The 139,271-nt window shown below is 41.6% G+C and overlaps 3 protein-coding genes across 5 annotated transcripts in view; 1 reads left to right on the forward strand and 2 right to left on the reverse strand.

The window, feature by feature from the left end:
- Nucleotides 1–4,280: 4,280 nt before the first annotated feature.
- Nucleotides 4,281–65,238, reverse strand: efna3b (ephrin-A3b). The gene is made up of 6 exons (XM_069695926.1): nt 64,816–65,238; nt 64,323–64,535; nt 16,996–17,288; nt 15,349–15,414; nt 13,963–14,040; nt 4,281–8,014 (listed from the first exon to the last, which is right to left on the reverse strand). The coding sequence occupies exons 2-6, from the start codon at nt 64,430–64,432 to the stop codon at nt 7,896–7,898; spliced, it is 666 nt and encodes a 221-aa protein (XP_069552027.1). The 5' UTR covers nt 64,433–64,535; nt 64,816–65,238; the 3' UTR covers nt 4,281–7,895.
- A 26,686-nt stretch (nt 65,239–91,924) lies between these two features.
- On the forward strand, nt 91,925–123,341 carry LOC138619449 (ephrin-A4). Its single transcript, XM_069695927.1, has 5 exons — nt 91,925–92,386; nt 111,428–111,726; nt 115,283–115,351; nt 120,915–120,941; nt 121,527–123,341. The coding sequence occupies exons 1-5, from the start codon at nt 92,235–92,237 to the stop codon at nt 121,616–121,618; spliced, it is 639 nt and encodes a 212-aa protein (XP_069552028.1). The 5' UTR covers nt 91,925–92,234; the 3' UTR covers nt 121,619–123,341.
- Nucleotides 123,342–132,955: 9,614 nt separating this feature from the next.
- flad1 (flavin adenine dinucleotide synthetase 1) overlaps nt 132,956–139,271 on the reverse strand; it is a 7,973-nt gene continuing 1,657 nt past the window's right edge. For all 3 annotated transcript variants that reach the window (XM_069695931.1, XM_069695928.1, XM_069695930.1), the window contains 9 exons: nt 139,257–139,271; nt 138,399–138,776; nt 136,902–137,015; nt 136,543–136,810; nt 136,045–136,192; nt 135,630–135,728; nt 135,230–135,419; nt 133,386–133,459; nt 132,956–133,276 (listed from right to left, as the gene is read on the reverse strand). The exon at nt 139,257–139,271 is cut by the window's right edge and continues 154 nt beyond it. In XM_069695931.1, the coding sequence (XP_069552032.1) occupies nt 133,141–133,276; nt 133,386–133,459; nt 135,230–135,419; nt 135,630–135,728; nt 136,045–136,192; nt 136,543–136,810; nt 136,902–137,015; nt 138,399–138,776; nt 139,257–139,271 (1,422 nt within the window). In that variant the 3' untranslated portion in view covers nt 132,956–133,140. The remainder of the gene's footprint in view (nt 133,277–133,385; nt 133,460–135,229; nt 135,420–135,629; nt 135,729–136,044; nt 136,193–136,542; nt 136,811–136,901; nt 137,016–138,398; nt 138,777–139,256) is intronic.

A 139,271-nucleotide genomic window follows, 5' to 3' on the forward strand; every position in this document is an offset into this window, starting at 1 on the left:
AGAGAACTGGGTAGATTTGAAAACATGTGATCACAAAGTCACCTGTTTTGCACTTGCTAGGTGAAGTGACACATCAGTAGGAGGCATTGCCTTGTCATGGCTGATGGCAATGAAAAGTTTAGCTGTGTCCAAACTTTCAAGTCGGAAAGCTTGTGGGCTGTTTACATGACACACAAGCTTCCTGTTGTGTTGGTTAGAGTGAAGGTGAACAGAGGGTAAAAAGAGAGATGTTTCTGTAGCTGATTGTTATTATCTTATTATTATTATATTATTACACTTACTTGTATAAAAAAAAGTCTGTTTTTATTTATTACAACAAGTTAAAGTCAAAGACGACAGAGTGTTTGTAGTGGTTAAGAAAAATATTCTATGTACAACAGTGCTAACAAGCTGCAACTCTTTTGTGCTACAGGTTGAGTTGTTCGTTTCAGTGTGTGTGCAGCCATGGTTACTTTCAACACTCATTGTAATAGAATATATGATTTATTTCTCTGTTTACTCCAAAGAACTCACTGTTGATTCTACAACAAGAACAAAAACAAACAAATGACATCCTGCTTACAAGAGTTTCTCAGGAATGGCACAAGGTTAAACTGATCATAAATAAATCATTCACAATGTTCCACAAACAGGTTAAGAGCTGATTTGATGTGGAACAGAAAGCAGAAATGCATTTATATGAAAATCCCACGGATTATTGCCTCAACGTGAAGGCTTTTGCCATGAGGTTTGAGAAATGGAACGATCAGCATCAGTGATCAGTGATGAAATTGCATCTGTAAAACCCAGTGGGTTCCTTCCACAGCAGGGGTGAGTGCTGTTTTGGCATTAACCAGACAGGGCCGTAAGGACCCAGTGCAAAAGCTGGATTCTTTAGAGACCTTAAAAACGTTTTTGCAGAGAAAAGAAAAACTTCTTTTGAACAAGCTTCATAAAACTAGTTGATGAATACTGATAAGGACTGTTAGAGGAGTATTATGGGCAATATTACAAGTAATATTGTAGTAATAAAGTGAGAATGAAACTCAATGAGTATCTTGATTAACTCCACCTGAGTTAGATCACCACTTAGACTTGATGATGAAGACGGTGGGTGAGACACGTTTGCCTCCAGGTGCCACATGACATCGCTGACTCAGCTAGCTTTCGCCTTCTGGATAGGTTCTGGAAAGATGCTGCATCACTCAGCTCACTCAGCTCACACACAGACACACAGACACACAGACACACACACATTAAGTGCCTGCCTCATACATGAACGCCCATAAAACGTGGTTGTTGACGCAGTCATCCTTATGTTCAGTGGAATGACTTATGTTTAGTCTATTCAAGACTGAATTAACACATGGCAGAAAGGCACATTCACGTGGTAAGCAGCAGATTTTTTTTTTATAACAGGAACCATAAGGCAGAGTGGGAGGGCTTCCCTTACCTCGTGGTGGCCCCAGTCTCAGGGCTCATCACCACGCAGACGTGACTGAAGGAACATGGGGAGCAGGGCGTGTGTCATCAGGGGGATCATCTGTTGTAGCCTCTCTGCTTATGTGTCTCTGGGTGATTTGGAGATGGATGGGTGCAAGGAGGTCTGGTTACGACCATATGTTAAAGTAAAAGTTTAACAGTAAATGCTTATCACAACTTTGCCATTAGTTCTACTGGTTCTGATCACACTGTGCTCACTGATGTTATTTTTCAGATCTCAATATGCCACAATAAACAAAAAAATAGGATCAATGGGGCAATAAACATCAGATGATAGAATACAGTTTGTCTGGCTGACTACCCACCTAGCTGTTTCAACTCAATACACCCTATGTAGTTTTGTACACTTTGTGTGTAATTAAGTTTTATTAGCATTATTTTAACATAAAAATAAATTGCGAGCTTATCTGTCAAAACTTACTGTTGTTCTGTGTATTTGATTGTATGTATTTGATCAAGTTCTGAAGACAGGTCCATCTCAGCTATAGCAACATGTGCACATGGGTCTAACATGAGGTCACTGAAAAACTCAGGTTTCTGATTTAAAATTGAATAAGAATGAGTGAGAGTGAAAGAAAAAGTATAAGTTTTGTGTTGGTGTTACAATTCATCATACTTTCAGTGTAGGACAAGATTTAAGTCTGTCTTTTTATTGGCTTGTCAATCATCTGTGATGCATTTTGGACCTGCACAAAAATGTATGAAATGTGTGATAATAAAGTTTGATTGATTGATCAGTTGATTAAGGTTAGCCATGCAGTGCAGACATTTGGGGTTAATTGTAATGTCAGAGGTCCCCACAACAGAACAAAAACTGTGTTTCAAACATTGGCAGAACAAGATTATTGTAAACAGCTTCATATTTACAAGCCTGCCCATGCGTAACATTGGTTTCTCTGTAAAGCAAACACAATCAGAGAAGGTCGAATTTTTTTCTCTTCAGCCTGACTCACTGTGATGAATGAAAGCAGACACTAAAGCTGCTTTCAGCCCGGTGACTGGAAGACCTTGAGCTTACACATTCGTTTGCTGAAGCCTCTGGTGGGTATCATTACATAATTTTTTCAAAGTTTAGTTTGTGAGAGTAGCTGTCCTGGACCTCCACAGCCAACATTTCCACTATTGAGGAGCCAACAACAAAACCTCTGTCTATGAACTCCCCCCTTCAACGTGTTCAAAAATAAGCAGTTATATCATAACAGTGGAATAAATCTGCGTGTTTAATCCAATGACTCTAGTTACACAACAGGCATTGTGGCTTTAATGGATTTATGTATTCAGATAAAGGATTACAAATCAGGGGCATTAGAGAGCAGCACCTCTGCTCACCAAGGCTGTGACTGAACAGCGACATTGTGTGGACGTCACTCGCTACTGCAGCATGGATTTGTAAGAGGTCTCTGATTTATGAGACGCTGAGTTATCTGAGGTTTTACTATGTATATCCTGCAAGCTCGTTCTCACACGTAAAGCTTGGTCACTCACGTTTTTTTTCTTACAACTGTGGTTTCAAAATGAAGATACATGAAGAGAAAGGCGTGTACCTGACTGAAGCTGTATTCACAGTGAGCATGATGAAGAAATCACAGCCTGAGATTAATAAAGAAAGGATTTAAAAAAAATTCAACAAATATGTCTAGGGGCTTGACGGAAAAGTGAGTCAGGGCATTTCTCTGAAAAGCCGATTTAATTCTGGCAGAAAGGGGTTTGTTTGTTGGGTGGTGTCAGTCATAGCACTCATCCCTCTGGTCTACTTTTCTACTCAAAGTCTGAATCATTGCCTGCATCCTCTCCCAGAAGGCTGATGATGTGTCTTTTTTTGGAAATCATGATGCTGTTTTTTAACCGTTAGAGCAACAGAATGATAAGGATGACTGCGTCTTATATAATATTTCAGTGCAGTGGTAATAAAGCAAACAATTGCAAAATGTATTCTAATCTTATCCCATCCTCCCTTATGGTTTCAAATCAGCTGGAGAACAAAAACAGACATTGTGATTGTATTGCATCAAGATGAAACCCGAGCGGAAATTTACTCAGCAGCACAAAATCTTCCTTATATATACCCAATGCATGCAGTTTTATCATTACACTAAGGTTTTAAAACTATGACGTCATCAAGCTTTCAACTAATGGTTTTTATCAACTAATCTGCTAGATCATTTCTCTAGGAACTGATTATTTATTTAAAATGTCATAAAGGTTAAAACCCAGAGACACATATAACATGTTCAGCTCCTGCCTTTCATTCTCATCTGTCGACTTCCGCAATGCCTATCTCTGCTTTGTCCATCTCTGCTTCCTCTAACCTCTATCTGTCCATCTTCTTCCTCATGCTGTCCTGTCAGTCAGAGAAGAACAAGTCCACCTGTATCACAAAGACCTGTTGCATAAGATCACAGACAATGAGCTCATGTGCACCCCGACACCAGCAGCCGCTTTATCCCGCCATCAGCCGGTCCAGACACACAGGTACACACTGCTGGCCTGTCCCATTGTCATTCAAATGTTGGGCTGGTGATTGAAGCGCTTATCGCCCCTAATCGGAGCGTGTCAAGGTATTACTGCCGAGGGAGAGCCTCGCCACACCAACTTTGATATGGAAAATCACATCTGTGAGCTCCCAAACAACATTATCTACAGAGAACTGAATATACCAGGTAAAACCTTTCCTGCAACCCCTCCATCTGTTGTCTTGGATTAACTCTGTGCTTATTCCTCTTTTTTTCAGATCCTCAAAGACAGAGAGAGCAGGGAGGGAGGGAGAGGGGACGGGGATTATGAGGGGAGGCAAATAAAGAGGCAAACACATATCTTGTTAAAAGTAACATTTGTAAGCTTATTATTTTGTTATCATGATCATTGTTATAACCTCTGTTATGGTTTGTTCAGTTTACAGTTTATTTTCAAGTTCATTTAAAGTCATTCCAGTCGAAGGTAAACATGATTGTAATTGTTGTTTCCAACACTATTAAATGCTTTTGTTGTTTTGCCAGACAACAATCGGTCACACTCTCTCACCCATACGCACATGGAAAGACCAGAAACAAAGAGACTGTCGCTCACTCGCTCTCGCACATACACACAAAGATGTACACACTGACACCAGTACACACAAAGACTTCTGCTTCCACACACAGCCATGAAGTGATTGACAAAAATGAGCTCTAACAAAACAAAACACACACACGCGCGCGCACGCACGCACACACACACACACACACACACACACACACACACACACACACACACACACACACACACACACACACACACACACACACACACACACTTGCTCTCGTGTCTAAGTTCTTAAGTGCAACTTCTTGAAGAGTGATAAACCCTCTCGCACGGCTCTTCAATCCTGAAATCAAACCTTTCCAACCTCACCCTCCCACCAAGAGCCATATATACACCTGGGCTGCATCACACATTGTATTATATCGACTCTTTATTTGTTTCCATATAGGCACAATCACCCATCTGGGTGACAAGAACTAGTACATTTCTATGACTTTGTTGTTTAAGCCTGGGCTGTCTGAAGGTGGTTGCAAGGTTTTGGACCACACCTCTGAAAAAAAAAAAGACTGCCCAAGTACAAACAATAATTTGAAAAATAACTTCTTTCGAATAGAATAATAATATAGAATTATATCTTATATATCGGTGGTTTCCAACCTGGTGGTCTAGGTGGTTGTAACACAAACCACACAAAATCTGTTTTACTATATCAGACTTTCGTACAATCTGCTCAGAGAATTTCTTGATAATTTTGCCTATTTAGGCCTCTAAAAAGTGTTCAAATGAAGTCATTGCCTGCACTTGACATATGCTACACCCCAAAAAATGCATACTGCAGGCAGCATGTGGACAGTTGCAAGATTAAAAAATAATGACACAAATGTAACAGAGAACAGATAAAACATTGGCTGCAATATCACAACTTTTAGTCCCTACTAAAGGGTCCTTTTTTCAGAAGAGCTGGGTCCTACAATTCCCATGATGCAACTCAAACATTTTCTACGAGACAATCCCTGTCTAGTAAATGTCTACATCATGGCCCTAAATCATTACACAAGTTATGTGTTTAAAATGAAGAGGCTCAAATTCAATCCCGAGTCCACTATGGCAGCAACTCAGGTCCCTCCAGAGTTACAGAAGACATCATCCAAAAGGCTGAGTAATACTCCTACTGATGAGAAAACTCATCTTCATAATTGTTGGAATTTAAGGAGATGAAGCAAAAGCCAAAAGGTAAATATTAATCTTTAAAACATATACTTTCCAAGCTAACTTAACCTTAAAGTTGAATATTCAGCTTAAGAAATTCAGAGTGCAGCCCAAGTTTACATACGGCTCAGCCCACCCAATTTTCCAACTTTTAAACACCTTCTTCCCCCTCGAGATAACCAATTATATACCACAGCAAACTCAACAAAATAGCGATAAAAAATAATGAAAAACAACCACCAAAAAAACAATAACTGAGCTTCAAGTTTGTAAAAATGCGTACATCACATTTCACCTCGGCAGATTTCAAGACATTGGAGTTCCATTCTTTGTCTGTTTTGACATTTACACGAGTACTTGAATGTCTCACATGCCGGTGGGTGAGCCACCGTGACCTTTTCTGGCCAAGGGTCAGCTCGCAGTCCATCCTCATCGTCATCATCTGTGTAATCAACATCACCTTCATCATTGTTATCAGCTACTATGGTAAGCCGTGCCCTACTAGAGTCCGTTGTTCGCAGGGCAGGGTAACCATGGTGAATAAGGTGCTAGTTGCTATGGAAACACTAGTCTAAAGCAACCGACTGATACATTTTTGAATTGCCGTACTTCCCCACCAAAGCACTTGGTTTGTATAACTTGTTGCTTTAGTTGTGTTTTGAATTTTTATTTTTTTTATTTTGCATTTTCATACTTATAAGATGTACAGTATGTGGATGTATTTTCAGGCTGTTAGTACCGTTTAAAATATTCTTTCGCACTCTCAAACACACAAGCCGCACACTCGGTCATGTTTTTTCACTCAGGCACACGTAAACACACTCATCCAGTAACAGAAAACTGTTTACATGTGGCATCTGACATATGAGTTTACAGAGAAAGGGGTTGGTAGAGCAGGCTGCTACACCATGGACCAGTGGAGAACTTCTTATTGTCCGGGACTGGACCTATAGATGCTTGTGTGAGCGACTGTCCGTCCTCTTTCGTCCCTCCTCTGTGCTCCTCTTCCTCACCTCTAACCAGCCTGCAGCCCGTTGTGAAGAGGGTAGTATTGCTGAGTGTATCCATGGCTGCTCCATAGCCATCGTGTGCTTCGTTAACCTCGGAGATGACAGAGGACTAACTGAGTACTTCAAGGACAAGACAGAAAAGTAACATAGCAACTTATAACATCATCAAACCCTTTCAGTTTCTGACAATGGCACATCTAAGCTCCTCCCCCTTTCCATTTTTTTATTTATTTAAAATTATATTTAAGTGAATGATTCATCATTTAAATGCTCTGTATTCTCCCCTGACACAGTCCAGTCCTGTTGCCTTCTGAAGACCGATGGTGAACGTAGGATGACTCAACATAGTGGAGATGGCAACTAAAACACTGGCGTCTGGAATCCCAGGGTGTGTTTGTGTATGAACTATCAGCTACTTTGACTAGTCTCCTACACAGGACCAGCGTAGGTCATAGGCCGGTTGCTCTTTTTTTCCTCCGTGGACCAGAACAAGTTCCCAGCATCAAGATCATTAACAACAACAACAACAACAACAACAACAAAAAGGCAATTTCAGTTCAATTCTGCTGAAATCGGTTTGATCCAGTTCATTTGAGTTCAGTTTAAGTCTTGTTGCAAGAAACTATGGCAACTAGCCCTAACGAAGTGTTACAGCCAATCAGATCCATGGGAAAGTCTTCAAATGGTTTTCAATTGGGTGGTTGGATTTCTTCTTTTTATTTGGATTTCCGCCGAGCCTCTCCTGTTGTATAAATGCTTTGTGTGGTGTGCATGATTCAACAAGCTCAATCCCGTGGCCTGCTCAAACACACACACATGCAGACAGACACAAACACACACACACTCACACACAGTCTACTGCAGCTGCACCTGTGACCACAGGCTGACTTTAATGCAATATAAAGTTCAGTCTGTGTCACCGAGTGCCTGAAGGTCTTCCAACTCCACCAAAACCGCACTCCTTCAAACACACAGCTGCACAAACACACACACACACATTAACACTGACGCTTGAAAACTTTAATTTCAAAGTCTTGCTCCTCTTGCCTTCTGCTCTATCTGCCTCTCCTCTCCTCTCCTCTCCTCCTGACCCACTCCTCACTCTTCAGCCCACTTATACTGTACACCCTCCCAAGGCTAGTTGGCATGGTGACGCTGATGGGATGGCCGTTGCTAGGAGATGAAGAGGGCGGCCAGAAAGAGCATCGTCACGGTGAGGAGAAGGCGATCCCTGGATGGGCTGCTTCCACTGACGCTCTTCTCCAGCTTGGGAACAAAAGGGTTAAATTCATCTGGAGAAACAAAACAGAGAAAAATAAAGCAAACAATAAGTGAGAGTGATGTCTCAATCTTTTATTACAATGCTAGCTAAGCATTTTTCAACACTTTGAAACCTTGAAAGGAACATTTAAATAATGTTTATCAGAGCTTCTAAAGGAGCTGTAGTAATAAGCAAAACTTTTAATAAAAAATTAATGACAGACTGAACAAAAGGCAGCTTTCAGTCTCACAACCACTACAGACAACACGCCAGCAGAGCCATAGCAGACTGGGGCTGTTATTAGAGTGCACTTATTGTTCTAATATAATGACACATTCTCCATCACACACTTGCATACTTTGGACACAGACACACTGCACATACTGTAACCCCCTTCATCCCCCCAACCGCATGTGCACCTGGTAATATCCTAAAAATAATTTGCGGCCTTTTGTTGAGAGCTACCTGCCACACGCTGATGTCTAGTCGATGTACAAAAACACGAGCCAGCAGACAGTTTCCCTGCAAGCCTGCACCTATGAGACACATGTACAGCCAGACACACCCTGTGAAGTCACTTGATTAATGAGACTGGAGACCAGACAGAAGCACAATTTTCTGTCTGTACAGAAGTCTGCTGATGCTGATTAACAACTATTGTGTTTACAGGCTGATGGCTTTGGAATGAAGTTGGGGATACGCTCACTATTTCCAGCTGATCTGTGGGTCAGACAGCAGAGTAATGACTGGCTGACACCTGGTTTTAGAGATGGCCTCCTCTGGTATGCTCTGCTGGCCAGTCTAATGAGGTCTATGCAGGAGCGGAGCTCAGGTTAAATGCTTTGACCGCTCTGTAACCGAGCATGCAGCTGAGGGGTCAGGACACCGTGTAACTTCACTATGCTGCTTTGGTGCTGACTGACAGAGGACTGTGGTTTTAAAGACACAAACAGCCAACTGTGGAGCATCTCAAACAAGTGCTTCAAAAGTGTGGCAGTACACAGACACACACACACACACACACACACACACACACACACACACACACACACACACACACACACACACACACACACACACACACACACACACACACACACACACACACACACACACACACACACACACACACACACACAGAGTCTCTGTCACAGATAAACACATAATTATTGGCATGCATTTTTGGCAGGATGTCTGTACAGAGTGCCATGTGACGTACAATGAGAAAGTCTGACATGCCGGGCCAAACATACAACTGCGTGTGTTTGTACGTGACATTTTGGCACACAAAAAGCAGGCAGTTTCCACCTGATAATTAGGGAGCTCAGATACCCAGAGGCGTGTATGAATTTGAATGTCATGTTGACAAGGAAAAGGAGACATGTTAGACTGTGATTGTATTCATGAGAGATGTTCATTAGAGAGAGAGAGAGAGAGAGAGAGAGAGAGAGAGTGTGTGTGTGTGTGTGTGTGTGTGTGTGTGTGTGTGTGTGTGTGTGTGTGTGTGTGTGTGTGTGTGTGTGTGTGTGTGTGTGTGTGTAAACATAGTAGCCATCAATGGCTTATATTTTAACTTCTGTGTGCTAAAATATGAAAACAAGTCTGTTGTGTAATAAAATGTACTGTATATGAGTAACATACTCATAATAACTTATAATAAAAACATGTTTTAAATTTAATTAGGGTTACTAGATAATGGCCACTTTTGCACACATGTATACTACATTGTATTGAAAATGGGTTTTAATACTACAGAAACCATATTTTACAAAAATGGAGTAATCTGAAAAATAAAAATGCTGTTGCATGCAATTCAATACATAAGTCCTGTAATAAATACTTTATTAGTTGGGCACAAAGTAAATAACCAGAAGCCTTAAAGGTCCCATTTGGAGGCTGTGGCTGGTGAAAATAAATTGATTCTGATGTCCACTCGTCGCATGATCGTCATATTTTTTTCAGCATGAATACAGTATTTGTTTTAATCAGAGGGACAACTTATGAAAAAAAAAGTTCTATTAACAATATGCACAACAGCATTTGCACGTATTGTAGCAATACACAAAGAAGTATTAGCCACTAGCAATTAAAAACCTTGCATGGAAGTGAACGTTGTTTACATATTGAAAGCATTTATATGTGTTGATGTTCAATCTAAGAAGCTACTACAGTGTGTCCTGTTATGAACTCTTATACGTTTTAAATATCAGCTTCTTATTGAGCATGTTGTTATATTAGCATGTGCAATGTATGATGAATGAAAGCTGTGGTGCTGCAAGTTTAAACACACAAATGGGACTTCCTTCTACTAAGTTTGTGAATAATATATTTTACAACATAAACAATATATGATTGACGTGTATTTTTAAACTGGTTGAATTATAACATATGACACACATCTTTCTACAAACCATAAAATAAAAACACAAGTGACATTGAGTCAATTTGTAACAGCTTGAGCTGTGTTCCGCCTCTGATTTTAAATCTGATGTTGCTGGCAAATGTGTGTGTGTGTGTGTGTGTGTGTGTGTGTGTGTGTGTGTGTGTGTGTGTGTGTGTGTGTGTGTGTGTGTGTGTGTGTGTGTGTGTGTGTGTGTGTGTGTGTGTGTGTGTGTGTGTGTGTGTGTGTAACCCAAACACAGTGTCGCTCAAAGGAGTTGTAATTGCAACAATAAACCCCATTAAAGAAGACGCATCTGATTTTTTCTACTAATGGCTGGACCTGAGAGTAACTTGAGCCAACTGGGAGTGTAAATGAGTGTCCTCCCACTGAAAGCCATCAGTAATCACATGGCTGCACAGGGAGCTGCGAGCACCATTCCATCTGCGTTGTAAATGAGCTCTAAATGAAATCTAATAGTAGAGGCCATATTCAGGAGGGAACCACTGTTGGGCTGTAGACATTGATTGAAAGGGGCAGCGCCCAGGAAATAAACTGTGAGCAGTGAAGGGGAGAGAGAGACGGCTGGTTTACAATATGAGCCTGCAACATTCAGCTTAGTTAAACATTTTCACACACATTAATCAGGCGGGCTGGAACTGAGCAGTCTGTGTGTTGCCTCGTGTTTGTGTGAATGTGCTGACGTGAACTTTGAATAACAGTAATTAAAACTATGATGTGATGAGTCTAATCGGCAGTCAGGAGGACTAAGAGTGAGCGAGGGAAACAGGAAACTGTACTGCAACTTTGTTTTCACTTCATTTCACAACTCCCTGCTGATTCACTCACTTCCTCTCGCACCACTTGGGTTATCCTATTCATTTAATTGGCAACATAGCACTACAGGTGAAAGTGACCCATAGGAGCTTGGTTAATTTGTGCTCGGCTTTTATGTCAGCCATTCACTAAATATTAACAGTATTTTTATGTTCTCCACTGTCCCTATGAGTCCAAGTACAATAACTATAACTTTTCTTATGTGGCAATAATCTTTACTCTTATTTTCTTGTAATTAACTTCCAATTAGATGTGTACTGGATGTGATTTAGGATGAAGGTTTATAGTTTCGGCTTTAGTAATGAGCATTTGCAATGACTTTATTTGCAGGAAATGAAGAAGTAGTGAGGAAAACAAACAAACAAACAAAGGAAAGGGTCCCTCCCATCTGTGCTCAATGTATGCTACAAACAACTGAACATTTTTTAAATAAAGTTATTTCTCTTATTTAATATAGCTTGCACTACTGTGATCGCATTAATGATTACAATAAAACCCTAAGATAAAAAAAAAAAAAGACATAACTCAATTTCACACATCAAAAGGTGAATAAACTGATTTTTCGCAGCTTTCCCCTCCACTGCATAGCTACTTGTGCGTGTGTGAAAAATGGAAGATGGGAATTAAAGGGCAGGACGATGAGGAAGGCATGGAGGAAAGAGAAGGAGTAGGAGAGACAAACGAGGTGAAAGAATCATGGGAAGAAAAATAAGGGAGGGAGAGGGATCCCAACAAACTCATACGACCTGCAGCTCTTTGCCGCAGCAAGTGATGAGTTTTCTTATGACAGTTATTAGAACAAGCTGATTTATTACACAAGTGCACACATGCAAGAGCCCTCCCACCCCACACACACACACACACACACACACACACACACACACACACACACACACACACACACACACACACACACACACACACACACACACACACAAACACACACAGATGATCAGAAACACAACACCATATTTTACAATCTACTTTGGAGCGTCAAAGTTAGACAGGATTTTGATTGATACCAGCATGTCTGGTTGTGTAATGGATGGAAGCTAGCTAGGCCAAGTTAGGTGTGCATGTCGTTACTGTGTTGGTGCGCTGTTGCCATAACACTGAGAATCAACCATATGATGATCCGAGAGATTATCTCCAAGTTTTTCATTTGTTGAAGTATTGCTTCTCCTTTCAATAGCGGCCAGAATTCATACAATGTCAGTGTTGACAGATATAGCATGACCCACACAATTACCATGATTTTCATCTTGTAATTCCAATGAAATCAACATAAAGGCCAACAAGAAGCCCCTGCTTAAACAGTTAACTACAGGAAATCTGAACAAGCCTCCTGTTTCTGAATGAATGTTTTAGGTTTTTGCAGTAAATTATCATGAAACTCTGTGTTCTTTGCTCCTACGGGTGAAAACGGCATGAAATGTGTGAAATGAATATTCATGTAGTTGTTTAGCAGGATCAGCAGCTTGCCAAGCCAGCTGGTGCTGTGAAGTTAACTGCGCTGAATGTAATTTTTGAAAACGGCACATTTCACGTTGGTTGGCCACTTTTGATGCTGCCTGGTCACCGTCCCATCAAATATCATTTTGCTGACACATTTAAAGGATAAAGCTGGTGATAATGTATTCTATATTTTTTTAGTTGTCAACAAATCCAGTGAAAAAGATATGGGATCAGTATCCTCTTTAACAAAAAACTATGTTGATACATTTAATAAGTTCACCATGTTACTACGTGCAGCTGCAGGTGCTTCAGGGATGTTTTTTTGCTCCAAGTTTCACCTGTGAAGCGAAGTACAGACTGCCCCGACAATCAGATTGGTTGAGCCAGTCAAGACTAAATGACAGGAAACTCTGCAGACACTAGTGCCAAATACCTGCAATGATTCCGGATTTTAAGGTGACAATGTGAAAATTATATTTTTTACTAAAAAGATCCTAAAATTAGCCATTAGTCAAAGATAAGACAATACAGGCCAGTTCTTTTCCAATAAAAATATATATATTATGTTAATCTTTTAGTTCTGAAACCATACATTTAAATTAAAATAAATAAATAAATATTATTTCCAGGTGTCAATAATACAGAATTTTCACATGAATTTGCTAAACAACAGTTATTAAGAAATTATAGCAGGCACACAGTTGATTTGAACACCTATAAGTGCTGGAAAAAAATCTGCTCTAATATTTTGTCTCTTTTTTGTTAAGCAAAATCCCAAGTAATGATTGTGAGTTTGATGTAAATTACCCCTCTGTATCATACACCTCCATTTATGTCCATAAAACATTAAACACACATCAATGAGCCACACACATTGGCTGACATTTTACACAAGTAGGATTAACATGATCTCTGTATTTTCTTGAGTCAATTCCACCTGTAAAAAGTCACTGGAGCAACAAATGTGAATGAATCCGCTGCTGAACATAATCCTTGATTAATGCAACAAATCTAAACTACAATTTGAAGTCATTGAGACATCCATTGAAATAACATTATGTATTTGTGACCTGTTTTCAAGTACCTTTAGAATAAACAAGAGTACTTATCACTCTATAGCTTTTTGACTAAGTCAGCTTGTTAAAAGAGTAAATCATATCACATGATTTTGAGACTGGTGTGATCTGAATGAATCCATGTCTGCTTTTATGAATTCAGATGGGACAAACAGATGTATTTCATACTTACTCAGCTTCATGTGTTCATATGTTTAAGTGGGTGTGTGCGTGTGGGTGTGTATGACTCACCAATATCGTCAATTTTTAGGCCTGGTCTAAGCGTGTAGTCTGGTTCTGTAGGCTCTGGCTCATCATCCACGTCAGAGGCTGACAGAGACAGAGAAAAGAAATTGAGTGAGACAGTAAACAGGGAGGGAGTGAGCAGGGGTTAAACCATTGCTCCAACCAAGGATTTGAATTACATCTAAGTTGATGTAAGTTGAGTTCTTGAGAGAAACATGCAAGTGAGCAGCAAGGCAAGGGTGTAGGGGTTAAACAAATCCCCCGGAGCAGACAGACTGACAAGCCATAACTTCACCAGCAGTCTTGGCACAGAGATGGAGAGAGAGCGAGAGGAGAAAGAGGGAAAGTGAGGGGAGGCAGATCAAACTGAAGAGAGTCAGTGTGTGAAAAGGGATGGAGAGCGATGGAGTTGTGGGGGGTGAAAGAGGGAGGAGAGGTTAATACTACAGGGCTGTGGAAGTTAAAAGGACCGGACAGGCCAGGGATCAAAGTCAGTGTGTTGTGTGTGTGTGTGTGTGTGTGTGTGTGTGTGTGTGTGTGTGTGTGTGTGTGTGTGTGTGTGTGTGTGTGTGTGTGTGTGTGTGTGTGTGTGTGTGTGTGTGTGAGAGAGAGTGTGAGTGCGAGTGTGAATGTGTGAGAGAGGGTCGAGAGATTGAAGGATGGCAATAGAGTGAGAGAGGATAACACTACGTATACATAGCCACCCACTGACCGCACAGAGCAATAAATGGATTCTGACAGGGAGCGAGGGAGGAGGGGTGAAAGAGAGAGGGGGGCGAGAGGAAGGAGGTGAGGGTGAGGGCCTTCAAAGCTGGAGCTGCTCCTTTCTGCTGCTGTAGATGGAGAGAGAGGAAGAGACAGAAGAGCGTCACAGAAAAATATAAGAGGAAGAGGAGAAAAAGAGGAGCAAAGGTGGGGGTTTTTGAGGCTGTGAGTGAAAATGCTGCAGGGGAAACTCAGCAAGAGTATTAATAGCGCTGCCTGTTTTAGACTGTATTCAGATTGTGTATGCTTCTGCATGCAGTGTGTGTGTGTGTGTGTGTGTGTGTGTGTGTGTGTGTGTGTGTGTGTGTGTGTGTGTGTGTGTGTGTGTGTGTGTGTGTGTGTGTGTGTGTGTGTGTGTGTGTGTGTGTGTGTGTGTGTGTGTGTGTGTGTGTGTGTGTGAGTTCATGGGGAGCCTGCTGCCTTCCAGATGGGCAGAGTGGCCAGATGGGTCGAGGTAAAGTCTGCAAACATGTCCGAGCATTGCATTACAGGTCAAATAACACACACACACACACACACACACACACACACACACACACACACACACACACACACACACACACACACACACACACACACACACACACACACACACACACACACACACACACCAAGTGACAGACTTACCCGTGGAGCAGCAGACATACACTCGTAGTCTCAGACAGCTGCGTCCGTGGTGATGAGTGGGCGTGGCTGTACAACATAAAATGTACAATAAATCAAAAGTGATGCACCAAATCAAACCACTGCATCAGTATCAGCACTCATACTGTCATTAAACAGAATGAATACCAGCCTAACCTGACCGTTCCAAACTAAACAAAGTAAAAACACTATTTGTGAAAAATGTAGTCTCAGTCGGTTCTAGTGGCAATCTACAGCCTACAACAGTGTCTGTAGTGGGCATGTTAAGTGTTTTATTGCATGCTACCAAACCCAGTGGATAGTTTAAAGCACAGCAATTTGGGTCATAAAACTGAGAAAGCAGACGTTTGATTGACATTACACCACCATTGCAGAAGTTCCTCCTTTGTATCTTACCAGACCAGACCAAAAAAACATAACACACACAAATTTAGTAGAGACTGCCTGGACATTATAATAACAACACTTCAAACACTCCAAACCAAGTTTCAGGGTCCTCTTACTCACCTGACCTGTATGAGGTTCGATTGTAGGAGAGTAAGCGGACCTCACAGGTAAAGAAGGAACATCAAAAAACTAAAAATTCATATATTTTTGGTTGGTGTGAGTCAACATTTTGTATCAGAGGTGAAACACATCATTGCTCTTCATTAATTTATATAGTCTGCTGTTTCCTTGTTTTATTAAAGTCTACAATATAATACAATATGATACAAATATATTTTTTTAGAAATATAATAGGTCCTTTTTAACACACGTTTGATATGTCACAGTAGAAAAAGCACTAGTATGAATAATACAATTATTTGAGGCTGAATTCCATTGAGCTGCTTCAGTTTCAGTGCTTTTGTGCATGCCGTCATGGTTTACTGGGGCACTTAACTTAAATAGAACAGAGCCACTGTTAATGTTATTAGTAACACCCGTGCTTTTCCCTCATATGTATACTATCAAATATGTCCAACCTCCCCTTTAAGATCATAAAAATCTTTAATTTGAATAATATAACCAAACAACGGCACCAAATATTCATGTTTAAAATTGAAATCGCTTTGATTTCATAATTAAAAGGTACTTTTGAGGTTTTGCAAACACCAGCCTGGAGAACCAAAGAAAGAAGGAGTGATCTCTTTGTAGTGACAGCTTTGCACGGCTTTCTTTTTTCGGTACTGCAAATCAAAACTTTCTCAAAACGTCTCCCATCTAGTAATACAGGTTAAATGAGTACTGCACTTATTGTACACTTTGTGCCCTCGAATATTTGCTTCAGATTTGTTTTTACGACGAGCTAAGAGTTCATCACTCATACGGTGACGTATTGGCATACAGTGTTGCGAGTTAATTTGATAGGCAATCAACAAAATAGATGAGCCTGCTTGACTGCAGGGTGATATGATTAGATGAGACGTCGCAATTTGTTATCAAGAAATTACTCGAGGACAGATTTTGGTTAATCTGAGCTGAGTATTCATCAAATCCGGGCAACAATAAAACAAAATTACATATTAAATCCGACAAGGAGTGATTGTTTGAAAGGAGAACAAGATTTTGCTATAAGGTAAAATTCCACACGAACACACAGTGTCGATATATATGAACATGATACGTTGCAGGTGTGATTCCACTCACAGATGTAGTAATACTCTTGGCCGACGTGGAACTCGTAGCCCAGCGAGAAGGCGCTGTAGCGCTGGAACTTCTCGGAGAACTTGATGGGCGCGTGGGGGGCGTGAGGCCGGTTGCACTCCCACCTCTTGAAGCCCAGCTGAGGGTCACAGTTCCTGTAACCACGGTAACTGACCATGTAGAGGACGTACTGCTCCCCGGGGCCCACCATGCGCTGGCTGTCATTGTAATGAGGGCAATAGATGTCCAGGTAGTCGTTGACGTTCACCTGCATCGTGTAGCCCTCCCTGCGCAGACTGGACAAACAGAGAAACAACAAAAACAATTAGAATTTATATAATTACAAAGTGTTGGAATACACATCATCCCAATTTAAATCTTCTTTAAATCAAAGGTGTCCTTCACAATTCTTGCATTTTCTGTCACTTTTTACTGACTATTCCAAATAAACTCCAGTCAACAAATGCGTTTACATTCATTCAAAATAATAAAAGGAAGAGAAGCTGGTTTTGACAGCCAGTTAGATTTCAGTCTTGTGTCTAATCTTGTGATTTATAAACAGCAAAGTAAAATATTTATGTAGTGCAATTCATGCATTGAATGCAGCTCAGTGCTCAAGAAACACACACACACACACACACACACACACACACACACACACACACACACACACACACACACACACACACACACACACAAACAAGAAAAGAAAAAAGATTATATATAAAAGAACACAGGATAAAATGCTCTTTTTAGCCAAAAATAATCAAGAATTCCTATCATTTTCATTCAAAATCTTTGTCATTACGAAACTGAATGTGCTGTTATTACATTAGAGTGTTTTTCTATCCATTAGTAGTGACAATATTTAAACATGTTCATACAAGTGAACACACATCAACATAAGGTAGCTACATCATTTGTTGTGTTTTAACGTACTAAGCAGCTTCATTTGTTCCACGAATGATTTTAGCTGCCTCTAATTCCTAATTGAGCGTGCAGCACTTTTAGACGCACACGGGTTGTGGGACTCAGCAGTCACTCTCACTGTCGCATATTTCACTGCAAAGACAACACAACACCTCAGATCGTTGCCTGGTATGTTGTCAATTGGATGCTTTCTGCTTGAATGTTCACCTGGTATCAAGTCTTTGTTTGAGAGTTATCGAGTTATTAATAACACAAAAGGTGTGTGCGTACGAGTGCGCGTGTGTGTGTGTGTATTTGTGGCTGCAGGGCTGCTGCATGCAAAAGAATGCGGAGCTGGCTCTTCAGTATGGACTCAAGGCCCCAGGGCCACAGCTCCTTCTCCTGGTGTCAGCGTAGTGTTGTCCCCTAACCCCACTGCTCGTATATCAACCTGAGCGCAACGTTGCGCTCACGTCAGCCGTCAACGTCCTGGCCACGTTTCTTCCCCCCCAAAGCTCATATATCAGCGTCAACCCTAAAAAAGACTTGCCTTGACAGGAAGATAAGGTCTGATTCTGTGTCTGGGAGTGTGTGTGTGTGTGTGTGTGTGTGTGTGTGTGTGTGTGTGTGTGTGTGTGTGTGTGTGTGTAGTTTGTGTGACAAAGTGAAATAGATTCTTTCCTGACATCCAAAAGCCCTCTTTTTCTCCCCATCACAGACACAGGCCCATATCTGTGTGACAGAGACAGGTTGCAGTTGTAAATCATACACACACCGATGAACATGTGCGTGCACACACATGCACAAACACACCCACACTCACACACAGATGTTTGAGTGGTGACACCAGAAAATCACAAGGGGGCAGCAGTGTGTCATCCTCAGCCTAATGCTGCCTCTCTCCCTCTTTGCCAGTTCTAGGTCATGTCTCCAGGGAGATTATTATTCAATTATTAAATGAAGATCGAAACACTGTTCTCAATGTCTCCCTCTCTCCATCACTTCTCACTGCTCTTTTCAAATCCTTCCTGAATTTGTCTTTTTCTCCCAGCTCTCCATTTCTCTCATGCCTTTCTTTGGAAGTAACAGGAATGGAAAATTAATTGTTCAACATTGATCCTCCTCTCCTCTCCTCTCCTCTCCTCTCCTCTCCTCTCCTCTCCTCTCCTCTCCTCTCCTCTCTTCTCCTCTCCTCTCCTCTCCTCTCCTCCCCATAGCCTGAAGAAGAGATTTCCTTCTTGTGATATTATTGGTAGAACAAAAACGCGTTAAAAAAAAAAAAATGCTTTAAGGGAACTATATGTATCGTGAATGCAAAAAAGAAAGCGAGAGAGAGAGAAAGAGCACAAGTGAGGGATGAGTTTGGTTCCACCAGGGAGGCGTGAATGCAAATTGAGTAAAAGAGCAGTGAGAACCAGAATGGAGCTGGCAGAAGAAGAAAAAAAGAGAAGGTTGGAGAGTTTTACGCTACCAAAGAAAAACAAGTTTTCCAAGATGAAGGGATAATGGGAGAAAATAAAGTGAGAAAAAAATGAGGGTGAGGGCAGCTCAGGGCATCTTGAATAATCTGAAAGCAAATCACTTCTCTGAGATAAAAGACGGTTTTAGGATTCTCACTGTGTACGTATGTGTGTGTGTGTGTGTGTGTGTGTGTGTGTGTGTGTGTGTGTGTGTGTGTGTGTGTGTGTGTGTGTGTGTGTTTGCATGCATACCTGCTTGGGTTTGTGTGTGCAAATGAAGCATTTCTGTGTGACATCCAAGCATATTTCACTGTAATCTGCCAACCCTTCATTTGATTGAGTGACATCTTTAGTGGCTTTGTCTCTGACACATACATAATCATAAAATACACAAACAGGTTGATTTACCGTAAGTGCCTGAACAGTGAATCCAATATCATGTAAAAGTGGCATCAGAATCCTTGAAGACCATAATATGCTTTAGTTTCATGCCACAGATAATCAGGAAATCAGATGAAGCCAATTTCAGAGAGATCATGTTGCAGTGAGCGTGTTGAGGTATGGATGGCATAATTAACACATTCAAATGATCATTTTTATATCACATCTGCAGTCTTTCCATACGTGACAATAAGTCTGCTGCCCTTGCGTTAGCATAAAGATCTCTTGCATTAAACATGCATTAAAGCATGTTGCTTTATGCATTAAAATAGCTATAAAATATGTCTCAGGCTATAAGTGAAGCGTACAAGACAGGAAGTCCTTGTTATCATCTATTCTGTGCTTCTAAACATATAATCACCTACTGCATGACAAGAAAAGACTGAGAGGAAGAATACACAAAATAAACCTGGACAACATAATGCAATTTACCACAATAGTCTTAACTGACTGACTCTGTGAACGCAACAATAAAACTATAAATGTAACCAGCACAACATATACAGGCACTGATACAGACTTTAATTGGCCTGTCGTGAGCAGTCTACATTAAATACAGTTTAGTATCTCTAACAGTTCTCTAACCTTAAATTGCAGTATAATTACAATGAGGTATGTTGGTGTGTTCACTTATAGGTACGAATGATGTGAAGTTAAACTTTCACATTAGATCAGTATCACACAGCAAGATACAGACATTTTAAACAAGAATACATATTCATAATAGATATTACATTATCTTGAGTATTGATATTAGCCAATACGAGCCGGTTTTACTTTTTTATTTTGTATGGTAAGGTGTTTTTATAATTTTAGCTCCTGCATGCTGTCTATAAATACAGTTAGTCTGAAGACATATTTGGAAAACATCGAAATATAATGCAGTTCAATGTCACATCAACACTGAGCAAAGTGACAAAATGTGCCAGAGAATGCAGTCACCAAACAAACAGCAAAAATAATAAATCTCAACACAATCTTTTTTTTTATAGATATTATTTACTGCATGGGTATGATTGTATACTTCATTTCATATCTCGGCAATCAGAATATGTATGTTTTTAACAACAAGGTTTTACTCATGATGTTTTTCTCCAAAATGATAAATGTGCAGAGAGATTAATTTACTTTTTAGTAAAACACGCTATTTGATGACAAAAAAAATAAAAAAATAAAAAAATTCAAAATTTGTACAGATAAAAAAAAAAATTAAATCCTTGAAGTGACCACACAGTAACTTCAGTTTGAATTTTTATGGCCATCATTAAAGCCACACAGCCATTAGATACAAAACTGTGTTGGGAATATGCCCTATTCTTTTGTGCAACGCAGCTGTGACAGTCCCACAGCAGTCACAGTCCTACTATTCCTGCAGTCTGCTTCAAGACAAAAAGAATGCAATAAATATTTTAATTAAAAAAAACGATTTCCCCAAGACTCATGAGTGGAATTCATTCTTACTGAGAAAATCATGATTTACTATTTATCCCAAAATGTGCAGCCCCATTTTGGAGGTTTTTATATTTCCCTCTATTATATTGGATTTTATTGGATAGTAATGCTCCCTGAAAATTCCAAATAAAGAGCGATGGAGGGAAACAGATACAGTACAGTATGTTATAAAAGGCAGGATGTGTTGCTGATTCTTCCTACGTTTCCTTTTGTGTTGAAACAGCACTAATTTCCTCTCTTACAAGCGATACCTGGCTAATTGAAGCTGCTAACAGCGAGAGTCGAGAGCCGGAGCGAGGCGTTTCATCAGCAACGCAACACTGTGGAGCCGAGCAGAGGCTTCCAAGAGCAAAAGAACACTTATATACACATCCACCAGAGAGATGGAGTGATGGAAGGATAGAAAGAAAGATGGGAGGATTTATGGGATGAGACGAGGGATAGTTGGGGTTAAAAGCAGCTGAGTCTGGCCACCAGGGATTGGAGGGTGATAGCGGGGAGGGGAGCGAGATGGAGCAACAGCTAAGAGCAAGATCAAAGTGGGCCTGGATCAATGTCACTACTGTAAAATCACATCAGAGAGGGTGAGAGAGAGGGAGAGAGAGACGCACAGAGAGAGTATGTTGCCTATATAAATCAGTCATAGGCAACATAATGCCACCGAGTTACCCCCTGCCTGCCTATTATCTGCCTGGCCTGTTGCAGCATCGTACATCAATAAAGCCCTTTGACAGTAAGAGCAATCATTCCTTTTTGTAAAAAGAGCTTGGAGGACCGGCTTACTCTGCTATTCTCTGCTGGTTAGATGGGAGACTTTGTGGAGAGGGGAGGGCACCGAGGGGGACTGGAAGCACAAATATTTAAGCCACAGAGTGTGGTTTCCGCCTTCAGTTATTACACAGTCGTACTGTAATATATACCATGTTTATCTGAGAATAGCACATTAGTCTACCACATACTGAGCGACACCATGTGTTCTCATTTCACTCTGTTTTATTTACACGGTTACTTTATTGTAGTCAACCACTTGTGTGGTTCCAGAACTATTTTCCACTATTATGCAGTCGGTGACCAAACATAGCAAATGTTCTTAGTTAAGGCAGAACATTTCAAACAAGGGAGAATGCGAAAGCTCACCGGTGCTCCAGCAAAAGTAGGAAATGTTACTTTGTAAGACACATTTTCCTGTTGGGTTATCCAACCCGCTCATCATGACAGGTCAGCAACAGCGGGAGGATGTCCCTTTATAGCAAATTTAAAAAAATAATCTCAGCAGTGGCCTTGTAAACTACAATAAAATCCAGGAGGAAAGATGTCAAGTAACAATGCAACAGTTTGCCGATGGGAGACTGGGCTACCATTAACTTTGGGTAATGAGCAGCCCTTTTTATGGGAGACATTTTGACATATTAAATGTTACATGAATTCCACTTTGCTGCTTCAGTTTCAGTTTCAGTTACTGGTGTTGTGCATGCTGGTTCATTGTGATATTGTCGTGGAATGGATTCATTATTCCAGTTGTATTAGTCACAATTGTACACAACAGTATGACAAGTTGAGATGACTACTGTGAAAAAGACCAGTTGATTGATTCTTTATTAGTAGGGAAGTCAAGATTGTTTTTTCTGATGTAAAACCATGACAAGTCAAAGAGGCATAGTAACTTTGGGGAAGTTATCTGCTACCATCAAAACTAATTAACTATGAAGCTACTGTCAAGTTACTGGTTGTTTAAAACATTATTTTAATATAAAAGTTGTTAAATCCAGGTGCATGGAAAGGCAGCACAGCTTTGCTGGAGTGAAAATGAAAACCTCTCACAGTCTAGTTCTAAGGCGATTTACATGTATGAACAAGCATCAGTAGAGTCTATGTATATAGTAGATGCTAGGAGATGTGCCTGATGAAGTATGTGAATCCTACCTGCTTCCTCCTTATGAAAGCTGATGAAAGTAATATGTGATATATAATACATTTTTAATAATGGTTTTCTTCTTCACCTCGGACAGCAATGTTGTGTTTTCCTGAGGAATTTAATTCTCCAAAATGAGACTGTGTGAAGTGTTTGGTTTTGTATCTATCTTGACAAAACCTTGTAAAACAGTTTAGCTTCGGAAACAGTTCTCAGTTTCTTTCTCGGCTTACAGTAGCTCAGCACAGTGAATGCTCACATGTTGTTCTCTGACAAGGTTGACCCACTGGGTACATGTGGACACAGGGAGGATTTAGGTGTCTCAGTTTTACAGTATAGTCTTTCATTACATTTCATTTAGCTGACGCTTTTATCCAAAGCGACTTACAATAAGTGCATTTCAACCATGACGGTACAAATTCAGAACAACAACAATCAAGAAAGTACAATTTTCTTCAAGATAGCCAAACTTCAAAGTGCTATAAGTAAGTGCCATTTTAAGTGCTACTATTCAAGGTAAAGTCTGAAGAGGTGTGTTTTTAGTTCTTTCCAACTAGTAAGTACTCAAAGATAAAAAAAAAAAAAATATTAAAAAAAAAAGTGGAAGACCACGGTATATCAAGGTTAAAGAAATCAAAGGAGACACTTCTGATGGGCACAAGGTTGGGCTGGATTAAAACTTGTCCAGCGGTGTTACAAATGATTGCCAATCAGGACTTAAAAGCCACTCTGCCTCCTGAGGCCAGAATTTTAAATCCCATCTCAGTTCAGTACAAAGATGCTAACATTGTTGCGGGAGGACTCCAATCAGTCAGCGGAGCGGTAGGTATAATTGAATGGCTCCCCCGTTGAATGGAGACTCCCAAAGATCTGTAGCATCAATGAAGCCCTCATCAAACACAGACAGGAGTCCTTCCCACTGTATCCTCCTCTTCCTACTCCCTCCACTCTGCCTCCCTTTCTCTTCTCTCTTTTGTCTTCTCGTCTCCATTTGTTCTCTGTTTCTGTCTACGTTTAGTTTAGCCTGGGCGAAAGCATGCAGACCGGTGTTGATACAGAACGTGTGTGTATACATCTGTCTGATAGGGTGTAGTGCTTGAGCTGGTTCTAGATTCTCCCCATTAAAATCAATACCTGTCTAGAGTGTGTCCAACAGACTAGAATATGCTGCCTTCTCTCAAAGCCACTACACACACACACACACACACACACACACACACACACACACACACACACACACACACACACACACACACACACACACACACACACACACACACACACACACACACACACACACACACACACACACACACTTAACAGTCCAGGCCTGCGGAGTGAGGGTTCATCATTGGTAATTGATCAAAGCATTACAGCTAACCGGGTTTCTTGCCAAGCGGGCCAGCACTGACAAGATCCCATAACGCGAGCAGCATTCTCCGAAACTCCCTTTCTCTACTTCCACTATTTTCTTACATCTTCTCGCTCGTTTGCTTCATTTTCCTGCCCTCGTCTCACTCCTCTCATGCTCCGAGACACTCTTTCTCTGTCCTCTACGCCTCTCTGTCCTCCATCCATCCCCCTCTCCCTCACTTTTCTTCTTCTCTTCCTCTCTCTGTCTGTGGAGATTGACTGTATGAGAGAGAGAGAGAGAGAGAGAGAGATCCAACAGCACGAAACCTAATGGCATGCATCATTAGCCCTTTGAACCGAGCTGTCTCGCTCCCACACAAAGCCACGTTCGACAAACCATTATGTACCTAATAATCATGTTCTCCTGCACATGCATGTTTCTGCAATCAATCACGCATGACTTTTTTTTGTGTGTTTTGTCCACACACACATGACACAGATGGATGGGTGTTAGGAAATTAAAATGAACAACGGCATGAAACAACAGATGGCAAAAGCTGAGGCAGAAACACACGAAGAATAAGAAGACAAACGAAAAAAGAGGAGATCAGAGACATGGGCGGATAAAAGGATGAAGGACAGGAACGGGAAGGAGGAAAGACAGAACACTTCAATTAAGAACAATGTTGTTTAACCTGAGTAAGACCGGGACTTGTGGTCTTTACCTTAATTTGCGTGTTTATTGATTTTGTTTTCAAGTCTAATTTATCGTTCATTTGACCTCTATCCTATACCACACAGCCTATTTAACGCTCCAAAGAGTTTCCTCACTTTAAGGCTTCTTCTGCCTCACAAATTCCAAGTATGGCTCACCATGTATCTGCCAAAACAGACCAATCTGTCCCTCTTATTCCATCATTTTGCTCCCATCAATCCTTCCCGGGCCGCTCTATCCCTCTGTTTCCCCACTCCTCCCTGTGTCTCTGTTCCCAAAGCCCTTACATGAGCAATAGTGATCCCATCAGACTCTGGGCCAGCAGAGGAAGCAAGACACACAGAGAAGAGAAAGACAGTGTATGTTCCCTAAGCTCTCCCATGATTGATAGTGATCCTGTCTGATGGCTGTGTATAGACTCAGCACTCAGTGAGACATTACCCTCTGACCCAACTATTGATTCTTGCATTCACTGCCCCAAACACACAACACTAGCCGTGACCCTGCCTACACAAAAAAATAAAATAACCCAACCCACACATACACACTCTGGCCTGTGTGTACAGTCCTACAGATTGATAGTTTGGCGGTGTCCTGCGAAACCTGATCAATCTGCTGCATAACAATCATTCGCCCTGCCTGCCTCAGCCCACTTCCTGGCCGAGTCACATGGCACCAACGTCTTGCTGATTGATGTGTTTGGGTCAGGGTCTGGAGGCTTGAATATCAGGTGCTGTGGGGGAAAAAGAGCTCCGGCGCTGGGATAAACCGTTCTCAACAACAACAACAACAACATTACTCAGATCCCTCTCTTGAGCCACATTTAATAAGGGATACGGGGCAAGAAACAGAGCCCGCCAGCCGGAGGGACAATGTAGAATGAGAAGTAGTGCCATCAATCAAGGAGACCTGGGTTGGAGAGTATTTGCAAATAATTCTTTATCTGCTTGTTTTAACCTACTTGAACTGCGAGGTGGGTGGGGTCTGCCAGACAAAAGATATCAGCTACTAAAGTAAACTATTTAAAACTCAGATAGCTTCTGTTCTTGCTGTATCCAGCTGTGTGGCTGTGTGGCCAACTTGGCTAAAGCCAGAAAAAATATCCCCTATCAAGCACTTCAAACAGAGTAAAACAAAGGCTCTGAAGAATTTGCAACCCTTATTTGACCCATGACCGATATCACAGACTAAAGTTAAACACAGACCGAATATTTTCACCATTGTAAGTTGAAGGAGGCAAAGTCAATAAGAAAAGAGAGATAGAGAGGAGTGCCAACGGAGCTCCGGCCTAATGGGCTTCCAAGACAAAACCACAGCTGGCTTTCAACATTAGTCTCCATGACGACAGAAGAAGCCCTAGCTATGGTGCTATTGTGAAAAAAAAAAAAAGAAAGAAAAAGAAGACTACAGGGGTTCATTGCTTTGTGCAAAAATCCATCCTTCTTTATCCACCATCTCTTGTCTGTCTCTGTAATGGCTAATTAAGTGCCACTTATTACGATTCTGCACTATCACAAATCATCGGCTATTAGTGAGGCCAACTCTGTTTCACACTGCTTTCAGGTAGACATTTTTTTTTTTTATATAACAGTTTGGCTGCAAAATGAACAAAACATAAAGGCTAAAAAGCAGTGGGGAAGAGTAAAGGTGTGTTTCCAAGGGCTTCAGGCAAAAATTGGATCAGTCATGTACCAGATTGATACGCAGGGCTTCACCTCTACATACAACACCTCCACATCCAAAGGTAAAATGAGGTCAGGAGTGTCGACACTGTTCGACCAGTTATACTGCTCCAAAAATATGCACTATTCTAAAAATCCATGAAATGACCAAAAACCAAGTTAGAACTACTTAAAACGAGTCTCTAAACTTGTAATATTACACAGAAAGAGAGAAAACACTTTCAAAGAGGCCCGAAACAGAACAAGCAAATGTGCACGCGCATGCGCCCACACACACACACACACACACACACACACACACACACACACACACACACACACACACACACACACACACACACACACACACACACACACACACACACACACACACACACACACATCTGAAGGTGGTGAGACGAACAGCAGACTTGGTCGGACAGGCAGGCACCAGCTTGAAGCCTTTTAGTGTTTAAATGCGTCTGGGTATTCTTGTCAGATAGAGGATGACATTGAGCTCTAACATTTCTATTAATGCTCTGTGACATGGAGAATTAATTAAATGTATTCATATATACTCAGTCACAAAGGCCTGAAATTAAAGCATGCCGATTGAGGCACATTGCTAATCTAAACAGTAAGTGCTCAATTACCCATTTAGGAAAAATGAAATCAATGGAGCAAAACAATGAAAGGAGGAAAAAAAAATTCCTGCACTCAAAAAAAAAAAAAAAAAAAAAAGTGCAGAGGCTCACTTGATCCTGAGAGTTTTCTATTTTTATTCTTTATCAAAGCGGAGGATAAAAGACGGGCAGAGCGCAGATGTTTCAGCGGCAGGACCTTCTTCTGCAGGCCAAAGTGATAACAGAAACAAAAAGATTTTGCAGGATGATGAATGAGCTAAAAATCCATCAATGCCAGATTTTAACTCGGCACGGAATCACAAGTGACTGGTGGCAAGACACAAACTCAGAGTTTGTGCAGCAAATTATTTGACAGCTGTGTGTGTATATGAAGGAAAGAGAGGTGGCTGCTGTTACACATGCAACTGTATAAGCTTTGCCTCCAAAGGTGTAGTGCTGCCGGAGCTCACAGGAGCGCACCGGAACGATGCTCGTTTTTCTCCAAGTGAGGAAATAAAGTGTTCACAGTTTTCTTGATATAGTTGAAGTGTTTGGAATTCCAAAGTCCAATAAGAGAGAGACAATAAAATCAAATGGTCAAATTTGTCATAATTACATTAAGATGTATTAATATACGACATCAACTTTAAGCCTTGTTATGATCGGCTGACATTTGCGCTGTCAAAGTTATTGCATTGCACGTTAGTAGAAACTCAACCCTTCCTATATTATTTAAGATTAAAAGTCCCAAGTTTTATTAGATAGAAACCCCTCATTTCTTAAAAAAGCTTTTACTATGAAACATTTGCTGGAACGTGTTGTGACAAAAATCGGACAATCACACTTTCGTAGTCTCGAACCACCATTAAAAATATCAGGATTCTCCTGTTGACTTTATTAATTTAAACTATAGGAACAGCGGTTTCATTATTAGAAACAAGCCATCAGCGCTCATGCATGCTCCCATAGGGCAGTTATAATGTAAATAAACTGTAGTGCAGTTTGAGAGACGCTGATGGTGTAGGATGACGAACATTAAGCCGTGGATCCCGGTGATTTTTACGAGCTTATGCATCTCTGTTTGTGTGCATGTTTGGGGGTGTCAGTGTTTGATGATGTGGCGGACTCTCTCCACTGAACATGAGCAGACTCTGTCAGACCCGACAGTCTATCAGTAGAACATTCCTCTCCCGTCCCCCACCCACTATCACTCGCCCTGCCCTACTCTCCTCCTCTGTCTCACCATTCTTATCAGTGTCCTTCCATCCGTCTCTCGTTCAATTTCTCATTTCAGGTTCAATCTTTTTGACGTCCTCTCACTCCTCCTCCGACGACACCTCTTCCTCCCCTCATGTCTTCCTCTACCAGCCTGTCAATTTGCCGTCTCCACCCTGTCTCTCTCTCTGTCTCTCTCTTCCCCACTCTCATGAAGTCAGTATGCCCCTTTGTGTGTTGGCGACCTGTCAATCATCATATGACAGTCAGCAAAATGTGCATTCATGTGGACCTTGTGTATGTGAGCCTGTTTGAGAGGGCTTTGCTGAGTGCATACGAGAACATGAGTAATAAATAAAACATCAGAAACCTGAGTCTGTCCAATTACTATTCAAAAGAGAAGGAAATGTTTCAGTCCATCAAGATCCTTACATATCAGAAGTGATGTATCTGTCATTTTTCTTTGTTCTACACATGTTTAAGTTGCACACAGGTGGCTCACAAATATATAATACATATGATGTCCACATCATACACAGTTTTGTGAATATTAACATGTAAAATTAGTAAACTAAAAGTGTGAAACTACTTCTAACAAATGGTATTATGTTCATGGAAAAATTTAGCTTTTTCTGTCTTTTTGCAGAAGGTGGGTTTCACCCTTTTCTTTCTTTTTTTCTTGCTATTGAGCTCTTCATCTGTTTATTCTAAAACAAACTGAAGCTGCTTGCCAGAAGAATAAAAGACATCGCTTTCTTTGTGCCCAGAGGTATTTCTCAAGAGAGAACAGGAAATGAAAAAAGGTATCAGCTGAATCACTATTATGTTTTTTAAATACGAATGGAAAGTAGCAAAGTTAGCACTTATTCATGTAAAGACACTGCAAGCTAAACTAACGTACTGTCCTTTGCAGTAAGTGACACGCAAACACACACCCATGACAATAGCAGTGAATCATACAGCAGGTGGCCACATGGGCCCATTTAAGACCTGATGCCGATGGCTGACATTAAGGTTTATGGATATGCAGGTGTCTTTCTGAAATGTCTTGTATTTATTCGTACTTGAGCATTTATTCAAAGGGGACAAAGCTGTGGGATGTGGATATGAGCTCTCGTAAAGTCAGCCCACGTCCCAGTGCAACATCCTGGCCATATAAGCAATGCCTGCTCTGCGCTGCTTTGCTGCTGGAATATGAAATATGCATGGACCATAAAGAGCATATGGACCATCCATCTCAATATCCGCTACACCAAACCATCAAAAAGATCATTAAACCTAACACACACCGCCTCGCTCGCACGCACACGAACACACAAAATGGCACATAAACATGCACTCCCACGTTGTGCATAATGGTTTATCAGTTTCAGAGCCAACTTTTTGCTGACAGTGCACACGCAGTGACAGGCAAAGGCATGCGCGCACGTACGCAGACAAACACACACTCAGGAAAGGGAAGTGAGTTGACATTGATCTGTTTACATTTACACACTTCAGATTTCCAGTCTTAATCTAAAGACATTACAAACAGCTGTCACATAACAACAATATGAAATTGTCTTCACATGGAGAAACATGAGCGTATGTCTTTGCTTCTCTGTCCGTCACACAAACACACACACACACACACACACACACACACACACACACACACACACACACACACGCGACTTCTCTAAGCTGTCACTGTCTATATTTTCTTTGCCACACCTCTGTCAGGCTCTGTCACTATCAGGCCCTCCACTGCAGGGAATTCAAATTTAATATGAGGCTCACAGAGAGAGAAAGACAGAGACAGACAGAGACAGACAGAGACAGACAAGCCAACAGACAGGCCGGCAGACTGATCGACAGACTGACAGATAGAACAAATGCACAAATTAAGAGTAAAGCCAAACAAACTCAATAACAGAAGAACAAAAGAGGAAGGGATGAAGGCAAAAAGAAAGAAAAAGTGAAAGTGATGAAGAGGAAAATGGAGGCGATAAGGAGGAAGATCAGAATGACTCAGGAAGAGAGGAAACTCTCATTCACTCATATTTTACAGAAGTGACAAGTGAAAACACACAGACTACCACTGGGTAAGCACCACTGTATCTAAATCTATCCATCTGTCCTCTTTCATCCCCCTCCCTTTTCCTCTCACATCTCTCTAATCTCCGACTACAGTATGTGTCAGCAAGGAGTCTGACACTAAGTCAGCGTCATATTCTATCATCCATGCAGACAGAGATGGGCGCACATGCAAACAGGACAGCTACAAGACGGGTTTCGTTTCTATCTAATCTCTGTACTCTTTCAGCCATTCCTTACGTCTTCCCTCCCTCCCTACTTCCTCTAAAAGTTGTCAGCCCAGGTGCACCCGACATCAATCTGCTAATGGGCGCTGCTCTGTTGTTACTTCACTCTGCAGCCTAAAAAGCCCATTCCAGGCAGTAAAAAGCTCCCATTTTATTTGGAAGAATGAGGCAGGAATAAGAGGCGGACGAGATGTGTGTGGGGGGGATTTTCCAACAAAGTTCTGTCTTTGTTGGCCAGCTTTAGCTGAAGGTGTAATTATATACTTCTGTATATGTAGAAGTGCAAAAATGGATGAAATGTTGAAATTTATATCCTCTACAGTCTGCACAAAGAATCACAAGAGTGTCTTGGATAATTTAACAATACATTTGTGACAGCTTGTCGTGATCATAGATGATAGGTTCAAATATTTCATGCTCACATCTGAGAAATCCTGTTTAGTTTAGTTTTTTAAAGACTGGTATGGCTCTAAATACTACAGTACCCATGAATCTCAGCTGACAGAGAAGCAGCAGATGTGAAGTCAGAAAAACAAAAACTAATACAGTTGTAAATGTCTGAATGTGAACATAAAGGTGTGTTTAGCACATTTTCACTTCAAGTCATTTACATAAATTTGACATCTGGACTGTTTGTGTTTCTTCACACCAAACTACCAACTGTGCAGTTTTTACCTGTAAGATAGGTAGCAACACATTGACTATGTGTCTGTTTTCATGTTCTGCTCAGCATCCAACTGAACTCAGAAGAATCCCCAGTTCTTTCTGTTGTGTCCCTCAGGTCTCTCTCCTTCTTCAAATTCATATCCAATCACATTCTTAGATTGACTTTGTGCTTCATCGTGCCATTTGTAAAAGTCCTAAATTCTATCTATCTCAAAAATCTGCTTCACATTCAGTCCGGACACTATCAGCAGGGCTTGATGACTGGTCTTAACTGATCTCTACCTTGCCATTTTAATGCAGAGGCTTGTGTCTTCAACAAGCTCCAACTCACCCCACAATGCTTCTTTACAAACTGAATTAGACTTTCACTTAAAGAACCCTGGATACCCAAAACAGGTGCTGCCACTTCACGACTCTATTTCTCAGAGTTAACCACCCATGTGTGGATACACTACACCTCCAGTTTGCTACAGTATACCCCCAGTGTACTGAATGCTGCCAAAATGTGAATGCAGCAATATTCACGGACTGTCATTGGTATACTGCTGCCTCCTGGTTTGAGATTTAAAAATATCTCTTTTGAAACCAGATGTGCCACCTGCTCACCTCAGCTGCTGTGGAGCTCTTTTGACAAACCGACTCCCTGTCTAGTTAACAGCACTTTGATTCAGCCAATTTCAGGAATATGAAAAGATGCTGTTATGTCTTGGGAGGCCGTTGTTGTTCCTTTATGGATGGCTGTCTGTGTGTGTGTGTGTGTGTGTGTGTGTGTGTGTGTGTGTGTGTGTGTGTGTGTGTGTGTGTGTGTGTGTGTGTGTGTGTGTGTGTGTGTGTGTGTGTGTGTGTGTGTGTGTGTGTGTATGCAGCTGGCTATGAAATGGTGCCATATGAGTTGGTGCACAGGCACAGCTGACATCATAAAGACAGAAAAAAAAAAAAAAAACACGAGAGAAATGAATCAACAGTGTTTGCTATTTGACGTTTTTGTCCCCTCTGGCAAGGACTTTCTCCCTCACTTACTGTCCTCACTCCCCTTCAAACGCTTTTCTTTTCCCGTCTTTTCTGACTGTTTGACTTCACCTGTTCTTCTCGTCTTTTGTGCCTCTGTCCTCCCTCCCTCGCTCTCGCTCTCTCTCTCTCTCTCTCTGTCTGCAACTACCAATCTATCCACCGTAGTGTAAAGTTGTAATCCCTTTCCCTCTTTCTCTCCTGTCGTTTACTTCCTTCTCTATCTTAGTAATTATCTCTCCGCCCCGTCCCCTTCTCGCACCCCCTGTCATCTATCTATCTGCCTTTATGTAAAATATCTCCATCTGTCTTCACTTTTATACTCCATTTCTCATTCCCAGCCCTTCCTTATCTCACTGGGCTGACCCCTTCATCTTTCCCCTCCTTCCATCCGTCCTTCTATCTCTTCTCCTCTCATCAGCGCCTTCCTTCTGCTTGCCTGCCTCCATCTTTCCATCCCTCCTCCTGGTCACAGGCTGATTGAAATTCAAACTCGTGCTGTACTGACGGCTCTCGCGGTCAGCGATTTGCTTAGCACACATTCCTGTGCGAGGCCGTGGAGGTTGTGAGCAATCTGGTGTTGGGTGTTAAGAGAGAAGATAAAGCAACATCAGAGGCCGCGGCCACCGACTCGTCTATCCATTAGTTTGCTGTAATGTTTATCATTACCACTGAGCTAACACCACCAGCGGCCGGCCAGCCAGCCAGCACTCACTCCTCTGTCTGAACTCTGAACCCAGTTTGTCTCTCAGACGCATTAAACTCTAAACTCCCCTCATGGTGTTTTTTTCCCCTGTCTCTTCTGCCTCCATTTTTCTCTGTCAACCAGTCTCTCTCAGCATAACTCATCCAATAGTTTATTCTTATTTTTCCCAGTCAGAGAAACAGCAAATTGAACGAGTGCAAATGAGAAGAAAAGAGGTGATGAAGGTCAACACTTGGGTGTACAGGTGTGCATGAGAATACAGTAAGAGCAGGGTAATAATGTAATATGAATACCATAAGATTCAATATTACCTGGTTGTCATTGTCTTGGTCCCTCACGGCTGCATTCAGTTTTTCTGAGATTATTTGAAGGTTGTGATCTCCGCGTCCTTATCTTGCTTATTAATAGCATATATTAACTTGTTAATATTAATATTGCGATATTAATTTTAATATTGCCATTCTTTTATGGCGATATCTGACTTATTACAACTCTCAATTAACTTTTCAGAACATGTACAACAACCTCTATTGCTATTATGACATAAAATGACATTCCATTATTTTATCAAGGCCTGTAATGAGTAGTTGCTAAATCAGCCAATTTGCAGAAAAATATTTAGTAGTTATTTGGTACTTGATTGATCACTGACAACTTTACAAGTAAAAAATGATAGTATTTAGCTTTTTTTTTTTGTCCTGCATGGCAGAACATTAAATAGAGAGTTTTTGACTAGTGGTGGGTAAAAAAAACATGACATTTATTACTGTTTTTTGATTTGTTAGATCAAATCAAACCAATGAATTGATTAACTGAAAGAATTATCACCTGCTGCTGTATACAGTCTTTGCATTAATAGGCAAATTAGAATGAGATTTGTGAAACTCAGTGTGTTTGAAAACTGGAGCACATGAAGGTAAAACTTTAGTGCCCACAACAGTAACGGTTAACAAAGCAGATGAGCAGATGGTGTGTGTGTGTGTGTGTGTGTGTGTGTGTGTGTGTGTGTGTGTGTGTGTGTGTGTGTGTGTGTGTGTGTGTGTGTGTGTGTGTGTGTGTGTGTGTGTGTGTGTGTGTTGGAAGTGGTAAGAGAAAGGGATGTTTGCTGCCTCATATGTGTGAACAGCAGACAGATTACACAGACATTTGCAGGTGTCACAGCTGCTCCTGCAGACTGACTCGTCCTCCTATGTATACGCCTACTTGTCTGTGTGTGTAAGTCAGTTAGTTAGTGTCTTCACGTGGATTTGTTTGCCGTGTGTGTATTATCTGTTAGACTGTCTTGCGGAGGACAGCTGCTTCAAAGATGGAAGTGTGAGCTTTTGTTCTGTCTCTTCAATCAAAGTGCTTCCCCACAGCTCGGCCTGCCAGACAAAACCAAAGTCAGCCAACACTGGGCTCAAAGCGGACTGGGAGACACAGAGGGAGAGAAAGAAAGAGAGAGACCTGCGGGTGAGAGGCCACGAGGTCTGTTTCTGTCTCTGGTGCAATGTGATGAAACCGGCAGGCAGCCAATCAGACATGACGACAAGCCAACAGGGAGTAACCTGCAGGTCAGCGAACACAGAGACATGCACACGCACACACACGCATACACAATCATCAGGCATGTGCTTGTTTGAATCGCAGCATTGTTTGCTGAGGTTCAAGCAGACTTTTCTTGATATCAAGTGTTGCATGTTGAAGGTAATTGGATTGGTTGTAATTGGTTATGGTCTGCTGGTTTGAATAGCAAATGCTGGCTTTGCAAAAACACACAAATTAAATCCCTGTTTATACTGTGTGTCTATGTGTGTGCATACTGCTGATATATCTGTTTGTGTGCTGACTGCAAAATAGACCTGCAGCTAATTTTCTGTGTGATGCAGGGAGAGAGAAGACTCTGGTGGTGAAATTAGTGAAAAAGAAAGAAGAGTGAGTGACATGTGAGACGAAGGAGCGAAGGACGGAGGGAGGAAGTGAGGCTGGTCAGAAAAAGAAAACGAGACAGCGAGGGGTCAGACAGGTCAGCGAGAAAACGAAGGGGAGGATGAAGAACACCGATGTTTTCAGTAGCAGAAAAGTTCAAGCATGGCTAATGTGCTGTGTGTATGCATATGTGTGTGTGTGTGTGTGTGTGTGTGGGGGGGGGTCATTGCTAGCTGTAACAAGGAACAGGCTGTTGTTCATTTATATGTAGCAGGTGTGTGTGTGTGTGTGTGTGTGTGTGTGTGTGTGTGTGTGTGTGTGTGTGTGTGTGTGTGTGTGTGTGTGTGTGTGTGTGTGTGTGTGTGTGTGTGTGTGTGTGTGTGTGTGTGTGTGTGACTCTATAGCTCTATTACATGGCAGTGAATGTAGCAGCAGACAGTCCAGACACATGTCTCGTGCAACAAAACATGGACAAACACGCGTGCCATCGGGCAGGACACTGTTTGATTTGCTGTTCTTGTTTTAATCTGTCAGTCAACACCTCCATAGACACACACACACACACACACACACACACACACACACACACACACACACACACACACACACACACACACACACACACACACACACACACACACCCGCGGTGTGTTGTCACAGACTAAATGAGACAAAGAAACTTCCGAGGTGTTTGAAACACAGAACACTTTGGACCTCCCTTTGAGCACGAATGCGCGGTGTCAGCCTTCATGCCTCTGCCTTCCTTTTATTACCCCCTTGTCTCTTGCCCCCTTTTTTCTCAACTTGTTTTCTTTCCTCCACTTATTCCCTACCACACCATCTACTCCCTTCTCTCCCCTTTTCGCTCCATACCTCCATCCCTGTGCAGTCGTTATGGCAGAGCAGTGATGATGTCACGTCATCGTGTATCATGCCAGTGTAACTGCGCCTATATGATGTTGTTAATACGTCTCACTGCTCCCCAATCGGGGATTATTACAGATGGTTAAATGCATCGCTTAACAATGACACAACAATTTTACTCCATCTATGGTATTCTACATGTGTGTGTGTTAAGGGCTCGCAGTGAGAACACACTAGTACCATCTTTACATAACCAATGTGCTCGGAGCAAAGTGGGGCAGCCAAACAAGAGAGTTTGCGTTTTGGCTTTTGCATACTCTTTTGTGTGTTGTGTTGTGTTGTGTTATGTATTTGCATGTGTGTGTGTGTGTGTGTGTGTGTGTGTGTGTGTGTGTGTGTGTGTGTGTGTGTGTGTGTGTGTGTGTGTGTGTGTGTGTGTGTGTGTGTGTGTGTGTGTGTGTGTGTGTGTGTGTGTGTGTGTGTGTGTGTGTTTGTCAAGGGTCATGCTGAAGAAATGGAGGGAGACAGGCAGGCAGTCTGGACTGCGAGAGGAAGTGAAGGAAGGAGAGCTATGGCTCCTCATCTCCACCACACTCAGTTCTTTCGCTTGTGTGCAGAAAATACAAAAGATTCACCATTTTCACGGATATTACCATTGGGTCTCAAAAGGGTAAAGCTTTTCCAGGATGCACAAGTCTTTAATTGGAACATGTGACATAAGAAAAGATGCTTGACTGAGCAAAGACTTGTCTGTCCTCATTTTGTAGGAGGGACGCAAGTGAACATTTTAAGGCAGAAGTGGGAATTAGAGAGAAGCCAAATAAAAGACAAGCAGGGGATTTTTGGGTAATGATGGAAGGGAGGATAAATAATGAGAGCGGAGGGAATGCAGGTAATAAATAAAGAGTTGTAAAGACAATTTATTACTGCTTATTATAATTGTCCCTTTGATTATAAAGTAATATATATATATATATATATATATATATATAATTAACAATTTCATAATTTTTTTTGTCAAAATGTTTGTGCAATGATTTAGTTGAGCTGCCTAATCTACTGTGCAGATGAAACTTGAAGTGTGTGCCCTTCAAACTGTACAGCGACCGTCAACTGATGGTCACCAAGAGGTCCTACAGGATCAGCGCATGCTTAAAGGAGGAATCCACCCTGTATGTAATTTTCTGCTCACTTTCTGCAGTCTCCTTCTATTTCTAAAAAAGCTTTTTAGTTGCTTTCCTGTGTAGTTGTAGCTCAGGTGATTGTAGACTTTGAACCCCTACTTGCTTCCCATTTGTGTGCAATGAGGATAAAAATGAAAGCCGCTTTGGACAAAAGCACCTGCCAAATGAATGAATGTGATGTCACATGTTCTCTCTTTGCTTCATTTGAAAAGTGTTAACATTCAGTTCCAAACACCGTAAAAATATTACAACAAGCAAAAAAATGTTGATCTGATTAACTGTTGGTAACGTCTTGCTTTGGTTTGTCGGATGATTTGAAGAGCCTCCAACATATCGATCGAGACTTCGAAGACATTCTCAATACACAATTAATGCTCCTCCAGCCTGTGAAATTAAATCAGGCCCATTAATATTTACTTAGAGACGAAAAGGCAGGAATCAGTCAAAAAAAATTAAAAAACTCATCACGTTTGTTATTCTTTGTCAGTTCTCATCTCAATGTGTGGATTTGTGTGGATTTATATGAAAAGGCAAACTGAACTAGTTGTTGGCAGAGCTCTATAGCTTGTTGTCAGTGTGAAACTCTTTAAAAAATATAATAATTAGCTTCTCATTCACTGACTGATTACCTTCACTGGCTGAATCAGATGTCTCTGAGGCTTTCTGTGCTTTTTGTAATTGAATGGAATTAATGAGCCTGAGAATTATAGCGCGGAGTTCTTAAAAATGTCTTTAACCATGCGTATTAAACCAGAATTAACAATGAAGAGATTAAAACGTGAAAAACATTAGTAAAAAAAAAAAAAAAACTGAACTAGCTTGCTGATGACCATCAAAACAGTGTTTACTGAGAGAGAGGAGCATTAGACTGTGTTTGGAAAATTAACACGGCCCCTCATTCATTTGACAATGCAGGGAGGCGAATGCAGAGGCATCTGACCACATATCACAAAGTAAAACATTGCTGAACGTGACTAAACATTTTGCTAAATGCAATACAATGTCACGTATAGCAACTCACTGCTTTGGTTAATCAAATGTATTCAAGTGCACATTCTTGGTAGATTTCTTTGTGAATTAAATACAGTATTTTTACTCTTTAAATGGTGATCACCGGGATGAAACATAAAATGATTGTTGTCTTAATAACTTTCCACAGTTGCAGAATTCTTTCTTATAGTATTAGGAACTGCTGTGCTGTGTTTTGTGGTTTAATAGAGCATCAAACTCTTGGATGCATGACTTAGAGCAGCTTTTGGATTGTGCTACCTGAGGCAAGAAACCGCACAAACACAGCTCCATTTGTTGTTGTTGTTTTTTAAGAAATTGACATTTTGGGAGACTCGCTTAAATATAAAGCTAAAGCCAGTAGCCAGTTAATTTAGTTTAACACAAAGACTAAAAAGTGGAAACTGCTGGCGTGGCTCTGACAATATCTGCAAGTCAGCACCTTCCTCTTTTTGTCACACATTTGTTTGCTGGCTATAGCTTCACATTTAGGGGACAAACTTGAGTGGTGTCATTCTTCTCATTTAACAACATAGATAGGCACACTTTCCAACATGTCACACATACTGTTGTCTGTATCGCCGACCGGTTACGCTCTTAAAAGTTTTCTACAAAACTAGCATCCTTAAACCCAGAAACTGTCTTCCTCCAAGCTATTGCGGCTATCACTTTAAATATCCCACAGTAGCTCACTCTGTTCTCCTCCATATTTAAAGAATTCATTAGGCTCATTATTCAGGAAGTAAAAGTTAAAAACTGATGAACAAGGATTACGCTTTCTGCCATTCTCTGACAGGGAGTGGCAGTCATTAGCAGAGATATTAATAGATGAGCTATTAGCTTAGGTCAGTGCTTTGTGTCAGACTCTGTTACACTGACTTTCTGTCTTCCTCCTCTGCTTTCCTTTCCCCTTTTCCCCAACACATCTCCTTTGTCTTGCTTCGCCCATGTCCAGCTTATCCACTCTGATTCCCTACCTTGACTCATTTATGCCTCTTCTCTTTTCCCTCTCTGTGTCGCGCGCACGCACACGCACACACACACACACACACACACACACACACACACACACACACACACACACACACACACACACACACACACTCACTCTCTCTCTCTCTCTCTCTCTCTCTCTCTCTCTCTCCCCTCACTGTCATACACTGGCTTTCTCTGTCACTTCACTCACACAGCTCTCCTCGCTACAGGCCCAAACCACTTCCCCGCGGCGTTGTCTATCTAATCCTGTTTTCCATCATTCCGCGCCCTCCTCTCTTTTCTCACACTAACATCGTGCTATTTCTCATCATAAATCCCCCACCCCCCTCCTTTCGGTCATCACGCGTCATTTAATAACACACTCTCACCCCACTCCAACCCATCTTTTCCTATCTCTCTTTACCACTTTTCCCGTGACCACGCTAAAGCAGATATATTGGAAAGCAGTTTTTGTGTCCATCCACATCTGCATTGGACCTTTTTTTTATGATATTAGAAAATAGTAAAGGGCCAAATTCCTTCTTCCATTTCTTTATATTGGAAATTACTTCATTTTGCTTCACCATCATCGTCTGGTGAGACGTGTATAACATTTCAATGAACATTGCTTTATATTCCTCATGGTTTTCAAGGTAAAGCTCTGTTCTGTCACATGTGGCCATCTATGTGATCGAATGCAGGTTTTCAGTAGAGCCAAAGACAAGAAACATCCTCACTGATTTTTGAGTTAAGACACTCATGCCAAGGTTCTTACCATTTACTGCAAAACTCCACATTTTACTTTTGTGGTGTGATCCTGCCTATGTGATGCTCTGGAACTATCTGAGCGAGTCTGAGACACACAACCTCCCCTCTGGCAGAACCTGAGATGAATGATATTTAAAGAAACACTTAAAATTCAGGTACAACTAAATGATGATACAGGAGGAGGCTGGGAAGGAGGAGGAAGTTACACCTCTAAAAGATGGCAGCAGTTGTAGCAGCAAGCATTCAAAGCACTAATGTATGTTAAACGAATAAGCAACAAATTATTTTATGGAAAACCTACTATTGAAAATTTGTTATGGAACGACATGATTAAAAGGTGTAGGGAACTCGTGACTCTAAAATGACTTTCATACCTGACTAACCTTCATATTTTCTTGTCTTGGTTGTCAGACTGAGCAAGTATTAAGCAGTAATTTTAACAAGGGTAAAAAAAAGCTACTTTTTAAAGGTGAGAATAATGTTTAGGGTTGATTGACTGAGAGCTGCACTGAAATTACAATATTTCATATTCTTGCATCATCTCACAACATGAATATAAAGATGTTTCAATAAATACACCTGTTTTACATTAACAGCTCCGCATGCTTACAAGCAATCACAGTGAATCAGAAAAAATAGTCTCTTGGCTACTTCCTGTTGCTGTCTGGCTGCTGTAGAGGTGAGTGATACAGATACAATTATTACAGGACCATTAGCTCAATATGATCTGATATAACTTATTCACAATCATGCCAATCACTCAACAATTTGAGTCCTGATAGGGAGATTTACTTAAACTGCGTCTTCATTCTAAATCCCTCCCTCGATTATTCACTCACTTCTCTAATAGTTCTCATTAGTTTACTCCATACTGAGCAGTAGTTTGAGATTTATGATTTTTTATTTTGTGTCATCACTGGCAGGTTCCTTCAGAGAAATATATTTAAAGGCACAATATTGTGTGTATAGCTCTAAAAATTTCAATCTATATTTTACGCTGACAAGTTGATAAAATGTTTCAGAACAATGGACGGAATTGTTTAAATATGCAAATTTTGTTTGATTACATGTAAAAACTATTTTCAGTTCTTAACTACGTCTGTCAAACATTTTCAGGACAAAATGTCCTTCCTTTGCTATGTGTGGAATAACGACAACAAAAAAATAAATAAATAAAAAAGTTGATCTCCATCCTTCATCACGTGGCTTCAACCATAAACTCTGACTCCACTTTATTCCTCAATAATGACCTCTCTGTCCATCCCTCTCGCTTTAACAAATTCCCTCATTTCTTCCCAATCATCTTATCTCTCCTCTTATCACTCCTCCATTGTGGATCTGTGACCCACCTGAGAGAGAGACAAGTTAAGAAGCTGGGAGAAGACAGGAAGAAAGGAGGAGAGCTGCATTGGCTAAAGTTTCGATTTCACAGCAGACAAATAGGCTGACTTTACGTAGGTAACCTCTGTAAATGGGTTTTCGATCTCTAATTCTCAACAGATCCCTGTAAACGATTACATAAAGACACACGAGAGAGAGGACAAAAACAGAGAACGACAGAGAAGAAAAAGAAGAAGAAGCCTAAGAAGAAGAAGAAGAGAGCGACTATTAAAGTACATATAAATTGACGAGTCACCTAAGAATTTCCCGGTGGTTTCTTAGTTTGGTCAGTGAGTCAGAATTTTCAGTTACACTGACTCCTACACTTAACAACACATAAACAAGTCAGCATTTAAACACAGCTGCACACATATAACTGTCGTCCACACTGAATATGGTTGGAGGTCTGACCCTCACTGGGTTACTTCAGTTCGTTTATGTGCTCAGTGTTTTGGGAAAAGATCTAAAAGCTTATTTGTGGCCATTTTTAAATGAACTCCAGACACCACTGATGTCATTTAGTGTAACCTCGTAAACGAGGCATCTCATTATTTAATTTTACACAGACACACTAACTGTTTCTTACCGACTGGCTGTAAAAGAGACACAGCTCATGGCTGCCTTTTTGGCAAGTCTCTGCTTAAAAAAGTACAGTTCCATGAGACAAACAGAAACTAATGCACTTTCTTTCAAACTAACTTATTTTACTTTGTTCTTTGCCCAAATTATATTACAACGTTTTCTGTTTCTTAAAGGTAAAACTCCACCAATCACATATAAGCCTAGACACTATTATGCATGACGGCTGTAAAGGGAGCAGTATTACCACACACAGCGAAATTACTGTTTGTTTCATGAATTTGTTTGGCTCAGCACCTTGAAATTTATGGTGCTGCTATAAAGTCTTCAGCACTTTAGAGGTTTCCATTTTTATCCATCCATTAGAGAGGCATTCGAGCGGTTCTAAATTGATCCTGAAGTTTGACAATAGGACCAAACTTCCAGCCACAGTCATAAAGAACTTTCTTCAGTGACGTGGAAAACAAGGACACATTAACAAGCTGAAACTATAGAAAATGTAAAGGGGAAAAAATAACAACCTATCCCAACAAGTCCTCCAACACATTAATATACTGTAGGTTGTTTGTTCCTACTTTTAAATTCAAGCCACAGTACTGATTCCTAAATTAGCACCCATTGTTAAACTCAGGCACAAAAACCCACTTGTTTAGGATTAGGGAAAGATAAATGGTTTGGGTTGAAATGATTACTTGAACCGTGTTGGGCTTTCAAGTTACTAATTCCTTTAAGTTATGCAATCATCATCCTCATGGTAACAGTAAACACGGGTTTACAAAAACTGTTCTGACTTGTAGCTGGAAATGGGAAGCAATTGTACTATACCATCCACCCAACCAGCCTTTTCCTAACAAGGAAACCTCACATTATATGGACGTCATCTGAAGTGCGTCCTTCATCGCAACACCAGATTGTGGTTATTTATACAACAGTGAGTGGTCGCTCAACTTAAATAGATAACTGTGGGTCGTTATAAGCTGCTCGCTCAACAGATCCACAGTATGGGGTCGGTTTTTGGAGGTGAACAGTTTCATTTATGCATTCTGTTACGCTCATCCAATGTGGGGTGGTCGGTCTATCTTAGTAGGAATTGGGAGGAATGAGCGGTACACCTCGTACAGGATGCTCCCCTTGACAACTTCAAGTGTCCACTTTGTACAGCACATGATTGTGGACTGCTGGAGCAAAAACAAGAGCCCGTGCAGAAAATGGGAGAACTTGTATGCTCCACACAGAGAGAACCCAAAGACAATAACAGTCTTTTTTGTGTGTAAAACGTACAATGTTATACAACAACTGCTGAAATATTACTGAATTACGACAATTAGTCACAAAAATATCTAGGTACAGCCATTTGCATATCTTTGGATTTTGGACTTCTCATATTAAAAAAACGGCTAGATGTTGTTACATTGGGCTCTCATTAATTGTAAGGCCATTTTTTACCACTTTCTGACATCTCATGGACTGAACTATTCATCTAAAAATAATCAGACTGATTTATTATGGAAATAGCACTAAATCTGAAAACTGTAATATGTTCTAGAGTAAAGATTCACCTCCTGTGAGCACACTCACGTAAACATGCACATAATTACTCAGAAATCTAATTTCAAGGAGAATTTTTCTTTTGGTCATCAGTCTATGAATCAGCAGATTTACGGTCATGCTAAGAGTTTTAAGCCAATGAAGAGAGAGAAAGAGAGAGAAAGAGCTCTTAATAAGCCTGATCTGTACTTTCTGTTTATTCCGTCTCAGTTCAAATTGCTCCAAGGAGCGGCTTGTTCGAAAAGTAATTCTCCTCCACCATATTTAATTGTTTTATTGTGTCATTACTTCATGTTGCCGAAGCATTAACGCACCGCGCATTCTACTATGCCTATTAAACTGTAATGGCTCTACAAAGCAATATACGTCGTGATCAGACACACACACACACACGCACACACGCACACACACGCACACACACACGCACACACTATTAAACGTACACGCACTATTAAGCGCCAATGGTGCCAGAGAGTGATATGAGGCAATATTGCAGGCGAGCAATCTGATGAAGTGTGCAGAAACAGTCATTAGCTGAGTCGTCGTCCTTGTTCGTTTTACCACACACTCAACATCTTAACGAAGGAGCTGCGTTGCTTTCACACTGCAACAGCTTATAATCATTTGCAGAAACATTATCAGAATATGACACACACACAGACACACACACTCACTGTCACTCATTTATACGCAACGTGAAAACCCGCCGACAGTTTTTCTCATTTCTCTTAACTTTTTAGACAAACTGTGGAGAGAGTCTGAAAATATGTGCATACATTACGCCGCGTGTAAATGCAAGCTAGCGGGAGAAAGTCTTAAATGTTTCTGAGAGTGGAAGAGGAAGTAATAAGATGAGTGGAGTGCGTTTGCTGAGAGAGAGAGAGATGATGGATTGTTGAGGAGAGGCAGGTGAAGCTGAATATCTCCCTACAGCACTGGTCATAAAGCAAGAGAGCAGCCTCCTCACCAACAACACAATGAGATCAAATAACCCCTAGTGCCTCTAAGCACACATACACACACATATACACACATACACACACATATACACACACATATACACACTTGGAGGTGAAAGCAACATCAGTGGATGGCACTGATATTCAGGTTTCGCTCTGTTTTGAAACATCCATCATATTCTGGAGCAGAAAGAGAGGCAATGAAAGTATAAAGGCGAGCCCTCTTTGACACACTCCTTCCCCCCGTATCTCTAGCAAAAGTACATATATGCGCACATGCACGGGGAGCGTGCACGCAGATAAATACACAGAAGTCCGTGAAGTATGCAGGTGAGAGGAGGTTGAAGTGGAAGAACAAATCCAAGTAGGAAGGTGGAGGAGGGGAAATAAACCAAAGTGCTCAAGAGGAAGAAGGGTCACCGATGGGAGAAACCCTTCAGGGCTCAGAATGGGGATTAGGACCCAAGCAGTGTTTGTGTGTGTGTGTGTGTGTGTGTGTGTGTGTGTGTGTGTGTGTGTGTGTGTGTGTGTGTGTGTGTGTGTGTGTGTGTGTGTGTGTGTGTGTGTGTGTGTGTGTGTGTGTGTGTGTGGGCGCTAGTGCGTGTGTGTGAAAAACGGAGAAAGAAAAGAGGAATGGCATCAATCTTGCCGAATCTGATCGTTACTTTTTTTCATAACAATAAACCTGTGAGCAAGGCATTTTACAACCAGCATCCGTCACAAAGCCTTGACACCACCACAGTCCTTCACCCTTTCTGTCCCCGACAGTCATTAACAGGCCTCTCTGATTTCTCGCTTTGGTCTCCTATAGTGCGTGTGCACTTGTTTGTGCGCGTTTGTCCACACGTGAGACTCCCCACTGCTGCACAATGTGTGAGGAATTTCATGCTATAATCAGTTGGGGACCGGAACACACGGCAAACAAAGCAATCCACACAAACGACGCACCATCTCTTCGCGCACACACAACGCAGCTTATAGGGGCACACAAGCATCATGTTGCACACATACACACAAATACCTCCCGGACAGGCTGGTGAGACACAGTCGGCTCTGAGATTCTGCACTTTGCCCTCTTCTGCAGATGGACCAATTACATGATCAGATGTGGTCTGCTACACCGCGGCCACACAAGAAACCGTGCAAGTTCAAATGCTCTCTCCGTGTAAAATTCACACTCACACGCACGCACGCACGCACGCACGCACACACGCACGCACACACGCGCACACACACACACACACACACACACACACACACTCATAGGATGCCAGATCATAAAAACATCCACCAGCATGGTCCTGGGGGCTAATTTAGGATTAGTGTGCACGATGCTCAAAACAGCCTAAAACATGCTCACATTGATATGGAAATTAGACCAATCTACCACTGGCACAAATGCCTAAAAAACAGTCACTTAAATGGCTGTAAAAAAATCAGTTTGTACATGCATGCACACACACACACACACACACACACACACAGAGATATGCATATGAATGGTATGCGAGGGATCTGTCCCAGAGCTTGGTTGTGCCTATCAAAGGCTCGTCTCTCCCAGAGACCAGTGGAGGCCCAGCATTACACACTTAGCATTAGAATACATCAATGGCACAGGAATGGAGGCACGCAGGCATTCATACTCAGAAAACCCACCTTCAGCCTCTATCTTCCCCTTTTCACTCCCTCTTTGGTCCATCCCAGCCCTCCACCCCCACTGTTAGCCCTCTCCTATTATCTCCCGCTCCTCTTATTCCACCCACTCCTCCCAATCTCCTTCTCCGTCTTAAGACTCTTCTCCCCCTCCTCTCCAGAAGGAAGCCTTTTTAACCGTGACCAGAACTCAGAGCTGCATGGACCGTGACCACATAGCCATACAACACCAGATAGGCGGTGTGTGTGTGTGTGTGTGTGTGTGTGTGTGTGTGTGTGACTGACATAAAATAGTCATAGTTAGGCCTGCCACTGTTCAGTCACCCTCTGTGTTGTGCGTGTCTGAGCAGGCTGCCTCAGATCCTGTTTAGCTGTCTGGCCATCAGCATTCAGTCCAACACTTCACTGACTAACTGACAAACTCCACTTAATGGAATCAAACTTGGCCCATCAAATGTGTGTCAGTGCATGTATTTGTGTGTGTCAGTGCATGTATTTGTGTGTGTGTGTGTGTGTGTGTGTGTGTGTGTGTGTGTGTGTGTGTGTGTGTGTGTGTGTGTGTGTGTGTGTGTGTGTGTGTGTGTGTGTGTGTGTGTGTGTGTGTGTGTGTGTGTGTGTGTGTGTTTGTATGAGTGTGTGTGTGTATGCCCCATCACTTGTCTGTCGATACTCAGACAGCCTTCAGCCAGAGAAAAGGAGAGAGAGGCAAGAAAAAAACAAGCCAGCTCTCCTTTGCTCTCTAATTACAAATGACAAACCTGCTACCAAGAGTCGGTCTGGCACCTGACGACGCATGATAACCTCTCAGCTCTCTGCCGATATTCAGTGACAGACTGGAGGCGATCTCCGAGTGTGTGTGTGTGTGTGTGTGTGTGTGTGTGTGTGTGTGTGTGTGTGTGTGTGTGTGTGTGTGTGTGTGTGTGTGTGTGTGTGTGTGTGTGTGTGTGTGTGTGTGTGTGTGTGTGTGTCTATGGAGGTGTTGACTGACAGATTAAAACAAGAACAGCAAATCAAACAGTGTCCTGCCCGATGGCTCTGATTTCCAATGACAAAGCAAGAAGTCTACGACCAATATCTCACCTGTCCTCGTCATCTTCCTCTCTTCATTGCCCTTTTAGTTTCCCATCCTCTACTTTACTTTCATCGATTTTCTCCTTCCTTCCTTTCTTCCCCTCTCATGATCTCATTCTCGATCCCTTCTGCATCATTTGAAAACCAGCCCTTCGTCTTGAGATCATCCATTTCCTCCCTGTTGCATAATAATCAGGTTAACACTACATTGTAGCTTGTACTCTTTACTGATTATTATCTCTAATGCCATTTTAATGATATAAAAGGCCATATACTCCGTGTGTCATATGATATGATATCCTCACACCCTACAGGGAGGCGGTAACCTGGTCTCTCCCCCTCCTGTTCTTCACACTCTGCTCAACTGTGCTGTTTTAGACAAACTGTATGAGGTTGTTGAGGATCAATAATAGTGCAGCTATGTTCCCTAAAAACTGATATGTAAACAATACGCATTTGTTTAAAAGTCCATACAGGAGCTGTTCTGTTGCATTTAAACCTAATCTTGATCAGAGGAGATGCTTACAACAAGTTCAAACTTTATGCATCAGTAATAAAAACAATACATTTGCACATAGAGATTAGTTGTTACCAAAAAAGTTAAATATATACTACAAATAGTAACTTCCTGTTTAAGTGTTAATAGCTTTTGATTGGATAGTGGCTGCTGTGAATTTTTCCTAGAACCATGACATCACTCGCTACAACACTATTGATTTTACAGATACAAATAATTTCAGTAAATGACTCATTTAAAATGGGTTATGAAGAACATATAAAAGACTTTACACAGAGACTGAATGAGAGCTGTAGCAAACCAGTCTAGGAGGAATTTTTGGTACTCTCTGTCCATGTTGCCAAAAAAAACGAGCAACAAAGTTTCTTCTTGGCTTGGAAATAGCAGCCAGGAAGATAATCTCACCATGAGAAACATTCAGTTGCTGTACTGGAACTTTTAGTCACAGCACGAGTCACATGCAGAGTTGAAATTGGATTGTGAATGTTCAAATTTATCATTTTGCTTTGAGGAGATACTTTTTTTTTTTCTTTTTTTTTTTTTTTTTTTTTAATTATTACAATCTCGTCTTAAACTGCCCAAAAATGATTCAAATTAGAAACCGTGATCTGAAATGAGCCACCATTGGCTACCAGCTTTTGGACGTCCTAAATATTAGGTACTAATTTCATTTGGCAACATAAAGCATTAAGATTTGATACTCATCCCTGGAACACGTGTATAAAAGTAATCTAAAATGTATAAAAATGGATCGGAGAAGAGAGATAAAGCAAGAAAAAGAGGCGCTGAGACTCAGACACACCAACACTGCCCTGAATGCTCCACAGACATGGGTTCACGCTACAGGAGTGAGCTTACACTTCTTCCCATTCACGCATGGTATTGAGTTAGCATTGACACCCCGCTGAATAGCCTTGTGAAGACACAGGGCAATGCTAACCGGGAGGCTCTATCGCTAGCCACCCTGCTCCTTGGCGGAATAGCCGGGGCAGCATTGATATGGTAATGTCAGGGACGTTTCAGGGCCAAAGCTTGGGACCGTGGGTGCGCTGTGATCCTCCAAGCCCAAAAAGGACAGATCTCCAGGGCATTGTGATTTCCCCAGTCAAGGCCCTGAGTGATCAGGATAAGCCCGTCCATGCTGCTTTAGTGCTGTCACTCAGTCGCTATTGTGGTCATGTGAACAGCCATTTTCATCACAATTGACCTCGGTTTTGGCAGTACTGTTCTGCCGTTCCCTCCTTTCTCTATTCTTCGGTGCCCTCCCCTCCTTCCTTTTTGCCCTCCATCAATGATTTTTTTTTTTTTTTTTTTTTTTTCTGTCTGGTCTTTCTTGTTGTGAGCTCTCTCTGTCTTTTTTTTTTTTTTTTTTTAGAAGCAACAGAGGCCAACAGATATGGCAGATATGCAGAGTTAAACTGGTTTCTCTTACTATCCTCTCGCATGTCCTCAGCTCTCTAAGAGAAGGGTGACATGGAGACTTTGATTATCTGAACTGATAGTGTAAAAAATAGCAATGCGTGATGCAACACATATGCTGGGATTTACTGCTCACCTCGGGGGGAAAAACACTGTGAGCAATAATTTACAACACACAGAGCGGGTGGGCGTATGGGTGTCATCATTGTTTTATTCAATCAAAATTTAGCAAACAGGACAGCATGCTGTGTGTTTTTCTGTATGTTTGTGTGTTGAGGCGAGTGTTCTCTTCTTGCTCCATTTTATTTGATCAGGGCTCGGAGAAAATAACAATGTCGTCCTTTGAAGAATCTGTGGGAGGTAATGACAGCGATTGTCCCATGAAACGAGATTTCCCTGCACATATAAGTGAATATGTGTGCATGTGAATGTATGGAGGTGAGAAAGCAGAGGGGGGAAATGGGAAGAGAGGTAGGAGAGGGAGGAAAGTGAGAAGCATGCATATGTATGGGTCTAATACATGTGGGTAATGTGTGTGGGTGGTATGCTTGTAGGCTGTGGGGCATTCACATGCCTTCTTTCTTGCTTTCTTTCTGCACCTCACCACCACACAAACACACCCACAGAGTCATGCACACACACACACACACGCACATACTAGAATGGGAGGAGAGTTCGCCTGGCTGCGAAGAACTCTGCTCCATCAACACAACACATCCTATTTCACAACACATCCTATTTCACATCTCCACCCACATTGCCATCTCCCTCTCCACCACCTTTATTTCGCTCTCTCCCGGGAAGTGACACAGAATTCTTTTTAACTGCAGTACATTCATTACAACAACCCTGCAACCCCCACATCCTCCATACACCCCACCATCCCCACACCACCCCATACACGACTCTCTTTCTCCCTCCCGATCATAGAAGTGAAATAAAGACGGTATATGTATCCAACTTCCAGCAGCCGTCCTGAACTTCCCGCTTTCATCAAAAACAAGACAGTCAAAGAGGACGCAGAACTTGGCTGAGAGAGATTATAAACACTCATTCATATGCAGTCTTACTACTGCGGCACTAACACATTCCTGCACCTCAATGCGTAGGAGCTGAGCGTAGAGCCTACAGACAGCGTGGGTGTTGGCACTGAGGCCAGCCAGCATCGCTAGCTCTCAGCCATCCTCGTTCTATCTCCCACCACTGACATCCATTGACTCTGCTCACGGTACAAACATGTACACACAGAGACGCAGCTGTCCCTCCTATAAATGCATGTGAACTAAAAAAATATATCTAAAATGCACACTAAAGGTCAAAAGTATGGGGATATTCATGAATCACGCACTCACGCACGCACCCACACAGAAACAGACCCCCCCCTCACACACACACACACACACACACACACACACACACACACACACACACACACACACATAGCTCAGATAATGTTGGATGAACAGATACTACATACAGTGAGTGAATAGAAATTCATCAATTTCTATTGTAGGCAATGTGGCAAATCAATGACTGGGACTGCTTAATGGAATTCATGGTTTTGTACAGCTGTGATGGAGCGCATGGACAGACATTTCCATTTGGTTATGATATCTACATAGATGGTTTCTCAATACAATTTTCAGCAGTTAACAATGTACACACAGCTCTTGCACACTAAAAATTTGCATCGAGAGATGTACCATCATTGTACAGGAAAATCCTGAACACTGAAACGGTTAGACTTGAAATTTAGCCGATAAGACTGTGATGTCCAACATACTGTAAAATTACAATTTAAGGCTGCAAATTATGATTCTCATTATCAGTAAATCTCTCAATAATTCATGTGTTCCCATCACATTTCAATTTCCTTGAGCCCAAGGTGATTCCTTTAAATAGGTCTTTGTGTGTCCAGCTACCCAAATTCCAAAGATATTCCATTTTAAATTACCGAATATAAAACACAGGGAAATTTGTACATTTTTGTCGATTGACTAATCAATAATTCAAATAATTATTTTAACAACACATCCTCCAACCTTCAAATTCAACCCACAGGAGTTTTTCGTATTAGCCCTCTGGTTGAGTTTATGCACAAAAAACACTTGGTTAGGGGAAGATAATGGACTGGACCTGAACAGTGCTGTGCCTTACAGTTACTCCTTCCTTAAAGTTACACAACCTTTATCATCGTGGCAACAGTAAATATGGTTTTAAAAATATTAACTTGTGGTTTAAAATGTGAAGCAAACACCGCTCTTCAACAAGGCCGCTGTTGTATCGAACCATCCACCATCCATTCATCTAACCCACCTCCTCTGATCAAGGAAAATCTCACTTTGTAGATCCCATTTAAACTGGATTACTGGTTCGGGACACCAGGTAATTGTTTTTATACGACCGCCAGAAGTTACTAAACTTTAATATGTAACTGTGTGTTGTAATGAGTTACTTGGAGCACAATCTCTACATAGATTGTATCATAATTTTCAATCTACTGATTAATTGTTTAGTGAAAGAACACTTCCTAATTTCCCACAGACAAAGATCAAATTTCTTGTTGTGTCCAAAACTTAATAATTCGACATACAACAAAACACAGAGGAACAGAAAGTCCTCACATAAGAGAAGCTTTAATGAACCAATGAATATAAGGCAATATATTTAAAACGCTGAACTGATTACCAAAATTAATTGTGGATTCATTGCTGTGGATTGACTGTTTCAGCACTAAATCACACACAGATATACAAATCCCTTAAAAACCGGTGAAGGGCTGCAGCGTTATATTGGCATTCAGCACACCGGCACAGACTGGCCAAGATGTGAAGACAAGATCAGGAATCCCTCAAAAAGAAGCAGTAACAATTGTGCAGGAAATACACACACACTCACGCACACTGAGAGCTCATTGTCTGATCTGAAGAGAGACTTGAGAGTAGTAGATGATGCAGAGGAGGACAGTGAGGGGGAGAAGAGGAAGTGATGCCAAGAGGCCAAGCCAACAGGAGTGAGGAAGAGGCACGGGGAGGGAGAGGAGGGCAGAGCAGCAGATACACGGCGATAGAGAGAGGAAGAGCAGGCTGAGACATCCAGAAGAAGAGAGCAGTGTCTCTGGGACGCCATAGATCCAACAAAGGCAGAAATAGACAGCCAGACCAGAAGCAACAGAGGCTCTCTGAGACACATTGACACACAGCGGTGCTGCTGACCCTTCACACATCTGAGCAGCAAGAGCTATTCATACATGAGCAAGCACACACACTCTTCACCCACACGTAAGCAACACCAGCATTAAAGGTGGAACTGTGCTGGAACAAAGTTAAATTTAGCATGATTCCACAGCCAAACTGACCAGTTTGAGACCAAAATGCACAACCGAGGACAGCAACAGGCCGTGCTTGGCAGAGGATACATGGCAGGATAAGTTGCATTTTTCATGAGTCCTTTGGGCTGCATATTTATTTGTTTATATCTAATAGTCATTTCAAGACTGATCAGGTGAAACTAAATTGTGAGACTATTTGCACACTTACACAAAAGCATAAGACAAATTGTAGCTTCTCTCACACTGAACCCAACAATTTGCAACTTCTCTCTCCGTGTGAATAAACCACATTGGTCCGCAGCTTTAGACATAAGTTGGACTTTTTTGCACTTTATTCAAGATCAGGACAAAAGCTGCTGACAATTCTCAGTAGGCTCAAACACATTTTTTTTTTTAACCCAAGCAACAGAGCACTCCATTAAAGGATATAGAAAATAATTTAAGTAATATTCAGGGCATGTATGCATTACATCAGAAAACATTCAGGTTGTTAGTTTTTTCATTGAAATTTGCAAAATGCTGATTAATTCAGGCAGCAGAATTTGGTTAAAAAAATAGCAACACATGAACTTCAGAGCTGAAAAAATATGAGGGGGAAAAAAAATCAGCAATATATTCTAAGAAATGTATTAATTTGCCAAAAATTTGAATTCTGTTTGCAGACCATCAATTTTGAGCATTTACTAGTTTTCTTGTTTTTGGCAAACAAGTGTCTTCAAAAAATTATCAGTAGATTAATTAGTCATGTAAAAAATATTTAGCTGCAGCACTACTTATCTAATTGTTACAACATGGTTCCACCAGTCAATTATTGCAAAGGCTGAAAGCATTAGTTAACTAATCAATCAACAGATATAATGGGATACTATTGTGGCAGTATAATCATTTCTTTTGGTAATTTAAAAAATAAAAAAATTAATTATTTTGCCCTTGGGAATTAGGCTCTGTGTTTTTTCACCATTTTAAGACATTTTATAGACCAAGCTATTACATGATACTCATAATGAAAATATTTACTTGTTGCGTCCCCAATCTCTGCCCAACCCTACACATGTGGCCATTCACTTTACACACTCAATAAAAAAGTGAAGAAAACCTTAACAAAAAATACACGACAAAATTACAAAATCACTTCAGACTGATCTTAATACTGGAATTTTCTGCTAATGGTTTTGGGACATGACAGTTACTGTTTGAGACCCTGGTTGACTGACTGGTTTCCACTGATACATCAGACTGGCTGGCTGACAGTTTTACCGACCAGTTGCCGTTGCCATGAGGAGAGTGCTTATGCTGTGAACATTTCTGCCTCCCTCTCTGGCCTGGCCTGTCTGGGACTGATTAAAGCCTTCTGCTGAAACAAGGTCATAATTCACTTAGCCATTTCCCAATTTCCGCATAATTACCCTCCTGCTTCACAAACGCTAACGCGCACGAACACACGCGACCGCACACAATCACAGCGAAGCTCAGACACAAACACATTTCCTCTCTGATTTGTGTCATTACTGAGCGGAGAGTGGTTAAAAGGTTTCAGAGTTGGCCTCTTAGTGACAGCTTAAATGGATAAAACCTCAATTAAAGACTCTCTCCCTCTCTGCTGCGCTCACTCTGTGGATGGAATAAGCATAATTCTGTGTCCTCTGCCGTTTGCTGAAGAGAGGACTCTGCCTTGACTTTTTCCCCCCTCTGGCTGCTAAATCAAACCTTTACAATCAAGATCTGCTCAAATCTCTCCATAATTGTTCCTCATGAAAACCTGTAACAGAGAAGCTACCACCAGAATGAAACGGATGAAAACCTGTCAACATTTCCTGTACACCCACAATTCGTACCCGATGTTGTTTACGTCTTGATGATCCGATAACAATATTCATAATCGAGGCTCAACAGTAACCATCATTTCTGCCCAGCGAGCAGTGACAATAGACAGATTTCCTGTCAATGCAGTGGCTCTGCCCCCTGCTGCTCCTCTGTCCTGTCCTGGCTGGAGACAGTTGACTCCTGGTGCGTGTGAGTTTGATGAAAACAGCTGCATTTTCACATGCGACTGTTTTGTCTTTATTGTGGAGGTTTACTAATTGCGGTGTCGGTTGAGTTTATTAATACTAGACCACTCTGCTCTGCTGTGATCAGGCTCAGCATATGGACTCAGACTGCCACTACGCCGCGGTCATTAGCCGTGTCACAAACACACCATATGCGCATCTGGTGTGTGCATGCGTGTCTGTGTGTGTCAGTACAAGCACTGACAGTCATTATTAGTAACCCCCTCAAAGTCCCAAGAGCCCAGGCGGGGAATAGAGTCGACATCACATAGACAATACTCCCACTCCCACGCGCGCGCATGCGTGCGCACACACACACACACACACACACACACACACACACACACACACACACACACACACACACACACACACACACACACACACACACACACACACACACACACACAAATATATAAAGCGCTTTGAAACAGCTTGTAAACATCACAGACTTGTTATCAGCACCTGATTACACTGTTGGAGCTTAGGCATCGGCTCAGAGAATAATGTTAATATCAACAAGAACATTAAGTGTCTGTGTATGCGTGAGTGTTTTTGTGTGCCGCCTCAAGCCCATTGGTGTGGGATTTGTTCTCTGTGGACAATTTGCTCAAATTTAACACATGGGTGGGAAAGATAAATTCTTGTTTCGCCCCATACTTTGTCTAAAATCTACAGATAACAAGGGAAGATGGCAATTTGGCTGTCAAGAAAAAAGGCAACTCATCCGCCTCAGACGGCACCATTTTAACTGAGAGCGCAACAAACGCGGCAAGACTCTGACACAGCTCTTCTTGTTATTCAACATGATTTCTAAGGATATAGTGTATCATTGAGATCACAGCAGACTACATTTCAAGCTCTTCTTTAAAAATCTGTTTAGTATTGCCACTATTTAACGTGAGCTCTTCATTTCCTTTCTATGCTGATACATTACTCATCTAGACAGTGTCCTGAGATGACCTCCAGGTTATGCAAAGCAGTGCACACAGACCCCCAAACACTTTGAAATCAGCAACAGAGAAACATGGGAAATAATGATATGTGTGAATGCATGTGTGTCCTTATGCAATCATATCACCTCATTGTGACATGGGTCCCTGTTCTTAAGCTGCTGAGATAAAAAAATAAAAAAAATACACCGCCATGGTCCCACAATGGTGAGATGTGTAATCTGTTTAAGGACAATCATCCATACCTGCTCAATCATAGTTAAATGGGTCAGCGGTGGAAAGATGGAATTATTACAACAACTGAAAGTCACTGCCACATGAACCATGTCAAGCTTGACATTTTGTATTTATTTATACAGGTCGAAGAGAAGCTAGAGGACATAAGAAGAGTTCATGTGGAAGTAGTCTTTGGAACACTACATTCATTGATAGCCTATAAAAAATATGACTGTATTATTGTTGTGTTCTTCTTGTAATACCCGTCTTCCTTTGTTGAGGACCACAGCAGAACCATTGTGATATAAAAACAGTAAGGGTCTGATTTACTAAACGTTTGCTTGTGTAAAATCACGTGCAAACTTCACACCACATGCACCAAATGCAAATGCATACGTTTAGCACCCGCAATGATATTTACTATCCCTGAAAGTAGAAATAGGAGTAGGACTGAAAGACACGTATTAATGAGATGCGCACATCAGGAGAGATGGTTGCTCTTATTGTGGTGAGAAGGAGACGAACGGGAAACTAAATAATACGCAGAGTACGTAGTTTTACACCCGTGTGAAAACTTTTGAGATTAAATTATTTACACATATCAGCTGTTCAGCGATGACATTTGCAAGTTATTGAATGAACTGAATGATGATTGACAACCAACAACAAGTAGGAGCCACGTAATACTAGCAATTAAAAGCATTTTCCTGCCTCTGGGTCATTCCAGTGTATCGCTGCTTGGATATCCCACCCAGTCCCGTTATTCAGCTCTGCTGTCCCAGGTCCTGAAGGCGATGTCCAGCAGAATTCACAGGTAGGCAATAGGCTTCATAAGGTTCCCCAACACTCGGGAGGCACCGAATTAAACTAATTCACCTACTCATCACAGAAAGAGCTGCACCTGCTGCTCAGTGTTTGTCAAGAGGCATCATCCACCGTTCCTCCTGTTTTATTTTCCCGACGTTTTTATAAATCGATTTTTTTTTCTTCCGCCTAATATCTTGCCATCTTCTCATAATTTAATCTATTGATCTTTTTGTTATTCCCACGGCATTGACTTCCTCATTGATAATCTCCTCTATAGCGTTTTGTTCTTGTTATATTTATATTTATTAATTCCAATGGGATCAGATTTCCTTTTGCTTTGGTAGTCGTGCTGTTAGAACGGCTGGAAACACTTGAACACACTCGAACACCTCATTTGGATAGAGCAATTTGCACCTGATATCAAAGATGCAATTACTCTCAGTAAATCACCTGCAAAACGGGTGCAAAATAATTGTGCAAACGTTTGCAATAAACATAAAATAAATTTAATACCCTTTATTTGAGATCCTCGTAAATCAGGCACTAAGTAGAGGTAAAGGGAGAGCCTGTCTATCGACTCATATCTGTCCCCGGCTCTTTCTCACCTTTCAAGTTTGGCTGCAATCCGCTGTTTTTTCTATTAATTTCCACTGTTACGACAACACAGACGAACAGAACAGTTAAGCAGTGAGTGTGGACAGTGATGAAAGTCAGCATGTGGAGAAAAGATTTTGCACCACATTTTGAGCTCACCCAGTTTTCATACCTGTGCAGCCACACCTGGCCCGAACCCAGGTGTGGCTGTGAGATTGTTGTTTGTTGGAAAGTTGCATTAAATTGGGCGACCCATACTCATCTTGTCCAAACACCTGAGAGGAGCTTTAACTCACTTTCAGACTGGCCAGACGGCACTTCTGAGACAGTATACAGTGGCACCTTCAGGTAATTTAGACTGTCCAGTCTTAACTGTTATATAGCATATGGCTGCAAGGACGTGGATATCCAAGCATCGCTACGCAGGAACCAAACCTGGAATCAAATGTATCTGCAGTCTCATATTAGGAAATCTGTCCCAACTGACCGAAAAGTCTCAGAGGGATGCATATTTGGTCATCCTTTTAGGCACAGAGATAGAAACCATTTTATCAGCATTTATAACGGAGGAAAGTCACCCTGCCAGCTTACGGATTTAGTTGAGCTGCAACACTGCTCTGAGCTATTCGTTTCCAGTGGGTGGCAAATGCAATGATAAACATGCATTCACATCTCAGGAGATGTATACATATTAAATGCAGATAATGTGATTTGAAATAACAACCCTCAAAGATATTCAGAGATCCTGACTGGACTCAGTGATTCACATTTATTGAGTCTGGTTTTGTTTGGAATGTAGCGCTCCGTCCAAACGTAATGTTCAAGTTTCACGAAAGACAAAGAAATACAGAATGTACATGTGACATGTAATTGATTATACTAACTGATTGTTCAGTGTTGAACCGAGACATGATGGAAAAAAAAGATTTTGTGAAAATATGTGGTCTTCAGGGATTTGTCAGTGTCATGAATTGCAAAAATCATTGATCCAGGCATTGACGAAGACACATTCCAACTAAATCCATATCACATTATCAACACATATTGGTTCTGCATGCATTATCCTTGACGTTTGGGCCAAATGACACGCATGATGTGCCCAGACCTCAAAAACAGACTTTTAGCATTAAAAAAAAGCTGCACCCACATAACAGGGCTAATTCAACCAAGGCACATTAACATTTACAAAAGTTCTTATAGAGAGAAAAAAGTAGGTCATCATACAAGTCAAACTAAATTTAATTTGATGGCCAATCCCAAAAGATTTTTTCTTTGTATTTTTATATTCATTATTTATTCCTGTTAAAGGTTTTGTGAAAAATGCAGATGGAATTGAATACTGACTGAGAACACAACATTTATGTGCAGCTCTCTTAGCTTGCAAATTCACTGCAGCCCACCATGCTACACCTCCACCTCCCTTGAGGATGACTACCAAAAATAAATTCTCCACCAGTTGAAGCACTAGTGATGATATTTTATTTTATTTTTCCTGCTGCATAAAGATCATCTAGCTGTGACCTGAACTGATCTGAATCCACAGCTATTAATCAACATTAATTCACTTTATAGTTCTGATTGTCCCAAAATGCATGGCTTCTTTTTAAAACAAGAATGTATTTTCCTTTCTGAGTTTGTGTAGGAAGTTTCATTCGAAAAGAGAACAATTAATTCTGCTCTAATGTAGGAGTGTTTTTAGTCCTAGTCAACATTTGGGGGAGATTTCTAACGAGGACTCTGAAAGGCTTGAAAATACAGTCTGTGAAGCATCTGTGCTAACCACTGAGCCGCCAGCATGGAATCAGCAGTCACTTAGATCAATACCAATCCTAGGCCAGGCATTTATACCTGTAAGACCCTTACTTTGTGTCAGGCTCGATCGGAATTGCCCGACTCACAGTGACTCTAATAAAAGTTCAGTCTAAGCAGAATTACATCTGTAAAATCCCTAAGAACTGGCTTCCTTTGAATCCAAACCATTACAGTGACCAGTTAACGTTTGACTCAAGAATGAGCAAGCAGGAACGCTTAACATCAATACTCCATTTTCACAGCAATGGTTCCGATTAGTCGATCATGTAAGCGCGACAGCGTTTGAGGAAATGAAAGAGCCAATCGAGATGCAGAAAAATAGGGTGGGCTCGATATTTCAGGCTTGTCTTTTTCTCAAGATCAATGTGCGTTTCATGTCTGAGTGTAATTCATAAGATCTGCAAAAAGACGTGTTTTGAGAATGATACATGAGAGACGGCTTTGGTCAAAACCTCAAAGTGTAAAAAAGGAGAGGAGAAGTCGAGGAGGAAAGAAAAGACACACAAAGTGTGGGTGAGGTGAGGTGAGGTGAAGAAAAACAAGCCCTCAAAGCCAGGCAACATATTTCCTCGCACTGGAAAGATTTAGTCCAAGTTAATTTGACAGAGAAAAGATTTTCACATGATTCGCATTAAACCATACAGCTCCCAAAATACCACCACCCCGAGAGTGCTTTTCCATCAGACAATAAGGAGGATGAGGGAAGAACAGAGAGGTGGGAGCACGCGCCTGAAATCTAGCATATCCCCGAAGAGAAAGAAAAGACAGAGAACAAGAAAATAATTCATGTCTTTCCCTCCTTTCTCATCCATGTCCCTTAATTCTCCTCTCACCTCCCAGACAATACCTGTCCAATCAGAAAAAATTATTTACTCCTACGGACACATATATATATATATATATATATATATAGAGAGAGAGAGAGAGAGAGAGAGCGCACGCAACAGCACGGGAAAGACAGGACCACTGGATCTTATTATGCAAACAGCAGTCATCCATCACACAGGTGTTCCCTATTGCTTTTAATTAATGACGGCTCTGTGTGAGCGTCTGCACACCACGCATACACACCTTCACACCCACAAGCCAGAATCCATTCACCCGTACTCTGTGGCCTTATTATTCGTTACTAATGAATAGTCTGATCACTGTGTCTATACGCTATAACAGTTATGATTATCACTGAGCCCGTGTGTGAGATTTTGTTGCATGTGCGCGCGCCAACACACATCAGAGTGGTGGCGGACGATTGATGGGTTGCGCACACACGGACACACGCGCGCACACACACACACACACAGACGGACCGATGCGTCTTATGATTGTGAGTGAATAATTCCCTTCTTTGTGCAGATATTCATAAATGTAAATATTGTGGTCCTAAGTGGGGCTGGGAGACAGATAGGTTTGTGTTGCTGTCAACTGGATTGTTGATTGGCCTGTTTAATCCTCTCGTCGCCCCCCCTCACCCCTTCTCTTTCATGCAAATACACGCATAAACCGGGCCTGTGTTACAACACCGTGTGTGTGTGAGAACTCAGCGTGTGGATTGAGGCACTAGCTGAGCATTATTACCATTATTATGATGACCCTATTCTCCCTGCTCTATTATAATTCAGCACCAAATCCATCTGTATTCGTCCAGATTCCCTCCCTTCTCTAACCACTCCCACTGTATTTCTCTCTCACTGTCTCTCTCGTCTCATATTCTTGCATTATTTCTCTCCCGTCTTGCGTGACGTGTCTCTGTGCAACTCTGACGAGCTGGATGAATATAAAACAAGTTGCACCTCGGCATCGATTACCACACGCACGCGTGTGCATACATATGAGGGGAAAATTCTGCTTGCGACAGCTGGCTTCATTCCAGCGGCATGCGTTGAGGTGGCAGTGTCATTGATAAACACACACACGCGGAAACACACACAAACGTAATGTCGAGAGGTGTTTACGGGTGTGTTTGTTCGCTACCTAATCACTCGCAGAATATACAACTGATAAATTAAGAGATATCATCAGATATCTATTATGCAAATCAGTTAACTGCTGTGTTATTGAATTACACACAAGCACATGTATACCCACACGCACACCCGCGCACACAACACGCTCACACTCACAGCGGTGGTTAATTGCCAGGTGGTGGAAGATAATGTGTGATTTAACGGACTGATGGATTTGTTTTTGTTTTGGTCACCCATCAATGAACAGAGACATCTGTAACGGGGCAAACACACACATACACTAGGCCTCACACACACACTAATGCACACCATTACACACACATTCATGCCCAGGGATATCAGTGACAAGTGACTGATGTGCAGTGGCAATAGTCTTTGTGCAACGCGCAAAAGCAGGAAATGATCCATCTTTTGGAAGTTAAAAATAAAAAGTACACAACAGTGAAATGTGGACGTTTATGTGTACGCACACAGTCACGGATATACGTGGGCATGCTAGCATGTGCACAAGTACAAATGTTAAGCGTGCATGTTTGTGCACACGTGCGTGTGAAGTAGTTAATTCTTGTTAACAGTGTCAGCCTGTCTCTCGTGGTTGATGAGTGGCTCGGGGTCAGGCGCTGGTTGAGAAACTGCAGAGTCCTGAGGCTTTACAATGTGTTTACCACTCAAACTGACAGCTATACTACAGCTTATTATTGGCCTTCTAAACCTCCACACTACACTGTGAGTTAGAGAAACTCCACGGAGGCCGATCGCCAACGGCTAGAGACACGCCAGCCAGCCCTACAAATGTTGGATGTTGTGGTGTTGAGTGCAGAGATTAAAATAAATGCTGGAAATAGGATCTGTGCTGGCGGAAAATGGTTCGATGCTGTTTGAAAGAGTAGATTAAACAGGTTATCTGTCTTTTATGTGCCACTGTCCATAGCCCCCCTTTGTCTCCTAATTCACTAAGTAGGCTGAATTGAAAAAGTTATCCCCACTCAGTGCTCATACATTGTCATTGTGTATCTGTGCGGTAAGGAAGAGAAAGAGAGGGAGGATGAGATGGGAAGATCAGGGATGAGGCAGGTCCACTGAGAGGCAGTGTGTTCTTTAATTAACCACAGTCTTTCATAAAAGACACATACACTAAGACTTACACTGCAGGGGCTAAGAACATTCTGCCACTGGGATGAAAACAGTATTGGCAGTGAACGTGCAGAGAGAGCGAGAGAAGAGAGACCGCTGGGCTCGGCAGCACTCAGGCCCTAGACAGTCGGGTTAAAGGTTAGGCTGATTCAGACTGCTTTAGCTCTCCCTCTGCTTTGTCGAAATAAAAACAACACTAAAAGTACAACAGAAATCAGCGGACAAATTATTTAATGAAGAGTACACTACCAAGGCTAACGCTGCTCATGTTACGCCGAGCTGATTGTACGGAGGTCCGTGGATTCACGTCTTCCCTTTCTTTCATGCCTTAGAGCCTTTTTTCCCCCACATTTTACCAAAATCAACTTCTGTCACTGATATGAAAACCAAAGGTGGAATTTCATTAGCATTTATTATAGCGGGGGAAAAGTATCGAAATTGAATAATAAGCACCCTCCACATGGACAGTTACAATGACATTTTCAGCCAAAATGTATTAGCAGCTTCTGTGCATGCATTAGCTTCTGTAAAATGGGCGGAGATAATTTTCTGACTTTTAGGAATGGTAATATTGTTTGCAGCATTGTATATAACATCATATTTTCTGCTTTTATTACTTTATCTATAATAATTCTGTTGTGAGATGTAGTTTTATTTCCTGTTGTAAACTAAAATCACTGGCCTAGAGTTAGTGTTTGGGACAGGCTCATTCATCCTCCTACTGCAAAAACAGCAGCATTTTTTTCTGAGCTTTCACGTTTTTTACCACTTTAATAAGCACTGCCATGAGACGGGGTCGCTATATGTCTGACTGCTCATCTTGGAGCCCAGTAAATTCTGCAGGAGAGGTAAAATACCACACGCTGAGATGTTCTGAGGGACACCTGGTATCCGAAACATATCTCACACAAAGACAGGACTCACTGCAAGATGGAGGATGAAAAGGAAGGTATGTGTTAATGTGTGACATTGCACGCTTATGTGCATCCAAGACATAAAATTTACATTGACTGATGCGCTATTTTGTGACCTTATCGAGAAATTGCCAACACGGTAAATCACACAACTTGATGAAAATCCGCCAATATTCATTGTAAAATATGACTTTCGCTGGAAAATTAACAACATTTTGTCGATGCGTTTTAGGCACAAAAAAAGGTGAGCGTAACCAAATGAAACGTTGATGCATAGATTAGGATGTGTTGAGAAACAGCTGGTTCAACATACCAGAAGATTTTTCTGAGAATTGTACCAAGAAAGATAAGCCTAGAGTGTGTTGCTGCAGACTGATGCTACATCCTCAAGAATCCAGTAGCAGAGCCATGGACTCAAGAGGACAGTATTAAAAAGGCAGCTATAAAAAAATAAAAAAAAACTAAGAGAGAGGGGTCGGGGAAAAAAGAGCTTTTTCACTTCAATCGAGATAGGGACGGGAGAGCGAAGGATTAGGAGGATAACAAAAAGGCCAACGGACTGAGTGTAAACAAGAAAGGGGGTTAGGGAGGGATAGAAGGAGAGAGCAAGTTGGAGAGGGAGCAAGAAGGAGAGATTGAATAGTGACACAGCAACAACACAACACAATGGGGTCAGGATGAAGAAGTGGTCCTAATTGAACCAGATAGAGGAGAAGACAGAGAGAAAGAGCCCTGAAAGACAGAGGAAGGCTTCCTTTCCTCTCTGTGCCTTCATCATATATGGCTAAAGGTAGAGGAGATGAGAGAGAAACAGAGGGAAGTAACTGAATAAACTGTTAGAAGCGGAGATTGGTGGTGGACTGAGGAACAAACTAAATATGTCTGACCGTTGATGGAGAGAAGATGGTTTGAAGCCATCTGACAGAGCAGTTCGGTGCTCCCAAATAGATAAAGAACGTTTGGAGGCCTTTTTTGAATAAAAAAAAAAAAAAAAAAAAAATCTAAATAATTTTTCCATTAAGATACATAAGGAAAGTGGCTGCTGTGAATCTTATGGTGCATTAAAGACACACATACAAGCGATGCTCAACAGTAATAAACCACTGATGAACTGGAAGTGCGATGGTATGAACCCCAGAGAGAGCATACCAGGACATTTTTCTTCCCTTTAACAGGTGGAGAATAGAGATCAAAGAAAATAGCGCGCGCACACACACACACACACACACACACACACACACACACACACACACACACACACACACACACACACACAAACATAAGGAGTTGCGGGTCTTACTGTATGTTAGAGCTGTTCCAGTAAACGGAATGCCTGTTGGCTGATACCTGGAGCACGTTCGCCCAGGTGACACTCGTTAGCACCCAGAGAGACAGCGCTACCAGAGCCATGCTCTCGGCTCCTCTCTCGGCCTCCGTCCCTTTGGTCTCTCCGGCCACTCTCTCGGTCCCTTCACCCCACCAAACAACGGGACTCAAACATCCCAGCAAATGCCTAACAGACGGGAGAGGGGGAAAACAAAAGCTTCATGCATGCATACAAACGGATTCTTTCAAAGACTATACTTGATGTAGTTAATAAGTGTTGTAAAACTCAAAAGTCAATTGTGGTGTGAGGTGACTGAGCACCCCCCCTCCCCCTCCCCAGTAAAACAGACCCTGCGAACCCCCTCCTCCCTCCCCAACAAATCCTGGGGCTTTAGACAAGAGGGTTTATGGTCCGTGTGAGCGGGTCCCCTTTTAAGACTGAGCTGCGCCTGGTCCTCTCTTCTCACCGGGAACTGCTGCTTCTGAGCCCGCCGGAGGAGAGTCGGAGGACGGTATGGGGTCCAAGCGGGAGGTCGGTCTTCCTCCGGGCATAAAACAGTCCGGTGCGCTGGGAAAGAGTTTGTGCACTGCAGATGCAAAAAGGGCTTACTGAAGAAGAACTAAGAATGAAAAACGATAGTGAAATAATAGATATTAAGCAAGTCCTCTTCTTTTTTAAACTAGTCTCTGCGTGCTGCTGCAGTTTCTTCTTCTTTCTCCTTCCAAGGATCCGAGAGATGTAAAGCACGCCAGAGCGCAATAATCACTGCAAAGAATTCAACCAGCCAGTTTCATTAGGTCTTCAAGACTCTTTCCGACAACCATCGTTTACGGTGAGCAGCCCAGCCACCCGTCTCTCTCTCTCCTCTCTCTCCTCCTTCTCCTCTCTCTTTGGTAGGCAGCACTCGTTCACTTCCTAACTCCACCCCCCTGCGAGCGACAAAAGCGCATTCCTCCAATATTGTGGCCGAGTTGCAGTACATCAGGCATCACTGCCACTTGAAGTTTTTTTTTTTTTTTTGTCAACTGCTCAACCTCCACTGACGGTGTAAAAGTGGAAATCTCTGAATCCCCCCCCCCCCCTCTGTCTGCAGCGACCGTCTGCAGCCTATTTTTCAATGTACCCCCCACCACCCCCTCTTAGTGACACACACACACACACACACACACACACACACACACACACACACACACACACACACACACACACACACACACACACACACACACACTTTTTTTTATTACAAAAGCTAAAAACACCCATAGACTCACGCACATACTGTATATTCTCCACTGTTACACCTCCTGGCTTGGATTCCCAGAGAGTGTAAGTCACTCTAATACAGCACTATTATCATGTGCAAACCTCTTATAGCTGCAGCATTAACAAGCATAATCACGAGTAAAAACGCAAAGGCAAGTCTGCTCATCATTTTCATCCACTATACAGAAAATATTCAAACTGCCCACTCTATTGCATATTGGGCATGTTAACTATGACACACATTTTCCTTTATGACAGTAAGTTACTTTTTATTTATAGTATTCCATAAATAAATTCAAAAATGGGTTAAAGCTATTAAGTTACAATAGATTTGGAGTTCTCCTCATGGGAGTGGCTCACCTGCCTGATGAGTTAGAAATGAATGCAGCAGCTCTGTCCTGCAGAAGCATGGTTAAAATGTTTTGTAATTTGCCCCCTCTGTCACCTCCACTGCCCAAACTATGCATCCAGAGTGTGTGTGTGTGTGTGTGTGTGTGTGTGTGTGTGTGTGTGTGTGTGTGTGTGTGTGTGTGTGTGTGTGTGTGTGTGTGTGTGTGTGTGTGTGTGTGTGTGTGTGTGTGTGTGTGTGTGTGTGTGTGTGTGTGTGTGTGTGAAAAAGCGAGAGAGGCCAAACAGGGAAAGAGACAGGACGAAGGAGGGAGGAAAAGGAGAGAAGTAGCAGATAGGAGGAAGATTGTTACAGTTTTCTTGCTGCCTGCTGGGAATGAGTTGGTTAAGGAGAAGTCAGAATGATTTATTGGGACAAAAAAGGAGGGAAATGGGGAGAAGGAGAGCAAGAAAGAAAAAGAGATGAGATGCCATCGGGGAATCCCTCTGTCTTCTCCAGTCCTTCCAGCACTCTCATGAGCTGTCCATTTAATCCCCCCCCTCTGTTTCTCTCTCTGCTTCCTCCGCTTCTCACCTTATTCTCCAGTTTCCAATGAAAACTTTCTCCACGATGTGATCCCCGCTACCTGGCTCTGCTTTTCTGTTTTGCCTCTGTATTTGGTCTCTGGCGGTCTACCTGTCTCCTCTGCCCTTCGCTCTATCTCTCTGTTACATCAGACAAGCAATTTGTTTTTAATGAGCACTGCTTTTCTCTTCTTCTTGCTTCCTCATTCTGTCTACTCTGGATCTCTTTTAATCACTCTATTGTGTAGAATCATAGCAGTGAATTCAAACACTTGGTACAATTAAATATTACACAGACTTAAATATATTTACTCTCTCTTCACTTAGATTTAAAAGATGAAAGGAATAGTTTGACATTTTGGAAAATATTCTTATTTGCTTTCTTGCAAAGAGTTAAGACTAAAATCACTCCCATGTCTGCAAGTGTGCAAAGAATTAAGCTTCAGTCAGGAATGTGTTAGCCTAATCTTAGCATAAAGACTGGAAACAGTGTAGGAATGGCTAGCTTGGCTCTATAGAACTGTAGCCTATCAGCACCTTTAATCAATACATATCGTGTGTTGAATCCATTTCAAAACCAAAGTGAAACGCCATCAGAGCCAAGCTAGCTGTCTCCTCTCTGTTTGCCAAGCTGACTGCTGTCTCTAGTTTCATAATTAGCACTCAGGTGTGAGTTATCAAATTTTTTTTCTTCCATCTCCCAGCTAGAGGACAAATAAGTATATTTCCGGAGTCTTTATAAACATGAACAAGGAACTTCATTCCTGAGCCACATGTCTGTGAACGCAACACCAACTACAGGCTTACTATTTTTTTTCTGGGGATTGTAACTGTCTCCAAATGCTGCCTTTTCCAACAAATGAAACATGATCACGTGTCATGCTTATCGCTGGGTCACAATCTCCCCCTCCACAGATCACTTTATATGTCAGTTCCATATTTACTTATGTCAATGATACATGGCTATGGGACATAGTGGAAAGCTGTGGAATAAGCTGTGAGAATATTTATAAAGTCTCTATCTGGAACAACAGCGGCCCGTGGATCATCCAGGTCCAGAGTAACGTGGACTTGGCAACTGGAAAGATATTTTGTTGCTGAATTTTTATGTAATTTTTTTAATACTGAGAGAATCACAAACATGTGCAAAGAAGACAAATACTATCTGCATTGCTACTTTTAGAAGTAAGTGAGGAATTGTGTTTTTGCCATGTTGGTGAGTGGACCTTTTAAATCCCATCCTACACAGTAACGACTGCATGGAGGCTACAAGGGGTTGGTTGTAAATATTGAAAATAACATCCTAGAGGAGTTTCAGTCAGGCTTTAGAGCAAATCACAGCACTTACTAAAATAATCAGCGACCTCCAACAAAACTCTGCTGAAAACAAGGTCTCAATTCTGATCCTCTTAGACCTGAGGCCTTTGATACGATTGACCAGGATGTCCTGATTAATCGTCTTGAGAAGTTGGTTGGTCTGTCCGACGGTGTCTTAAACTGGTTCAAAACATACATCAAAGGGAGGAAGTTTTATGTCCGCATTAGAGATCAAGTGTCAGAGAAACATGATAGGGGAGCTGCCTCTGTCTTTTACTATTCTCATTTTACATGCTGCCACTGGGGAACATGATTAGAGAGCACAATGTTTGTTTTCATAGTTATGCAGATGACACACAACTGTACATCGCTGCTGAACCAAATGATGATGCAGCTATGCGCTCCATCACTGAATATCTTTTAGCAATAAATAAATAAATGGATGAGCAATAATTTCCTAAAATGAAACGAGGGTAAAACAGAACTATTCCTAGTCGGCCCAAAAACAAAAAGAGAAATAGTAGAAAATGATCTGGGACAACTAAGTCTGTGGATAAGATCAGAGGTAACAACTTGGTGTAATCTTAGACTCAGATCTAACTTTCAAAGCCCACATTAATAAGGTGACTAAAACATATTTTTTTCCACGTTAGAAACAGAGCCACGGTGTGGCCGTTTACAAATCACAAATGCCAAAAAGTTGATTCATGCCTTCATGTCTAGCCAACTGGACTGCTGTTATGCACTTTTTACTGGCCTACCAAAGAAAACCACAGAGAGACTTCAGCTCATCCAAAACTCTGCAGCTCGAGTATTAACCAGAACCAAGAGGAGAGAGCACATCAGTCCAGTTCTGGCTGCTCTGCACCAGCTGCCTGTAACACACAGGATTGACTTTAAGGTCCTCCTCCTCACACAAAGCTCTTAATGGGCTCGGACCAAGTTACATCTCTAACTCTCTGTGGTGAACTATGAGATTATCTGCTGCTGGTTTATTGGAGGTTCTCAGCAACAGCCAAAAGAATATTGGAGATTCAGCTTTTGTCAACTACGCTCCAAAGCTGTGGAACAAACTACCTGTAGATATCAGGGAAGCTAGCTCAGTTAATACTTTTAAAAGAAAGCTCAAAACATATCTCTTTACATCAGCTTTTAACTAGCTACTCTTGAAGCTCTCTTGCACTTGCCTGCACTTGCACTACCGTACCTATAGAATGGATATTGCATATTTTATATTTTAATTCTATTTGTGTTTAATTTTATGAATTGTATCTCTTCTCATGCATTTTATCTGTTCTTATGCATCTCATTTCTTTTCTATATTTTTAAATGCTCCTTTATATCTGTTTTTATGTGAAACACTGCATGTAATTCTCTTCCTGTAAAGCACTTTGAGCTGCATTTCCTGTATGAAAGGTCCTATACAAATAACAATTATTAGTATTATTATTATCATTATTATTATTATTATTATTATTATTATTATTGTTATTATTATTATTATATATTGTATAGCTACATATTAAAGAATGCTGTAAATCAGGCACAGGAAGACAATGTTGAAAATCCAGCAGCCACAAAAGCGGGGTTTTGGTACTTATTAGGAATAACAAATATTCAATTTCTCGCATTTTCATTTGCTTTCCTTTAAACAGACGCTGACATGTTCTGTTTCAGCAAACGCCCATGTCAATTCTAATCATCCAGGTTGGATTTTTCAGGCGTGGGTTGCAGTGCTATTGGATTACTTTTGTATTGGGGTTATTGTGAGAAACGACCTCAGGGCTGACTGCATGCGGTGACACCAAGGCTCTTATGACATTTTCAACCAAGAGTCAGCCAACAACACATCTGTCAAGGACTCATTTTTGAAACTCAAAATCTAATCGGCGCTTTCTCATAGCACTGATAATTAGATATTATGCCCCTGTCGGGCTCCCATCCCTGTGCTGGGTCCTCAGGAAGTAAACAGTGCACAGATGAATTCTCTAACATGTGCATGAATATGCTATAAATATATAGCAAACACTATATTTTTGTCCACTTTCATGAACGTTGCATTCTAACGGCATTCTTGAACTGGGAGTCTCTTTCTCACTCCGCCTCCTGCTCGCTCTGTTTCTTGGCCTGCTTCGCTGTTCACTGTTGTGTTAGTAAATTGTACTGACACTCCCCCCCGCCTCCTCTCACTCCCTCACCACCTCTGCTGCTCTCCCTCCCTCTCTGTCCCTCTCTCACCCGACTAACTGACACGAATTTTCAATTTCTCTGTTTACCTTTCACTGCTGTGCCTAAAACAACACTGGTGCAGGCTAAGAGCAAGGAGGAGGCTGGAGAGTGGGGGGGTGGAGAGGGAGATGAGTAGGAAAGAGGAAAAAAGAGAGAGAGGTGGAGGAGAGGTGCCACTAAGATTGGATGTGGTGGAAAGGGGGTGGGCGTGGGGATGGGGTAAGCAAAAAAAAAAAAAACGAAAGAGGTGCAAAAAGAGAGAACAGGGCTTTCTCTGTGTTTTGGTTGGAGAGAAATCCGAGGGGGAAAGGGGAAAAAGAAAGAGTGAGGGGTTAAGGGAAGGAGAAGGGGAGCTGATACTTTTGAACAGTCACGCAAGCTCATCCAGCAGCAGGGATGGAGGAGAGCGCAGAGGAGTGAGGAGAGGGGGAGGAAAAGGAAATGAAAGGGTGGGAGAGAATGTAAGTCAGGGTTGGGAGGAAAAAGTTAGATGGGGCACAGAACATTAGGAGTGCAATGAGATATAGAGAGTGAGGGGGAGAGAGAGAGATTTATAGAGGTACAGAAAGAGGGAGAGGACAGCAAGAGTGATGTGTGGAGAGAGTTTTTTTTTAAGACGACGGGAGGGATGGAGGAAGAGAGGGAGGACAGGGCGTATAGAGAGAGAGAGAGAGAGAGAGAGAGAGAAAGAGAGCTCAGAATAGATACGCTCTCAACAGCATGAAATATTGAATGACGGAGAGCGAACACAAGAAGGAAAATGGAGGGACTGATAAAGACAAATACAATCGTTTGTGTGTGTGTGTGTGTGTGTGTGTGTGTGCTGTTTTGGAGACAGAGGAAGATGAGAGAGAAGAACAGTAGGTGACAGGAATATGAAGAATAGTCGCGAGTGGCTGGAGACAGACACACACACACACACACACACATACATACACACATGCATATACACACACACACACACACACACACACACACACACACACACACACACACACACACACACACACACACACACACACACACACACACACACACAGACACATACACATACACATACACACACACACACATACACACATACACACACACAGACACATACACACAGACAGTCGTTGCTTTGAGTTTAGATTACTCCCATATGTGGAGGAGCTGGAGCGGAATGTGGTGGTGTTGAAAATATCACACTGCAAGAATACGTTTCATCACAACTTGCACCATCCTAACACACGTTAGCAAGCATGCTCCCCCCCTCACACACACACACACACACACACACACACACACACACACACACACACACACACACACACACACACACACACACACACACACACACACACACACACACACACACAGACAGACAGACAGACAGACACACCACCACCACCACCACCACCCTCCCTTTGATCTCACTTCTCACTGATCTTCTCTCCTTCCATGTCAAATATTTAGGCTGCGTTTGGCAGGTTTGACGAAAATTACCATGGAGAAATGATTTTATTTATTTAACTTCCACATCATCAGAAGTCAGTGTCAGTAGCTCCGAGGGGATGCTCTCAAATTTCACCGAAAGGAGACCAGCATCGGTCCAAAAAACTGAAATGCTGAGTTTCCTGTTTCATATATTTTTTTCAATGCAGGGAACCTCTGTTGATTAAAAATAAAAGACAATGAAGGATGCACTCAGAAAAGTAGTGGAAAAGTTTAGATGGTTTAAGGACCCCGGCATTCACACACACATTCAAAATGATGAGTCAACTCTCTCCACCTCATCATTTGAAACTGATCATGTCTCATTTTTTATAAATAACGGTACTTTTTAATTAATGCAGGCTGTGCAGCTCTGCTTGGGATCTTAATCTTCAGCTGAGTCTGAGAAGTGTATCATTTCAACAATAGCATATAACCAACATCTCATACAGAGAGAATGACACACGGTGGCAGATTGCTCTTCCTCCCACCCTCTCTCAATATCACACTCGCACACAAAGACCTGCATTCACTTACTCTGCATTTTCTCCCAAAGATCTTGACATAAATCAGGTGGAGTGCATCAGTGACGGGAGAGACAGGCTTACAGATGAAGAAGAAAGAAAAAGAGGGAGGAGGGGTGCAGTAATAACTGCACAGGGGCGCTTACCTTCTGAATCACAAGAATTGGTTTTGCTTACATCTCCTTTTAAAAATAAAACAAATATTTTTGGTAAATAAGTAGTACAATAAATAAAAGTTACATGAAAGCATGTTCAAAAATAATTGAATGCTAACTTAAAGAACATTTATTAACTGAAGGGATTATTTTCCTGATGACTGACACTGACATATTTTAATTGTTTATAGTTGATACTTTTAATTTAATGCTACAAAACCGGTAAATACCTTTTCCATCACAGTTATATTCATGCATTCAAGAGATAGACCACACCAGGGTGAAAAAAAAATGCTGCACCATGGCATAGATTCTCCAGGTCTCTGAGCACCATTATTCAAAATGATATTTTCATTTTAATTATGACAATGTACTGTTTAACAAGTCTATGACGAACTGCTGCAAAAAGTAGGCATGAGGACACAAGTTTTATACTTCAAAATGAGTTACTTTCTGTAAAAAGGAGAGAATAGGGGGGGAATGGGAATGTAACCAAAATTGTGCCTTAAGAGGTCAACAAAACAGCACTAACAGCAAACTCAACTGCAAGAAAGCTGAATAACTGACGCATATTTCCTGACCTAAATGACACACAGGTCTATTTGTTTCCCAGTGATGGGTGGACAAAACACACTGACTACAATAAACATTCCACAGACAAAAAAAACAACACAAACAACCTTCAACTAAGCTTGTAAAATGTGCTTCAGTTGAAGCGAACAAAGGTGCTAATTGTATCCTTAAGTGTCATAATTAACTAAATGGACAATCAAGCATGCCCATTAGATCTTAGACTTTTTTTTTATATTCACCCAAAACCAATTCCATCCGCGTATGCACAGCATTTTTACACATGTCCCGTGGTAGGATGTAGATACACGTTATCACCCAGTCCACCTGTATGGAAGGGCCTTTGTTTTGCCTATCCATTCATTTATCTCAATTTATCTTGTCAAGCTCCTCTTCATATAACTGACTTGGCAAGAAAGTGGGAAGTTTTGGCCACTTAAGCAGATAGTTAGAGCGGCATGCATGTGTGTATCTGTGTCTTACAAGCAAGTGTGTGTGCGTGTACGGCTGCAAGCATATGTATAAGATTGTTTGGGCTTTGGGGCTATTTAGACAAATGTTCCGGAAGCCTCATGTATCACAAGTCTAAGTACTGTATCATCCCCGTGAGTGTACTTCTGCAGACAACAGAGAAGCACCGAAGACATCAGGCACACACACACACATATAGACAACCACATACACCAGAAAACCCCCTCCTCTAGACTGACACACATGCACACACACACAGAAAACGAACAGGTGCAGGTTGAAAAAGCCAGCTGCCATCCGTTCTTTGTAACATCTACATTTCATCAGCCACAGCAGCAGCAGCAGCGGCGGCGGCGGCACAGGTGATGCTGAGCCCAGCGGGCACCGAGATTAGGAGAGTGGGAAGAGGTTTAACGTACACTGTCATCTAAGGTCAGATTTGCATTTTCCTTTTATTGTTAAAGGTTAGGTATTCCAGTGGCTAAGCTGATATGAGATCAATGCCGAAAGGCACCCTTCCCCCTCAAGCAGAGCATGCTGGAGCTCCTGAATGTGACATCATCACATCTGTGTAGGAAGTTGAAGGGACGGTGGGGAGATTTTTGCCTATTTGGACCTCTGTGATTGTGATTGGTGTCCTCTACACCTGTATCTCTGCTGCTCACTGTTTCTTTTCTTTCTTCCCCTATCGTTCCTTTCCTTTCTCCCTTGCCTGTAGCTTCCTCTTTGTCATTCTATCTCAATCCCCTTATTTCTGTCTCTGCTACTATCACTGTCGCCTTTTTGCTCTGGGCTTCCTCCTTACTTGGTCTATCTCTATTTTCCCGAGCATCTCAGCCTCCCTCCCTTTCCTCTGTTCGGATGCTGTGAGGAATTTGCTATCAGGTGAAACCCTGGTAGATTAACCTCTGACCTTTGGCTGGAAGTGGCACCGATTGGCTTCTAATTGCTGTCAATGTAGCATGTGTGTGTATGAGGGGGGTGAGTATTTGTGTGCATGTGACTTCTCCTTCGATTTATGAAATACGATGGCTATCTCTACCAGCGCGGGCTGCCAGCAAATTTTAAAGGGTGAAATGCATTCTGGGTTGTGATGGTGCATTATGGGTGTAAGTGGGTATTTGGTGTCCAAACCAAAGAGGATGAAAAACCATTTCTGCTGCTCTCAGCAAACTAGAGCTTACTGCTGCGTCCGGAGAATCCAAACATGTCAAAACACACACACACACACACACACACACACACACACACACACACACACACACACACACACACACACACACACACACACACACACACACACACACACACACATATAGACCACAAAACATAAATACAAATAAAATGTTTCTTTTTTCCTCTTGTGCTGACTTGGAATGCCATCTGATTTATGCAATGGCGAGTGCTAAGGGCCCTCCACTGAAGATTGTCTGATTGGGTTTGAGCACACGAGTACTCATGACAACCGCTGTATGCACGTGTGCGAGTCCATGTGTGGGTTCGTGTATGTGTGTGCAGAGATGGGATTTTGTGAAACAGAGGCTCTGACTCCCAGCAGTCCTTTGTCACACTGACTGAGTGCTGAAAGGCTGGAAGCAGGAAAGCCATTTCAGACTGTGGGGCTAAATGACAGCAGGTACTCTGATCCATCCGCTGCTCACTACAATAACACAATACCGACTAGTCATCGACAGCCCTGTCATCTCCATCTGTAAATGCACTTCACACAGCCCCCTCTGCCTCTCCCTCTCTTCTAACTGCCATTCAAACTTGCGTAACTTCCCCCTTAAACTCAATTGCTCCTCATCTAGCTGCAGGAGAGACAGATTCAGTGAAATCATTTTTGTGGCTGCTTTTCCCTTGTTTCCCTGTTTTGTTTGCCTCGTGTCATCCTCAATTTGTTTCAGAGGTACAGTTGAATTTAGCTTGTTGTTTTGGTCGGGGAGGGGATGTCACTTGACTTTAATATATGACTCTCTTGGAGTAGCCATGTATTTCCGGTAGTGTCGCTGCTACTTCTTGAGCCTATTGATGACATTAATGACCAGGGTGACTAAATGAGCCGTCACAATACATGGCTCTGGAGACTCACAGGGGTGGGCAGGCTTTTACGCCGACCAAGCACTAACACAGTCAGCCACAAGAGAGACGGGGTATTAAAAAAAAAAAAAAGAGGGGACTGGAGAGTTTTTCAAGGTGAGGTGGGGAGAGAATAGTGGGAGAAAGACATCATATGTTACAAGAGTGCATACAGCAAAAGAAAAGGATGGAGAGAAGGGGGGAATAAAAGCAGGTGGCAGAGAGGAGGGGTGGGAAAGAGAGATAGTTAGTAAGTAAAAGCAGGTCTGGTCCAGGTGGGGTTCAGACAGTCAGTATGTTATTTTAGGAGGGCAGAGGGAGGGAGGATGAGAGAAAGGGATGGATGGAGGGAGGGGAAGATGAATGTAGTTAATTAAGATGAGCAGGCGGAGGAGACAGTGTGGAATTACACAAACACTAATTAGAGTCTTCGTTAGGGGGCACGAAACGAGAGCAGCACATCCATCATCTCAACCCTCCATCCCTCTTTTCTTCCTGTTTCTTTACCTCCGTTCTCCACTGCTTTTGCTTGGCAACCATGTTTCCTCTCACAATCCTCCCCACTGCCCCCACCGTCTCCAAACCTCCTCTGCCACTTTTAATCCCACACTTCTCCCCTCCTCCATCTTCCATCCCCTTCTCTATTTTCCCTATTGATCCCATCAGCAGTTAACTAAACAGGTGCAATTTAACATCTGAAATCGTAATCGAAGCAACCTATCCCATTTCTTCAATTTGATTTCTATTCTTTGTTTTCACGGCATTCCCTCTTTTATTTTTTTCAGCACCGCTTAGGGAAGGATTTAATTTCCAGTCTCCCACTTCCCTGTTACATGCTGACAAACACACAAACATGAACTGTACAATGTCAGCACTATTTTTATTGTCTCGGAAAGCCGGTCAATTTCTCCTCTAGTCCTGCTGCACTCCTCCTACAAACAGTATATACACACCACTGTAAACTACTTACCTCTTCTTATCTTGTTTTCTCTTCTCTTCCCTCTCTTTCTTACACACAGGCTGGAAGCACTATTCGTGTCGTCCTTATTGTTTTACTGTCCGCCTCTGGCTCATCCCTCATTCTCTGTTCTAACCGAGGAGCAAATCAGCTTCTCACTGTTGTCGTCTGCATCACTCTCCCCTTTTGAGACGACAGGGATGGATGGAATAATAATGGATAAGTGTAGATGGAGCTGAGCTTTGTCCATCTTAGTTCTTCTTTCTAGCATTTGTTTATATACACTGCATGCAACAAAATAATACACAGAAGACGTGGCAGTGTTTTCTTCAAGTGAGTGAGTTGGTGCTATTAACTGTTAAACCAAACGCAATGGTGGGGTAAAAAACTTCCAACGTAGCAGGACCAAACATAAATATTGGAAAATGTTGTTCAGTGATCTCATTTCAGGGCTCCTGTGAATATTTATTATTTACTTCTTGCTTCCTAACCCCAGACCCAAACCTGAACTATGTATGAGCTCCTTGCTACAGTGTCACAGACAGAGAGAGCGGAGGTCTCCCAACTGTTTGAAGCTACAAACTCAGGTCAAAGGTCACAATGCGCTTACAGCTGGAGCCTGCTAACAAGCTACTGTCCACTTGCCCATCATGTCTAGGTGACCCAAGAACACTTGTTGCATAGTAATTCACCAACTACACATTTTATACAAGATATGTACGCACATTAATGCAGGCATTAAAGTAAGAGAAGCTGTGTAACACTAGTAGCTCTCTGATGTACTTGGCAAAATGTAAAGTCACAAACACATAATCACAACAGAAGCTACAAAAACTGGAATTAGCACCTGTCTTGGCTGACCGCTCAATTTACAGTTCACATCCACGTCTGTCCAGACTCATATCATATGTAGAGAGGACTTTGAAGGAAATGGGCCAATAAAGCTGATTCTGATAGAATCAAAGTTGTCGCCACGACAACAGATAACATTAAAATATGAATGTTGCTGCAAAGAAGCTACAAATTCTAAAACATGCAAGCTTTACACACATCTTCAACCCGACAGCACAGAAGATCTATACAATCACCACAGTTTAAAGGTGGACACCCAAAATTTGTGTCACCAATTCGGTATCTAACCAAAAGCCAAGTATGATCACAATGTCGCGATCTGTTCCTGAGTTAAATAATGGTCAGAGAAGTGATTTTATAGAACATTTTGATGTCACAGTAAAGTTGACCTTCAGGATATAAAATGTCATCACATTTGTGTGGCATTTTGTCACAAGTTATGGCTACAAACCTGTTTTGTGAGGTCACAGTAATCTCTGACCACTAAAATGTAATCGGTACCTCCTTGAAATTGAAGACATTTTCTCAAAGCGCTCTGGGGATATCGCATTCACAACACTGGGACAGGTGTAGAGACGGACAACCTGAAAACATAATGCCTCGACTTACGGCTATTGTCAGTGCAGAGGCATAAAAATTAAGTAGTTGAAGAAATATTCTTTTCGGGATTGAGAATGAATATCAGAATTAATTAATAATGAGGTATTTTCAGTAGAATATTAAAAAGAATAGTTTGACATTTGCGGAAATAGCCTGAATTGCTGTCTTGCAGTGACATGACACCATTCTCACATCTGTACAGAAAATATGTAACTGGATCCAGTAGCTGTCATCTCGAATTAGCACAACTAGAAACAGGGGTGCACTGTGGCCCCCGTTTCCTCCAGTGGGTGGATTCTGTTACCTGCACCGTACACAGATTGAGCATGAGGTGCATCAATGTTTTCATCCAACTCTCAGAAAGAAAGCAAATACTTCCCAAAATGTTGAACTGTTTCTTTCAAGATGTATTTCATATTTGGATGAGAGTAATGTAGATAGGTTTGAGTGACACTTGCATTAGGAGTTTTCAGAAATCATTTCAATCTGTAGACCCCCCCCCACCCCTCCTTAAGATCCTGTTCTAAAACTAAAACCAACTTGTCAAAGACTGATCTTAAATCCTTAGGTTCCATCCTCCAACAAACCTTTGATTATTCTCCTATTGTTATATTCCTACTTGGGAGTTTGGATGCCCTTCAAGTGATCTTTTTTTCTTTTTTATAATTTATGTGACCCCTCCCTCCCAATAGGTTTCTGAGGTTGAAATTCCTTGAGTTATACCCAGTCAGCTGGGACTCTATTGCACCAGCAAATCACCCAGTGAAACCAGCACCATGACCATCACCTGGTCTCTTTCTTCCATCAGTAACGGATGTGGCACGTTTATAATCCCTCCTGGCCAGCACAACAGCAGCATGCTAATTTATTATGAAAGCAGCGTATTGTGTCCCATCACTGCAACTCCTGTAATCCCTGCAGGTGAAAAAGAGGGAGAGATGGATTCCTGATTGAGTAGCACACAAGATGAATAATTGATACATAGGCTCTCCATCCCAATGAATAGACAGAATACACATTGACGCACAAACACCCACTGTTTTACAGCACGTGCAGTCACCAGTATCTCAGGCTAAACTAATCCTCCAGGAAATGTAATACGTGATTCAATTAGTAGCAGCACATAGTGCGAGTCACCTTCTGTGTATGACTTGGTAGTGTGTGTGTGTGTGTGTGTGTGTGTGTGTGCGTGTGCGCGTGTGTGCATGTATGTATGCACTCAAAGTAGAGAGCTGAACTAAGTCGATTCATTAATGTAAAACCATTTATTAATATAAGGTGCTTTCCCACATCTCTTCCAGATCCTCAAGCATGAAGAACAATTTACATGTTGAAGAGAAAGCACAGACATTCACAGTCAAATAAAAACTGAGAGGTCACCTTGTAAATTTAAATTCTGATGGCATGAATCAAACTATTTGATTTTGCATTTTGAAATACAAAAAATATAAACTCAACAATTGATAGAACAACAAACAACAGTCTACCCGTGGTCTTGGGCTAATGTTCTCACCAAATGATCTGTTTGCTTTTCTATTATTCATCATCTTGTTTTCATGCACTCACATTTGTTTTCCACGCTCGCAGCTGTAGGATGATGTCACTGTCTTTCAAATCCATTTCTAAGGGTCAACTTCTGCCTCCAAACCTGCAGTCTGAACAACAAACAAAAAGCAATAAGTTCACTCAAGTCTGATCTCGGGCTATTAAACCGTAAAAGTCTCTCCTGATTTTAATTGCTCAGTATTTTAAAACGAGTGTTGCCTGCGGGCATTTAGTTAAAGAAATTAAGCATGTATATTTCAAAATGACCAAAGTCAGTTTCTCAGAGTAGATGTTTTTAAAGCAGACATTGTGGACTACTATTAAACTGAGTCGAAGGTGTTCCTTTATGAATGAATTTTACTTTAATATAACAGTATTTCACAAAAGGTATTAAAACAAACAACAAAATGTAACATCTGTGGCAGTCGTCAAATGAGACTCATGACTGTAACAACAGCACCCTGAAATTGGTCATAAGAGCATTATTCACACAGGAGAACAGGTAAGCACTTAAAATCAAGGTCTTTACTTTATGTTTGAAGGGTCATAAACAAAGAGAGTCAGCGAGGCAAACAGAGCATGAAAAGGCAAAACCCCAAGCAGGTAATCACAGGTTATACACAAGGAAAGGCAAACTAGACATGAGGAATTGCTGGAAAACTCGACTATACAGAGACAATCTGGTAACTAAGAAGTATAGAAGACAGAACAATATGTGCACCTAACAGACTGATTAGTAAACAAGGCACAGGAGGTAACAGAAACCAGCAGCAAACTGAACAATGGCAGGAAGTAAAGTATTAAAGACACCAGAGATTAACAACTACAAAATAAAACAGGAAATCGTTAACCAGTCTAAATGACTGCAGTTTCCAATTCCACCATAGTATCGCTCTATTTGTAAAACACTGTTGTGATCAGCTGGTTTCTTTTCTTCTTTTTTTTATCACTGCACATCCTCAAATTAAATCACAGCGGGGTGATTCCTCAATCTTGTTTTAATACATTACAAAGGCAGACCTTCATAAAAGAAAAGTACTTCAACAATTTTAAACCACAACACACTGCCATGAGAGGAAGCTCATTAAAAATTACTTTGCAAATAATAATCGCTTTCTTCTTTTTCTTTAAAAAAAAAAAAAAAAAAAAAGAGCAATATAGTGGAATACAGTCCATCTTCTGGTCCAGTGGGGAAAGAACAAGAGTGTTACTCCTTATTGCTCCATCTCTCTTTCTGAATCCCTTCATTACCCTGCAAGTCTCCTGAATCTCTGAAATACACTAAAAAGCAGTGTCCCTCTGTTAGCACTACATAATACACATGCAGATGGGAATAATGAGTGCGTGTGTCTCTCCGTGTGCGTTAGTGGCTGAGTTATGATTGATGTCTTCCTCCTCTTTTTAGGCATTTAAAGACGAACGGGGTAGAGGAAGGGAGCATGAGATGAAGGAGGAAAAGAAAACAGACAGTTAAGAGGGTCTAAACCATTAAACCATTTAACCTCAAAGCCTCTCAATGTCAAGCTCAAACTGCCTCCCCTGTCGTCCGTCTCCTTCTTAATGCTTCTTGTAAATTCAAATTCAAATTAATTTATTGGCACGGTCATAATTAAGTACAATATTGCCAAACCATGTTTTCAATGAGAGTATAATGATGTAAAAAAAAAAAAAAAAGAAGACAATTAGGTTTTAAATTAGAACACAATTATGACTGCAGCTAACTTTTTGTATTATGGATAAATTACTCTTTTGTCACTTCAACGTTAACATACCTTTTAAAAAAAATTGAATCCAGAGAAACTTCCACATTAAAATTTCTCATGATGATGTCTATATATTCAAAATTACAGGGATATCAAACACAGAAAAAAAAATAGCCTACACATTTAAAAAAAATAATTACTAATCAACTTTGTTATCAAACAATCTTCTGCTTTTTCCAGCATTATACAATTTTAGGATATTAGTTTCTTAATAAGGTCATATATATATGTTCTGGTCCATATTTAATATCATATAAAAATACACACAGAGTAGGCTGAAAAACTATGTAAACCACTGTTCTACTGACATCCACAAAAGTAAATTGGAGTCAGAAGTTTATTTAACATGGAGTCCAATCAATGAAACAACAGCAGAGGTGTGGATTAGAGCTAAGCTGATAAATAGAAAATAATCAAACATTTTGAGTTTCCTATTCCCAAAAACCATCTGCTATACCTCCCAAAGAAGAGAGCTCAGAAGACTTGGCATCATGAATTGTTTGCACGAAACTGGAAGTGGAAACAAAGTAATCCCAAAGAGTTTAAATATTGATCAGTTGAGAGTAAGACAAATTGTCTATCAATGGAAACAATTCAGTGCGGTGGCTACACCCTTGAATCTCCCAGCCAAATAAAAGCACAATGCAGACTGTTAACTGAAATGGAAAAGGACCTAAAAGTAACAGCTAAAGACTTAAAGGAATCAGTTGAGATGGTCAACATCTCTGTTGATTGTAGCACACACAAGTCCATGGCAGGACACCACAGAAGAAGCTGCTGCTCTCCCAAAGTCAGTAAAATCATTACTGCGTTTGGCGTAAAAGGGGCAAAGATTGTACACTGCAAACATCCTTACGCTGTGACAGTGGAGGGAGCATCATGATTTGCACTCTGGGCCTGGACAGCTTGCCATCATCAGGGGGAAAAGGAATTCCCAAGTTTATCAAGGTATCACGGGACAACGCCAGGGTGGCTGTCTGTCAGCTGAAGCTCACTAGAAAGTGGGTGATGCAACAACTAAATCTACTGCAGAGTGACTTCACACAAGAAAAATCCAGTGTTAGACCAGACTTTAACCCAACAGAGATGCTGTGAACTGACTTCAAAGGAGCTGTTCACACCACACATCCAGTGACTGAGCTGGAGCTGTTCGAAGGAGGAATGGTCCAAAACTTCTCCTGAACGCTGTGCAGGTACCTGAGGGGTTTTGTTTAAGGTTATTGCTGCTGAAGGAGGCTGAACCAATAAATCAAGATTCATGCTCACTTTTTTTCCCTTTGCACTGTGAAAGTTTAATGAGTGGTAACTCCAAAGGGGACAGATTGCGTCTCTCGTATCTTTAAATTTGTATGTAATAGTAATTGGGGAGACAGTGCGAGAAAAAGACAATAAAAGTAAACAGAAAGCAGAACTTGTGGATCTGTGGATGGTTTTCCTTCAGCCAGTGACGTCCTGTGTCATGTTTTACTGATTCTATGGTCTCTTCTTTCCCTCAGTAAATATTGTATTTTGTTTTGTCCTGAAAACACAGCTAACTCTTTCAGAAGCTTTTCTTTCGAGCCGCAAGTTCTCTCATCTGTTCTGTCATTTTCTAATCCATGGGTTATGAGTATTTATCTTCGTAAAGGAAAAGTGATCAAATTCGATCCTACTCAAAATAGACAATATATTTTGTTGTTGTTGTTGTTGTTGTTGTTGTTGTTTAAATGGCAGCTTCAAGAATATGCTGTTGACAGGCATTATTGTCCAGCTATCCAATACACAAAGGAAGAATGGGAGCTAATCACATTAATGCGCACATAAATACTCAATGTAATTTATAATTCTTTATTTATTTATTTATTTATTTATTTTAATTAAAGTTAGCTTAGCTGCTGGGCTAACATGGCTAAAAACAACACCTCAACTTACAAACCTAAAGGAAAATGAACGCACGACTTTTCCCTCTCTACCTGCGACCACCTGCCTCTTCTTACATGTGCGCATTAATAACATTGCTTATGCCTGCTTACCAGCGAACAAACACAGTACGCTGTGGTTTGCACACTTCCGTCCACCAACACCGTGGCGTTGCGCTGCGTGCCGACGCTGCTTTCACACACCTGCAGCAGCTGATGAGGTCAAATGTTGGTAATGACACTTAGTTGACTTCTCAGTGCGCTGTGTGTGCAGGATACCGGAGCGCAATATATAGGCTATCTGTAACTCAGCAATGCCAGGACTAATCAATATGTAGGTGGGGCTGCCTCATTTCTAAACTCACTCTCCCTCACAATAGCTTCACAGGTTTAAAGGAAATTGCAGATGAGGGTGAAGCAGCCAAGTTTACTGCAAGGAAAAAGCGCAAACTATTCACTATTAGTGCTTACCTTTGGGACGCAGCATCTGTTTTCTCTGGGTTGTGGTCTGTCTGTGTCCACCCGCTTCAATGGCCAGCTTACTCAGTTTTTTTTAAAAGTTTTTTTTAGTTTTTAGAGACATCCTCGGTGTTCCTTTATTTTTCTTTGACCATTCAATTTGCCTGGTCCAGACAGTGTTAGGCTGCATATGTAGCTGAGCCTCACATCCAGCTCCTCAATGATTTTCCGTTCATCGTCATCATCACGCAGTATGAGGCCTGACACCTCCAAGTGGCTTATAAACATCCATCCATCCATCTATTTATCAACACATTTACCACCAGACCATTTATGGTTGCTTTGAAAATCAGTCACTTGCTGACTTCCTGATTTGCAGTGATGGTGAATTGACCCTGATTGGCCGGCCTGTCTGTCTGTAATCAAAGTGGATGAGGCGAGGGCAGGCATCAGACTTTCCGGATGAGACTCTCATTATTTTCCTCACTATTTTCTTCTCCTCTCATCCCCTACATCAATTTATAATACCACTCTCTCATTGCGTCTCTTCTCCCTCTTTCCCAAGCCTTCTGCTCATCAAATCCCCCTCCTCGACTTATACATTCCCTATTTTTCATTTCCATGTTCTCTCCCTCTCTCTCCTTTTCTGTCTCTCTCCTTTCTCTCTCCCCTGGATATTTAGTTTGATTTATTGCCTCTTGTTGGAAAGGTTGGCGTTTTAATAACTCAGCTCCTCCTCACCCGAACGAAGGGAGAGAGAAAATTTGCGAGAAGAAGAACTTTAGTAAGCACAAAATAAACGCGTGGACAGACAGCAAGGTTTTTCTAGTGCTTTCCTTTTATCTCCCCAGCACTCTCACACTCTTTCATGTCTTCCGGTTCCTCTCACCGTTCACTCTGGGCTGAGGATATAAAAGCTAAACGTGCAGCTGAAATGGATGTCAATTTGAGCTCCTCTCTGATCTGGGGAGAGAAAAATACACATACACACACATACCCAACAGCTGTAATGGACTGAGGAGGTGAAAACTGACAACCACATAAAAAAAGGACCATCTGGTTTGAGGTATAGGAAAGCATGGCACCAAAAATAAAAAATAAAATACTCTAACCAGAATATGAATGGGACGACACTCGGATCATGATACACACAGTGATAAAGAGTAGTAGAAATGGTAGAATTAGTGGTGTGAATTCAAGAAAGAGGAAAAAAAGAAAAGAGCCAGTGGAGAGTTAAAGAGAGTGAGATAGTGAGAGACAAAGTGGTAGATCTCTAGTGCCAAACAGAGCCTTTATTTAGATGGTGATTATTCACACTGGTCATTAGAGAACCATATCACTTTCCTCATTTACTGAAAGACAGCAAGGGGGGGGAGGGGTTGGAGAGAACGAAAGGACAATCATTAGAAGATATCACTTTCACCCATGTTCTGATGATGAGGGGAAGAGCAGCACAGCAGACAGACACAGTCTGAGAATCCACATCCTTGAGCAATAAGACTATAACTAGCAATTAATAATTAAAATCACAAACCACCAGCCAATGTATCAGGCGTTATGAAAACCTGTTAACAGAGCGCTTATGTTCCTGTTCATTTTGTTGTCTGTCTGCATTTGAAGTAAATCTACCTGATCAGGGTGATTATATTTTCTCAGCTACAGCTGAGCATATTGTTTGTTGTTTTACAGCAGAAGTGTTATCCAAGAGCAATTAAGTTAAAGTGTATGTAGAGTTAATTACAAAGCATGAGGCGGGATTATTGGAAACCATGCGCGTGTTTCCCACTTAATTAAATGTTTGCAGGTGTTTATTGTAAATCTGTCAAACATGATGTTAGGTTATATTGTAAGAACAGCAAAGAAGAGGCTTTTTAATGACACGCAGATCCATAAACACACACAAACACAAAAGTCTCTCACTTCTGTTCACTCGCTCACACACAATACTTGTGTCTGATTCTGCAGTAATAACTCACAGGGAAAAAAAAAATCGTTGATGGAAAAAAAAGTCATTGACAGGGAATTAAAATGAAAAAAAAAAATCTGCATTTTTATCTTCAGCCCCTAATTTTAAGTGGTCAGGCCTGTTTGAGTGTTCCTCAGGGAACAATTAACTTGCTTTTAGTTCCTACCACATAAGCATGTCTGCCAAATCCCCATCAGATCGCTGCCCACAAAGAAAAAGGCAAACACACACACTGACAGTCAGAGATTACACACACTAAAACACAAAATGGAAAACATTTGGTTTGTACCCTTAATGAAGAACGCTATGAACACTGCAAACAGCAGTGAAACAGAAGAAATCAATGAATATACAGAAGCGAAAATACAATAAAAAGTAGTTTTGTTTGTATGGTGATTGCATCTACAAACATGGATCCACTTGTGACTTAACATCAAGGTGTCACTGTTTGAGCTCTTCTGTATAGATGTATACACATAAAACCATGTATGAAAACACAAAAGGACAACCCAGTGTTTGCATGTGTTGGCCTCTCCTGTCACTTACAGCTACTAAAAAAGATGGATATTCATGTGCATCCTATTCTCTTATCTCACACAGAGCCATGACTCAGCAGATAAGGGATTTGTGTCCTCCTTAAAGATACGTAAATGGGGTTTAAAGATAGGAATGGGACAGTCACTTCAACCACCAGTCTATCCTCCTCTATTCTCCTCAGCTTTATTTAAATAGAAATGTCTTTTTGCCACTGAGGAGAATTGTTTTCTTTTAGGTACCAGAGCATAAACAAAAGTGGAGTGTCTTGGCAGTAAATAGATCAAGACATAACCTTCAGAGCATTTTTTGGCAGAATATCAAACTGCACGCACAAACAGCTATAGCCTCGTTCATCTCAAAGTTAATTTTACTACAGAGGGTTCACTCAATCCATCTGGGATGGGGAGGAGGAGCAGAGATAGAGACAGTACAGTAGGGGACAGAAAGGGAGAGGAGAGGATAAATTGTGGAGGTGCTATGGGGAGAGGATGACTGCTGGCACGCAGAGAGGTTGGAGAGAGAGAGAGAAAAAGGGGGCTGCAGCAAGTGGACCGGGGAACGGAGGGAACAGAAGGACAGATGAATATGCAGAGCAGGACATGTGTCCTCTTCTTGCTTCCATCTGACTCTACTAAACATCTACAAATTCTGTGAAAAGGAAGGGGGTTAGACACGGAAGAAAGAAAGTAGGTGACAGAAAGAAAATAATATGAACAACATGGAAACAGTGAGAATGAGAGCAGATTTTGTACAAGGGGTTGTCCATGACAACATACTCTTTTACAGAGTTTAAAAATGTTCTTCTACACAACTAGAACTCAAAGTTATAACATGTTAAATGTCACTGTAACACCTATTTATTTAACTGTACATATGGTATAATAGCATCATTGTGCAACAGCATGGAGCTAATATTACTGTGCATCAACAGAAGACACTTTGACATGTTACAGCAGCAAAAGCCAAGGTGTAAATTATACAAAATAATGCAGGCTGACTTCCATTTAGCTGCTTCGGTTTCTGGGTCCTGGTACTGTGCATGCTGACTCACTGTCACACCGTCATGTCTTACATAGACTCTTAAGTAGAACAGCATTAACGTTATCAGTAACACCTGTGCCTTTTTTCGTTGAGGACAAGTCAAAATGTCAGCTATGGAAAAACAAATGTAGTATTATGTCTGTGTAGATTGAATACTGTATATACTGTTTTATCAATAAAAGGGCATAAACCACTTCTGTATTGTTACATGCAATATTTTATTAAACCACACTGAAACTGTGCATCATTGTTGTCCGATGAAGAGCATGAAGTTCGGAAGTGGAGTTGAAACTCAACTTTTCCGGAGTTCAGAGAGACAGTCTAGTTCCAGCTTTGTGATAATGATTTTTCTAGAATAGTAAAAAGTTCATACTTTTTCCTGAAATTATTAACCACACATCATGGACTTCATCAGTATAGAGCTTACAGCTTGGCAACTTCTCATCACATGATTTTTGCCTGGGCTTGCCTTGTTGCAGCTTTATGACTTTGTGTTTATGTATCTGTAGATTTGTTCTCGGAACATATAGAGAACAGACTGTAGTTTTGAAAAAGGGATAAACACAAAAAGAGAAACAAAGAAAGGCAGACTGGACACTGCATCTGTGATGATGAGGAGAAAGAGGAGTCACGATCGGATTGCTCATATTTCTGATTGTTATATTCAGTGGGGGCCACTTACACAGTCAATAGTTATGGATAGCACATGCCGTATGAGTACAATAGGAGTCCTTGCCTCTTTATCTGCTTACATGTAGTACATGGCAACAACAATAACCACAACCACTGCATTGAAAATCTATTCCACATTCTCACTTGTCATTTTTTCCTCACAAATAACAACTATTAGTCACCAAAGAAGTTGAAGTGGCTTCCCAGACAACAAAAGAGAGAAATGAAATAAAAGAACTGACACAGATGACCATCAATACACAAGAGTGCAGGAAAAGAGTAAACAGAGAAAGACTGGTGGAGCTGAGGAAAAGTAGGGAAGAGAAGGCAATGGGGGATTCAGGGGAAGTAAGAAAGTGCTGTAAAAGGCTTTCAATAAACACGTCGCTATAGTAACCAAGATGTAATTTGCTTGGTGAGAAAAAGAGAACGATGGAGATTGAGGGAGAGTGATGGAGAGAGGGGAATAGAAAAGCATTTACCATCACTGCTTGAGTCCAGAGCTGTAATTACGGAACTGAGACGCAGCGACAGAGGGGGAGGAAAAGAATGGAGGTACACACAAGAAAAGAGCTGCACAAAATGTACTTTTACAAAAGGAAAAGGTGAGAAATGAAAAACACACAAGTAAAATGATGACCCCATAAAATTGGCACTGTTGCAAATAAGTGTCGTAGGCGTGTGGAAAAAAGGCAGGGAAAAGCAGCTGCGGAGAGTACAAAATGACAAAGGAAAAAAGAAAGTTGTGAAAAAAGGTTTTGTTTTATAAGTGTGTGGGGGAAGTGAGTTTATTTATTTATCAAAAGAAAGGTAAAAGCTATGCCTGGTTATGAAGCCAAATAAACAAATTAACCACACAAATAATTAAGTGCAGACATGCTTTAAGTCTTTTTGCAGCGACCTTGCGAAGATAAATGTAAAGAGACCAAGAAGAAGAAGTGGGGTAAAAGTGAGGCGAGAGAAGAGTGACAGGCAAAGACAAGATATGTTATGGGAAAAAGCAGTGCTCAAATGATGAGTGATAGACAGGCCAAGCTGCGCATGAAACATGCAGGCATAAGGCTGATGAATACAGTAAGGGACCAAAAATAGCGGGATTACAGAGTAGATGGAGAATGGGGCCAGTCCCACTCTGTGTGCGTGAGGCACAGAGAGACAGAGTGATTGAGGGAGGAGTGTGTTCATGCTGTGTGTGTGCGCGTGTGTGCGTGTGTGTGTTCGATAAAAAGCAAGAGTGTGTGTACAGGGTAGTTGATTACAGCTCTGGCGAGTAGCTTGGTGTCAGTCTGTGTATGAGGAGATAACAGGATTAAGAGGCTACTGACACTACTGTACAAAAGCAACAGAGAGAGGAGAGGGAGAGATGGTGAGGAGAGGAGAGAACAGCGAGAAGAAGTGAAAATGGGGGGGAAAGGAGAAAAATAAGAGGAACTTAAAGGGTTATTCCCCTGAAATATGGAACACTACTTTTGCCATATAAAATAGTGAGTGACAGGTTTCTGCAAAATGAAAATGTAGAATATAACAATAACAAGTGCAGATGATTGCATGCAGGGTACAAGAGGGCACAAAAAGGGTTTGGTGAAGTGTCGTTAATGTGCTGTGTGACCTTCACAGTCACCACATCTCAGTCTGAGTTTTGGGACCCTTTGGTACAACATTTCTTACACCACTCTCCACCAGCATCTTAAAGTAATGTTTTTTGAAAGAATGTTATTCGTCCCTGCCACAGAGATTTAAAGGGAAGAATGAAGTTTTTCTGAAGGTCCAAGTGGCCTCACTGAGATACTTTATTTTGGTGTATGTGTGCATGCATGAGGAAAATAAACAGTTAATCCCCTAGATTCAAAGACACAAACATCCCTGAAAATATGCTTATTAACTATTGGAAATTACTCTAAAAACTACAGAACTTCCCACCAGAAGCACTGACAATGGTACTTTAATGTTGCAGAAAACTGGAGAAAATCAATATCGGCCGGGAACTTCATATGTTTGTGAATCATCTTTAGCGTGATTGGATTTGGTTTTAATGACCTGAAAACCAATTTTTCTCAATCAGTTCCTAGTATGAGATTTTCAGTCTTACAGTAACGCAGTTTCCTGCCAACATTCAAACAGTTTAGGTATTTTCAGGGGAGATCTTTTCATATTTTTCTCAGCAATATTCTTCCTGAGCTTAATGGAGGAAGGTCTGACTTGGGAAATATTTTATGTCATGTACTTTCATGCAATTAAGGTTCAGAAATATTTGTATCAAACTTGCCAAACTGTCATTCAAATCTGACCAGACCCAATTAGGCAGATTAGCTAAAACTTTGAGTGTTAAACTTTAAAATAGATTCCAGATATTTTTCCCAAAAATCTAAATTGTTGAATGTTCAGTCACAGATATTTAAAGCTTTATAGATATCTAAAAACAAGTGTTTAACTGCTTGACGTTAGTGCAAGTTAGGTTTAGAAACCTGACATTAATAAGAGTGAAATTCTGGATGCAGGTTCATGTTGATATACAAGTAACTCTGGTATAACAAAGAATGTTTGCTGAAATAAACTGTGCCAAGAGACAGGGAAAAAACATATTTGACCAGTAATGAGAAGATCAATGAGAGTGAAGATGAGGATGGATGAAGGATAGAGACTCAGCGTAAAAGAGGGAGAAGATTTTTGAAAGAGTGCTGATAATGATGAATAGCAGACAGACAGGAGATGAAACAAATATTAAAGAGGAAATAAGGAAGAGAGAGTGCGAGGGAGAAGTAAAGAGGCCATAAACTTGGTGCTAAGATTTCTATTTCTGCCTGTTGAGTTCAAACAACCATAAGTGCGGGCGCTATTCGTCAGCTATGCAATCAACATGGCTCTTAATTAAGTGCATCATAACTGCCGATTTCAATTGGCACTCCCATGAGGTAAATGACACCACTTTTCTCTCCAATCTAATCTGAGTCAAGGGGAGTCTGGTCAATTTATAGTGTGCAACAGAAGAGTTAGCTGCAGGGCTACTGAATACTTAAACGGTTCTGTTCCAAAGACAATCCCAAATTGAAAGTTGGAAAGGCTTTTCAGAAAAAGAGAGGGAGAATAAAATGAATTTTCACAAAGCATTTTTAACCTCTGGCACTCTTACAAAATTTGTAAGGAACTGTCTGCTCCTATAGATCAATCAAAGTGAGGGAGAGAGAGACCCCAGAGTGAGTTCCTCCTCTGCGGTCCGCTCAACGTTTGCTGTGGGAGTGCAGGCTCACCAGGGACAAATTAGCCACACAGGAGCACTGAGGCATCATGGGAAATTAATGATCAGGACCTCCAGGAAGTGAGCTAATGAGTCCTAGTGCCACACGCACATGTACACCATGAAGCACACACATACACAGGATAAAAGATAGAGAAAGCAAGACAAGGAGGGGGTCCTGCAGAAAGGAAATGGCAAACGTGTAACACAAAGCTATCAATGTTACTTTGTCTGGATGAGTGATGGCACTGGCGCAATTGCAGGGTTTGCAGTCTCACATACACACACACACACACACACACACTTAGAGAATCAGATAATTAGAGAGGACCACCAGTGGCTTTCGCCCACGGAGGCGTAGTGATTACTGTCGCTACACCCTCCCCTGGGGCGGTTGACAACAACCAGAGAATTAACACACACACACACACACACACACACACACACACACACACACACACACACACACACACACACAGAGTCAAGTGTTGCTGAACTAAATGTGGCTCTTGCAGACGGTCTGTGGTGGTGTGGCTCCCTGATGTCATCTTGTGTGTTGGTGGGTACATGAACGCACCATTTTACCATCCAGTTTCGCCCTACTTGAGCTGTACAGTAAGCTGTAAAGCTGAACGGCTATAAACCAGATACTCAAAGGCACCTTACTGATGAAAACAAGCTCTGCCTTCTTTTGCATGATTGGTTTAAATAAATTACACTGTTCAGTTCCAGATCAGACTGTTCAGGAAGCAGAAAAGAGGACAGAGGGTCACAGGGTTTCATAAAAAACTGGAACATTGACAGGCTGTCTCCCCACACCAGTCGGCGCACCTCACTAGGATTTAACTTTGGACTACAGTATCATACATAACCACACCCTTGTCATATGATTGGCCCGAAGTTTCCCCGGCACCGCCCTCCACTCAGCGCATCCGCCCTTCCAGCGCTGCGCGGAGCCTGTTGCTGCCAAACCAGCTGGCAGTTTCAATTGAAATTCTGATCTGTGACGGTACTCGCAACCCTGACCTTTAAACTCAGGTTTAGTCTCCTTTTTTTCCCTTCTTCATATAAGTCTTGTGCTTTGCAGTGAAGATATTTCAGTCCTAAACCACTATGCGGAATGCTGACAAACTCTCAGGAACTTTTCACCGTAGAAGTGCACACCTTCCTCGTTGCAGCCTGTGACTCTTCACCTTGTTTTTAGAGCGACTTCAAACAGTTTACCTTGATGCATGATGCGAAACTCCAACAACAAATGACGTAGACGTGTGAGTTTGTTCATGAGTTGTAAAAGCTGCTGGGGAAAGTTGTTCACCGAGCTCCTGTGTCGTGTCTCGTCACCTGATTTGCGCACCACTCCCACCCGATGCAGAACCTTTTTGCGGCGGCCAGGATGGGCCCCCTGATGAGGACACTGGGAGCCCTGCCTGCTTGGAAAACCACCATTTTCCTGTTCAACATAATCTCAGCTGTTGTTGCCAAAAGAAACGTCGTGTATTGGAATTCAACAAACACAAGGTGAGAAAACTCTGCCTTTTAATGATGCCTCTCTCCAGGAGAAAATTAGATTTTTGTTTGTCTGGGCTCCAAACAAAGACTCAATATTAAGGGTCGAAATGTAGTTCATTCCACCGTATTTGCATTTAGAACAAAGGTAGCTGGTTTGAACTTGCACTGCCATCCTATTGCGCAACAGCCTCAACAATTCCTCCTAAATGAGTCAGGCTTTAGTTAGTTTAAAGAATCTCAGCTATGCCGCAGATCACGTCCTTGTTTACTTAATTGAAGAGACGTGCAGAGCAGGTAAAGCCTGTACTAACCCAAAAGCTATGGGAGTGGTATTTGCCTTGAATAAAGAGGACACATTTGAGGCACAGTTACCTGACCTCACCTTCTTCCTGCAGCCAGTTATCTTTATCATAATGACCACACTCCAACCCTGGCTTTCACCTGTCTGCTGCCTTTTGCAGTTAGTTATTATGCTACTTATAGAAAGCCAGAAGTAAGGGTTTCTTCTTAAGTGTTTGTGCCCTAGATAGCATTCTCAGGACTCAGGTGTATATTAGAGTCTAAAGTGCTGCTGTGGATAAGCGAATATGTAGTATGGTAATGGGAAGGTGTGTGTGTGTGATTGTGACTGTGCGTAATGGTTTGATTGGGGCCATTAGCCAGGCAGAGCGAGGCTCACCTGCTGATCCAGGTGTTCCAGTGTGGCTAATTGAAGGGTTGAGGTGGGAGACCTGCAGGCCAGTAGAGCTACCAGCCAAGACAAACACATCCGCCATTCTCTTACACACTTTTTCACATGATCTTGCTCCCCACAGAAGGCCTGATTTCACAAACACTCTTTCAGATGATGACTTTTTTATCTAATAGCTGTTGGCCACAGAGATAACTTTGACAGTCACAGGTTTATCTTGTATTTTATATTTGTGGACAAGCAATTTGTGATAGAAATATGATTCCCCAAGGTCTCCTTTGTCAGTTCTGCAGGACTCCTCCTATACTGGTATGGGCCAAGGTTATATCCAGTGTGTCGAGGCGGGTAAAACCTGGTCATGTAATTGGGATCCAACAGAAATGTGTTCGGGAGGAACACTGTAGGGATTAGGAAGCACCTTCTCGTTCCCCAGAGATTCAGGAATAAATGGCCACAGCCTGTGGAAGGGCCACACAGACTGCTGCAACACCATACAATCACAATGCCATCAGCATCACGGTGGAGGGTAACCCACTGTGGCAGAGAATCACTCTCATCAGCAACACCACCCAATCACAAAGCTATCAGTGGAGCCGTGATGCTGCACCCAGACCAGAATCCTCTGGGTTTAGCACCAGGGCTCATTTTCCTCCTCCTCCTCCTTTTCTCCTCCTCTCCTCTCCTCTCCTCTCCTCTCCTCTCCTCTCCTCTCCTCTCCTCTCCTCTCCTCTCCTCTCCTCTCCTCTCCTCCTTACTCTTCATTTCTTCCCTTGTTACATCCTGCTCTTCTTTTCATTTTTTCTCTGCACTCCCCCCCGCTCCTCCTTCGCCACCCCTTTATCTCTCACGACTCCCTCCTGCCCAGTGATGGATATTGGCAGTGTGATTAGTTGAGCTTCAGTCATTTTCCCATACCATATTTTCTATTAGGTTCCAGCCAGCCCGGTTGTCCTGAGGCCTGTAAATGTAGCCAGGCGAGGGAAGAGGAGCACAGGGACAGGAGAGCCATGCTTTTGTTGGCTCAGCGCTGCACTGCAGGGTCCAGGACTGCATCAGATTCTTTTGATTTTTATAGTTTACAACTTAGCTGTTCTTCCTAAATTTAGAATATACGAATAAGCTTTTGAATTTGCACTTTTTTTTCTTAAAGCCTTTTTAATGTATTTTTGATGTAATTTGTGGATCACACATAATCTAAGGAGTATTTTAATATGAAACATGTTGCTTGTGACATAACCCACAGAATTATCATCCAACTTTTTAGTTCTATTCCCCATTCTGTGGTGCCTTTTAGCATCTTTCAGGTCCCTGTTTTGGTTGAACAAACAGAAACGTAACGTGTTTTGATTCAGTTTCATTGTTTTCATCAGAATTGTTTACCATGAAATAGCTCTGATAAATCAACTGTATGCTACCTCGTTCACACAAAACAAAAGGTTAGAAGTGGGTGACCAGAGGAGCATTTAGCAGTTAAAGAGCCTTATTTCCCCCAGGAGTTGTTGGAGAACAAAACAAAACAAACATTGACCCAGAAGAGCGCGAGTTAAAGATTTACATTGACCACTTTGCCAGAAATACGACTTCTGGGTCAATATCTGTATCTACCACTGTTTGCTAAGGCTACAACTTTATAAGCTAATATGTCAGTATTGTGTTCACAAATATCAACCTTCCTTGTAAATGTTGTGATGGAGGCAGTAACGTTTTTTTTGGACTGCTTAACTCACAACAAGTTGCCAATACTAACAATCGTCTGAATCAGTTTATTAATGCCGAAATTATTACCATCACTTCTGACACTAGAAAAACAGCCAAAGTTTTGTTTCGGCTGCCGATACAGACGTTACAATAAAGGCTCAGGTCGTATAAAACATAACTGTAGCTCGTGAGAAAACTGGCTCTTTTTAATATGGCTGACGGAAGACAGTCTCTCGCCGTCACCTTTCCGACGACATCTAGATTTATGCTTTTAATGAAGCAAGGGCAGTGAAGTGGAGACTGAAGGGCCTCGTTGCTCTGTTCTTTGCTGGCTAATATGCTTGTAACAAAGGCTCAGTGAAACACTTTAACTGGCACACATTTAGCACCCTCCAGATTGAAAAATGGGAGCTCTGAAATGGAAGTGATAGACTGGCTGCAGGGTCAGCGTTGAACATTGTGGAATCAAATACCCCAGTCTCTTCTTTGTGGGGCTCAAGTGGCTCGATTGCCCTCTTTTATGATTTTATGAACAGAGTTTACGATCGTTCTTTATTTCATAACTGCACCTCTCTCAGAGCAATACTTCCTTATTAGATGAGAAATTATTTTTTTACTTCCTGGAGCAGTTAAAGGTTTGTAAAATATTATAACCTCAGTGCTCAAAGCTTGAGTGTGTATATTTATGTGTGAACCTCCGTGAGCAGCAAGCTCAGACTAGTTTGTTGGTACATTCAGCCCCTTCTTGTGGGCCATGGTGTGCTTTTAAACCTGTTGGACCAAACACATTGACCAGCCTATTTGCTGATACAACTGTGACTGCCTCTTGCGCCACATTCATCATCATAAATTCACCCGAGATATGTCAGCAAGTTTACTCTTAGCGGTTGAATTATCTTTTTTGCAAGAGATGGCTTGAAAGATGATTTGCCCTTTCTGTATATGGGCTGCTCATACAACTGTAACAAGAATACATGTCACCCATACCTTAACCCAAAAACAGCTCCTCTGTTTCCTTGTCCTCTGACTGATCCTTGTTCTTGGCTCTCACCTGTGCTATTACTTTCCCTCTTATCTGCCATGGGAGGAGGCAAACTTGTCCCAACAGTTCCTCTGGATCACGGCTTAAGCTTCAGCCTCTGGTCTCCAACTCCTATGCTTCCTCTTCTCCTAATTTTTGTTTCTCTCCTGCAGAGTGACAGATTAGCAGGGGTTTGAAAATGGAAATTACTGTGTTTTAACATTTAAAATCATAATAAGAATATTAATTTTCATACCGGTATCCTCGCTTGGTCACAGTTGAACTCAATCTGCAAGTTTAGACATGAACCTTAAAGTGTTTAAAACAGCAGACCTGTCTGTACTCTGTCTCTCTTTATTTCTGCCTCTATCTCTCACCCCCTCAGACAAAGACTAAGGGTGAAGCTCCAAGCCACTGAAGCATGTTTAAACGGTGCATGAGGAGATGAATATTTGTATTGGTTTTCTGTATCTTTATTGAAAGGAGCTCTCATAAGTCTTCCGTGTAATCTCTGCTCTGTTTATGCATCATTTCCCTATGTGTGCACTCATGAATGATCTAGTTTAAATACCAAAGTAAATCACATTCTGCATACCATACCTACACACACACACAAACACACACACACACACACACACACACACACACACACACACACACACACACACACACACACACACACACACACACACACACACACACACACACACACGTATCTGATCTGTGATTGTGCAAGAAGGCACACATGCAGCATACAGTAAAGTGAAAGCAGACGGTGTTTGTAATTCTGTCTTGTCAGGGAAGATGATTGCACTTTCAGACTAATTTATTTATTTTTTTATTATTTCTTCCTCTGACAGTCTGTCTGTAGCTGTTCCTCCTTTGTAGTGTGTGTGCATGCAAATTAATATATTTCTCTCACTGTCTGCTATCGCTCTTCTCTGTGTCTGTCTCTGTACTAATCTCTGTCTTCCCCTGGTAAATGATTAACATGGAGAACCTGGCTGAACTATAATCAACAAACCCACAGTGAGGTAATTACCACTTTATTCCCTGTCCTGCTAACAAAGCAATCCCTCGCTCTCTCTGCCTCCCTCTCTCTCTGTCCTCATCTGTCATGTGGCTGTATCAGTGTCTCTCTCACTCCCTTTTCTGTGTCAATGCAAGTTGCCGTCCTGTGATCGCCGTAGATTCGGAGATGTGTTTATGAGTGCAATTGTGTACCTTATCTGTTTTTGTAAATGTGCTTTGTCTGTTTGTGGCATTGAGCGTAGTATCTGGAGGTAAACTGTGGATGAATTAACTTTGTGTACACTTGAGCTTCTTCATCTCTGTCGGAAAACAATGCAAGGCAGTGATTTTAGCGATTTGTACGCCTGGGAATTGTCTTTGGTGCCATTGTGGTAGGTTGAAGTTCATTTCAGTGGAACAATAGATCTGTCAAAGGTGTGTGTGTGTGTGTGTGTGTGTGTGTGTGTGTGTGTGTGTGCGTGTGCGCGTGCATGTGCATGCTTTTGGAACTGACCTGCTGGTTTGCTTAAAAGGGGAAGTCTTTGTTTCCTTGAGTAGAGATAGAGAGTAATACATTTCAGTTCTGGAAAAACAAAACCCAGAAATGCACCAGGATACCCAGCCCTGTTAAAACACTCAAGGTCCTGATTCATTTGTGATCTTGCACATTATTCATGTTTTTTTTGTTTTTGTTTTTTCATTAGTTTTCAAACTTCTGTTCCTTTCACAGCAAGTAGTTAAAGTGGCTTCGAGTGGAAAAATCCTCCATTCCGGCCAGCGGTGTGCGGCTGTGGGAACATTTACCAACCACTGTGCCGGCCTTTTGTCTAAATAGGTCATTGTTTTGTTTCCACTCGATAGTTGATTTTAGGTGTGACTAAAGTGTTGGAGGAGAAAGGCGTATTATTGCCCTTGGATGCTTAGTTTGTTTTAAGGTGGGGCATGCAGATAGAGTCTTGTGCAACCAAGTCTTTTGCTCTAAAATGTCACGTGGCCTCATTTCATCGACTATTTCAAGTGAATCTTTGCAAAAACATTTCCAGGTTACTACTGACACTGCTTCCTTCTTTTTTCATGCATGCATCTGTGTGAAATCAGTAATCCTTCATTTCACTGTTTAGTGATATATTATCCCTCAGAATGATACCAACATAATCGTTGCACAACAAAAATAATCCTTGCATTTGAAGTGAAAGGTGAGATACACATGCACAGGAAGACTCAAGCACACTGTGTTGAAAATGAGGTTTGGGCAGAGGCCTGGCAGCGAGAACATCTGTGTTAAAATGGATCAGATAGTCACAGTGCAGCTTGGAGCCGTCGGAGCAGACCTGGTGTACAAGCATGAAAGGACGGCCGCTCCCTCCTCCTGGTCAGGATATTTAGTCAATCGATGCCAATTTAACACCCAGATATTATCACTGGCTTCTCGCATTATCGCAAGACTGCATATGGACCCATCTCTTTCCCAATTTCTTTCCGCACGCTGCCCTGTTTCTCTGTGTACACACATACATCAATATTAGGTTGCATTAAGCTGTAATAAGTTGAATTGTGTGAATGTCTCCAAGTGGGGTGGAACAGCTGTGGAATGAAATGAGGTTTAGTGATGTCTGCAGCTCAGTTGGCACAGTTAGCCTGGCTTTGGCACAAAATGGCTGCTGTGCCGTATGTGTGTGAAGAGGCTGGTTATAGTAGTTAAGGGCCGTTGGTGAGCTCCGAGCGGGAGCGCATTCATTCGTTCATTCACTGCACACAATGAGCTGTCATTGTTGGAGGTGTCAGGTGAACTATGTATTCCTTTGACACACAAAACGGCAATTAAACTGGTGCAAAAGAATATGTAAACTGTGGGAAACACTGCTAATTTTAGCTTGACCAACACAAAGCGATCTGTTTGTTGTTTAGCCGATATGTGCATATTAGAGTTTCTCACACACACACATGCGTGCAGGCAGAAAGAGGCAGACACACACTCCCATGCACATGTAACCTCGCACAATGCTCTTCCATTCGGCTCAGAAATCCTGCCAAGAGGCAACCTGGGAATTCCCTGAGACAGAAATTGAATTAGTATTGACCCAGGCAGAGCAAAAGGCTGTAGCAGGAACCTGGATTATTGTACCAGACAAGGTGCTCACTGCGAGGAGGACACTGAGACATGTTTGCCATCATATCCCCACTCTTCAAAGGTGCTTAAGGACAGTCACTCTAAAGGCAGTTTTTTTTTTTTCTATTTTTTCTTACAGATTATATTTACTATACAACAGCTTCTGCCATTACATTTCCTAGTGATTGCTGTGATTAATATGAATTTAATTTGTGAAATAATTGTTTTAGTCACTAAATGAGTGTCGCTTTCATCAGCTGCAGATAGGACACGCTCATGATAACTGTGCATGAATTGCTCTGACTTTATTGATATAATTTTGGTGCTGAATTTGGAAAAAAAATTTAAGCAAACCCTCCAAGGTGTTATCATGAATTTTTAAACATCTAGTTAGTATTTGACCTTGGTAGTGAATCTCTTGTGAAGTAGCCAGTCAATAGTCAAGAAAAGTCAAAAGATTTGGAGACACAGTGATGTAAATGTCTGTGGGGATGATGTTTTTAAAGTCTCTGTTTAATATTCACATGTTAACTTTAACAGGTGCAATATGTCAGTGGATTAAAGTAAAGACGCACTAAATCTGTTCGCAGGCTTAACTGCAAGTGATAAAGTGTCTGTAGAAAACTACAAAATGATGGTCTTCAGTGAAATGATATAAATGTGTTTTATTGATTATCGCCCGTAATAATAATTTGATCTGGCACGTTGCCATGGGAAGGGATAAGGAAGGATGCAAAATAATCGTATTTTAAATAGAATTTTCAGGCCTGCATTCCCTAAAGGAAATGGTACAATCCTTAAATAATATTAAGCTAAGTTCTCAGGTTTATCTTATGTAAGATATTTTCTTTGACATGCCAAAAAATATATTTTTGTACACATACTGTAGCAGGACAGTTTATCTTGAGTAAGATGGTGTGTATCCAGAATAGGGGTGGGAGATTTGTCCCTAAAATAGTATCATGATATTTCAGGGTATTTCGGCAATAACGATATTATTGATAACATGACCAAATAAAAATGTTATTATTAATTGCAAAAACATACAGTATCAACAAATAAGTGTTATGGTTTTATATACCAGCATAAATATAAAAGTTTGCCTTCTAATATTCAGTTAAAACTAAACACCTGTTTTAGTTTCTGTTGGAGTTGACAAACTAAAGAACTCGAGTAAAATTCGGATTCTGTATAAAATAAAGCAGCTTGTAGCCATGCTAGAAGTTACGCTGTTAACAGTATGGCGTCATTACATCAAGTCAGAATACTGCCATTATTGCAATATGAATATTTTTTATCGTATTGAAAATAACACTGATATTATTGTGAACAATGCGATATGGCACACCGCTAACCCAGAAACCCGCAGAACGGTGGTGGCTCCAGCCATCTTCACACCAGAACAAACTTTATAGACAAATAAACCTTCGAGAAAGTATAGCTCCTCTACACTTTAGCACAACAAAGAGACACTTGGATAGAATAAAAACACCTGAAGGGATGTGAACATGTGTGTATTTATAGGGTGTATACTCTTGTCGGTTGTATCTTTTTAACACTTTGTCACTTTTCTCAATTAATATTATTTACCCTTTTATCCTGTACTTTGGGATTTCCTGAGGCGATAGCTCACATGACAAATTTTGCACTTTATGTTGATATTTTGAATCTGCTGTATGATTTTTGGGAGGCTTTTCCATGGTGGAAAGAAAACTAATATTATTTTGGCATTGCCTCCCCAAAGTATGGTTGTGCAGCTAACGTTCCAGCCCCCAATGATGTGAAACACACATTTCGCTTCCGTTTCTTTTTTGCGCTGGCATACCACACACACCAAAAATGAATATATACACTGCCTCTGCGCTGGGTTTTTTCGTCAGCCCCTAGAGATGGTAAAAACATTAGACCTGCAGTGGAGGGAGTGAGGGATGGAGAATGCGTTAAGGAGAAGGATGGTAGGGAAAGAGTCAACAGATTTCAACTCCCAAAACAGCTCAGGAAGGCCCCCGGGGATGGAGGGATAAGGAGAAAGGGAGAGAGGGAAGAAAGGATGTCAGCAGGTATTACTATCACTGTCACACGAAGGCGTGAGGAGCGAACCCTGCCTCCTCCAACACACACACACACACACACACACACACACCCACGCAGGGGCTCTGTCGCACACACACCGTGACGCAGGCTTGTATACAGGTGTCGTACCGAGACACACACACACACTACCAAGAGTACCATTGCTCTGCCTGCACACACACTCAAACATGGCTGCTCGGACCCTGGGGAGACCCTGAGTAGGAATCGCACTCCTTTTAGAACTGACGCTGCTTTCTGGTTTTTGTTACACAACTGTTTTTACCTTAAGTTTAAAAAAAAAAAAAAAAAAAAGAACAAAATAATCTATCACAGGCATATTTAAAAATGCCAGCGCTCGGATTCTTTGAGGCTAACAGTAAGATGATGAGATATGGTTTAGGTATGTATGTACGTGTGCCAGCATATTTGTGCTATTTTTGTTGCAATAACCAGTACCACATGATTTTTGGGTGTGCAATAATGCTCAGCTTGATCTGTGTCTCCTGCGAATTGGTTGCCATCACTGTGCAAGAGTATGTTTTGTTAAATTCATCACCAATGATCAGATGGTTGTAATTTACAGTCTGAGAGCATCCGGAGTATGTGGTTGTATTTTGTGCTGAATGGAAGAGGGGGGGGAAATGGCTTGTCCCAAATCTCCATAGCTATGGCCTTGTAGCAGGAGAACTCATGAATCTCATTGCTCCCCTATTCAGCTGGAAATGGAGTTCCTGTACGCTGTGCGCTTCTCAAAACACTGGAGCAGACGCTCCGTGTTTATGATGGTGGAATTAATCTGTGTTCTTCTATACAGTGACAATTGCATAGTCATGAAAAGTCACAAAATTCCTTACTCACTCCTTTTTCTCTTTTTTTTTCTTTTACATTGATTTACATTACAATCCAGATGGATTTGCTTTCAGACCAGTTCTCTTCATCAGAGGTAGATATTATAGTGGCATTTGTGGTATTTGCTTAGTTTGCTTCGGATTTAGAGTGATTTTTGTATTCTTCTAAAGAAAACCACTCGCCACCAGTCACACATGCCGTACCTCCTTTGTTAATCTTGTAATTTTGGGTCATTGTGGTTCATTACTTAAAGCAGTGACCAGTCATCTTTAATCCCAAATTAATCAGATAATCCCAGTTGAGTGTCAGGCTGTTGTTGGCACTGTGCTAGACTAGCGTCTGCACCTCTCCGCCTGACCCTCGCCACTTCCTTCCTCTCTGCCCCCCCCCCCTCCCCTCCCCTCTCATTGTGTCTGAACCTTTCATCAGTGTTGTGGAACTCAACTGGCCTTTCTAAGAAATTCAGGGCCATCTGACTTCAAGGCACATCATGCCATCCAGTTATATCAACACAAATATCAGAGGCATGAATTTTATTTCACTCATTTAAGATGGTATACGAGAGCTCAATATTTAGTTTATAAATGACACCGATTCAGAAGCCTTCAAGGGCCTAAACCTAATCCCACTCAAACGCACAATGCAGACTTAAAAAAAAAAAAAAAAATCATACATTTTATTTCTTAGCTCTTTTGATAGGTATTAGACATCAGTGTCAGTGTCCTACCGCTGGTGTGAATATGTGCTCGTGTGTGAGGGCGGGGCAGCTAGGCTGCTGTGCGTGACTAGAACAGGACAAAGCTGGCTGCCTTGAGGGGGAATAAAGGGGACCTTCCATACCCCCGACGCACAGAGCGATATGAATTTTAACCGTTGTGACGGAGAAAGATGGAGAGGGAGAGGGAGGCATGGATCGGCTGCGAGGGAGAGAGGGAGAGGGAAGGGGGCAGTTTAGACTCCTGGGATTCCAAAGCAGTGACCGTGAAAGTGCTTAGATAAACAGAGAGAAAGACAGAGAGAAGGAGGGAGGAAGGGAGGGCGAAGTGGGTAAAATGGTGGTGGAAGAAGCAGTGGAGGGAAGAGCGGATGAGAAGGTATAGGCATACCGACTTGAGAAGGAAATGAGAACTGCTGAAGATAGGGTGGAAAACAGCAGATGGGAGTGAAACCAAGTATAGAAGTTTTTAAATAAGTTCACCAGGAGTCGGAGGGGCTGAAAGTGGCCAGTTTTACTCTATTTACTCCTTAACTCTTATGCCTCTCCAATCTTTTTCGCTGCCATCTTCTCCTTTCCTCTCCTTCCGTCTGTTTAAATAATTCAGGCCTTTTGGCGTATTAGGGCAGGTTTCCTTGACATCTCTTAACTGTGTGTGCCTGTCTGTCTGACGGACTCAAGGACAGCTCTAGCCCAGGAACCGGCCATTCCTCAGCTTACAACCACCAAATAATCAGACACAGGTGAAAGCGAGAGGGAATGCACACCTGGGATAAATGCTGCCTATCCAGCATTGACCTTCACATCATGGAGAGAGAGATAAAAACAGAGCACACGAATGGAAAAGAAAGAGTGTCTGCAGCATCAGAAGTGTGACCCACTTTGTAAATGATGGATTCTCAAAGCCAAGTCTGATTTATTGGCTGAGTGTATTTGCTTTACGAGCACCCTTTTCACTACAGCAAGTGTATCCGAGTAAATGTGTGTCTATGTGGGCGTGCGTCTTAAAGGGTGTTGCTTGCATGTCCTCCTTAACCCACTTACACAGGTGGGCTGAAAGACCTGGGATACAGATAAGTGTAGTTAAGTATAGTTAAATAATAGATGAGAGTGTAGAGCATATACTGTTAAGATGAACTCTGGAAGGAAAACAAGAAATCAAGAACAAAATTTACAAGATGTTACTAAAAATGTCTTATGTGAAGTGAAAAATGACAAGAACAGCTAATGGAAAAAGCATGATGTATCATAATTGCAAGCAAAGACGGGTCGTACTTGATTGAATGCCAATTTGCAGCATTTAATGTGTACGAAAGTGGCTTGGCAACAAAACCTTAATAATTTTCAAAGCAGACGTCGCCTCCAAAGTTGTCAAATCATCTTTGCCCAACATGCTAAACTAAATTTTCATTTTGTAATATTTTTTTTTTTGTATTACTTATAACTGATACAGGTACAAGGCCAACTCTTTTCTTCTACTTTACTCATCTTTAATTCCTATTGTTTAATTGCCCAGTTCTCTATTTTACTATTTTTACCACCATGCAGTCCATTGTTATTAACCCTATATATCAACCTTAATATAAGTGCTTTTTGTCATAATGTTAACATTAATTTGCTCTATTTAGATAGATTTATCTGCTCTGGCACTGTGTGAATCAGAAGGGTCCAAGCAGCAACGTTAGTACATAAACGTGAGACAAATGATGTTGACACAGTGGATCAGCCCGGCTGCCACTTTGTGGAAATACACTTTGATAGATTTCATAAATAGTTTGAATCATGGATTTTTCTGTATACCCATCATTGTCACCGTCCTACCCCCCACCGCCCTCCTCGTACGCTGTCTGAGCGGTGAGGTACTGTAGCTGTATTCAAGTTTATGTATACGAGCCTGGCACCTGTACAAATCAGCCCTGTATTTATGCTGCAGCTCCATTTAGACTGCAGGAACATGGAGAGCACTCATTACTCTGAGGTTTAGGCTGTCCGACAGAGGGATGCAAGAAAAAGATGGATGGAACGAAGGATGGATGGGTGGGGCATTGGCTTGGCACCAATCCCAGCACCGGATTGGTTGTTGTCCTGGCAACAGCACGTCTGACCTTATTTACCCCCTTGCACACCCCTCGCCGTACGCGCACTTCGCTCTCGCCCATGCACATTTCTTTCGCTGCACTCACTTTTTACCCGTCATTCTTCTCTGCATGAGAGCTTAAACTCTTCATCTTATGCCCTTTTATTCCCCTCGCACTAATTTCTAGAGTGTGGCCGCTTCCAGGCAGAGCAGGTGAGAACGTCAAATCAGACTTATAGCTGCTGCAGTGCTGGTGGCTGTCGTGAGGCAACGTTTCTGGTCAAGCGGCGAAAATAAAAACAAGCCATAGACGGCGAGACCACACTCTTGTCCATTTATGTTGTGGACAGTAATTTCATACCTTCCAGAAAAGTCACTGGAAAGCCTATTTTAAGCTCATACTAGACCACACATGGAGAGTGGTGCCTATGCATGAGAGAGCTCTGCCACAGAAGGGGATGATGGCTTCTGCAGAACTGCAGCCATATCAAAATGGTCCCGATGAATTGGTTTCCATACTGATGGGTCCGGCGGGTCTGAATCATGCAATTTTCCTCAGTTCTGCTGGCCGTGGCTATACATCCTGTTGTGCTGCTGAGTCCCACAGAATGGACACATACACACACTGAGGAGGACCTATGCCATAACAGGCAGAAAATAGGGTCTGTCTTTACCTGAGGCTCAGAGTCCTTTTGGCCTGAAGCAGTGCGCGCCTGTGTGTGTGTGTGTGTGTGTGTGTGTGTGTGTGTGTGTGTGTGTGTGTGTGTGTGTGTGTGTGTGTGTGTGTGTGTGTGTGTGTGTGTGTGTGTGTGTGTGTTTTATGTGTCTGTAAATTGATAGGTGGTGTGGGTCCAGCCTGCTGATCTACACAGTTTGAATGAGGAGTGTAGTGGTTCTGAATGCCCCGTGCCTTCTGGTGCAAGATACGTGCAACCAATCATTCCATCTAGGTTATACACATACAGCCATAGTGACCCACACTTACGCACGAAATTCATATTCACACTGTATAATGCATTGCATTATGTGTGTGAACATGTACTCGTATTCTTCATTTATTTATGAGAACAAAAGCATTTGCTTTGTCTGATGGCGTATGGGTTTCCCCCAGGAAATTGCATAGAAGATGTGGACAGCCTTCATGCATTTTAGTGGTCAGAACTCGCATGTAAGGAAAAAAACACAGATCGAGTCAGGAGACGGGAAACTGTCGCAAGAAAGTTCACATACCATCCACATGTCGAGATTAGGAGTCAATGAAAAGAAAGCAAAAGGTCTGGTGTTAAGAAGAGATACACTTCCTGCTGACCTTGAAGGAAGCAAAGATGCGCGCACACACACACACTCTCACACACTCATAGGCATACCAAACAGGAAGGAGTAGATAAGCACAACAGCTTGTTCCCCTTAAGTCCCTCTTTCCTCTCTGTCAGGAGCTGTTGATCACCATCTTTGGCCACAGTTTGACGACACCGGGAATCCAAAGAGGCGGGGTTTGCAGAGTCTCCAGGGTGGGAGGTGGGAAGGGGGTTGTAAAAGGATTTTTTTAGCCAGCTGGGCAGGCGCGGTGGTGGGGGGGCCCCAGATGGTCAGAGGTGGGGGGTGACATCCTTGTTTGTGCGCGTTGAGGGGAGTAAGCACCAGGTTAGACACAACACTGGTGTTTGGGCTCTGGACACAGCATGGCTTTGTGTGAGTGTGGAGGGGGGGCGGAGAGGTGGGGCTGCTAGGTGAACGGGGAGGGGGCGGGGGGTTGTCCTCATTCTGTTCCATTTCACATCCATGTAGAGAAAGATCGAGTCGGAGAGAGGAAGCGATAAACAAAAAAGGCTCCGGGCTTGTAAACTCTGAGAAGAAGTGTGGAGTAGATGAACTCTCTTTCTGTCCCTCTCATTCTCTAACTCATGGTTGTATGATTCTGCTTTTATTTTTTTTCCTTTGAAAATAGGATAGCCTGTGGAGTAGGAGGTCACTGAAGCTTTGTAGACCTCAAAGAAAAACTCTTCTCTCGCTTTGGTTATCAACCTCACTCCCTCGAGTAACATCTTTGTGCTCATTTTGTCATGACTTCTCTCGTACTTTCCATCAACTATTCCCAACCGTGCACTACCTCTTACCATAAAAGGCTTCCCAAGTCGGGACGTATTCACCTGCCCAACATCACATGTAAATGTTTTGGGTGTTTAGATTTGTTCACTCACGAGAAGACGGAAGACGTCCCCCTTCACTACTTGCCCGCAGTCACACCTATGTCGAGTATTGTTTGCACATAATTCTTTGGGATGAAGTGCCTTGACATCACGTATAAAACATTAGTACATCTCCATGAGGGGGGTCATCATATCGTGAGCTTTGCTAATCGGTGAGACAACCAGTAATATGTTAGCATTTGCCAGCTACTACAGCCTACCAAGCAAGCTCGCCAACTGACTCGGTTGCGAACGAACAATAACGTCAAACAGTTTGTCCCAGAGACTTTACTTTTACCATCAACTTCAGCGTCACAACCGCCTGTGAGCTCTGCAGTTAATGGACCAGTTTATACTCTGGCAGAGTAGCTCGTATTAAAGTTTATGGTGCAACAAAACAATATGACTGTGGTTTTCTCTTCCCTCAAAGGTTGAGAGTGGCAAGACAAGTTGCAGCTGGTCAAAAACACAATTGTTTGTGTCAAAAGTTCACCAGAATTGCACTATACAGCAAGCCTGGCACAGTTTTACATCGTTCAAATGCGATAACGTTATTGCTGGTATGACCTGGCCCATGTGATGTCTTGTTGGATTTAACAAACAGGGCAGTGACACCCAAAATATTGAGGTATGTTTGTGTGTCAACACTATGACTTTTTTTTAAATTTATTTATTGAAATCGTTGCCCCCTTCGCACAAACTCATCTCTAATCATTTGGTGATCCCCACCCGGCCTGTAATGCGGAAGAAGAAAAAAAAAAAAAACCTGACGTGAACAACGCCATTTCACAACCATCCTGTCATCCTCCTAGAAAGCACCAAAGATCCTCCCATATCACTAGTGTTACTATAGCACCCACACAGCAGCTGAAACTGTGCCATGCTATGCCCAGCCAAGGCAGGGTGACCACAGCGTGCTGTGCCCAGTCAGCATAGAGCACAGAGTTAGCGGTCGCCCTGCTGCGACTGACCGTGGAAAAACTGAGGCTCGACCGAGCTTTTCGGCCTCCCGTTGTCGCTAAAAGGAACCAAAAGGCTTTTACTGTGGGCTGGTTAGCACACCATCACAAGAAAAAAAAAAAGTGTGTATTAAACCTACTGTACACACAGTATTTATTTCCTGCATTTATTTGGGGTGCATCATACATTGTAAGCATATTATTAGCATTTTTATTGTAGGAGAATATTTGTATCCCCGATGTTTATGTGCAGTACATTTTAAGTGCCCGGGTGTATTCAGGATGCGTAGTATGCAGCTGCTGTGCGTGATCGAGTGTCTGTTCTGTATTCCTGAAGCTGTGTTGCAAGATTGTTGCTCCTTTAATTATTCTCTCATATTAAAGGATCAAAGGTCTCTGCCACAGTAAACCCCCTGCATTTCATTATAACTACACACACACACACACACACACACACACACACACACACGTGTATATATATATGCCCCTGCGTGCACACACATTTAGATGGACACATCTGCAGGATATCAGCTATGTGCTTTTTTTTGAATTTTTAATGCGATTTCCTGTGATTATAAAGGGATAAATGTTGGCCTTTTCAAGTTTTCCATTGAAGAGCCCAGCATGTTATTTTTGATTCGGCTCCTCTGTGAGATTTCTCATTATCAACCAGGAGCTTGCACCAGTCCTCAGAAAGGTGTCACTGATCACTGTGAGGCATAAGGGATAGAGCGTTGTTTCATTCTCCTGAAGTACTTTTATGTCCTGGTGTGTGTGAACATGTGTTTGTGTGTGCGCTGACACCCACGTGTGCCTAAATGCAGTGAGTAGGTGCGCTGTTCTTTGTCTTTGCCCCGCTCCCTCTTCTCCAGCACTGGACCCAACCAATCCTCTGTGTTGCTTGCAGAGGATTCTCCCGCTGATAGGCTGCTCCAGCGCTCTGTTCGCTGACACCCACAGCTCCTCAGTGCTCCCGTGATGCCCCTGTGCTGTCACCACTCTGCTGCATGGTGGCTGGCAGCACGGGAGGATGCTGAGTGTAATTAGGGCGTACCCAAACCTTCCAGGGCCAGAGAAACGGGAAAGGGAGGGAGGAAGGAAGGGAAGAGGGGAAAAAAAAAAAAAAAAAAGGGCTGACAGTTTGACATCAGTACAGCACACCGACTCTGTAATTGCTGGCGTGCATATGGCACAGGCCGAGGTTGGAGGCTTGCGGGGCGTAGGGGTGAGGTAATATAGGGGAGAGAGAAGTCAGAAATAGGAAGGAGAGAACAAGGGAATGCAGTCTCCGAAGGAATAGATGGGGGATGAGTGCATGTCATCCAAAAAGAGGAAAGACGAGGGAGGAGCTGGAGTAGAATAAGGGAGTGAGGAGGAATGCGTAGTGGGGTTTGGGTGGGGGGGAAACGGGACCTGAGGAGCGTAGAAGAAGCATGAAGTGAATGACATGCATAGCAGGGGGCGAAGCATGTTGACACGGCATACATATATTATTACATGCACACGCTTCCACAGCTGGTGCAACTAAGTAAACATCTCTTTGCCTCAGAGGGACCTGAGAAAACACCACAGGTAGCATGAAGTGTGTGTGTGTGTGTGTGTGTGTGTGTGTGTGTGTGTGTGTGTGTGTGTGTGTGTGTGTGTGTGTGTGTGTGTGTGTGTGTGTGTGTGTGTGTGTGTGTGTAGTGGGGGGCGGGGGGGTATGCTCATGCTAGCTTGCGTGCTTTAGTGTTCTCTTAACCAGACAATCAAGTGCCTTTGTTCAGCTGTAATTAGCGCACACGGGTAATAGAGCTATTGGACATGGCCGTACACACACGCATTCGCAGAGAGGGTATTGATCAGGGGAGTGTGTGTGTGTGTGTGTGTGTGTGTGTGTGTGTGTCCTGAGCAAAGGATCCTGATCGATGGTGTCCTGTCCTGCTGATAGATTGCCAATTCTGCACGGTAGCTATTGAGCAGGAAGCAGCTTTGGTGAGACCCATCTCCAGAGTCTCACACCTGCCTCCCCAGGACACACACACACACACACACACACACACACACACACACACACACACACACACACACACACACACACACACACACACTCTTCTCTGCTCCATTATCTGTCGCAAAAATACACACCCATTCCACCCACATTCAGGTTCCAAGTTAACAGAGAACGTAGATTTCTATTTCAGTTTTTTAGCAACGGTCTGTTCTCTCTGACACTCATTTCTGCTCTCATTGCTCCATCCATCTTTGATACTCTGCAGATTTGCTGGACCACCTCAGTCTCCTGCTTCCTGTCATGTCTATCTGTTTCATTTTGCTTTTCATCAGTTCTGTCTCGTCCTCCTCCCGCTGCTCCTTCTCCACACTCATTCCTCCCCTTATTCATTCTTTTGGTCTCTTCTCTGTCCACCTACTTAACTTGAGACTACTCTGCCATACACCACCACCGCCCCTTCCCCATTCCACGGTCCTTTTCCCTCCCATGTTCCCCTTCACTGACTCCCAGCACTCCCTTCCTCTCTCCTCCGCTCTGTCACCCCTCTATAAAGACTCCCACTGACGGACCTGAACTTTCTGCCCGAGTCACATTTCTGCCCCTCATTCTTTTTTTCCTGCGCTCCATGCGAAGAGACCAATTAAAGTCCGTCTCCTCTCTTCTTCCACTCCGTTGTTCTCCTCTCCGTGTGTCTGCACTCGGACTCTCTGGGGTCGCTAATTAAAACACTTTACTTTCTTTTCTCTTTACACCACTTTTTTCACCTGTTCATCCAACTTTTCTCTTTATTCTTTTTTTGTTTTTTTTGTTCTTTTGTTCCACCTCCGCTTCATCGTGTCTCCTCAACTCTCTTCTCCTCAGTCTTCTGTCTTTCTCTGGGCCTCTTCTCATGTCTCTCCATCACTCCTCCCGTCCATTTGTCGCACGTTTCTCTCCTCATTTCTTGTCTCCTGCTTTGTCATTCATAAAATTATTTCTTCATGTTAAATTCACCTCTGTTACTCTGTCCTACATCTCCTTCCCTCAACCTCTCTCTCATCCTCTCTGTCTCCTATTAGTTTGTACATGGGTAGCTCTTTATACTGCAGCTGACAGGAAGTCAGACTCTTCAGTCTGAAGAAGCATACATTATGCAGCTCTTCTGTTCTAATGATGCTGTCTTGTCCACAGTTGTTGTTATGCCAAAAGCCACTCAACCTTGACTGACATGGTTGTACATGCACATGCACGCCCGCTTAAGTTTTTACACGCCTGTGTCTATCTGTGCTGTGTGGGAAAGTGGAAAGCAGAGGGAGTTTATTTTACACTGAACTCCCTTCAGTGGTCTTAATTAGCATATGAAGAATTGTTGTTCTCTCTATTTGACTTTCAACAACACTCCCTGGTTAGTCTAAAAATACAATGGAGTTGTATCAGTGTGATTTTTAAAATCCCAAAACATTCTTGAAGACCTGCACACCTTTAATCACATGATTTGATTGTTATATGTAATTGTGATGAACAATCCACATTCCTCCAAGCACCAAGGAGTTATAAAGTACCTGTCATCTGTCTCTCTTTCTCTGTCTGTCTGTGTTTAATCACTGCCTCTCTCCCCCTTCAGTCATGTATTAGTCTGTAGTCGTTATGTGAAATATTAATGCCGCTGTCATTTTTCTTTCCAGGTTAACGGCAGGAGATCTGTCCATCCAGCTGAATCTGAATGATTACCTGGACATCTACTGCCCCCACTACCCCAACAAGGAGACCCTCGGTCCCGGGCAGCCGGAGACGCTGGCCCTCTACCTGGTGGCAAAGGAGACTTTCCAAGGCTGTGTGGAGACCAGACGGGCCATCAAGAGGTGGGAGTGTAACACCCCCTACGCTCCGTTCGGACCAGTGCGTTTCTCTGAAAAGATCCAAAGGTTCACGCCCTTCTCGCTGGGGTTTGAGTTCCTGCCAGGGAGACACTACTACTACAGCTGTGAGTATGGATGGGTATGTTTCTGTGTGTTTCTGTGTGTGTGTGTGTGTGTGTGTGTGTGTGTGTGTGTGTGTGTGTGTGTGTGTGTGTGTGTGTGTGTGTGTGTGTGTGTGTGTGTGTGTGTGTGTGTGTGTGTGTGTGTGTGTGTGTGTGTGTGTGTGTGTGTGTGTGTGTGTGTGTGAGGAGGGTAGGGTGTCATTTAGCCTGAGTGTTTAGAGAGTCAAGAAGGTCAGAACTAGGGTAGGGTATTATAAGGAACTGTTTGACACTGGTCCAAATACACAGCTTGAGTTTTGATGGCTATTCATTTCACAGAAGATGCCAAATTCTGAACAAGTTAGCTTTTCAAATTTATATTCTAAATATAATAATTTTTTTTAAAGATTTTTCTGGTTTAAATTAGGAGATATTTGCTCAACAAATATCAAAAGTAAACTTGTTCTTCAATAGTTTTGATACTCAGACTTGTGTGTATAATTTTGTAGATTACTTTCTCAACGAATCGATTTATTCATTGTCTGAAATATCAAGAAACAGTAAAAATTTATCCTTTACAATTTTCAAAGATGTTACATTCAGATTTCTTATTTTGCCCAACCAGCAGTCAATGACTCAAAATAAAATATATGAAATGGTATAATATATAATATAATATAATATAATATAATATAATATAATATAATATAATATAATATAATATAATATAATATAATAAATATTTGTGACTCAGTAGGGAAAATTAAAGGGAGCTTGGATTTTTTTTAAATTATTTATGTTTTCTTTTTGGGGGTGATTAATGGATCATTAAAATAGTTGCTATAATAATTATATATTTTTTTGTCAAAACACCAATGGCGTACTTGAGAACGTTTTAGCTCTACAGTTGATATTTACAAGGTATTAAGGTTCAGTTGGCCAGCCCTTGTCACAAGGTGATTCAAGCATGATTTAAAAGTATATATTTTTATATGCAAAATGCATAATCTCTCATCATTTGGTGAAAAATGGATTTTCAAAGTGAAACAATGAATATTCCCCTCAGGCTCCTTACAAAGGCAACCTAATAATAAAGCCCCAAAAGAGAGAAACATATCAATATTTGAGGTTTCAGTCTGTGCAAAGACACCTGTGTTAGGGAAAGTGTGGTAGCCAGGGAGGCAGCCCTACATTTTAATGGGATAAAATGGTTAAGAGTAGTTTTAGCCAGTGAGGGTTTTTTTTTTAGGCCTTGAGTGTTGGCAAACAGCAGCTTAAGCCATTAATGTTTTCCATAAATTCATGCTGAATGACATTAATATGATGTTTTCATAAACCTGTAGGCTGTTACACAATTTCAGTGATGGTTTCTCCATGGCATCCCCCTGTGTTCGTCTCCCCTCACTCATTTATTTGAAACCACTGGAGGGGAAAAAAGGGAGGCAGAGACACAGAAGATGGCTTAGTGGCTGCAAAATCAGTTGACTTTTTTTTTTACTTACTTTTACAACTTCTGGTGTCAGTCCAAGAGGGGGAGGACATGAAACAAGTGAGAGAATGAAAGGAGTCAAGCGAATGCATAGTATGGAAGGGCGACAACAAAAAGAGAGAGGGACGGCAAAGTGTAGAAGGAAGAAATGGAGATCAATACAGGACGACAGTGAGGGAGAAAAAAAGGCAGGCAGAGAAGCAGACAGAGGAAGAGAAGCGTGGAAGAGTGACAGAGGGAGAGAAAGAGCAAAAGATGGACACAGTCTGACAGTAAAGACAGGGAGGGGGAGAAGGGGAGAAAGGGATGAGAGAGGATGGATGTGTGGAATCCACATTGGAGAAAGAAAAGGGAGAACAACAAAAGCAATGGAGAAAAGGGATGGATGAGACGAAGGAAAAGAAAGGATCTTTACATAAATTACTGTTGCGGTCCGAGGGACAATGGAGCATTGTGAGGGCATGAGAGAGTGTTTCCACACACACACACACACACACACACACACACACACACACACACACACACACACACACACACACACACACACACACACACACACACACACACACACACAGACATGTGTTTATGTACACACATGCACACCGGGCTACTGTGGTTGTTCATGCCAGTTCACAGAAACGCAACAATAGGTCTTTCCCCCCCTGGTCGGGCCACATCGGGCTCACAGCGATTGTGTGTGTTTTGTCCACATCAAAGATAAGGCGTAAAGTTGGTCCAAATGTCTGGCTCGGGTTTGTGCACTGAATGGGCGTGCAGCACTGGAGACTGCATAATGACATTAGCCTGGGAGAACAGTACAATAGTATTAGAAACACTAATGGCATTAGTTGGCTCAGCCTGAGCTGGGCTCAGCTTGTCTCTCCCACAGACTAACAACCCACTGTCTCTTGGTCTCTGCACCACTGACCAGCCTGCTGACCAACACCACTAGTTCTCCATGTCTGGAGCCCCACAAACAGGAAACACCTTGACTTCCTCTGACAGTCAGCTGCTCCTGACATTGAACCATTGAGGGGGATGGCAACGGTGGCGAAGACAGCTCAGGATGTTTGAACTTTGGAAAATGCAAACAATTACACGCGAACACAAGCAAATTAACAGAACATCGTTTACCACTTTGACAAAAACTGCATTGCATTTTTAACTTCCTGCAAATAAAAAAATAAATAAAGTGATTTCAGACACATGCTGGGCCTTTGTCAACACTGACATTATGTCATGTCATAGTAGGAAAAAACATATTTGTAAATAATAATACAACTAATAGTTCAATTCTATTTCACTGCTCAATTTCAGGGTCCTTGTGTTATGCTTGCTGGATCACAGTCACACTGTCGTGGCATACTGGGGCACTTGAATAGAACTAGGAACCATATATTGATAGCGATGAATCCCCAGTAGATATCACCTCTTTTTACATCCCCACTGTTATTCTGTGCTGTTCTTTATCAGTTGAAATTATGGACACAAAGTGAGACAAACTGTCGGCCATCATACTCCCGGTTTGTGTGTTGGGTCCCTGTTGAGTTAGCAGCTTTTTGTGAATTATTCAAATATAAATCCCTTTAACTGCAGTTCCCAGACAAATTAGTTTCGTTAAAGCAATGCTAAACTGACAAGTAATACCACTGATGTTTATATGTTTTCCCATGTGGGCCATAATCAGTATTGATATTGAAGCAGTAGCATGCTTTAATGGTTGCGCTCTCAATGGTGTATTACATTGCTTTTATTTAGTTGTGTTGATAAGTGTGATATGTGGTAGTCTATATGACATGGGGAGATGATGTAATTCTTTATACTGACATCATGAGGTATTGATATGGTTCGAAACACATAAAACAGCTTTCTTGTGATAAGTATTCTTCAAAAGGAGCATGAAAATTCTCAGAGTAGATTTTATGGAGGGGTTTCATTCCGCATGTACGGAATGAAACCCCTCCATAAAATCTACTCGCATGTTTCATGCGGGGTACATGCTAATTTGACATGTTAGCATCCTGAATACTCAGTTTGTTGGGTTTGATAAGTAAGCGGCTTATTTACAGCTTTCCTTTTTTGTTTTTTCAGCTCTACCCACAGATGAAGGCCCTCCTCTGCCATGTATGAAGTTGCGTGTCACAGTGTGCTGTGAGTCCAGTGAGTACACTCCTCTTTTCATCTCTTCCTCCTTTCATGCTCCCCCCTTTGTACACCAAGAGAGTTTTCTCTGAGCCTCTCACATCTCCACTATCAGGGCTGTATAGCATCATGTTTAGACTGCTACTTATCCCCTACTACTATGCCCTTTGTTTCCGCCTCGCTTCTTTAGTAATTCTCCACTATTATCAGTGGACCAAATTTATCTTGACTCTCCAAAACCATTATCTTTAACCTTGTAAGATGAAGCTCCTTATAAAAACTACAAGAACTGCGCACTCTACTTCGCATTGGCTTTTAAACCTAATTGGATTGAGGGTTTTTTAAGCATCAGTTTCCTCCAAAGCTCATCTTACTCCATCCCTCCTCTCTCTCCTTTTTTTTTTTTTTTTACCTCCTTGTCTTCCTCATTCTCTCACTCTCCATCTCTCTCTGTCCCAGTGTGAAATTCCCAGAGTTGATCTAATCCAGAGCCCGCCTGGAGTAATGTTAGTCTTCCAGACCAGTGAGCTGCCCATTCCGGTTGGGAATGTTGCCCAGTCACTGTGGGAATCCCTGTACAGTTGTGTGTGTGTGTGTGTGTGTGTGTGTGTGTGTGTGTGTGTGTGTGTGTGTGTGTGTGTGTGTGTGTGTGTGTGTGTGTGTGTGTGTGTGTGTGTGTGCATGCTCGCTTGAGAGCATTTCTGTGTGCACGGCCATTTTTCTGTGTCTATGCACTTTGTGTTTTTGTACGTTCCTGCATCCGTCTATGGGTCTTTACAGGCTTTCTTTGGCAGTTTAATGCGTGTGCGTGTGCGTGTGCATGTGTAGCCTTGCGTGTCTGAGACGTCTGTCCCAGTTCCCATCCCAGTCCTATCTGCAGGGGGCTTGTTTTGCTGTCCCAGACTGATCTAATACATACTTTTTCCAGGGAAACTGGTTGCAAGCTTGTCTAATGACTATACCTCCCAATCTTGCAGCCCTGATTAAATTCATCAGTTTGGCATTGAGGGAAAACATTTTTTAAAACTGGAGTAAAGAAGAGCCCCATCCGTCTCGAATGAATTCTTAAATGCCATCAATGTTCCGGTGCGAGACGGGGAGTAATTTGCTGCGTTATTACCAGTGAAGGCTGATGACTTTTTTTATATGCTAATTATCCTGCTGTCATTAATTTGAAATACCAGATAGTTGTTCGGTGAGAAAATGCTAATGTAATCTTGACCTTCTGACAGTATTCCCTGATCTGAGTCAAAAATAATCCAAATATTTGGAATCACCTGGATTATGCATGCTGGGAGATGCACGCACACACACACTTGACTTTACAGTGAAAATCCCTTTACTTTATAGTAGAAAGAGTTCTACCTACATACGTTCATCTACTGTTTCCTTTTGTAGTTTTTTTTCTCCTCTCTGCCTCTCATCCTATTCCTTAACCAAAACTAATCCCGACTAAATTTCAGGATCTCCGTCTCCTTGTCTTTACCCCCCCACCCCTCTCTCTCCAACCTCCCGCTCTTTCTTTCTTCAGTCTTCTGTCATTCTTGAAGTGGCACTAATCCCCCCCTTCTCTCTGTCTCCTCAGCTCTCTCCTCCCTTCCTCATTTTTTATGATCTTTCGCTACTGGAGCAAAACTAATCTAGGCACCATCCATGGCAGTCTCTTACACATCCTCCTCATTCCCTCCCCCCCAGACTTTGCCCCTCCTCCTCCACCTTCCCTGTGTTTTCTCTATCTCTTTGTTGTATCTCCATATCTACTATACAGTTATTCACAGACTCCCCTCTCTCTCCTCGTTCCTCTGCTTCACTCTATCTCTGTCGTGTGCATGCTGTGCGGCGGTTGTGCGTTGGGATGAGCAGACATGAGGCCGTAGAGGGGCGAGCAAATTAGATGGATGAGAGCAGAGATGAAGGAGAGTTGGAGGGTCTCTATCTCTCTCTCGCTCTCTGTCTCCCTCTCTTTGGCTGTCCATTAGTGGTGGTTTACCACAGCTGTTGTTGTGTTGTTCCCTGTGGTAACACCTCACATACTCCCTGGTTCCTTCCTGCTCAGGTTCCCTTTTATCTGACAGGTAGCATGGCAGCAGGGCGCTCTGTGGAGCTGCCTGTATATCTCTGTGTGTGTGTGTGTGTGTGTGTGTGTGTGTGTGTGTGTGTGTGTGTGTGTGTGTGTGTGTGTGTGTGTGTGTGTGTGTGTGTGTGTGTGTGTGTGTGTGTGGCCGTTGGTGATGGCAGCTCCTGTCCTTCAGCTTTATCTCATCTGTTATCTAAACTTCAAACTGTGCTCCTCCCTCCCTTCTTCTCTCCCCAAACTTTTTCTTTCTTTCTGTCTTCAGAAACCAGCCCGAATGATTAAAAGGTAGTTCCCTGCGGGGATGCCCTGTTGTGGATGTTTGAATTAATTATCAGCGCACACACTGCCTCACACTGGTCTGAAGGACAGCGTGGTGACAGTGAAAGTGTCCATCAGGTACGCTGTCATTGCCCGAAGGTCAGGTACCACTCACCAGTCCCTCGATCTTCTCTCCAGTGTGTGAATGTGTGTGTTTATCTCCTTAATTTAACCAGAGAACACAACAAAAAGGGCAGGACAGGTCCAGTGACACAGAAGGCTCCTAATGACATCCTGTGGACACGTGCCTCACTGTGACCTTTTTTTGTTTCCTCTCCGTTTTTGCTGTGAGCTTTGTAAAGTGAGTTTTGGTTTCTTCGGTTTTGGTTATGTGTTTCGGCAGAGCTATGTGTGCGGTGATGTGATGTTTATTTGAACGCAACACTGTCACGAATCATGCCAGAGAAAGGGCTTTGCTGAAAGGTGCTTTAAGCCTGTGTTGCATCAGAAAACAGGGCTCTGAATCGGCACCAGCAGATTGGTGTCATGTGAAATCTCTGGCGCCTTGCAGCCCTCTATTGCGTCTTTCACTGGCTCACTTCGTCTCTCACTCCATACTTACCTTTTTTTTTTTTAACGCGACAACCTCTTCGTGAAACTCATCCTGTTGTGTTTATCTCTCTTGTTCTCCTTGTCGCTCTGCCTCTCTGCCTTTCTCCTTTTCGGCTGTCCCACTGTGAGAAACCATTACAGACCAACTTCTCTTTCTCTAATTGATTCCCTTTCTTTCTCTGTCTCTCTTCCCTTTTGTCGTTGTCCTGCTGTGAGCAGTCCATTAGATTTATTTCAGTTTGCAGAGCTTCACCATTTTACCCACTTTCTTTATCCTTTTTTTCTGCCATTTTTTTTTACATTTCTTACACCACTGCCCTCCTTAACCCCCTCCACACTCGCCCAAATACCTTTTGTACCCCCTGAACTCGATACACACAAGGACAAAACTGGAACAGAGACATGCACGCACCGCTTGCACAGTCGAGCTCGCAGATCCCGAACTCGAGACTCAAAATTTGCCTTTCACCGTTTTCAGCGAGTTGTGTTTTTAGTTCACTGCGATGTCTCCTTTCGCGATTTTTGTTTTGAGTTTTAAGTGCTAGCAATCAGAGTTGGTTAGCTTGAGCTCCTGCATGTGTAAAATGGCGGCACGTGCGGAGAGGTGGGATGGAGGAATATTGTCTGTCTCTGCAGTGGGGCGTTCTGCCGACCGCAGACGCACACACATATATACACCGGCATACACGCACGCACACACAAACACGTGCGCACGCACACACAAAAACACACGCACGCACACACACACACACGCACAACACACACACACACACACACAGTTGTGCATGTACAGTTACACATGCAGCATGTTTCTGACTGCAGTGCAGAGAGGACACACTTCCTGTAGTCACGCCACCATGGACACCATTTTGTGGCGGAGCTCGCCATCAACCAACGAGTGTTTTCGACATTTAGCTTTTGCACAAATGATTTGATTAAAGGCAGATCAAAACACGCATATCACGCACAGCTGGGTAAACGCAAGGCATTTAACATGAAGAATTTTGCTTTGCAGTTGCGGCGCCGAGTTACACACGAACTGATTGTTAATGCACTTCCCAAAAGCAATTCCTCTAAATGACATGTTTGATTTAAAAGCATTTCATTTCTACAATAATACAATATGTGAACGCAATTTAATGATTAAGGAATATCCACTAATTAGCTGTCCTTTTAAGTTTGAAAAAAATATAAGCATAAGAGTGTAGAATTACACACACTCACACACACACATGTTAAAGTATGTACATAATACGCATAAAAATAGAATAGAATTTATATGTAAAAGGAGGACTGCTGATAAGTAAATATTCTTTGGTCATTAAATTGTATGCAAACATTGAGTGATTGTAGAAATGCTATTTTTTTCCCAATTAAAAATTAAGAGATCATTTTCAGGATATTTTTGTTTTATTTCATGCAACGATCGGCGCACAAACATGCCTACACATGATGGCAGTGCAAGCCTCAGACCCAGCATGCTATTTAATGCTTCGTTAACCACTAGATGGTCATTAGGTGTACAGAACCTGGGAGTGATTTAGTGGCTCATGTCTGCCGGAACGACATGTCGTACAGTCACGCAGAGTGAGAGTAAGGGATGTGGATCTGTGGTAGTTTTCCTGGCGTCATCAGTGCGCACTTTGTCTTCTTTGTCTGTGTGTGTGTGTGTGTGTGTGTGTGTGTGTGTGTGTGTGTGTGTGTGTGTGTGTGTGTGTGTGTGTGTGTGTGTGTGTGTGTGTGTGTGTGTGTGTGTGTGTGTGTGTGTGTGCTCAGGGATGCAGTGTCAGAGGTGGGTTCAAGGCCATAGATCGATTTAATAACACCTGCAATTGTGCAGTCTCATCGTCGTTTCCTCTCCCTTCAGTCCTCTCTCTGGAATTTTATGGGGCTTCACTTTTCGGAGGGATTTTAACAGTTCTCAGTCCCACTACCTGTATTTTTTTTGTCCTTTTCCCCCCTCTCTTTAACCCCTCCCCATCTTACCATCCATCCATTCTTCCGTCCATTATTTCCTTTTAGTCCCCCTCCTGCTGAGAAAATGACGCCCAGACACAAACACCCCCTTATCCCGTCTCTTTCTCTCCTTCCCCTTTCTCTCTGTCTGACCTTGTTTCAATCTTTCCAACCTTCTTTTTTTTTGTTTTTTCATCGCACTTTCTCACTCGAGTCTCCACTGTTCCCCCTTTCATCTTCTGTCCACTTCTTGGTTTCGCGCTGTCATTTCGAATTTTCCTGTGTTTTTTTTTTTCCCCTTCTTTTTCATTTCCTGTATCCCCTCTGTATAATCTCGATCATTCTTACTCCTTCTAATTTACATAACACTATCTTTTCCTGTTTCCATGCTTCTCAAGCTCTTTTTTTATCCGACCTTTAAGAGAATTTGCATAGGGGACATATTTAGGGTTGCACAGCCAGTCAGTACTCATTTTTCATGGCGTTAGTCTTTGAGTAATGGTAAATACCTTCCCCTGGTCATTTGTCTGTTTCTTGCTCCTTTTGTTCCACAAAGCAGTAGCTTTATTGAGAAAGTTAAGCATGCAAAAATGACTCATCAGCAACTTGTTTCTTTGCCTCAACTTTATCTAAATCTTCTCTCTCCTCTCTTTCTCTTTCCCCGCTCCCCTATTACAGCATCAGAGGGCTCAAAACAAATACAAGGTGAGATGCAACATCTTAAACTCTCTACCATGTCTGCATGCTTGTAACATACTGTATATGCTACACCTAGATGTCTTCAAGCATGTTTTAAATGCAACAGAAATAAGTTCAAATGAATCGAATATCCAAAAGTATGAAATTGTTGATGGTCTCGTTCCAAATCCATGGACATTAATGTGCTGCTTTACCAGCCTTGCCTCTTCTGGGAAGTTTTTCACAAGAGATCTGATCCAGTTCAGCCACATGGGCATTAGTGGTTTTGGGAATTGATGTTGGGAGACAAGATCTGTAACACAATCAGTGTTATTTCATCCTAAAAGTGTTAGACAGGGTTGAGTTCAGGGCTCTGTTAAAGTCAATCAAGTTCATCCAGCTGAACTCAGAAAACCCAGAACCTCCCCCGTACTGGTGCTATTAATTTGGTGGCCCACTGTTACCTTAAGTAATGTTGTATGCTGTATTTTTTACTTAATTGGTAGGGCCAAGTCTTGAAATCAGACCCAGATCAAAATTAATTCCTGTCCAGATACTTACATGTATTTGATATCAGACATAAATTTTCACACATTTCCATCTCTGTTCCAGAAACTGTACTTCGAAGTAGCGTTTCCTCTCTGACGACAGCCTCACTTCCACTTCTCATCCTCCTCCTCATCCTCCTCCTGCTGACGACCTGACCTGTCCATCCTCATCGCTGACCTCGCACCTGTTCTCTGTGGGACTAGGAATGATTACTCAGACGTTCAAGTACACGATGCAATCTGCTCTCAGACAGTGACTGACACAGTGCAATCTATGCTCGGCTATTGAAAATGACACGTATTACCTTGTGGCTGTTTACCTGCGAAATTCCAGAAAGAATCAGGTGTCTTCTCCAAAAATGGGGCCACAGTGACTCAGGGACCGACTCACCGAATCACTGTGATTCATTTCTTGCTCTCGTCTCCCACCTGTTGTGCAAGTAGTAGCACAGAATATCACGTACACAGCTGGTCATGAGACTGATATCCCACTCTGATGCCAGAAGAACAATGAGTCTGTCAGGACTTGTTCCAACAAAGTTTTTTCACTTTCTCATCTCTGTTTCTCATGTCGTGTCTCATTTTCTACTAATTGTCTTGGATTTACTGCTTTTTGAGAATCCGCCTTGATTGAAAAGTGGCCAAATAAACACGTACTACTGTACTGAGTGGCTCAGGGTGAAGGCCAGAAGGTAAACTGGTGATTTTTCTTTTCTGCTGTTCATGATCAGGCACAAGTAACTGACCAATTTTTAACTGCCTCATTTGCATCTGACTAAGATGCAATTGTTCTACTTTTGTAACTAATTAGATTGTGAAACTAAAAGCATTTGAAGAGGAAATGGGGAATATTCTGGACTATTGAGACTGGGCCGCTGCGCCCCCTGCTGGGATTAAACTGGTCGTACTAGAGTTGAACTGGTTTGGCCATAAACTCAGAAACTGGACACTAGATTTTGGTGCTGCATGGTGATAATGGGACTTGGGACACAGTTTGTCCTCTCTGGCTGGTCAGCCTGATGGTCTGCCTCTGCACTCCTCTTCAGCTTCAGGACAAAGTGCATAACAGAGGAGTTTGAGGGTAAATTGAGAACATCAACTCGCCTTCTTCCACTCACACTGCGGTGGCTGACTGATTGATTCTCTCGTTGGCCGACCAGGTGTGCAGATATGCACACAAGCTTTGTATTCTTTTGCTATTGTTGTTGTGTTGTTGTACAGTGGGTCTTTGATCTTAGGTTTTGCTGTATAGTTAATATATTTAGCAAAAGTACAATATATTAACTATATAATTCAATGTTTTAGTAAGAACTTATCTCTTTTATTTAATTGCTCAAATTTGACCAAAAAAAATACCCATTTCGTATAAACGGTGATTTATTTTCTGGATAAGTATGTAATTACAAATATGCCCTGCTAACGAGTAGTTGCTCAAGTTAAATGATTCGGTGCTTGAATTTATTAAAACATTTTGCCAATTGTTTTTTTTAAAGAAACGTCAAAATGACTGACAATGACTTAAGAAAAAAATAATGAATTAGAAATTCATTTATTTTTCAGATTTTCCTAAATAATAAATTAGAGATAATATAGGTGTGTATTTTCCCTTGAAATTAAATGAAGTTTATATATTTATATTTACATAATAATTTGAACACAATATTTGAATGACTTTCCAAAAATCTATAGGTTATTTGTACAGTTTATTGTAGCTTTTAAAACTACATTGTTAGCACTTAATATATTTTTTTCCTTAAAATATCTGGGTGTCAAAATGGTGTATAAATCACACCAATCATGTCATTATTTTCTTATATTACTTTCCAAAATGGGTGATTAAAAAAACAATGTTCTTTTCAAAATAATTCTGTTCTGTGATGTAGAGTTTGACGGTCATGTACTACTAGGATTTTGGTCGTAATGTTTTTTTGTGTGTATCGTGTTCTGCTTTCACATTTTAGTGAAGAATGTAGCTTCTTCTGTGAAGAGCCAACTGCAATCTGAGCCTTTTTTTACGTGGCAAAACAACAAAATAAATATGATTGCATTTAAACGGTTTGAGTCAATGATTATTTAGGTTTAGATTGTATTGATATTTTATGTAACCGCAGGTCTCGGTGACAACGCACCCGTATGTACACACACCCAGTGTAATACACAGGACTACGGAGATAAAGAGACTTTTGGGACTTGAAATGACCTTGTGGTGTAAGAGGTCGTTGTAATGTGAGTAACCTTGTGGAATATTGAGCTGAGTTTTTATCTATGGGGCGCCAAACCCTGATAAGACTCGGATACCCAATAGACTTCTGGTATTAATAGACTCTGAAGCATCATGCCGATACATTGACCTTAAAGTTTTTTTTTTTTTTTTTTTTTCAGTCAACACAAGACTGACGTTGAACACAGCCCAAAAGGAAATGTTTTGTGTCTTAAATATTGAAGTGTACGTCCAAATAAGCTGTAAGTGCATTTCCATTTATATAGGCAGTAATGTAGAACGTCTTGTGAAGCCAGAAAGGCAATTTTCTGGATAATAGGGCTAATGCTCCTATTTCATGGCTTATGATCTCTTCTGATGACATGTTTGTCACTGTTGAGGCATGTTGTTATAAAGTATCTTTGATTTTGACCTTCACATATAAATTTCCAAAGCCTATGTTTTCATTCTTTTTCCATTCTGAATGATGAAGTAAAGCGCACTGAAATTGTCAGAAAGAGAAGGAATACTTTTAGAATGGTGTAAAAAGGAAAAGGACTTTAAAAACGTCCTCGGTCTTCACATTGTGTGTGTTAAACTGTTTGTTTATTCCAGTGAAAGCACGCACAAACCAGCAGCTTTAATATAACAGTTTGATATGGAGTTTTTGTTTTATCTCTGATTTCAGCCAGACACCACTGGAAAATTATATCAAAAATTTACTTCTGTCATATTTTCTGTATTTTTTTTGTACTTGAGTTTGTTGTGTGTTGATGTGCCAAAGCTGTAACTGAACTCCAAAACAAACTTCATAATTACAGATGAATGATGCAATATCATACATTTTGAAGATCATGGAAATCCAACGTCAAAGTTTCCTCTGCGGTTTGATGGCTGCGATCGTAATTTCACCAGTGACAAATTTAGGTTGTAACTGTGTGTCTGACAATTTTTTTTCCATATAGCATATCATAGTGCAGATCTCCACAAATGACACGGTAATCACAGTGTATCTGATTTTAACAGTGTAGATTCTGTTGTCACAAATTGGCCTATATTTAATTGCTCCTCAGCTGAATATTTAAGGCTCAGATTGTCAGTGTTGATTACATCTTCAGGAATATTAAACAAGCTATTTATAGAACCAAACAACTCGTATTTTGCTGCAATATTAATGTCATGTGTAACAATTAAAATCCATGTATTTTGCAACTGTTACATTTTTAATTAGACAATTGAAGACATTATTTAAAGGGTACAATAGTATTTATTGTTTTAAAAATATTTTACATTTGGAAAAAGAAATTCCCCATCTTTGATTTTCAGACACATGCCTCTGTAACCTTTTCCTGAATTTAGGAAGAATATTTTTCACAGTCAAGAGTCTCTCAGCATGTAATCAACACCTCGATCATCAGCGACACTCTGACCAGTGTATATTTCACATATTTCAGAAGCAAGGTTAACAGAGGGGAGAGGAACAGACATCGGGAGTATCCTTCTGGAAATACTTGAGGTCCTTGAGAAAAAAAAAATGCTTCAAGATTTAGAATTTAAAAGTAAGCTTTACTTAATTTTTTATTAAAATTAGGGCATGAATTAAAAAAAAAAAAAAAAGCCCTTACCTCTTCTGGGAAGTGAAGTGATACATAGCCAAACTGTCTTTCTTTAAGAATTGTGTCCACAGAATCCCTCATCAGGTTTGTTTTAGCAAACTTCCCGAGGCTCATGAATATAAAACAGCCACTGAAGTTGTACCGCTACACACCCCTCCACTCAAAGACATGTTTTGGTCAGTGTTACTTCCCTTTGATGTTCGACCTGAATGGTGTATGTACAGAGTTATACACTTACAGACTGTTGTCAAATTCCTCTGCTGAAAGTGAAAAGTTTCTCTGACCTCACCAAAATTCTGAGTTTAAGGGATGTCTGTGTCCTGTGAGTAAGATTTCAGACCTGACAGTTAGTCTGAAAGCCAGTCTCTGTCCGACAGGGAATTTACACCAGTGTGATGTGTAAACTTGAAGCCTGCATTGCACAAACACAAAGAATGATATTTCAGTGATAGGAGACATCTGGTATCCAGTAGTTTAACTTTTGAAATTAAAAATATTTGCATATTAAATGATACTGGATTTTTATTTTTATTTTTATTTATTTTTTATTTTTTTTAAACTATGGAGAAGGAGTAGAAGTCATTTGAGGAATTTCTATTCAGTTAATTGAACTGTTTTTATGGAAAAATCCTATCAGGCACAAATTATCATTCAAAAGCAGAGTATTTTTTGTCTATTTTTTACCTCTGTGGAGGGGATCTTTAGTCATTTTAAGATGCTGAACTAATTTCAAAGGAGTTATTAAAGTAATGCTCCATTACTTTAGCAATTAAAGTACTGTTTTAAATGGTTTCACCCAGATGTGTTTATTAATATTATTGATGGCTGGAGACAGTTACAGATGTCACAGTTGCCAAAACTTAAGCTCTAATGATTTTTCCAGCTCATCAACCTGTGGTAATCTTCAATTGTCATCTCTGCCCATATCTGCCAGCTTCTGCACACAATCGTCTTTTGCATCAGGAAATGGGGACTGAATTACAATTTGAAATCTCCTGACCTCTCAATCTCACAGCTCTGGAAGTAAAACCTTGCATCCTGCAGCATGTGAGGCTTTCTTAGCATAAGGAAGCAAAAGCCCAGTGAAGTGAGATGTCTGTAAGCAGCAGCGAGTGTTATTTATGCCTCAACTGTGTGTGTATTATAGTCTAACAAAATATCTGGACTATAATACACAGGATCAAGGACTTTGTCCCCACCAATAAGATAAATTCAGTTGACATCTCTTGCACATGTTGCGTTTACTTTGCAATACTTTATAATCAGATACAGTATATATTTCCATGGGGGAATATATGAACCTTAATGCAGTGGAGAGTAAAAGACTTAAGATGCTAAATCTGTGAAGTAGCTTATAACAAGTAGACCCTTCTACTGAGATTCTTCACAATCTGATTCAAGGATATCCTCCCATTTTATTCTGAGAGGTTTCACTTCACTCGTTTTCCCAGCGACATATTTAAGGAGTATTTTCAATGGCCCTCAGAGCTGGTCAGTAGTTCTCCCACACTTTTCTTCAACAAATAGTTGTATGCAAAAGTTTGGGCACCCAAATATTCTGCAAATTACATATTTTGTTGACTTCTTAAGTGAGAAGTTTAATCCCAAAACCAAAATGAAAATAAGGCTTACCTAACTGTTACTCCTTATTTCATGAACTTAAAAATCAGAAAAAACTAAAACAAAATACTGGTATGTTCTAACGAAGGCCTACATACCTTCTAGGTACACACTTTCTAAGGTACACTCTTCTACTTGTAAAGCCTCAGGACTTTATTTACTAGTTAAACCTTAACGGACTCATTAGGCCTTTATAAGGCAGGTCAAGAACAGCTGATGACTCCTCAAACCTGGTGGAAACACTCAACAACCAAGAACTGACTGAAAATCTGAAAATGATACTGATGCCAAAAAAGCAGGAAAAGGCTCCAAATAAAATATCCAAGTGTTGCAGCTCACAGTTTCTGCTGTCTGAAATGTTACTAAGAAATGACAGTAAAGGTCAGGACAAGATCTCCAAACCCAGAAAACTTTCAGTTACAACTGCATCTACATCTTCTGGGCAGAAAGACAAAACAAAACACCTGTATGACGTGATTTAGCTTTCACAGAAGTGGTGGTGCACCTCTGTGTAGCTCTGATCTGGTCTGCATAGAAGCATTAGAAGGAAACATGACCTGCGACATCATCTGAAAAGTTAACGTCTGAAGTCTGCTGAGCAACATCTGGATGAGCCAGAGTCGTATTGAAAAAAAGTTCTGTCGACAGATGAAGTTCAACTTTTTCTCCAAAGGCATGTTTGGATCAATTATGTCAAGAAACACAAGCTGAAGCTTCAATGACCCTCACAGACTTCGAAAATCATCCAAAATCTGAGGGATCCTCAACAAGCAATGCAAGACTGTCTAAATGTACCTTAAAACTTGGATGGGAACTCAAAGGACGAGTGAGTGAAAATTTCTAAATTAAGAACAGAAAGATTCTTAGCTGACTCCGGAAAGTGTTTGCAAGCTGTGACATGGGCAGTATCAGTTCATAGTTGTGCCCAATCTGTTGCACATAATTGAATATGCAGAGCTGTAACAGGAACCAAAGTTATAGAACATGTTGCCTTAACAGAGAATGCGATTGTGTTCATGGTACTATAATTGAGGCTTGGATAGTCAGTGTACACATGCGCACTTACTAACATTTTAACGCTGGAGTAAGGTCAATGTTGAATTATGTAATGATGTCAGCTCATTTGAAAGATTAAATCTGTTATGGACACTAGAGAGTCAAAAACTTGCATATTTCTAATTCATTTTTGAATTGTTTATCAAATTACAGATTCGAAATGTCACCTAAAAAGTAAATCATTTGAAATAAATGAGCCAATTGAAATAACACATTTGCATTTACACACTCATTACTGAGGATACTGCTTCCCAACACACCCAGCTTTGGAGAGATCTGCTTTCATGAATGCTACTTGATTTTTTTTTTTTATAGACTTCTTTTTGCATCAAACGGTCCGCTCTTGGGTTGAATTTGCTGGGGCGCCCAGTCCTGGACAAATTGGCAGCCATTTGTTATCTACGCCACTCGTAGATGATTTTCCTCACAGTGAGATGATTTATTTCAAATAATTTGGAGATTTCTTAAATCATCTGCCAGACTCAGAGGCAAAAACAACCAACATTTCTGAAGGAAAGAAGGTTCTTTAGATCTTGGCATGATGATACCACACACTTTAATACCAAAGAGAACACCAGAAGTTGAAATAAGACCAGTCCCACCTGCTACTCACTAATAAGTCTCTAATCATTGGCACCTAATCAGGAGTACTTAATTTGAAGGTCTGAGAAATGTAGGAGTGCTCTCACTTTTTCATCCTTTTCATTCATTATATTATGAAACAGCAAAATGTAAATTGTATATGTAATTTGTTTGATTATATCACTTTTGTCTGTAGACACTGTTTCAAAGAAGATTTAAGTGTTTTGTTTATACAAACCTGTCTAAAAAAAAGTTTCCATGGGATGTAGTTATATGTACTCATGACTGTATGTCAGCTAACATGCTAACTTACAGTACAATAGCCTCATGTCATTCACATCCATTAACTGAGAGCAGCTTGGGTAAACACATTTTGACACTGACAAGATATCATGAGTAAGAGGTAATCACAGATAAATATTATTCCCTGCCACCTTTAATACATTTTATATTAGTTGATACACAAAACCGCTCTTAGAAAAGTCACAGAAGGATTTTAAAATGTTTAAAATCCAGTTCTGATATATAAAAACAGGATTTAGTTGATAGAAGCTGGAACTTTCTAAAGTTAAACATCTCTCATCTTTCCAACACCCCACACCATGTTTAAGTTATGGCTGTTGAGTGTAAATGAGATCCAGTTGACTTGAGCCGAGCAGAATATTTCTCATCAGTTTTCAGCACGCTGGCTGAAGCTTCACAGATCCTGGCCCTTTACATTAAAGCGAGTCCGCCGTGTGAAAAGCATCTCTGAATGCATCGCATGTGTGTGGATGTGAGCAGGGGGTCTTGGTTCTGTGTACCGGACTGAGAGCTGTGACAAACTCAGGATTATGACACAGGCTTTTATTTGAACGCACCAAAACCAGGCACAAATGAGCTAAGTCAGTCACACTTCACGTGGCAGCAAGCAAAGCAGCCTCACTCCTCTTCTTCCCACCCAGTTCCTCCCTTCCTTTCTTTCCTCTCTTACTTTCATCCACTTTTAATGTGTGACACTTTGATACTGAACATCCTATTTCCCGTGTTCTGGTCGGTTGGCTTTACATGCAGATGGGCTGGTAATTTGCATAGATTCAAAGGTCTCCCTTCTCTCCTGATGCTTTCTGACAACGGAGTGTCTATTCATCCTCTGTGTTAAGCATCCCTCTTAGGACATCGCCTGAATTGCTGTCTCATGGTGCTTCAAGTCTCGTTTTACACCGCAAGAACTGCTGAGGAATTGGATTAAGAACATATTCCTTTAGAGAGAAGCATCAGAGTCACGGAGGCAGGCTCGCATCTCAACATCTGATGGATGGTTCACTCCGATATCAAAGCTTTTCACATGTTTTTGTACAAAGTCACACCAAATGTGATTTTAAGTCATGCTGAGTCCATATCACACACTGTTGGCTGTGTGGATTCTGTTATAAGTCAGTCCCACCTGGGAGATATGAAGAGAAACACTGGAGTGTATTGAGAGAGGAACAAGATTAGCTTCTTATCCTCACATCACCTTAAGTGGCTGCTCTGATCATACTTCCACAAGCTGACCTAAAATCTGTCTTTGGAGAAGCACTTAAGTTTAAATATGCACAATGTTATTGGAAAACAATGGAACAAAGAGGACAGCGGTAACAAACTTTGGAAATTTTGTATCCCTGCCTCTGTTTTGTGCCTTCGGGACTTGAACAGTTATAAAATTAAACCAGTTGAGAGGAAAAGGAAATTGCCCTTCGGTGAAACTGTTAACATATCATAGCCATCTAAAATGAGTCAATGGGGCCCGAAGTGGACACAACTTCTTTCCAAGTGGTCAGAACCAAAAAAGACTGGCACTGCTGCTTGGTTAATATTTTCATGTGTTCTTTAAATCTGAAACTGAAAAGTAAATCATAGCTGTCAGATGAATGTAGTCAACGCCAAATCCCCATATCGCCCTCTAAAATGTAAAAATAGAGCAACATAAACTACAAATACCCAAGTAAAATATATGACTACAGAAGGCTACTTGAGTAAAAGTACTTAGTTACTTCACACAATTGATTTAAGATTATATCTAAATCTCAAAGTAACACATTGTAGGCAGACATATCACCACGGACACATTATAACAACATTTAACCAGAGTTACAATAAACACAAACAAAACCTATTTAAAAGTCAGAAATGCTACAGCCACACATATAATCTGCAAGAAGGTAAACGTTGGAGTCGTGTGACCCACCAGAAATAGATTCTAAGGCTAAAACATCATTTTGTTCCTCACAAAAATCATTCCAGACAATGTCCCGGTGTGTTTATCACAGCACCAAAACACACACATTACATTTCTGCTGCGATTATGAAGCCTCTGTTCATTGCCTCTTTTATTACTGTTATTATTAATAAATCAAGCAAGCCGCGCAGCCCGGACAGATAAGTTAGGAGGTATGGCGGACGGCCTAGAAGTGGTAATTGCTGGTGTAACAGTGTGTGCAGCCCCGCGGTGGCCTCGTAAGCGACCCGCTTTATTAGATCGGCCGGTATCGATCCGCGCTGCAGCGGCGTTGACTAATCTCCAGGCGGGGAGAGGGGAGAGCGCGGATCGATGAGCCTGGATTCAATCATGTCTGGAAACAGAGAAGGTAATTTATTGTAATCACGGCTGCTAAATGGAAAACGTGAGAACAACGCGCCCGTGAGGTGCGCGAGGAGAACTACAACATGTAGGGTTAACGATTTCCAGAGAAGACAGGCTGGAGAGATGCTCAGAGGGAGATGCTCAGTGAAACACGCTGTAGCCTGAAACTCTGGATATTCAGTGTGAGACAGATTAATAAAGATGAGCCTGCTGGGTGACCTTCAGTAGTGTTTCTACGCTGGTACACACTGACTTTCTAAAACCTAATTTTCTCACCAATATGAAAAATAAAACCTTTTCACATTATTTACTAATACATTTTGATAGAGGCTTGCTTTCAGAGTAGATTATTGTTATTGGATTTAGAAATAAGACAAATGGATCCATGAAGAAGATAAGCCAAGAGCTATATTGACTCCCCTGCCGCTTGCCATCTGTATGCCAGAGCCCTCTTAAAGTAACATGACAGCAGAAGATGATACAGACTGATGTTTTATTTAACAGTGCACATAGCCATTACTTTAGACTCACATATACACTGCTCAAAAAAATAAAGGGAACACTTAAACAACACATCCTAGATCTCAATGAATGAAATATTCCAGTTGAAAATCTTTATTCATTACATAGTGGAATGTGTTGAGAACAAAATAACATAAGAATGATCAATGGAAATGGAAATCAAAATCATTATCCCATGGAGGTCTGGAATCAGAATCATACTCAAAATAAAAGTGGAAAAATCAGATCACAGGCTGATTCAACTTCTGTGGAAATTCCTCAAGACAAGTCAAAATGAGGCTCAGTAGTGTGTGTGGCCTCCACGTGCCTGTATGCACTCCCTACAACGCCTGGGCATGCTCCTGATGAGACCACGGATGTTCTCCTGAGGGATCTCCTCCCAGACCTGGACTGTGCGGCCCTCCAAAGAAATGCCTCCCCAGACCATCGCTGACCCACCGCCGAACCGGTCACGCTGGAGGATGTTGCAGGCAGCAGAACGTTCTCCACGGCGTCTCCAGACTCTGTCACGTCTGTCACATGTGCTCAGTGTGAACCTGCTCTCATCCATGCACAGGGCGCCGATGGAGAAGCTGCCAATGTTGGTGTTCTCTGGCAAATGCCGATCGCCCTGCACGGTGTTGGGCTGTAAGCACAGGCCCCACTTGTGGACGTCGGGCCCTCGTACCACCCTCATGGAGTCTGTTTCTGACAGTTTGAGCAGAAACATGCACATTAGTGGCCTGCTGGAGGTCATTTTGTAGGGCTTTGGCAGCGCTCCTCCTGTTCCTCCTTGCACAAAGGAGCAGATAGCGGTCCTGCTGATGGGTTGTTGTCCTCCTACGGCCCCCTCCACGTCTCCTGGTGTACTGGCCTCATGTCTCGTTCCATCCACCGACGCCACGTCGCACCACAGACTGTCCAGGAGTTGACTGATGCTTTGATCCAGGTCTGGGAGGAGATCCCTCAGGAGAACATCCGTGGTCTCATCAGGAGCATGTCCAGGCGTTGTAGGGAGTGCATACAGGCACGTGGAGGCCACACACACTACTGAGACTCATTTTGACTTGTCTTGAGGAATTTCCACAGAAGTTGGATCAGCCTGTGATCTGATTTTTCCACTTTTATCAAGTATGATTCTGAATCCAGACCTTCATGGGATAATGATTTTGATTTCCATTGATCATTCTTATGTTATTTTGTTCTCAACACATTCCACTATGTAATGAATAAAGATTTTCAACTGGAATATTTCAGTCATTGAGATCTAGGATGTGTTGTTTAAGTGTTCCCTTTATTTTATTTGAGCACACATTACAAACAAACACATACATACACGTGTTCTTTGAAAGCCTATTCTGCAGTAAGTCTTTTGGATATATTCACAAAAAAACTTCAAAAAAATGTCTTTGTTATGAGTTAAATTTGCATGTTTCTGAGGAAAAAAAAAAAGATGGCTCCTTGAGAAAAAGGTGGTGTAATAAGAAGGGAGAGGACATCATGCACGGGAGTTTCGCTCCTCTTCTTCATTCTCCAGGAGGTGGGCTGGCTTGTACCGCGTCACGCCCCTCCCATCCACCATCTGGAGGGCCGTGTTTCGACAGGTGTTGTCCATACTGCCGAGTGAAGTGTACCTGCAGGTCGACAGAGGAATTCAAGGCCAAAAGTTCTGCTGTTATGTTGTTCATACCTGAATAAACCAATGTTAATGAAAATGAAAAGAGAGGATGAACATATTCTTACCCTTTATCATAGAGAATACAGTAGGGCACATATAATGTCCTCAAGAACGACCAGATGTCATGATACGTCCAGTCCTGTCGAGTGGTAGAAAACATCTCATTTAACTGGTCTGCAATTGACTCCTACTTTAATGTAGGGTGACTCATCCTCAGTGAGTCCTCTTATATGTACTCATGATGAAGGGCTATATAAATGTATCTTGAATTGAGGTGAACTGTTGAATGTACCTGTGCCTCCCGTGCTTGTGTTGCACTGTTACAGCTGTCGCAGAACTACCGCTGACATTTATAAATACATTTAAAAATGAAAAAGAATCTGATAAAGCAGGTGACACTGCGTCTCTATGCACTTCTGTTATTCCGTCGGACTAAACAGATGAAAGAGCAACATGTCAAAAGCTGTGATGAAATCCTCTACAGTGTAATGCAATTCAGCACAAAAGCCACGCAATTACTTCGATTCTGTGACGCTTTTCATCTTAAATATTCACCATGAGATGTTGACTTGTATTCCCATTCTGTGTTGGTGCTGCATTAGAAAACATTATATTGTACATGTGCACAGGGAAAATATTAGGTACAGCATATTGTCATTTAAAGCTTTACAAATAAAATGCTGCTAGTAAAATAACGTTGGACTGCATTTAGCCGTGCAGGTGTTACGATTACACCATAAACATCTGCTTTAAGAAACTTAAGTCATGATGACAAATAACATTAAGTGTAACAGGGGAAACTGCTCTTCCGGGCAAGAGCAGCGAAAACAGATTTGCATTACCAGTAAATAGAAAAGCAGTTTCTCCTACAGCAATATATACTTTATACTGTAATTAAAAAAAAAATGGGGATACTTAAGGACTACTCTTTTTTTTATTGTACTAAATGTTTGCAATAAAAGTAAAGGGAAGTAAATGTCAAGTATCCAACTGTCCAAAAGACACTAAAAAAAAATAGTGAATAAAATTTCTGGGCATTTCACCCTTATTTTGACATTTTGGAAAGACAGGAAATAAGGACATAGAGAGAGACAAATATCCCTCCGTTCCGAATTTGTTATTCTCATTCACTTCCATTCGCCCTCCAGAGCTCTGCATGTGCGTCTCTGAATATGTAACACGAGTGGCTCTTTGCTAAAGCAAATGTGGTATGTTTAAAAAAAAAAAAAAAAAAAAATAGAATGTACTCAACCCTCACACTAGCAAACGGAGTCAGATCAGGCTGTTGTGTAGCAGTGTGTGCAATTACTTTTTAAGTACAGAGTTGTTTCTCTGGGAAGACTAAATCAATTTATTTTTCAGTTATAAGTTTTGCTTTAAGCGTCTGGCCTTTTACAATTTCTAGATTTATTTCTTTGGTTTACTCGGTTGGGACAAAGATTTTAAATGCGTTTCGGGACATTAAACTGCATGAAGTCTACTGTTCTGTTGACTTCTTCCCTCAGGCCAAACCAAGGGTTTAAGGGTCTGCTGGTAGCAACTTCCCGCGCCCCTCTGGAGAATCGCAATGCCCTTCAACATGGCGGCAGAGATTCCCCTGAGGGCATGTAGGGAAGAATGAGAGTAGCTTTTCCCCCCAAAGTTGGAATGCAGAGTATGACAAGGGGTACGACAAGAAAAGGTCCCCAGAAAAATTGTTGCATCATGTTCATATGGCACCAAACACCCGTTTGAGAAACCAGTTATGTCCAGGTATTTTTCTGTTCACCGCAAATGAAGGCTCCTAGACCCTCTTTCATGATATGCTTTGTGGTTTGTACCATCTATATTAAAAAAAAAAAGAAGTAATATATGACATAAACACAACAACATAATATATGTGTCTGTGTAATTTGCTTGTCAGTCTCACTAGTAACGGGTTGACTCTCATGTAGTCTGGCCAGCCGGGGTCGGTGGGACACATGGGTGTAAGAGTTTGTGAGTAGGGGTCACTCCTTCTGGTCCCCATCAGGACGGCTCTCAGCCCCGGCTTCCTTTCCTGCACTTCGTTCAGTGCCTGCCGAATACTACCCTCCACGGAGAACAGCTCCAAGTCATATCTTTGGGAGACACATTGCCAAATAATGAGCTGTGGTGTTGGAAAGGATGAGGATACTAAGCAAAAAACGTTATTACACAATAACTTAGTAACCTTGGTAACATGGTAACAACCAACAAAGTCGAAAGTTATCAAACCATAACGCTGAAAGAAAATTTACTAAAATGTGTTTCTTATAAAAACATTAATTAAGGACAGACTGATATCTCACCTTTTTATTGTGTCCTGCAGAAATCTTTCCATTTCTGAAAATGGAGAGACAATTCGAATATACAGAGCTTTCACCTTGTCTTTACCATCTGGATATTGCCTGACAGTAGCAGGAAAAGAGAAGTGGGACATTAAAAACGGATGAATGACAGAGGCACAGAAAAAGATTCATGTCCCACAATCTGCACAGGTCAAGAAAAGTCCAAAAAGTAGTCATTCCTTCGCAAGATTTTCCTCGGTGTAGTTTCTGCTCATTTTCTTTTCCTACTTACTACTTGCTGAGAAATGTTACACCCCACTGTGCTCAAAGGGTATCATTGTGTTTTTAACTCAAATCCCCCTTCCATTTTTTTGTCTCTCAGGTCGTTTGTTTTGTCCCGATTACAACGACTCCCCGTCTTCTCCCCTCCTGTTACCGTTTCAGTGCGGCGAAGTAGAGATGGAGCAGCGCTGTACAGTCTTTGCCTCCGTTGAATCCGACGCAGATTTCCTCTGTAGAATACTGATCCAGTGCAGACTCTATTGTTTTCAGTGCAGACATAACTTTCTCACCCAGCGCTGTGCCTGTGGGAAGAAATCCAAAGTGTGAGGACGTTTTACAGTGAGTGTAGTCAAATTCTGTTCGACACCATATATATGATCTCTCATTTCTACGTCTAATTCAGAGTAAAAAATATCAGCGTGCGGATTGTTATATCTTAGTTATTGATGCGTCATTCTAATCTCTGCTCAGTCTCACACTGGTTATATTCTTTTTTATAATCCACTACGATTTTACAGCTATAATTACGTTAATATTTTTGCTTCCTTTATTGGTCCCAATGCATGTGTAAAGTGCAAATGTTCTCTGCAATAGTCACTTCATATTAAGATGACAAGGTTTAACCATCATCTTCCGCAACTCTCTGACGCACCGCTGTTGGCCAATGTGTACACCTCTGCGGTGGCGATGGACACAGGGTCTGTGACTAAGGGCACCACGCTGCCCTTGGGCAGCTCCTCCACCAGCTGGGCTTGGGCTTTTTCCACCTCCTCCTGGCTGTTTGAGTCCAGAACCAGCCTGACTCTGTGATAGTTGCTCAGCCAGTCAGGGTAGGAGCCCAGAGCCACCCGTCTGCCCCAGTCAGCCTGCAGTTTGGTCAGCACAGGTGCAATCTCGGTTTCATCTGCATCCACAAACACCTAAGGAAATGATGTTTGGTTAGCTCAGTGGCACTCTGAAAGCACAATATTTAGATGTCATCGTAAATAACAGGATGGGTCGTGGTGTTACCTCTCGAGCGTGAAACATGGTCCCTGAACTCGCAAACAGGTGCTTCAGTCCGTTGAAGGCCCTCTCCATCAAAGAAGGGATCCCAGGAAACACATACACATTGCGTACACTGACCTGAGAGAGGAAGGTGGATATCTCATACAGCAGGAATAGGTGTGGCTCAGTGCCTCAACATGCAGTGTTTCTATCTGTATTTTCAATTTTAGGTTCAACAGTAGATAACTACTGTACATCTACTGTACCATTAGGACTGGACAATATATTGATATGATATTGATATATTCATATGAGACTAGATATCGTCTTTCATTTTGGATATTATAATATCATGACATAGTATTAAGTGTTGTCTTTTCCTGGCTTTACAGTAAAGGGATGTGATTTTCTAAACTTAAAAAAACTGCTCTGGCAGTTCTCTTATTGTCTTTTTCCGCTTTGTTTATAGATCCACTTTTCCAATGATTATTTATCAAAAAATCTCACTGCAAATATTTTGTGGAAGCACCAATTATCATCCCTACAATATTGTCGCAATATGGGCATTTAAGTATTTGGTAAAAATATTGTGATGTTTGTTTTTGTCAGTATGGATTAGCCCTTTTGAGCATCAATCGTGTTACTACACTACAGTGGATTTTCTGGTAACTTGTTATTTTTAAGTCTACTTCTGTATCTTTTTTTTTTATTTTACTTAACAAACAACTTTTGTCTCCATAAATGTCATCAGGTTTGTGTCAGAGTATTTCCTGGATTCACTCTGGTGACATTTGAGAATATAAAGTTGTTTCTCAAGTAGAATAAAAAGATATATGGCTGCAGCCTCAAAAAGTTAGTTTGAATTTACAGACACATCGAGTAACAGCATGTAGTACCAAGAAGAGAATGAGAATATCAAGTAACAGAATAAATGTTGTTTGAAGTACAGTTACTTTAACAGCTCATTTCAAGTTCTGGATATGAACACGTCATATCGGGCATCTCTACTTAAAACATATTCAGAAAGCCCCAGACACATTAACCACCCTGTGTACTATAGTGTCCCTTAAAGAAGAAAAATGTCAATATGTAATGAATTTGGCAAACTGCAAGAAAGGTGTGAATACTTCTCGCGCCTGGTGTCTGTAAGTGTTCAGTTTCATTATTTTGCCCATCGTGAGGAGTGGTTTTTCACTCTTTCAGTCTGGTTAGGTACTGAAATTGTAATCTGTTTTCTGAAATAACCCCAGAAAAGGATAGAACAGACAGAACATTAAGAGAACTGAGGGAACATTATCCTGAAAGTTGTGTCCAATAAAGAATATTTGTATACCCCTGAAAGCCCAGTACAAAGTTAATACACAGCAGGGCCGGTATTTGAGGCTTCAGTTTTAAGGGTAAACGCAGTCATTCAGTTGAAGGTAATGATTCCTTATATGCTGTGTATCATTCGACATCATTTTGTTTCCTATAACAGTGTGAGAGAATTGAGCTGGTCCCTTCTGTCTTGAGTTCACTCACCAGCGGGTAGCGCAGCGGTTGTCCAGTCAGAGGGTCAGTTCCATAGTTGAGTTTGGCTGAGCGAGGCACCATGGCCAGCTTCATAGCAGCACTGTTTTTGTCCACCGCCCCAAAAAATTCTTCAACCAGCCGGGTGAGCTCAGGATGGAGATGCAACTCCTCCTCGAACGCCATGGCAATGCTCTCAAAGGTGACGTCGTCGTGAGTGGGGCCAATGCCCCCTGAGGTGATGAGGTGTGTATACTGAGGAGAAAGGAGGGCCACCTCTTTGGCGATGACCTCCTGTACATCTGGTATGACCGTTATGCGCTGCACAGACACTCCAAGGTTCCAAAGTGTGCGTGTCAGAAAGGCGCTGTTGGTGTCGACGGTGTGACCCTGAAAGAGATGCTCGGTTAGTTTCAGTCCAGTGTTTCCACCCTCACTTAGACATCACATTCAAGGACTTAAAAAAAACTCAGAGGTCTTGTTTGATGAAATTCAAGGACTGTGAGTGTATTTTGTGAGTGAAACATGACATTGGACAAAATCAAAGACCTCATAATGATCATGTCAAGTCAAGAAATAATGGTGAACTTTCCAGCTCTGCTGCCACATCAAATAATCATCACAGGGTTTTCCTGGGGTTATGAAATGTGGATCCGAGACTGGATAGCGATCCAGTGAGCAGAGGCATACTGATGAGGGTGTATATGTTAATAAAATCAAATATATTCAAGCTCATAAATCTATTAGAAACAAATGGTTAATTCGATTTCCTCAACCGTAGAAACCCTGAATGATTTTCAGTGGGGTAGTGTCAATTGCATAGATTTTAAAGGTCATACAAGGCACAAGTATCTACCAAAACTTAATCACCTTGAGTATTTCATC

Source organism: Brachyistius frenatus, unplaced genomic scaffold (genome assembly GCF_029030835.1).
Source record: "Brachyistius frenatus isolate BFR_SWC_R1_liver_20210118 unplaced genomic scaffold, ASM2903083v1 Contig_20, whole genome shotgun sequence".
Classification (NCBI taxonomy): Eukaryota; Metazoa; Chordata; class Actinopteri; family Embiotocidae; genus Brachyistius; species Brachyistius frenatus.

What these genes read in the sequence shown, in the direction of transcription:
- efna3b (XM_069695926.1), bottom strand. Translation starts at nt 64,432, where the DNA reads ATGGCTCTGGTAGCGCTGTCTCTCTGGGTGCTAACGAGTGTCACCTGG. An exon ending in TGGAACAGCTCTAACATACA is followed by an intron (nt 17,289 to 64,322) that starts GTAAGACCCGCA and finishes CTGTTTGTCCAG; the next exon opens with TCTGCGCAGGGAGGGCTACA. An exon ending in CCAAGAGTATTACTACATCT is followed by an intron (nt 15,415 to 16,995) that starts GTGAGTGGAATC and finishes TATGTTGTACAG; the next exon opens with CCACGCCCACTCATCACCAC.
- LOC138619449 (XM_069695927.1), top strand. Translation starts at nt 92,235, where the DNA reads ATGCAGAACCTTTTTGCGGCGGCCAGGATGGGCCCCCTGATGAGGACA. An exon ending in CACAGTGTGCTGTGAGTCCA is followed by an intron (nt 115,352 to 120,914) that starts GTGAGTACACTC and finishes CCCCTATTACAG; the next exon opens with CATCAGAGGGCTCAAAACAA. An exon ending in GGGCTCAAAACAAATACAAG is followed by an intron (nt 120,942 to 121,526) that starts GTGAGATGCAAC and finishes TCTCTGTTCCAG; the next exon opens with AAACTGTACTTCGAAGTAGC.